General features: G+C 44.3%; 2 protein-coding genes and 1 long non-coding RNA gene across 3 annotated transcripts; 1 reads left to right on the top strand and 2 right to left on the bottom strand.

Moving 5' to 3' along the window:
- The first annotated feature begins 768 nt into the window (after nucleotides 1-768).
- On the top strand, nucleotides 769-3,581 carry LOC309534429. The gene is made up of 2 exons (XR_014220717.1): nucleotides 769-969; nucleotides 3,376-3,581. It is a non-coding gene; the product is annotated as an uncharacterized lncRNA (long non-coding RNA).
- An 8,813-nt stretch (nucleotides 3,582-12,394) lies between these two features.
- LOC309534182 (thyrotropin-releasing hormone receptor-like) lies at nucleotides 12,395-97,986 on the bottom strand. Its single transcript, XM_082226279.1, has 3 exons — nucleotides 97,881-97,986; nucleotides 42,457-43,357; nucleotides 12,395-13,843 (listed from the first exon to the last, which is right to left on the bottom strand). The coding sequence occupies exons 1-3, from the start codon at nucleotides 97,901-97,903 to the stop codon at nucleotides 13,463-13,465; spliced, it is 1,305 nt and encodes a 434-aa protein (XP_082082405.1). The 5' UTR covers nucleotides 97,904-97,986; the 3' UTR covers nucleotides 12,395-13,462.
- Nucleotides 97,987-121,418: 23,432 nt separating this feature from the next.
- Nucleotides 121,419-126,908, bottom strand: OCSTAMP (osteoclast stimulatory transmembrane protein). Its single transcript, XM_082226208.1, has 3 exons — nucleotides 126,570-126,908; nucleotides 124,058-125,108; nucleotides 121,419-122,065 (listed from the first exon to the last, which is right to left on the bottom strand). Exons 1-3 carry the CDS (start codon nucleotides 126,629-126,631, stop codon nucleotides 121,706-121,708), a joined length of 1,473 nt encoding a protein of 490 aa, XP_082082334.1. The 5' UTR covers nucleotides 126,632-126,908; the 3' UTR covers nucleotides 121,419-121,705.
- Between the last annotated feature and the right edge of the window lie 11,540 nt (nucleotides 126,909-138,448).

The following is a 138,448-nucleotide window of genomic DNA, read 5'->3' on the forward strand; positions in this document are numbered from 1 at the left end:
TGTCTTTGAATAAAAAGAATGACCACTACAGGTAGATGCATTTAGAAAAACATGCATTTCCACTAATTTCAGCCTGGCAACTTGAGTTTCATCTATTCATGAATATCCACCAGTTCCCTATCACATACCACATTTACACATACCATTTGCCTTACCTGCATTTGAAGCCTCCCTTTCATACACGCAAGCATATGCCAACCAGCATCCGTGAGGAATGCCGATGGACATATTCACTCATCTTTCACTCTCCGTTCATTTACATCAGTGCCCCAGTTTTAACCCACAAATATCTACCGGTTTCTGTCCACCAGCTTCCAGATATGAATGTCAACCAGCTTACAACCACAAACACCAGCCTGCTTCGGCCTCGTGGCATTAACCACAGCATAGCACCTGAAAATGAAGAGCAGACTTTTTCAACCTCTGCCTGTTGTGAATTGTTGTTGTGAGGGAAACATGAGATACTTCTGGTCTCATCTAATGGTTCCCAAATGATCCCAGGAAGGGGGACCTCCAGTGATTAACCAGAAGGTCTGTGTGGATTTGGAATTTCTGGATCCATGATCCAAATCTGTATCTCAATTAAAGGGTTGTTGAACTTTACTGAGGGACCCTCAGCTTTCAGGCAGGCAAACCTGGGTATCAGCAGAAGCACCTGGCTTCGTCAAAAGAGCCCTGGCATCGTGGGTGCAAAGCAGAGCAGGACTGGCATCAAATCACACAAGTGACTGGGCGTGAAAACACATTTTATTCCTGCAGAGTGGGGGGGAAAAGACAGCGGGCATTGCTTCAAAACTGCTTTGGCAGGGAAGACTGGGTCAAGGAGACAGATGACACCATGGATTTTCTTAATGTAGGGTAATTACTCACCAAGGAAGGCATAGGATGACAGCTACTTTACCCTTGAGATGCCAACCATCATAGCATGCTAACCACTGGTCTTCTGGGGACAGTACCAGGCGTCTGCAAGTAAGGCTATAACTATGCTTGCTTTGAGGTAAATCCAGTTTAAATCAATTGTGTTTACTCAGGAGTAAACATGGTTAGGTCGGAGCTGAAAGTGCACAGTGTAAATATGTACAACTGTTTCTTAAAGCAGATGTATTATATGTGGGTGGTTCCTAAGAACAATAAGTGAATATATTGAAGGTGGAATTTACTTGCAATTCATTAAGTACCATTTCAAGTGATTGCCAGGATTTCTGCACCTTTAAAAAGTGGTTTTGTGTAACATGTGAAGTGGAGATGTTCAGATCTCGCATGTAGTGAGATGCATGAGGAACATGTGCCTCCAGAACTCATCTGTTTCACTACAGGAGCGCAAGGAAGAAGTCTGTGCCTCTCAGGGTTCCCCTTTTGCTTGCAAGAGATGAGAGAGAGAGAGCAGAGGTTTATTTGGTTTCATTCATGAATGTTCCTAGTGGCTCAGAACAAGTCCCTCTCTCCCTCTCTCAAGTCCCCATCCTTTAAGCAAGATTAAATGTGGTGACCTTTCTCCCAGAGCAGTTTGGAGAATGGATGGAAAGAGATGGCAACAGTGTTGGTAACTGACTAAAATTAATAAGTGGCCTTTGTACCCTCTGGAGGGCAGAAAGCAACACGAGGAAGCTGAACTTTCCTGAGGTGGCGATGGGGTGAAGGAGTATATATGTAAATAATATGCAACACAGACTGCTTGGGCATCTCTTGTGAGTCCAAGCATCTGCTTTCTCATGCTAGCTGTGCAAAGTTTGAAGAGCAGGCATGTTGGAGAGTTCCCACAGCTGGAGCAGACTTTGGCCCTCCACATCTCTGTATCTTGCCAGCATTCTAGTGCATACTTTACTCCTAATACATACTTTTTAATGCAATTTTGCCTAATATAAATATTTTTGTAAGTATTTTCTCCTAATATAATGCATTTTATCTGTTATCTTCACTAATAAATTTATTTTATGAGCACTTTCCCATAGAATATACCTTACTTGGTTGGAGAACTTCACTGCAAAATTCGGAGAAGTGCACATTTTGAAAGATGGCCAAGCGTCAAGTTTGCACATGGTCTTAAGAAGCATCAGGTAGGCAAATTCGCCTTTAAATGTGAACTGAATCAAACTTGTCCTCCACCCTTACTTTGTGTGTGTGTGTGAGAGAGTGCTTGAGACATAAAGTACAGCCCCTCACAAACGTCTTGAGCTGACAAATCAATTCTTATAAAAGGGCCATGTCCTTGTGGCCAGCTGGAATGTAGAAGGAGGCATTTGGAACGGGGAGTGCAATTCTGGGAGCAGCTGTCCTAATAATCTGATCTATTTCTGAGGCTGAGAAGTGTAGCAAATCCCTCGTGCTGTCTACTTGAGATAAACATTTCTTTTAAATAACTGATGGTATCAGTTTCCTCACTGCCTAGCCCATATCCTCAGTCCCATTGAACCTGGGAGTTTGCTCCAGCTGGGATCTCATCCAGTTCCAGCCTGTTGACCGGTAGATTTATCTTTGTGGTCAAGTGCACAGGACTATGGCTATATTAATGGCTGTTTTGTGGCAGGCACTCCACCCCCAGATCGAAAGCCCAAATTTAGACAATTCAAATGTCATGCTTGAGTGATCCTGACCCCAATATGTGAAATTTTGAAATGCAGTTAAAAAATAAATAAATTCTGGCAGGGAGCAAGATGGTGGCAGGTGGAGAACTATGGCTATGAGAGAGGTCATAGAACTACGTACCACCACTTACCAAATGTGGCTGGAAATCATAAGGCAGAAATTGGTAGGGCATCAAAGGTCCAACCCTTTCCCTTTAAAATCCATGTAGAAATGGGAGGAGACAGACCTAGTCCCGCCTCCAGGTAGAACTGGGATGGAAACTATCATAATGGGCCCGTCCATCCTTATTAATACATGAATAGAGATTAAGTTGCTTTTGGAAGCAAATCCCGCTGAATAGGTAAAAGGTAAAGGTAAAGGACCCCTGGACGGTTAAGTCCAGTCAAAGCCGACTATGGGGTTGTGGTGCTCATCTCGCTTTCAGGCTGAGGGAGCCAGCATTTGTCCACAGACAGTCTTCCAGGTCATGTGGCCAGCATGACTAAACTGCTTCTGGTGCAACGGAACATCATGAGGGAAACCAGAGCACACAGAAACACCGTTTACCACAGTGGTACCTATTTATCTACTTGCACTGGTGTGCTTTCAAACTGCTACGTTGGCAGGAGCTGGGAAAGAGCACTCCGTTGCGGGGATTCGAACCGCTGACCTTCCGATCAGCAAGTTCAAGAGGCTCAGTGGTTTAGACCACCCTCCTTGTCCCTACTGAATATTCTCTCTGTGAAAAAAAGTATTTTTTTTGTCCTGAATCTCCATCATTTAGCTTCATTGGACAACTCCAGATTCTAGTAGTATATGAGAGAAAGAGGCAGAGAGAGAGACAAATCACTTCTCTGCATCCACTTCCTGCTCACTGGTTTTGTGAAGATGAGGAGCTGCTTCTAAGCACTCTCTGAACAGAAAACTTAGGATGCCCTCAAGTATGTGCTGATTGAGGAGCTCCAGGGGTTCTTTCAAAACATGAATTGCAAAATAAACAAACAACTTTTGACAAATTGCATTAATATGATGATGGGAGGTGGGCAGGAGCTCAGCACTGCAGGATTCCACCTCTTCATATTTGCTGGATGTCCCTGACTCTGTAGCAATTTACCTTTCCCACTAATTGCCATTCTGCACTAATTAGTGGGGAGAGTCTTGAGATTCAGGGTGGGAGAGCAAAACAGATTGAACTGGAAAAGGAACTGGTTTACGTCAATCCCATCTATAGTCCCTCAGCAACTCTCAACTTACTATGACTTTTACAGTGCAAACTTCTCAGAAGGAAAAAAATGAGGATAGGATTGTGGTCTTTATATATTTTATGCAAAAAAAAAAAAAAAGTGCAATAGAGACATATCTTTCTTTTTGATAATGTCTTGCTTCCTTTTCAGGAAGTCTTTAAAAATGAGATTCATGTTTCATTTATATTCTCTCTCTGTCTTTCTGAATAGTAGCCATTCTGTGACATTTCCAATTGCAAAGTCTTATTAAATCTGAGGCTGTTGCCCTAGGGTAGGAATGAAAAACACCTTATTGCAAGGGGAGGAGATGTACTGCTATGACACGAACTCAATCACCTCCTCTGTCATTAAGGGAATTTTGGAAGCCCGAGCTGATTTATATCCTGAGTTTCAAGCATTTTTAATAGTTAACATTCCACATTCGCTGAAATGATTTGGTGAGATGTGAGAACTAGTTTTAGAAGGGTTTTGAGAATTACATTTTAAATGTGAGTTATAAAACAGCCCGTTTTGTATTCAGATAAGGAATATATTGGCCAAATTTAAAATTTGTAAAGAAATATTTTATATGAAACATTTAACCTCAAGAGTTTTAGGAACTCTTGATTGGTGGTGTTTCCAATTCACAGGATAGAAACCATCTTGGCTAAAATGGGGTGGCACATACAGGTTCTCAATTATCTAACTTTTCGCTCTGAAATTTCTTCAAGTTTCTAGGATGGAATCTGGAATGTTAAAAACGCTTGTGAAAATGTTTTTTTTATAATCGTTTTGAAAAATGCATTGAATTTGCTGTAGGTCACAGTTGCCATCTAGTGTCGCAATTGTATATTGCACATTACAACACATTCAAAACGGTCCATTTGCAGCTGTATAGCTGAGTCCTAGATCTCATTGTTGGTGAGAAAAACTTGACAAGGTGTGGCCAGCATTTTGCTCGCGTATCTCTCCATTCTGTGGTATGGAGGTGCCCACTTTCCCTTGCCAAAACCAAAAGCACAGCCCTGACGCCTCCAGGCTTCTTGCATTGCATCCCCTACCAGCCCAATCCTTACCAAACGACTTGCAACAAATGTCGCCTTGTATCTTCACTTCCTTAGCGGAGAGCTCTTGTTCAGCAACATTCCATAGCTACTGATCTTATTGTCCTAATTGCATTGGTTTTTGAAACACATTTACCCTCTTCAAAGGGTTATTTAAAATACTTATTTTGTACTTTTGCAAACTCCAGAATTCCCTCACCATGCTGACACCTTCCTCTTGATTCCCAGGGGTTTTGTTTGGGCTCCATTCTTTTGGCACTGACCGCTTGAATTCCCTATTATTTGAAAAAAAGATACCTTGCAAGTTGCTTTTATAAAACTGGGTGCCTCTTTTCTTCCAATAACTTACACTTCTTGCAGGTCTGACGTTTGCCGGTTGCTCAGTCTGAGGATGTCTATTATAGAGCTCAGGATACAAACTTCATAAAGTTGAATTAGCAAATTTAGTTGCCACTCCCCAACCCACAGTGCTGAAAATAACCCAAGGCACCTGTTTCAGCTAAGCTAAAATCTTTCCATTAACTTCAATGTAGGCTGTGATGAGCCCTCATTTTGTATATTTCAGATACCCAATTGACTTGCATGGAAGCTTGATTACAGCAAAGATGGGTAAAGCTCTGGCATGAATTAAACATAACTAAGAACTGAAAATACATGTAATATTCCCACATTAGTGTGATTAACAAAACAGAGTATCTTTCATTTACGTTGTCAGTTGCTCCGATAAAAATGCCAAAGCTATCAGCAAGCCTTCTGTTTATAGCATTTTGCTGATCTCCATACCGTATCTATACAAACCATAAGTGGGAGCTATACTTGAGCCATGTATCAACAATCTTGGATCCCTGCCTTGCAATTCCAAATGATGCCTCATCTGTATGTATCTCAGGGAGACAGCTGCCTTCAAAAGCACAGGATGGGTAGAACATATTACATCAAACAGAACATTACCTGCAGGTCCTGAAATATTATCTATATGTCACGGAATGCAAAAAAAAAAAAAAAAAAGGGATGCCAGACACTTTAGGTAGGTAAAACTGCAGGTAACCCACACACGTTAAAAAACACTAATCAGGAGTTTTGGGTGAAATAAAGTAAAATGTGAAGCAAACAATTTAATTCTGAGAACTACCGGCTGGCTGACTTAACAATACAGTGGTACCTTGGGTTACAGAAGCTTCATGTTACAGACGCTTCAGGTTACAGACTCCGCTAACCCAGAAATAGTACCTCGGGTTAAGAACTTTGCTTCAGGATGAGAACAGAAATTGCGTGGTGGCGGCGCAGCAGCAATGGGAAGCCCCATTGGCTAAAGTGGTACCTCAGGTTAACAACAGTTTCAGGTTAAGAACAGACCTCCAGGACGAATTAAGTTCTTAACCCAAGGTACCACTGTAGTTGCTACAGAGATGCCAACAGATCCAGCAATGTTAACAAACAGAGAACTTCTGAATGTACTCCCTGCATGGCCTCAACCAACATCGCTTGGCTTCAGCAAATAAAGACTCCGTAACTGCCACCTTGGAAACAACAGAATCACATTTTTATTGGAGCAACTGATGATGCTGGAAGCCGAAATGTTTTGCAGCATGGGGGAAAAAATAGTCTGTTTTGTTCATCACAGCAATGTATGTGCTGTTTTAATGATTAATTGAATAAGGCAGAAGAATAATTGCTTGGATGTTGAAATAAAGAGAAGAAAGTCAGAGGGAAGGGGGAATGTAAGGAAAATGTTAATCTGATATACGAACAGGAATAAATTGGACATTGTGGTTCTTAGAGAGAAATGATGGGGATCTGGGCAATCATTCAGTACTGATCTGCCCTGTGATAATAAATGTGCTGCAATAAGGAAAGTGTATTATTCACAGTTTATCTTTTAAGGAAAATAAAAAAAAACCTTATTCTTGACCCTGTGTTAGTCTAAGCAATCACTTTTCCCACCAGGTCCCACCAGTGTACTAAGTCCTTCTGCTCAGTCTCTCAGCACTTGCGCTTCAGAGTTCCATGGGAGTCCCATCATGTCCCCTATTTTTTATTTTTTTTTTGCTGTCCCCTATACTTTTTAATATCCATAGAAAGCCACTGGGTGAGGTCCCCTGGGGATTTGGTGTGAGGAATCATCAATATGCTGGTGATGGTTTTATTTATCCTTGTCTTCATAGTCAGATGAGGCTGCCGAATTTCTGAACTGGTGTCTGGATTTGATAATGGGCTGAACGATGGCCAATAAACTGAAGCTCAGTACTAACAAGACAAAGGTCAGAAGCAGATTTAGGGGAGTGTGACTGGTTCCCCCGTACTGGGTGCTGAGCTGAGAGGGTGCCACAGGGACTGCTGCAACAATGATGGACAACGGAAGGCGGGTGGTGGGGCTGAATTTAGGTGTCGCACAGAGCGCTGCTGAGATATTACAGCCCAAAGCCTGCCGGGTGCCGTGGGTAGATGGTTCTCTTGTTCAGAAAGTGGATGTTCAACCAGTTCTCAACAGAGTGCCGCTCCACCTGAAAATGAAGGGTTTTTTTAGCATGTGGCTCCTCCTGGGTTCAAGTGGCTGTATAGCACAGAGTTTCTTCCGCAACTACGTATAACTTTGTTTGCCAGCTGTGGTCACTCCTGAATAGGCATAGTGTGGCCATAGTTAGCCATGGTAAACTCCCATTTTGATTGCTGCAATGTAATACATGTGGGGCTTCCTTTGAAGGAGGCTTGGGAGTTTCAGTCAATGCAGAATGCAGCTGCCAGAATTTTGTATGGGAGCAGTTCATTTGGATCACCTCCCACCTGGTTTAAAAAGTGCCTCACTGACTGCCTACTCATTTCACAGCCTAGTTCTAAGTGTTGGCACTTACCTTTAAAATCGCTGCTGGCTTGGGATCCAAATACCTAACAGAGCGCCCATCTGCGTACTGTCCTGCCCACATTCTGAGGGCCACTGTTGATGCCCTTTTCAGAGTGCCTCTTCTATCTGAAGTGAGATTCATGCCAACTAGAGTGGCAGTGAGATATAATAATAATAATAATAATAATAATAATAATAATAATAATAATAATAATAATAATAATTTATTTCTACCCCGCCCATCTGGCTGGGTTTCCCCAGCCATTCTGGGCAACTTTAACAGAACATTAAAAATAGAATAAAACTTCAAACATTAAAAACTTCCCTAAAGAGGGCTGCCTTCAGATGTCTTCTAGAGTCAGATAGTTGTTTATCTCCTTGACATCTGGTGGGAGAGCGTTCCAAGGGGAGGGTGCCACTACCGAGAAGGCCCTCTGCCTGGTTCCCTGTAACCTCACTTCTCACAGTGAGTGAACCACCAGAAGGCCCTCGGAGCGGGATCTCAGTGTCCAGGCGCAATAATGGGGGTGGAGATGCTCCTTCAGGTAAACTGGGCCAAGGCCGTACAGGGCAGCCTTTTGAGGATCCCAAGCCAGTAGCGGACAGAGCAGAGACAAAAGTGAGATGAAGAATGAGTGGAACATGTTGCCTTTGTATAGGACATTAATAGCCAACAAACAACCATCATTACTATGTATCCAGGAAAGGGTTATTATCAGAGTTCAAGGGCACATTCTATCCAGACAATAACAGTCAAGGAGGATGTGAAGCAAGGCCAGTGAGGGGTGTGTCCTGGGGGAAGGGGCGTGTCTTGGGGGTGTGACCTGGGCAGAGTCCAAGAGCATGAAAGAGAAGACTGCAGTTCTGCATTTGGCCTTGGGTCTAAGGTTCCCCACCCTGAAACAGAGAGAGGGCTTTTTCAGCTCCAGCTGTGGAACATCTACCCAAGAAGGCTTACCTGGCACCAATAAACCAGGCTAAATCTGTCTTGCTGCAGCAGGCATTTTACATATTTTTGCTTTTCTTTGTTGTTGCTTTTGTTTTGCTGCTCATCAGCCATGGTTTTGTGCACTGTATTGTCACCTGGCTGTTGTGTGTAATTATTGCACACCACCCTGGAATCTATTCTGATAGTTTCTTCTATATTCTGAATAGTTTAAAAAAGCAGTTGGAGGAAGAATCACACCCCACAAGCAGTTACCTTCAATGCATTGAAGGGAACAATTGGTTGACACATCAGCTGAGGTTACAATGACCCATTAAAGCAGCAGTCTTAAGATCTTCTTCTTTGGCAATCACTCGTAGCCGAGTAAGATTGTCTTCCATAAACACGGTTTTAACAATGAGTCCATAAGTGACTGTGGAGGCCAATTCTGGACCCACACGTCCTTCCACAGTCGGGACATTGGTTCCCAGGTGAGAGTTGATCACGGTGTAGATTTGCCAAGCGTGCCTTCTTCTTAGCAAGTTTCTCCCTTGCGTTCTGAGTTTGAGTCTTAAGGTAGTGCTCCTATGGAAACACACTACGTGGGAATCAAAGGGATAACTGTCAAAGTTTAATATGATGGTGATGTTAGTCACATTTCCCAAGCATTTGTGATCATTTCTGAAGATCAGAAGGTGGAGGTAAATAAAGCCTCGTCTTTAAGAAACCAGAGCAAACTTTTAGCACCTCTCTGACTGTTTGTTTCATAAGGAGATACATCAGGATCTGTACTCCAACGGAGACACTAATGGGCTCATTACTTATCAGGAGTTTCAAGCATAGAAGCCATTTCAAATGGCTCCTGATTTAATCCACTGTCTGTATCACCTGCATGCATATTGTACAGACTGTCACTGCTTCCACACACACTGACAGTGAGGGACAGGAGGAGGAATTCAGTCCAGTTAAGAGTTCAACATCAACCTACTTAATTCTCACTTCTTGAAACAAGATGTGAACCAAAACACGGCCATCCATCAAAATTCGTATTTCTCTAAATGTTGTGATACAGTTGTCCAAACAAATATTTTGCAAAATAAATAAAGTGTAGAAAAATGTGCATATTAGGGGGGAATATCCATATGTGAAAATGCACCTTGCTTGCAAAAATGTTGTTTGTTAGGCAAAATTGCAAAGACAAATGTGTGTATTAGGTGAAATTCGCAATAAGCTGATGGTGATCTTTTTTGCGAGGAGCTTGTAAGAAAATAATAATCACATCTGATGCAAAAACGGAGGCCTGAAGTTAATATAGAAAAAACGAGAAACTGAGAGAAATTGTAATTGACATATTCACTCCACCCTACTGATAACTGCCTGCTTTCAGCAGCCTAATGAGCATCTTCAAGACTAAAAATTGCACAGCGCTTTTAAAGGTGAACAGAAGCAGGGCTGCTACTGTCTTCTGCATTCTGTGTTTCTAGCATTTAACAACAAAGAACTTTGACAAGCAGAAATGGCATCAGTTCACCAAAGTTAGATCTGTGCAGCAGATTTTCTGCCTGTGCGGTGCACACCTGCTGTGCATTTGACCTTCAAAACAGCCTCCACAGCCCCCACCGTTCACACGCCTCACGTTCAGCTGCGCTGCAGGTGGGACTGCATGTTCAGTCAGCATAGCAGAGGAAGGCACTGACAATGGCAGTCTAAAGCTGGTCTGTGGTTCTACATCTCCCCTGCTGCAAAAGAGGCTTCTCAGCATGCCATCGTTCGCTTGGCTTCAGCTAGAGCCAGGAGTGCCACGGTAGCAATATGACTTACTGTAGGCAATCAGCAGTGCCACATGATGCTCACTAATTACAGTTTTGGAATGGAAAACAACTTTAGAAATAGGATTTTTTTTCTCCACTTCTCCCTAAAATAACAATGATTGAAAAGTATGCCCTTTTCTAAACCTACTCACTGCCATAGTTTCCCCTGGTGTTGACACCACGCTACTAGGAGATTCCAGAGAAAAAACGTGGGACCTTCCAACTGCCAAGAAGATGCTCTTTTGGTGAGCTATGACCCTTCGCAGCCATTTCCCAATTCTACAATGATTAGATAACCATGGATCAGTCATCATTTCACAGCCTCGCCTAGCACACATGTGAACTTTCCTAGGGTGGTCTTATCTACCTGCAGTAGCACCTCCACCCCCATCGTTCAGCCCAGACACTGAGATCCAGCTCTGAGGGCCTTCTGGCAGTTTCTTCATTATGAGGTTACAGGGAACCAAGCAGAGGGCCTTCTCAGTAGTCGCGCCCACCCTGGCCCTCACATCAGATGTCAAGGAAATGAAACAACTATCTGACTTTTAGAAGACATCTGAAGGCAGCCCTGTGTAGGGAAGTCTTTAATGTTCAATGTTTTACTGTGTTCGATGTTTTAATTTGTTGGAAGCTGCCCAGAGTAGCTGGGGAAAATCCAGTCATATGGGTGGCATATAAATAATAATTTATTATTACTATTATTAAGTGGGTCTTCTAAGTAATCCAACACTTCATTCCTAGTCCAACCATGGGGCCACACTGGCTTTTGACAAATGAGGCCTCAGTGGCCACAGATTTCCTTTTTTAAAAGTTGGGAAATACTCATGTCTGAAAAGAGCCACGGTCACGCAGTGTGGATATTACTGAGATGTATGGGCCAATGCTCTGATTTGGTATAAGGGAGCTTCCTACATTTCATGAAGGTCAGTACAGTAGTTGACTTGGACCGCTATGTCACAACCTAACCTACCTCACAGGGCAACAGTGAGGGTAAAAAATGGAGGTGAGGAGAGAACGGTGTATATCAGTCAATGTAGACTGTAGAATGTAGACAATATTGAACTAATTGGACTACTGGATACAAACATCATGAACCATAGGTTAGCAATGGGGTGTCCTCCAGATATTTTGGACTACAACACCTCTCATCACTGGCCATTGACTATGCTGGCTACAGCTGTATTCCACAAACATCTGGCAAGCACTATGTTGGCTACAAATGCAATAAACCAATAAACAGTAACAACTGCGAAACGTGCTTCATTTTGCAACTGGAACGCAGATCGGTCAATTTACATTTCACGGTGATAGATTCAATAAATGGTACAAACTGGAGTACTTTCCCCCCCAAAGCACATCAAGCCACCACAGTTGCAAATATTTACAATTTACAGGTGTGCACCAGGGAGACCTTTTATCCATCGCTGGTATAGCTGCCTGCACAGAAAAAAATAACAACGGACAGCAACCCACCCATACGGCGACGACACACCCAGCAGTGCAGGACCAAAATATATGCTTATTCCGAAGGAAATATACTGCAGAGAAACTAAAACAGCTGACAAATCAGCTGCAACAATGAGGATAGCAGCTAGGTGAAATCTTAAGGGAATGTCTTTACTACTGCTGAGTGATTTAAGCCTTTTAAAAAAAAGAAGTCTTGTGATAAAGGAGCTACCCTGGTGCTGTCATATGGGTCATTAACCTTGTAGCTTGAGATTTATTATAAATGACACATGCTACAGTGGTCGTGCATCAAGGTCACATGGCCCAAACTGATGGCACCCTGACAGACCTTTCTCCCTGATCACACCAAAGCCATGCAGGGAAGGACCACAAAGAAATAAGAGAGAGCGTGTGTGTTTTTAATGCAGAAGGCTTTACCACTGGCACCCCCAATTGAAATGGCTTCTCTGGTATAGAAGGACAGGAAAGACGTCTCTGCCGAAAACAATGGTGAAATATACTCAGAGTCGCAAAGTGATTTCATGCTCTTTATTCAGCTCATAGTGGTGAGGAGGAATGAATGAATGTCCCCTCACAGTATCTGCTTTATATACATTATTTACACAATGGGCTGCACATGATTGGCTAATTCCGGAATTCTACTGTAAGCCAATCAGGTTGTGGATTCACTTCTATCTGGAGCAGGATTGGGTGGTTCCTGCCAACCAATCATACTGCTGCATTGTTCTAGGACCAATCAGACTGCTGCATTTTGGATCCTATTGTTCTAGGACCAATCAGACTGCTGCAGTTTGGATCCTATTCAACTCAGTACATAACAAATGGAGAGCCACTGCCGGTCAGAACAGACGGCACTGAGCAAAATAGACTCAATTTGCTTAATGTAAGAAACATCCTTGGGATAAAGTGAGTTTACAGTAACTTGGATATTCTACTAGCTCTTTCTTAAGTCTTCATGGTAACCATTGTGGGGCCTAAATGCTCAGTGAATGCTGCTGCTGCTGCTGCAGGTAACAACCAAGCGTAACATACTGCAAGTATTAGCTTTATTTTGGCATTCGCTCCCAAGTGATTACACTCGTGTGAAGGGGAGAGTGGGGCTATATATGTTGGCCACATTCTCTCAATCACATCCCTATTGGCCTAGCCCTCCCCTGCAAGGGGGGGGGTTGGAAGAGGAGGACCTGTTTCCCCCTTCAGACCATTCCCTCCAACGTGTGGACAGCAGTGGGGCCAGGCCAACGGGGAGGGTTGGGGTACGCAAACACTGCCCTCAGTCTCCCCTGACACAATTGTAATTGCACGTTGGACACAATTATGAGACGCATACGTCACAGGAAATTCCATTGCACCACAACAATCTTTACGGAACGCCTAATGATCCAAAACGTTGACCAAGGTTGACCCGTTAACATTAAAGCACAAAACAAACTGGTTGGCCTTGTATAAATATTACGTACAAATGGCAAGAGGGAAGCATCAGGCCTGTGGCATGCTGTTCACACATTCTTGGAACTACTTAAGTAGGTGGCTGCCATTACCAAAGCTGGTATTGTGTGATGCGTTTATTTGGAAGGTTTACTCCTCCTTGTTGATGATGGGTAGCCATTGAGATCTTCTTGTTCTGTGATGTTGTGTTCAGAACTGTCATGGGAATAGTCTTTCATGGTGCTGTAGAAGACAGGAGCGTTGTACTGAGTGGCAATCTCTGTCCTCTTCCCCCCACATTTGCATAGCTTTTTGAAGGCAGCTCTAAACTTCTGAGACATCACATTGTAAATGATGGGGTTGATGGCGCTGTTCAGGTAGATGCAGAGCCTACAGAAGAGGACGAACCAGATGTTCAGGTAAGGAGGGTCCATGAAGGAGTTGACCACCACCAAGGTGCGGTACGGCATCCACAGGAGGGCAAAGAGGATCACCACCACCGCTAGCATCTTCGTCACCTTGGAAGTTGCAAGCAGAAAAACAAAGTGAGTGAGTTTACATCTTTGTCAATAAGATTTGCTTAATAATCTGTGGTGGAAGGAAAAGGAGAGAATTCACTGCCAAGTCATCTAATAGAAAGTTCAGAATATGGCACAGATTACATTTTAGTTTAGGATGCCTAAACTAACCCTGAACACTCTTAAATGGATGGAAAGTTCTACACTTCTCCAGCCAATCACCCTAACTGGCATATTTTCCAAGTGGTGCTAGTTTTTAATGAAATCTTACCCGTTCTGTCTCTTTAGATAGTCCTATAATGAGTCCCAGTTAATTTTGAGTATTGCCTTCTACCTTGTCATTTGCTGTCACTCTGTTCATTTTCTACTAGTGTTACAAAGTTTATTTCTCTTCTGAGATTTCTTCTTTGACAATTGGAATAAGCAACACATAATCTTTCTTCAGTCACTACAATGGAGGTTCCCAGAGCACTGAGCATTCATCCTGATTTGTCTACGAGGAGATTAGGCAACAATGGCTCTTAAAACCGAACTTCATACTGATTTGTTTGCTGGGAGGCTGGATGCTGCTGCATCAAGCAACTGTCACCCCACCCTATCCACTGCACTTCCCTTATCACAAAAAGTTCAATTTGGAGGGAAGTGGGCTTGCTATGCAACAGCTCTAAATCAAATTTATTTGTGCACCCTGAATTTGCTAGTATGTGATTTGATCCTACCTGAAAATAGCAACAATCTGGAAGCACCCCATAAGATAACTTACCATCAACTGATCAAAGACAGGTAAAGTCCATCATCCCAAACCTATGTAGAGTTGGGGGCATTTAAGCCCACTCATTTTAATGGGCTCAGGTGTGGTTGACTATGTAGCATTAAGCTACATATGCATAATGCCAAGCACTTACCTTGAGACAAGAATCATTAGCATTCAGCACCGGTAAATAGTAAATCAGGATTAAATGAGAATATAACATGGGGTGGCATTTTGCCCAGGATGATGTTGTGTGAACACTGCTCAAAATCTGCATGCAGGAACAGCACCAAGGCAATGATAAACTGCCACATGGAAGCGTCCACTGTTTCCACAGATGATGGAAGGGAATTTGAGCCCACCTTGTAAAACACAAGCAGAGCATTTTCCTGAGCACATTTTTCCCTTTAGAGAAGGTTGGGAACTGGGGATGAAGGCCAGCAGAAGTCAACATTCACTTTGGGTAAATGCAATTTTGAAAACTCTTATCTCCCTCCTCTCTGCCCAATAGAAATAGAAAGGGCTCTGGTAAACAAGGATGCTTGTTTTGCCTTAACTTTGAAGGTGCCGTAATTTCTCTCCTCCAATTTTTCTCTATAGTTTTTGAGCATTTTTCCATTCTGTGGAAGCCTTGTAGAATCAAATACATCTACCGGTGGTTAGTATTAAGCATTCCCAGACACAAGCATGAATTCCAGATCTGGCCTGACAAAAGAACCTCTCCACTCTTCTTCTTTCTTTAATATACAGCATATCAAGACTGTAACAGTACCCTGAGAACAATGAAGTGCTGTGAGTTAAGATGTACACTACTGTTCATCTCACTTGTGCATTCGACTCCCCCTTTCTTCTTAATGCATTCCCCTAGTATTGAAAGTTGATAATCATTGTAATCTTTACAAAGAGCTGTTCAGGGGATGGTTGATTATCCTCCCCCTCAGCATGTAATTCATTGAATTCAAAGGGGTGCACTCCCCCTTTTAGGAAGAAAAAGATGCTATATGCGTGCTGAAAGGACATACACTCTTAAACATAAAAGGGGAGTTAATACATTTGCCAGAAAACCGACTTTTGTGCTGTAACTTGAAACACAATTACTAGGGATTAAGCTCCATTGAACTCAGTGAGATTCACTTCCATGAAAACATGAAAAAGAAGACTAGGCTGCTTGTCTTATTTCAAGCTCATATTCCCTTTCTGTCATGCTTGCTCTGCGGTTTAAGGCTGGAGGCAAGGAGCTACTTAGTGCCCTTCAGGAGACATATGGTAGCTCAAAGATGGTAAGCTTAATAAAGATGTCGCACTGGAGAGCCTGGAGCAAGAAAATGACTTTCTAACAGACCTCTATGGCCAGCTATTATCTAGGCAAGAGAATGAAGGGACAAGGACACTTTCTTCCCACTGTGAGTCGTAGTTACAGCTAAGAACAAAGCAGACCTGCCATTTGGGAACTGCATGTCAAAACTTCAGTGATGGAGAATTAAGCATGAAAGGATAGAATATAACAGTAGATAAAGAACATCATTCAGATCCTAGCTCAGTCACAGATGCAACCTGTGGCTGGGTATCATGTCTTAGCTGTGGTGATGTGGCAGCCTCAGATAAGGGGCAGAAAGGCCTCAGGTTTGAATCAATGATTCCTCTGAAAACAAAAATGAGAGGTGCGAGGGAGGCTGCTCTTGCCTCACCTGTCAGAAAACAGGGGACAGAAGATTCCTCTCAAGGCATTAGATCCCAACTGACCTAAAATATAATACTTTCTAAGAACAACAACAAATCATGTGCAATATATACAGCCCTTGTTTGCATGTCACAGTAAGACATAAACGGCTTTTTGTAAATGAGCAGATAGCCTCTGCCTTGCTCTTCCCCTAGCATGGTTGGAAGCAACAAGCCATGAAGTTTGGCTTGTTGTGATGTGCAAACACTGGATCATGGTTTGTTTCCCTCACATATGCCATGATCGATAAACCAACAAATGGCTTCATGTTGTTCCAGGGGAGAAACAAACCATGATCTTGCATTCACATGTGACAACAAGCTGGTTGTTCCCACTTAAACTAGGAGATGAGCAAAGAGGGATGTGGGAACACAGGAGATGCCAGGAGTTGAACTTCAGCGTACAACCCATGTGCTTTGCCACTGAGCCACAGTCCTTCTCCTGATTGTGAATAAGCAGAGTGACATGCTAATGTCCACATGCAAATGTGGCTGTAATGCAATTCACCCAAATCCACAGCATTATGTGATTGCATAACATTCAACGAATGCGTTTTAAGTTAATGTAGCATGAGCTTATAGGCTAAGATATTGAATGCATGAAATGTCATCTCAGATGTTTGTGATTACCACTGTTGGAGGCTGGGAGACGTAAGATGACTTGCTGGTGAAGATGGTTTCTCAGTTACCAGAAAAGATGCAGGTGACAGTCTGGCTATTGCAACTAACAATGGCAATGATGGTGAAGCTTGGATGCCAAGGATGTTTTGATGGTGAAAGAGAGAAAAAAAGAGAAATAATGAGTGCACACAGACATAATAGAAACAATTAATTGGAGTAAAAAACTGATCACAATGGAGATGAAACCTCATTATAGAACATTAGCAGTCAGCATTTTGAAAAGAGCACAATGCTGTTGTGAACATGTAGTCGGGATGAATTCAGGCGAGATAGCATGTGCCATGAGCCAAGAAGTTCTTGGTTCAACTCTGATCTTTGCCAAGAGCTCATTCACTGGAAGATGGAAAGCTACCTTGTACCAAATAAGATCTAGCTCAGTATACCCTACACAGATGAGCTGTGGCTCTCCAGGAAGATTCAGGCAACTCTTTCCCAGAGATGCTGGAGAGGCTGAAAACTGAACTTGGGACTCCCTGAGTGCAAGGCAGATGCTCTGCTGCTCAGTCTTTGTTGCTGTTAAAACTTGACCCAGCACACTAGCCGTATATGGTAGCCCACCAGGGCCCCATTGTGTTGCACAAATGTAAATTCTTGCACTGATAGGGCACTTTAGTTGGGAACTGCCCTGGATGCTGTATGAGACTGGTCATTGGTCGGATCCAGAAGGGCTCTTTTTATGTTCTTAATCCAAATTGAACTCTGATTTTATCATCTGTGTGCTGAGCAGATTTTGTGCTATTTTGAAGTAGGGCTAAATCACAAAATTAAGTGCCACCTTCAAATAGCTAAAGGGCTGCCACATGGAAGATGGAGCAAGCTTGTTTTCTCCTTCTCTGGAGGGTAGGACATGAACCAATGGCTTCATGTTACAAGAAAGGAGATTCCGACTGAACATCAGAAAGAAATTTCTGACAGTAAGGCCTATCAGTAAGACAGTGGAACAGTCTCCCTCAGGAGGTTGTGGACTCTCCTTCCTTGGAGGTTTTTAAACAGAGATTGGATGGCCACCTGTCATGTATGATTTTTAAAACACCTCTCTCTCTCTCTCTCTCTCTCTCTCTCTCTCTCTCTCTCTCTCTCTCCCCCTCTCCCTCTCCCTCTCTCTCTCTCTCTCTCTCTCTCTCTCTTATCCTGGCCACTTCCATGTTGAAATAAAACTAACCCCACAGGCCCCTGGCCTAGAATATGCTTCTGTTCGAGTCTGAGGCCCTTCACACATTTCCTGCTAAAAATCACCCCCACCCCCCCTGGCAATTTTGACAGAAAAACTAGTTCAGGGTCTACAATGTAGCCTTTAGTTTGGCTCTTCAAAAACACAGGAAGACAGAGAATGAATCAAAAGTGCATGTGAGAATTTGGGGATTCTGTTTCTCAAGTTGCATTCATCAGTGAGAAAGATTCTGTTGTGGCCTTTTCATATTTTGAAGAAAGTAGGCACACACCCGTCAGCCCTCCTTTGAAATAGCTTCGTGGAAAAATAAACACCACACCTCTGAACATCAAGCAATCTTCCTTGTAAATATCTGCAAAGTCTACAACAGTTTCCTCACTGAGCCGGAAACTATTTGCCATTTTGTCATACAGTATTGGCAAAACAGAGTTTCATTGGGTTGCTTTCTGCTGACTCGAGAGGTTTTCATTTCTATGTAAATGCCAAGAGGTTGAATTTTGAGCAAAACGACATAGCGATACTGAATGAAATTTGCTGAAAGAGGCAGCAATCATATTGTGCCTTTAGGGTGGACCTTAAAGGATGTTTGAATAGATTCCTCAACTTTCAATATCCTCATGGAATTCAAAATAGAACGAAATCAGCTCAACCAGCTCGAGTCAGGTAACAGCTTTTAAGAGAGCGGAAAGTGGCTGAAGAGAAGCATTGCTTCCCATGGACAACAAATAATTGTTTTTGCCCCATTACCATCTCTAGTCAAATAGTGTTTCCTTGCCCCCTTTCAAAAACCCTTTAAAAACTTTTAACTTCAGTTTTTGAAAAGAATACAGAAACCTGTTTGCCAGAGGTGACAGAGAAATGAGAACAGAAACTAAGAGTGCACATTTTTGAACCAACTGCCACATGTCTCCACCCTTCATTGGACAACAGCCAGAACTCAGCAGATAGGACAATATCCACCAGGTACCATTTATAACCCACTAAACGGAGGTAGATGACTGGTGGGGAACAGTCCAAAAGTGTTTACTGGCTTATCTACCTGAAGTAGCGCCTCCACCCCCATTGTTCAGCCCGGACACTGAGATCCAGCTCTGAGGGCCTTCTAGCAGTTCCCTCATTATTAGGTTACAGGGAACCAGGCAGAGGGCCCTCTTGGTAGTGGCACCCGCCCTGTGGAACACCCTCCCACCAGATGTCAAGGAAATATACAACTACAGTCGTACCTCATGTTACGTTTGCTTCATGTTACGTTCTTTCAGGTTACATCCCGCAGTGACCCGGAAGTACCGGAAAGGGTTACTTCTGGGTTTTGCTGCACGCGCATGAGCAGAAGCACAAAATGACGTCATGTGCATGTGCAGAAGTGGCAAATTGCAACCCACGCATGCGCAGACGCGACGCTGTGGGTTTCATGTTGCAAATGGGCCTCCGGAACGGATCCCGTTCACAACCAGAGGTACCACTGTACCTGATTTTTAGAAGACATCTGAAGGCAGCCCTGTTTAGGGAAGTTTTTAATGTTTGATGTTTTATCGTGTTTTTAATATCCTGTTGGAAGCTGCTCAGAGTGGTTGGGGAGGTCCGGCCAGATGGGTGGGGTATAAGTAATAAATTATTATTATTAAATTATTATTCCCTTCCCCACCAGCTAGTGGAGGCTAATGCCAGAATAACTGCCCTGAGACCCCCAGGTATAGGGTGTTATATAAATCCCAACAACAACAACAAGCAGAGCACCTCCTGCCTGATCTTAATTGGTGGGTAAAGCAATACTGGGGAAGGCACTCCTGCAAAATGGCAGTTTACTCTATTCCTGCGATATAATTAATACCTGTCTGAGAGAGCACCAAGGGTTGGAACAGATGTGATGGAAGCACTTGCCGTGAAGTGCGCTCCATCATGTATAAAAGCATTTACCGTATGAGCAAGACCATTCCTGTATAAAGGTAGTACAAGCAATTGAGTATACTCTGTGGGCATGCTTCACCTGTTCACTAGCTCTGCGTTGTGAATGGATCAGCTCACAAAGGGGGGATTTTTAATATACAATGAAGCACATCTGAAATCACTTTGCATGCAAGCACTAGCCCTCTGGCTGCTGCCATAACTGCTTAAGGGGAAGGGCTGTGGCTCAGCAGTAGAGCATCTGCTTTGCATGCAGAAGGTCCCTTAGGGTCAGACTCTGGCATCTCCAGGTAGGGCTGGGACAGAGACCTTTCTGAAATTGTGGAGACAACGCTGAGCTAGAGGGACCAATGGTTTGACTTGGTAAAAGCCATCTCCCTATGTTCTTAGGTTTTGACCATAACGTTGCAAAGAAAGGAAAGCATATAAAACCCAAATGTCAAACTCTGGATAAGATGAGATGTGGACTGCATAAACATCTACACACACACGCACACTGTGAAAATCTGCTGGTATGCACATACCCTAAAATACAATCAGTGCATCTAATCTACATTAGCAAATGCTAATCTACATTAGCAAACACAGCATGGGATTCTTTTCTTCTGTGACCCCCCCCAGCCCATCAGTGAAATAAATGCCCTGTAAGATCACGACTGAATTCCTTCTAATAAAATGATGTGAGTTTTGGAGTACAGCCTGCCGGTGACAGGGGTGCTGTTTTTTCCATTTGACTTCAGTGTCCTTTAGATTATTCAATTACATCCAGCAGTACTTCAATTAGAAAAAAACAAAGTAGACCAATATTGCCAAAGTACATATATAAGCAGTTGCTCTAATCATGGCAAAAGATTAGCCTCTAAGGGCAATTTTGCTCATTGCTTGAGGGCAAACTCGGTTTTGCTATCAGATCAGACAGTTTCAGCTCCAACAACTGTATGGTATAGACTAGTGAAAACAGCCTGTGAAACATGTTATCAGCTGCATCACTTCAAATATGGATGTTGTGACTATGTGTATTTCTTGCTAGTTTAGCTGGAGAAGGTGACATTGCTGTGGATGGCTGATCCCATACAACCCTAATGGTATAACTCAGGAAAATTTTGTTGGGAAAAATTAAAAGAGGAACGAAGATTGCAAATACACAAATACTTACCAGATAGAAGGCAAGATTGGGGGTGGGGTGGGGTGGAGAGGGTGTCACGATTATGTTTAGTTGTCTAGTTGTATTTTGTTGTCTAGCTGTATCTGAAGAAGTGTGCATGCACACGAAAGCTCATACCAAGAACTAACTTAGTTGGTCTTTAAGGTGCTACTGGAAGGAATTTTTTTAGTTGTATTTTGTTATACATCTATGAAAACCAATTAAAACTGCTTTTTTAAAAAAGTCAATTTGCATGATGTCTCCATTTACAGACACAATGGTGACTTTCACACCGTGACTGGGTCCTCCTGTCACATTAAACCATAGTTTAAAAACAAACTATGGCTTTGCAAGGGACCAGGAATCAGATTCCTCTTCATCAAGAGATAGAGCTGAAGATTCCAAACCAAAAGGGGAAAGACACACAAAGCCAGCGCCAGAAGCAAGGCTAACAGATGAGCCTATGGGCCTAAGATTGTGGCACTGCCGTCCTCATACGTGGACTCCATTGCAGAAGCTCCAGTGAGCCCAGAGGCTCCTCACTCCATTACAGCAGGAGATTCCCTTTTAATTAAAGCAGCACCTTCCAGTGTGGGTGGGGCTAAACATTAGGATGCAGCTCCTCCTCCTGTGATATAGGGCTCAGTTTGAGATTATTTTTCAGTGAAGCAACATCAGAGCTCCATGTTCACGGAGCCCTGCCCCATAACCTTCCCTTGCACCTAGCAGGGGCCTTGCCTTACCACACAGCAGGGTAAAGTTTCATGTGAGTGCAAAATGCACTGCTGAATGGTTCTCACTATACTCTTCCCCCCTTCCTGTTTGAACCCAGGCATGTGGTGGTTTATTTGGATAGACAGGAATGACAAGCTCAGGTTCAAGTGCCATGACAAGTCAGATTGGCATAACAGTTGTGGGGCAGCCAGGAGCAGAGTGGATCAGAGTGGAGCAAAGACTTTTCAGCAGCATGCACTGGCATGGTGCAAGTTCACATTAAACCATAGCTTGGTTTTAACAACAGCATCTGAATGTGGTGTGTGAACCAGGCATTTGTGCTCTCAGTGGTATATTATAAGAAAACGCCAGCAAATACAAGGCACGAAGAAGCTTTAATTTTTAGTTAAAGTTTGGTGCCATCTGTTCATGACTAGGTCAAGGAAGCAGTTGCTGAATTTGGGGTTAGGGGTCTGTTCATAGCTCTCTGTCTTGCTAGTACAGTAGAAAACCTTGGATGGGTTAATCTGCAATTGGAGTTGTCTGAAATCTTGCCTAGGATCAAGGAACTGTTACATACAGGCATTAAAACTCAATGGGATTTCCTTACCTGTAAATTTACATAGAATTAGGCTGCAAGTCATCTAGCTGTTTTTGGCTTCTTACAAAAATTGAGTTTTAAAAAGCTACACAACAGATAGTGGCAATTGTTTTTTTCTACCACAGCTTACTGTGGAGTAGATGTCACCTTTGAAGGCTTCGAGTTCTGTTTGATCTCTCCCTAAACTCTCTTGCCTACCAGGCAAGAAAAGATTTGATAGCCACTTTTGGTATTTCAGGGTTGTGGGTAAAACAGAACCTTCAAACAGTCTTACAAACTGGCTCTTCTGGCAGATTTCCAATAAATTTCAGTGAGGCAGTCAAACATGGGAATGGAAGAGGGGCAGGCTAATGAAATAAAACTGATGCATTGGATCTGAACCATTTCAAATTCATCGGAGTCTATTAAATTAATATTTTGCCTCAAGACTTCAGTGACTGAATGAGCAAAGAACTGTGCTTTTATTCACTTCTGCCTTCCCTCTGGGAACCTCTTATGGAATCCAAAACATATACTCAACTCAGTAATAAGAAAGAGAAATTACCAATTTCAAGAGGCCCTTTCTATTACTATAGGTTTATCAGGATTATAAAACAATGGTGCAGGCATTTCACTTAACACTAGTGCAGAGATGGGGAACCTGTGCCCTGCAGATGTTGTCTGGCTTCAATTCGCGTCATCTCTTCTGGCTGGGATTGCAGTAAAAGAAGAAAGTTTGCCACATGGTCAATGAAAGATAAAGTAAATTTGCTCTGGGGAACAGCTGAGGGAAAAATGTGGTTCCTTTTTGTTTTTGTGTGAATACTGGAAAACCACGTAAAACATTATTAACGTGTCTCCATTCTTCACCCAGAAGAGCAATAAAAACATTCTTCTGGAGAATAGATGGGAATAGGCGAAAATGGGATTAGACTTTTGTGCTCTTGGGGACCATCTGATTCTTTAGGTCAGGGGTAAGCAAACGTTTTCAGCAGGGGGTCGTTCCACTGTCCCTCAGACCTTGGGGGGGGGCAGACTATATTTTGGAAAAAAATATGAATGAAGTCCTATACCCCACAAAAACCCAGAGATGCATTTTAAATAAAAGCACACATTCTACTCATGTAAAAACACCAGGCAGGCCCCACAAATAACCCAGAGATGTATTTTTTTAAAAAGTGTAAAAACACGCTGATTCCTGGACCGTCCAGGGGCTGGATTTAGAAGGCGAATGGGCTGGATCCGGCCCCTGGGCCTTAGTTTGCCTACTCCTGCTTTAGGTGGTCTGTGTTTGCAGTATAAAGGTAAAGGGACCCCTGACCATTAGGTCCAGTCCTGACCGACTCTGGGGTTGCGGCGCTCATCTTGCTTTATTGGCCGTGGGAGCCGGTGTTTGTCTGCAGACAGCTTCCGGCTCATGTGGCGAGCATGACTAAGCCGCTTCTGGCAAACCAGAGCAGCGCATGGAAACGCCGTTTACCTTCCCGCCGGAGCGGTTCCTATTTATCTACTTGCACTTTGACATGCTTTTGAAGTGCTAGGTTGGCAGGAGCAGGGACTGAGTAATGGGAGCTCACCCTGCCGCGGGGATTTGAACCGCCGACCTTCTGATCGGCAAGTCCTAGGCTCTGTGGTTTAACCCACAGCGCCACCCGCGTCCCGTGTTTGCAGTATAATTGGCAATAAACCAGGATCCTCACTGACAGTTGGGCTCCCTTGTAGGCCTCTCTACACCAGATGCTGGAAATCTCAAGTGGGGAAAAGGGCTGTTGCACATAGACATCTGACTGGCCACTGTAAAAACAGGGTGTGGGATAAGATGGGCCTTTGGGTTCTTATGTTCTGCAATAAAGTTAGAACTACATAATAGTCAGGACTATGTACAGTTATGGAGCACAAGCAGACATGGCTGATGTGGTGTAGTGGTTAAGAGTGTTGGGCCTGAGAGACCTGGGTTCAAATCGCCACTCAGACATAGAATCATAGAATCATAGAGTTGGAATAGACCACAAGGGCCATCGAGTCCAACCCCCTGCCAAGCAGGAAACACCATCAGAGCACTCCTGACATATGGTTGTCAAGCCTCTGCTTAAAGACCTCAAAAAAAGGAGACTCCACCACACTCCTTGGCAGCAAATTCCACTGTCGAACAGCTCTTACTGTCAGGAAGTTCTTCCTAATGTTTAGGTGGAATCTTCTTTCTTGTAGTTTGGATCCATTGCTCCGTGTCCGCTTCTCTGGAGCAGCAGAAAACAACCTTTCTCCCTCCTCTATGTGACATCCTTTTATATATTTGAACATGGCTATCATATCACCCCTTAACCTCCTCTTCTCCAGGCTAAACATGCCCAGCTCCCTTAGCCGTTCCTCATAAGGCATCGTTTCCAGGCTTTTGACCATTTTGGTTGCCCTCCTCTGGACACGTTCCAGTTTGTCAGTGTCCTTCTTGAACTGTGGTGCCCAGAACTGGACACAGTACTCCAGGTGAGGTCTGACCAGAGCAGAATACAGTGGCACTATTACTTCCCTTGATCTAGATGCTATACTCCTATTGATGAGGCCCAGAATTGCATTGGCTTTTTTAGCTGCCGCGTCACACTGTTGGCTCATGTCAAGTTTGTGGTCAACCAAGACTCCTAGATCCTTTTCACATGTACTGCTCTCAAGCCAGGTGTCACCCATCTTGTATTTGTGCCTCTCATTTTTTTTGCCCAAGTGCAATACTTTACATTTCTCTCTGTTAAAATTCATCTTGTTTGTTTTTGCAAACATGACACTCACTGGGTGACCTTGTGCCCATCTCTCAGCCTAACATACAGGTGAAACTCGGAAAATTAGAGTATCGTGGAAAAGTTCATTTATTTCAGTAATCCAGTAATCAGTGAAACTAATATATGAGATAGACTCATGACATGCAAAGAATATTAAATGAAATCAGCAAAACAATGACTGCAAATAGAGCAATACTGGACCTCTGAGAAGTAGAAGCATGCATATGTACTCAGTACCTGGTTTGTGTTGTGATTGCAGAGTCCTTTGCACAACGGAATGATGAACAGTACGTGCCACATGCTTAAAGTTGCTTTATTTTCAGTTCATTGTTGAGAAATTACAAACATGCATCTTGCCTCTGCTGGAGCAGAGAAGCAACCGTCCTTCTCCTCGGAATAACGAACACCGAGAGATCAGTGAAAAACAGGAAACCAGTGTACGTCACATCCAGCTTCCCATTCCCGTGTGAAAACCCAACAGTGCTCTGACTGTGGAATGTAAACATTGTCTTGTGACAAGCACTTTGCTGCACAGTGAAGAGAGCAGAAACCAACATCCTCCCCCTTTCTGTGAACATCACTGGGCAGCGTGTTCGTACAATATCAGTACAAACCCAACTTCTGTACATAGGTACAGTGTTGATCCCTTGACACAATCTTGGACAATACATCAGCAGGAATTTCATTACCTGGCATATAGGACACCGTTACGAGTCCCTTCTGAATATGTTCCCTAGCATGTTGCACCTTCAATTGCAAGTGTTTCGTGCTTTGCTTACAACCTTCCGAATTCAGCAAAGCCAAACATGCTTTGTTGTCCTGGTAAACCTGGATTGGACATTTGACAGGAATTTTCATGTCTTTGCACAATTGTAACAACCATTCACAATCCTTAAGTGAATAAGACAGTGCATTTAGTTCAGCTTCACAAGTACTTAAGCTAATTGTTGTTTGCTTCTTGCATGACCAATCAAATAGACCCTGATTGTACATGTAGCAAACTCCAGACGTACTTTTCCTGTCTGTAGTGTCACTTCCAAAACTTGCATCTGCAAATATCTCAAGACCACCAGACTTCTGATTGTTAAATCTCAGTCTGTAATGCATAGTGCCTTTCAAATAGCGTGCTATGCGTTTCAGAGCTTTCCAATCCTTAACAGTAGGATTGTTAACTTGTCTGCTTAGCAAATTACAGCTAACAGCAATGTCAGGTCTTGAACATCTGGCAATGAAGTTTAGCTTGCCTAGCACACTTCTGTACAGTGTAGTGTCAGAAAATGCTTCTTCAGTGTCTTCTACCTGATAACCTGTTGTCATCGGTGTGTCTACAGGGTTAGCATCCATCAGGTTCAGTTTGTTTAACACATCAGCAATTTTCCTTGACTGGTGTACTAGAATGTTACCACTTTGATCTTTCTCTATTTCCAGAGATAGGTAGTTGTTTACCTCACCAAGATCTTTCATGTCAAAGTGCTCTTTCAGTTGAGCTAGGGCGTTATTGTACATTGTGACATCTTTCCAAAAGAATAAAATATCATCAACATAAAACAAACAATACAGCTTCTTTTGCCCCTTCTCTTTGACAAATACACATGGATCAGCTTTCCCTTGCTGAAAACCTAGAGAAAACAATGCTTCAGTGAGTTTAGTGTGCCAACACCGTGCACTTTGTTTGAGACCATAAAGGGACTTCTTCAGAGCACAAACAAATCCCTGTTTTACCTGTACGCCATCAGGTGGAAGCATATAAAGTGATTCACCTAGAGATCCGTACAAAAACGCTGTATTTACATCATGGTGACTAATGTGTAGATTCTCCTCTGCAGCTAGCTTGAGCATAAGCCTAATGCTCTCATATCTCACAGTGGGTGAGTAGGTCTCGTGATAGTCTTCACCTGGTACCTGTGCAAAACCTCTGGCTACCAATCTGGCTTTGTGTCTGACTATCCTGCCATTTTGATCAGTCTTCGCCTTGAAGACCCATTTGCTTCCAAGCAGTTTCATTCCTGGAACTACTGGAACTAGCTCCCACGTTTTGTTCCTTTCTAAGGAATCAAGCTCAGCCTTCATTGCGTTTAACCATGGCTCAGCTTCCTTAGAATCCAAATCCTGGATTTCTTGGAAACTTGAAGGTTCAAATACCTTCTTGGAGCTTTTAACAGCTGCTACTGCTGTCTTAGCAAATTCATCAGCAAATCTCTTTGGAGGTCTGCCTTTTGTGGCTCTTTGTGACCTGCGAATTAGCCTTTGGTCTTCAACACTCTCCTCTTCCTTCTTAGGAGAAAAGTGGCCTATTGTGAACAATGGTTCTTCCAATTCCTGATCAGAGCTTTCAGAGGGTCGCATAGAGGCTTTCGCACTCTTGAAATCCTCTGAATCACCCGATTCAGTTTCAGACTCAGAATCAGAACCTTCATCAGTGGGTGTGGGTTGCTGTTGCTTATCCTCAGTCTCATCACTGTCATCAGGATAACATTGGAAAATTCCCACATTCTCCCCCCACTTGGCATTGTACTCAACACTTCTTGTGAGCTTAATTGTCTTAGAGTCAGTCATCATTATTCTGTAAGAACCTTTCTGATAACCTAGAAAGATACCATGCAAACCACGTTTGCCTAACTTGGAGCTTTGTGGTGAGTGAATCCACATGTCAGAACCAAAAATTTTCATGTGTTTGATGTATGGTTTCTTGCCAAACATCTTCTCATACGGGGTACAACCAATCGCTGAAGATAACCTGTGATTGTAACTGTAAACAAAACACGAGAGAGCTTCGGCCCAATAACTCTCTGGAAGATTGGCATCATGCAGCAAGGTTTTTAACCCTTGAAGCAATGTTTGATTTGCCCTTTCGCAAAGTCCATTCTGCCATGGCGAGCGAGGACTGGACAAATCGTGTTGAATTCCTTTCTCAGTCAGAAAAGCTTCAAACTGCTGAGAAGTGAATTCTCCCCCGCGATCTGTGAAAAGAATTTTTATCTTCTTACCATGCACATTTTCCAACCAAGCACAGAATTCCTTGAACCTTGGAAAAGCCTCTGATTTCTGCTTGAGATTGTACACGTAAATATACCTGGAAAATGCATCAATGAGAACCATGAAGAACCTATTGCCACCTAAAGAGGGCGATAGTGGACCAACTAAATCAGCATGAACAACCTGGTATGGTTCTGTAGCTTGCCTACTAGACACCTTACCTTTCGCAGCCATTTTCACCTTGTTTGCTGCGCATGCTTTGCACTTCATGTGGTACTTGCAGGGTTTAATAGTCATACCTTCAACCAAGGTGGGCATTTTAGATACTGCCTCAAAATGCAAATGACCAAATTTCCTGTGAAAATCATGAATACATCCTGCATGCAAACTTTTGTTAGAACCTGCAATGCAACAAGTATCATTCTGCACAACATCATCATAATACAAAACAAACAAACGATCAACACATTCAGCATGCAAAACATAATCGTCTTTCTTTGTGATGGTGCATTTCTTGTTCTTGAAGGAAACGTCAATGTTGCGTTCATTCAGCTGCATCACACTTAGAAGATTGTGTGTGGCATCTGGAACGTACAGTACATCCTGTATCGATAAGTCCAAACTGTGAAGTACAACAGTTCCGTAGCCTTGACTGGGGATCGTGTGGTCATCCGCCTGGTGAATCGCACCTTCCTGCGGTGTAAAAGACACGAACAGCCTCTTATCGTTGCACATGTGGTGGGTAGCTGCTGAATCAACAACGAAGAAAGATCTAGACGTCTTCTGGACCTTTGCGACCTTTGGAGTGAAGCGTGAGACCATTGCCTTGTGCTGCGTTGTCCTGGACACCGGACCTTTGCCTTTGCTTTGGCCTTTACCACGCGATGAACTTCCGCTGCGCTGCTCTGTCTTGGCCTTGGGATATTTGCATTCCCTCTTCATATGGCCTAGACGTCCACACGAGTAGCATTTCACTGCCTTCAAAGCTTTGGCGCCCTCTGGTGGTTCCACTGCACTCTGGGATGACGTCTGTGAAGACTCCCCCTTACCCATGCAGCTAGCACCCCGGCGATCTGCTTCATTCTGGATCACGGCAGTAACATAGGCTACTGTGAGCTGAGCAGTTGGTTGAACAGCAATCTGAGTGGCAACGGACTCCCAACTTGGACCCAAAGAATGTAGTATCATGAAGGAATACACAGCCTCTGGAAAGTTGAGTCCTCTCTGTTGCAACTCATGTCTCAGATTCTGCATCTCCATCAGGTGTTTACGCACATCTCCACCTTCAGCAAGAGCCATGCCATGCAACCTGGCATAATAGTACATTGAGGAACCAGCTTCTGTCCTCAAGTGAGCCTCTCTTAAAGTGTTCCAAATTTCTCTGGCTGTGGTCTTTCCACGCAACAGACAGAGCTCTTCTGGGGATACTATCAACGTAAGCGTTCCCCTTGCTTTGGAATCCTTAGCTGCCCATTGAGCTGTAATTGGAGCTGGGGGGTTGTCTGTAATAACATTAAACAGACCTTCTTTCCGCAGAATTGCCTCTGCATAAAGTACCCACTCCGTGTAATTATTCCTATTGAGCTTAGGAATCCCAAAAGCTTCAGCCAGCTTTGCATTAGCCATCATTGCTGCTTTATACAAGCTGCGTCACAGTACAGCTTCCAAAAGCACTTGTAAAAAGTACTTTCGCTTTCCCAGTCATCCAAGCCTGTGAGCTTGTGCCTTCATCTGTATCGCGGCAAAACGGCTTTAAAAGTACAAAGTCCAGCCATAAAGCCATAACTTAGAAACTGGCAGGCTGCTCCGGGCAGCATGAGCACATACCTTCATCAATCAAACTCGACGCGCAGAGCAGATAACGCGATCCGTTCCTCTGTACCTCTGCCGGCATTCCGACTCAGCTTCTCAGTTTGATTTACGTCCTTCTGGGCCCGATTGCAGAGTCCTTTGCACAACGGAATGATGAACAGTACGTGCCACATGCTTAAAGTTGCTTTATTTTCAGTTCATTGTTGAGAAATTACAAACATGCATCTTGCCTCTGCTGGAGCAGAGAAGCAACCGTCCTTCTCCTCGGAATAACGAACACCGAGAGATCAGTGAAAAACAGGAAACCAGTGTACGTCACATCCAGCTTCCCATTCCCGTGTGAAAACCCAACAGTGCTCTGACTGTGGAATGTAAACATTGTCTTGTGACAAGCACTTTGCTGCACAGTGAAGAGAGCAGAAACCAACAGTTTGAGCCCCTTTTGCATCAATTACTGCCTCAGTGCATCTCAGCAGTGCCACAGGCTGATAGCATGCATGCCACGCCACATTGAGGCAGTAATTTGCTCTATTTGCAGTCCTTGTTTTGCTGATTTCATTTAATATTCTAATTTTCTGAGATTGTTAATTTGGGGTTTTCATCAGCTGTACGCCATGAACATCACAATTATAACAAATAACGGCTTGACATATCTCGCTTTGCATGTCATGAGTCCATCTCATATATTAGTTTCACCTTTTAAGTTGAATTACTGAAATAAATGAACTTTTCCACGAAATTCTACTTTTCCGAGTTTCACCTGTACCTCTCAGTGTTGTTGTAAAGATAAAATGGGGAGAAATAAGTACGATGCCCTGAGCTCCTTAGAAGGCTCTCATACACATTTTAATGAACCATGCACATATGTGTGTGAGCATGAATTTCACATGTAAAATCTTCAAAATGTGGCACATATTTTTTGCAACTTAAGAACAGCTCCTGGAACAGAAAAACGTCTTTGCCAAAGACACCTCTGGCCATTGCCTTCACTATAAAAAATGTTGAGAAGGTTATGTAGCAAAAGCATTTTTCTGTTCCTTGAAAAGGTGTTTGGCTATATATTCTGGTATGGTTCAGAATAAAAAAGTTGTTTTCATATGCAAGAGGCTATACACATTTTTAATGTTTGGTTTACTGCCACAATTCTTACAGTACTTGCAGATAACATCATTTTTAATCTGGGACTGAGAGCTCATAATGTACTCAGAGCAATACTTATGAATGAGAAAAGTGTGTCTATGTTCCATTGAAAGCTAAGGGTACACTATGGAATTAAAGATTTTTTCAATAATAGCATAATGAACAATCTAAATGGATATAGGATTTGGGTTCTGAAAACCCAAGCAAAGTATAAAATGGCTTTGGATTAGAAGATCTACATTTTTTGAAGTACAAAATTAAATTAAAATATTTTAAAATGCTGTGCAATTGATACTGGAATTTAAAATGCATGGCACCATTATATACTGTTGCACGTTGTGGAGCTGGGAACTTCTTTAAAAGGGTCCCCAACCTGCCCCATAGATGTCCTAGAATTGCCTTATTCAAAAATGCCTGGAAGACATTTGGAGAATCATTTCAATAACTGTGGATTGTAAAATACAGCTTCTTTTACCAGAAATAAATAAGGGTTTGGGTCCCAGTGAGGAAGCAGAGTTCATATTAAACCTTTTCATAGCTGCAAGGTCAATTATTGCTAAACATTTATATCCCAAAAGGCAACTTTCCATCTGGGGAATGTCTGGAATACGTCTGTTCCACATTGTCCTGCCCTGGCTGCTCCAAGCTCAAGTAACTTCCTATCATTCAACTCCTACACATTATCCCTTTCTTTGCATTATGTTTTTGCTCAGCTCTTCCTTAAGTCTCATTTAATTTCTGTTGTTTTCCTCTTTCTCCCAAGCAGGGGTGTCGCAAGGGGTGGGGGTGGGGTGCAGTCCGCCTCAGGTGTCATGTTTGGGGTGTGTGTGACAAAATCCCCCCGGGTGGATTAGCAGGGTGGCGCTTGCACCCCCAGCTGGCGGATTTTCGTGATTGGCGAGATCGTCATTGCCGAGGCGTAGCAAGGTCAAGCGGTAAAGGTAAAGGTAAAGGGACCCCTGACCATTAGGTCGAGTCATGACCGACTCTGGGATTGCGGCGCTCATCTCGCTTTATTGGCCGAGAGAGTTGGCGTACAGCTTCCGGGTCATGTGGCCAGCATGACTAAGCCGCTTCTGGTGAACCAGAGCAGCGCACGGAAACACCGTTTACCTTCCTGCCAGAGAGGTACCTATTTATCTACTTGCGCTTTGATGAGCTTTTGAACTGCTAGGTTGGCAGGAGCAGGGACTGAGCAACAGAGCTCACCCTGCTGCAGGAATTCGAACCGCCGACCTTCTGATCAGCAAGTGCTAGGCTCTGTGATTTAACCCACAGCGCCACCCGCGCCCCTTCAGGTCAGGTGGTACCCGACAGCAAAACAGCTAAAACCGTGCCAAGTGCCGCTCACTGGGCGGATTTGTGCGAAAATCTGCCCACCAGGGTTGTCAGCCCACCGATCGCACAAATATGACCGTTGTCACCCCCTGGCGGCCAGCGCTCATATCCCCGGCGGGCGGATTTCCGCAATTGGTGTGATCGCCGTCATAAAAATCCGCCTGCTGAACGCATAAATACGCCTGGTTTGGCATTCCTGGCATCGCGGATCTAGCTTACACTGAGAAGTCACCTAGCATTATTTCTGCCATCATGGCAGAACATGGCATCATCTTTGTAGCTGCGCAGTTCCCCTCTTCTGTAATTGCTTTGTTTTTGCAGGTCTTTTGGTTGACGTATCGGTAAGCAAGCTCTGTCTGGTATTTTGGGAGGGAGAGATGGCTTTCCACTACCTCATCATTTATGACCACAATTACTGGCTTGCCCTTCCACAGCAAAAGACTCTCACACAGTGAAACATCAAATAACAAGAACGATAGGCCAGCTTCTAGAAAACGAAGGGTTTCCTATGACATTTCCACTCGATTTTTGGCAGACCTTTGGCTGGTCTTAAGAAAGAAAGGAACAACAGAAAGCAGGCTGCCCTTAGCTGCCTTAATGAGCCCCGCGAAATCCTCTACTGGAGAAGGGCAGACAGGGTGCACATCTTAAATATTTAATTGCACTGGAGGAGGGAGGAGTTATCAGCCTCAAAGGAAGTCAATAAACACATTAAACTTTTTCTTGAGCCACAGAATGGAGGAGAAAGGAATGTTCTGCTCCTCACGAGTGATTTCCCAATACCTGTCCAGCTTGGAAAGGCGACATTCCATTCAATATAGGCGACCCCCAACTTACAAGGGGGTTACATTCCAGGCACAGCACACAAAGCCAAAATTGCATACAGTCATACCTTGGGTTACATACGCTTCGGGTTGTGTGATTTCGGGTTGCGCACTGTGCTGAACCCGTAAGTACCGGAACAGGTTATTTCCGGGTTTCGGCGCTTGTGCATGCGCAGAAGTGCTAAATCGCACTTTGCACATGCACAGAAGCACTGAATCACAACCAGCGCGTGCGCAGACGCGGTGCTGCGGGTTGTGAATGTGCTTCCCGCACGGATCAAGTTCGCAACCCGAGCATACACTGTATAGTCAAGACACACTGTGTGCAATGGCAGGTGGGATTGCCAAAGTTTTGATTTTGATTTTTTCTAAAAGCATCTTGATGATTGCTGATAGAACAGGGACTATCAAAAGTACACGGTTAATAAGAAAAGATGAGTCATAATTATATCATCAGCTTTTAGAGCTCAACCACTCTTAAAAACCTTTGCATCAGAGTTCTTCATTATAGCTAATGATCACACAATTATCATTGTTATTATCTTAATATCACGCCGTATCTTAAGATCACAGTGTAAAAAGATGAAATACATAACATAATATCACCAACATAATAAATAACACCCGTTTTTTCTATATGTTAAGTGATATGTACCTAGAATTCTCTGATCACTGTGTTTCTTGAAGATAGTATTTTATTAGCATAGTTAACTGTTCCTTCAGGGCAGTATCTTCTTCTTCTAATGTAATCTGATGTGGTTACTAGCGCTGTGGCTGTCAATTCAAATGGACACAAATTTCCCTTTTCCTCAGTCCTGGATACTTGAGAAGCTCTTAAAACTGCAGTGCTTAATTTCAGAATTTTTGGAAGGGTTATTGATCCCACTTCTGTTCTTCGTACAAGTTGTTCTCATTTTCACAAGAACCAAATGCAAATTTGACCATTACAGTTTTGCCGGGGAAGAATAATACGAAAGCTCTGGGGATTCCTACAGCTCAGGAAAGGTCTGAACGAGAGTGTTTTAATGGCAGTTTCCTCTAGAAAATGAGTATGTCCTCAAATCTCATGACAACTCTGCTTTATGCAAGAATGTCAGTCATTAAAATAGGCACGAGGGTTTCCAGGTCTCTTGCTTTACATGCAACAATATTTCAAGGGCTGTAGAAGACAATCCTTTATTTAAAGGGGTGTCTAGTCCAAGTCTGATTCAAGGATCAAGGATCCTAAGAAGGGAGAGAGCAGAGGGCCTTGAAGTTGCTACCAGCAGTTAGTACACAGACAAGAGACAGATCAGGCACAGGGGCTACCAGTTCCCAGTGTGCTGTAGTGGTTAGAGTGCTGGACCAGGGTTCAAATCCCCATTCAGCCATGAAGCTCGCTGGGCACCCATTGGCCGGTCACTGCCTCTCAACCTGCCTCTCAGGGTTGTTGTGGGAATAGAATGGGGAGAAGTTACGTACATCACATTGAGCTCCTTGGAGGAAAGTCATAAATGTAATCAATAAATAATAAATAAGTAAATAATATGGCAAAATGTGCTGTATTTCTATCTTAATTACAATAATTATTTCTTAGAATCATAGAATCATAGAATTTGATTTGCAATGACATAAATTAACAGATTAATAATGCCATGTAAATCTGTGCATAAGCGGCTGATCTAGCAGAATGTGTTTCACAGGCACACATAATGGTGATCTGTTCTCTTTTCTTAATAATAATAATAATTGCAAGTTGCTTTACAGTGTTTTTAACAGTGTGTTTTACTTGCTGCAACTCCCACTGGGACCTTAGGTTGAAGGGCAGATAACTACTACTACTACTACTATTACTACTACTACTAATAATACTGAGAATTTCCATTTTCATTGCCTTGGACTCAAAAGTAACATAAAGGAAAAAGACAGTCTTATCATAAACACAAACAAAATTGAGGAGAGCTTACATTTGCATCTCTCCTTTTTGAGTTCATCAGTAAAGAAAGGGTGATTGAAACATGCTTTATTTATTCAGCAATGTTTTGCACCTTGTTATTTCAGTCTTATAGTTTGTGCTGCTGTTTCCATCCCCCCCCACAATGTTTTCTCTTGCACTTTAATTTGACCTGAAAATAGTAACATGATTTTCAAATGGCAAATAATATTACTACTCTCAAGTTTTATCAGTTATCTAAAACTTTGTACGTGCTGTCTATGATTTTCAAAATTAAGCTAGAGGAAAACAAGTAAATCAGACACGGTTAATAAAAGAGTAATACCCAAGGCTGTATGTGTGGCAATTCAGGTTACTCATGCACCCCTGAGTGGTTTGATCAAAAGTCTTGGGTTTTTTTTAATGGAAATAAAGGCATAAAGCAATATTAAGTTCCCTAATTCTGAATGTGATCAATGCATCCGTCTCTGTTTTCCTGCATGAGCTACTCTCCAATAAATGTAATGTGATCTAACCAATTTGTCTTCAGAGCCAAACACTGTCTGATTTAGGTAAAACATCAACAACAACAACCACCCACAAGTATCCAGGGAATTGCCTAATGAACAAAGTATTGGAAACGCAGACTGGATATGCATTGGGTTGTATTGTGCAATTCTAAGAAACAGAACCCTTCTGTCTCCTTGAATTAGATTAACTACCGGTATATGAGGTGTAGCCAATGTAGCCAACACTTGTGGACTACAAATCCCATCATCCCTGGCCCCTGGCTATGAAGGTAAAGGCTGTTGGGAGTTGGAGTCTAACAACAGCTAGACTATATTATATCATGTTGAGGACCTTACTATGTTCTCAGTGGACTTTCAGTTATCTAAATATATTGTTTTTAGGCTCTAAACTAAAGAAACTGAAATCTGTTCGGGTGTCTCTGTGATGTAACTCCTTGAAAAATGTACTTTATGGAACAATACCATTTACCTTAATATCTGGGCTGCTAAACCTCATTCTTCAGCCTTTGACAGGTTTGTCTCTCCAGGGAAGTAGCAATGATGGAAGGTTTCCTTCAAGTGGTCTTTGTTCAATGCAGCCTACTTGAACAGATGGTTCTGCCTGTCTAGACCAGGGCACTGAAGCTTAACCTGAATTGAAAGGTGTTTTCCTGCTCATTGTTTCCAGGTTGAAAGTTCTCATTTCACTTTTTCAATAAGGAGAGATTGATTTTGCCCTTGAGTTTGTGTTTTCCTTATGAACTGGATTCCCTTGGTACTAGCAATCTAAGACATTTGCTTGCATCTCGCTTACCGCAAGCCAACCATCAGGGTTGGACCCGAGGCACAAACGACGTCTAACATCTTTTATTTTGCTAGCTAGCCAACTGCACAAAGTCTAGCGGGGGACTTTTTCTTGTCATTAAATTCGGCTCAAGCAAAATGTGCCACTGGAGTGCTTCGTAACAAATGCCTCACGCATCATGGCGATCAAACCACATGTCAACGAGGAAATTCCCCAAATTGACATGTTGAGAGAGATGTCCAAGCTCTGTGGTATTAAGCAGCAATCCATTTGACAGGCTGTTGATTTCGTCTGTGAGGCAGAAAACTCAAAACAATGACTACTGGCGATAAGTTTGCCAATCCCACAAGGGCAGCGCAGCGAAGGATTTTATAACGGCAACTGGCTAGGCTCCACCGACTGCCAAGAGTACAGCTCACTTCTGCTTCTTGCCTTCTATCTTGTTGGCTCCAAGAAAAAACAAAAAGCTCACAGAATATGAACCCCAGGAGGCAAGCTGTCTGACATCAAACTCAACAGCCCCCAAGCAGCCATCTTAACACAGTGCCTGCTCAGATTCCAAAGCAAGAGGCCTTATTCAGACTGCATACCAGCCATTTGAGAAGATCTAGGATAGCTCTCTCTGACATGGAGCCCTCCAAATATTTTGGACTCCAACAGCCGTGCTGTTTGAGGAGGTGTAGCCCAAATCATCTGCAGACCACCAGTTTGGGGAATCAAGCACATTTCATCCATCAAGTGAGTACACCGAAGATTTATAACAAGGAAGAGGGAACTTGTGAACACCAGAAGTTGCTGGACTGCAATGGCCATCAGCCACAGCCAACATGGCCAGTGGCCTGGGATGATGGGAATTGTAGTCCAACAACATCTGGAGAGCCACAGCTCTCCCCAGCCCTGTTTGGTTGGCATCTGTCTGTCTCGGGAGACAATGCAAGAGTATGCCTTCAGGAGGGGAAGTCAAACCATTTTAGAGTTACAGCGCCTGCCGTGGCTGTAGAGACCGATATGGGAGAGACATGTTGAAGCAGGTGAAGACATCTGCTAGGGCTGGTGCAGGTGTACCATAGCATTTCTTCATTCTGCGCTCTTCCCAGCAGTCATTTCTCCTCTGGTCATACTGGACTGTGCCATGCATGTTCTCATGGAAGGACATGACCATCTTCTGCACATCCTATCATGTTGGGCAGTGTGAAGAGTCATTTTCAGCTGGCAAGGTCCAAGGCCTTCAACAGGTCTATGAAGGCGATGAACAAGGGGCATCTCTGTTCTCAGCATCTCTCCTGCAACTGATGTAGTGAGAAAACCATGTTGACTGTTGACCTCTAATCTCTAATGCTGCATTGTACATAACTCAGAATATACCCTTCTGGTGAGTGACTGTAATCTGTTGAGAACTACATGAACAAAGGCCTTCCCCAAAGTACTCAGCAGGGGAATTCCAATCAGGACTGTCACCTTTTTTCTTGTAAAAGGTAAAGGTAAAGGGACCCCTGACAATTAGGTCCAGTCGTGACTGACTCTGGGGTTGCGGCGCTCATCTCGCTTTATTGGCGAGCTTCCGGGTCATGTGGCCCAGAGCAGCGCACGGAAACGCCGTTTACCTTCCTGCCGGAGTAGTACCTATTTATCTACTTGTACTTTGACATGCTTTCGAACTGCTAGGTTGGCAGGAGCAGGGACCGAGCAACGGGAGCTCACCCCGTCGCGGAGATTCGAACCGCCGACCTTCTGATCGGCAAGTCCTAGGCTCTGTGGTTTAACCCACAGCGCCACCCGCATTTTTTCTTGTAGAGGGTCACAAAGCCGGAGTGACCCATGTCTTGTGGCACGGATCCTGTTTCTCAACACTGCAAGAGAAGGCCATGGATGTGCATCATGAGGGAGGAGTTCAGGCCGGCTTTCAGCACTTCTGTTGGGGTCCTGTCCTGTCCTGGGGCTTCAACACATGCCTGGGATTTGATGGCATTCTTCTGCTCATCAAGGGAGGCAGGGACATCCAGCTCTTCTAAGACAGGCAGAGTCTGAACACTGAGCACAGGGACCACGTTTTCCCGCAATTACAGTTCTTGATAGTGTTCTGCCCATCGCTTCATCTGCTTGCTGCGGTCTGTGATGATCTCTCCAGCAAGGTTTTCAGGGGTGCAGTTTTCCTGAATGCTGGTCCAAAGGCTGTCTTCATGCCTTTGTGCATTTTGCATGTGTTGCCGCTGTCAGCAGCGAGCGGAATGCTCTCCCCGGCCCTAATGTATTGTAATACTATCGCCAACAGTGCCATTTCATGCAGCGCAGCTGCAGTTGAAGCAAATATAAAATCCCATCATTTTAAATCTGCAACAAATGTTCTATTTGCAGCTTCCATTCAAAAAAAGGTAATTTACAGACCCCTTAAAGAAGAACCCTAAATCCATCAGGTATGGTGTTTCCAACTCAACTGTAGTAAAATGAACATTGCCTTAATTGTGGGTCTTACGGACTGTAGCCCAAAGGACAGAAAACTCAGACGTAGCTTGAGTTTATGGCATAAAAAAAAATACTTTTTGCCATACAAAACACATTTTTGTTTTGCCAAGCTGCCCTTTACAACTGGTAATTTGGGATGGGAGATAACGAGGAATATAGAACCAGGACAAAGATGCTAAGAGAAAGCGGAAGACTTCCCCCTACTGGCTAAAAACTGCCATTATTACCATTCAGAGATTCACTTGGGCACCTGCAAGTGAAAAGTATAGACTAGTATTACTTGTATGCCACTTTCGCTTTTAGGGGCTTTCTGCACAAATGTATCCCAACTATATTTCAGCCTTTGCAAGACTCTCCTGCAAGCTTCTTTGATATGGGAACAATGCTAAAACACTGTTTAGGTAGTAGGCCTGAACTGGCCATTCCCAGCAAAACCACCTGCTCCACCCCAGCTTCACTAAGAATCAGCAACCTGATTAGAAACCCACAATAATAAGCCTCACAGATCAGGCTGCTTTCGAAAACCATTTCCAGAATCACGGACGAATAAAATGTTAGTGTCATGTCCACATCATACATATAAAATACATGACTTCCCCTGAAGTTTGTTTGTTAAGGATTCTGGAATTTGCAGTTTTGTGAGGGGTAAACAAACATCTGCCAGGTTTCTTTTGGGGAAGCCATGACTGTTGAAGCACTATAAATGTGCTTTAAATGTATAGTATGGGTGTGCTGTAGAGGCAGTGAAGAAAATAGCCTTGCCCCTGCCCCCCCCCCCTTGAAAACAGACAATGTGATAACAGCAGTATATTCTTGAGAAAGAGACTTAATCAGCAGATAACCATCTGGAAAGGCCCTCTGAAAATCAAGCTCTTCTGCTGTTCCTCTGGGTTATTTATTTATTTTTCCTGCCTCAGCAATGATCCCAAATTAGAGGAGTTAATTAAACATGATCTCAGCTCGGAGAGAGCCACTCTGGTAAGCAATGTGTAATCTAACACTCTCCTAATCAGGCGCATAATTAACAATTACACGGCAACAATAATTGCCGCTGCTCACACACACTTTCCCCCCTTTTCTTTCTTCTTCTTTTTCTTTTAAGGAAAGCACCACTTCTCCTCTTTGATCATGAGCTGCAGAAAATCCATGTCCCTTTTGACTGAAGTGTCTGCGACGCGTTCAGCCTTAGCAGGATTCTGACTGGGGCGGGTATAGTGACTGCAATCTTGCGCAGACTGCAACATTTTGTTGCAGGGCAACACATTTTATCCATGCAGCTCAGAATGGTGTACGTAATCTCTCTCCCGCACCCCTCATCACAATAATCCTGTAAGGTAGGGTAGGTTAACCAAAAATGACTAGCCCAAGGCCACCGAGCGAGTAATTTTAACCCAGCAGAGGCTTACTAGTTTAGAAGAGCAGGTAATAGCAGCTGCAAACTAGGAATTCCAGAGTTTAAAAACCCACTTCTGCTCATTAAGAGGCCTAGAGAAGACTCAGTTACTTCCTCAGACTTCACAATCTGCAACATGGGATGATGATGATGATGATGATGATGATGATGATGATGATAATAATAATAATAATAATAATAATAATAATAATAATAATAATAGGTAAAGGTACCCCTGCCCGTACGGGCCAGTCGTGACCGACTCTGGGGTTGCGTGCTCATCTCGCTTAAGAGGCCAGGAGCCAGCGCTGTCCAAAGACACTTCCGGGTCACGTGGCCAGCATGACGAAGCTGCTCTGGCGAGCCAGCACCAGCGCAGCGCACGGAAACGCTGTTTACCTTCCCGCTATAAAGCGGTACCTATTTACCTACTTGCACTTGGGGGTGCTTTCGAACTGCTAGGTGGGCAGGAGCTGGGACCAAACGACGGGAGCTCACCCCGCCACGGGGATTTGAACCGCCGACCATGCGATCGGCAAGTCTTAGGCACTGAGGTTTTACCCACAGCGCCACCCGCGCCCTGATAATAATAATAGCAATAACCTATTTAGAGGGTATTGCAACCACAATGACTAAGATAAAACTTTACAGAGTTGTCGCAAGGATAACAGCATTTCACATAAATTATATCCCTATTATTATTACTTCCTATCTGTTTAAGAATCCTGTCATTTTAACAGGAAGTGCTATATAAATACAATCTTTTGCTATTTTATTACTATTAAGGAGACCTCCACCAATCAGAAAAACTTACCCCTACAAGGTTTGCACATGTTCAGAGGCTATCTTTTAGCCAGGTGGGCAGTGCCAGGTCTGCCATTTTATATATATTATGGATGCACTTTTAGGCTTTCATTTTGTTCTATTTTTATATACTAGGTCATTTATGTTTTTGTCCTCTGTGAGTTGTTTTGGAAAACTTTTCGGGGGGGAGGGGAACTAATAAACACAATAAACAAACAAAGAAAGAATACAGTTTTAAAACTCTAGCTTTCTAAATGCACTTTCAGAGTTGAACCCTGCCATTTCAATGGAGTCCAGGGCTCGGATCAAGTCCTTAATTATATTTAAATGACTGACAATGGAAGTGAGCAGAGGAGTGCATCTTCATAGGGTCTTCCTATAGTTGCTTACTCGGAAGGAAATCCCATGGTGCTCAATGGGGCTTTTTTCCTAGTGAAGGGGAAGAGGTGTAGTTCAGTGGTAGAGAATTGGCTTTCTGTGCAAGAACTGCCAGGTGTAATCCTCAGCATCTTCAGGTAGCGCTGGAAGAGGCACCTGCCTAAAACCCTGAGAGCTACTGCCAGGTAGACCAATATAAGCAGCTTCCGCAACCTCGTTCAGTTTTATAACCAGAAAATGACCTGGTTGGCCGTGGTTAACTGGAACAGTAATGGCATCTCAATGGCCTTTTCATCCAGCTTCCCTAAGACAGGCAATATAAATCATCCTGAGATAATGACACTGCTTTGGAGTCAATGAAGGCTATAACCAGGAAAAATCATCCATGGTCTAAAAGAAGCAAGACTGAACTGATCAAATCTAGAGAACTGCTCATTTTTATATTTAAAAATAAACCCGGGGAATCAGTCATGGCATCCTTGTTTATCTCCTAGGCTTTTCCTTAGGATGTTGCTATTTTCATTGGAGAAATGTTGCAGGACATGGAGTTATATGTTTAATATTTTATTATGTTTTTATATATGTTGGGAGGGGTCCAGAGTGGCTGGGGCACTATTATTATTATTATTATTATTATTATTATTATTATTATTATTGACTAGGACGTCCCTATTTCCATTGGAGAAGTGTTGGAATGCCAGCACTGCACCAGATACCAACCAATGATTCTGAAGTCCTGGGATACAGCTGCCTCCACCCCACTATCCCTGCCACACACCTCTTCCATTTGCAACCACCCCTGAAGAACATTAAGAAGAAAGACCTGTTTCCTGGAGCTCAGAGCACCCTTGTTCCCCCGGCAGGAGAGTTTCATGGAGCTGGAGGTGCTGATAGAGCCACCATGTTTGCTCGGCCGGCCAGCGTGCTGCGGGGTGGCAGGCAGCGGGTTCATGAAGAGGATGCGGGCAATGAGGCCGTAGAGGACAGTGGCCAAGCCCAGGGGGATGATGTAGAAGACAGTGAAGTCCAAGAAGTAGATGGGCATGTAGAGGTTCCTGGAGACCCGGTAGCCGCACTTGACTTGCGTGCCGTCGGCGAACAGGACTTGCGACGTGTCCACCAGGAAGAACCACATGAGGCAGTAGAGAGAGGTGAACAGCCACACGCAGGCGATGATGCGCTTGGCCCGGGCCACGGTGCAGAGCAGCTGCGCCTTGATGGAGTGGCAAATGGCGATGTAGCGCTCCACCGTGAAGGCCGTGATGGAGCAGGCTGAGATGTTGATGCCAAGATACTGCAGGTAGGTGATGCACAGGCAGCCAGCGTAGCCGTACACCCAGGAGGCTACCACTTCTGAGATGTTGGGCAGCCCCGCGGCCAGCAGCACAATCAGGTCGGCCACGGCCAAGCTCACCAGGTAGCAGTTGGTGGGAGTCACCATGTGCTTGGTACGAAGGACCACCAGCACCACCATGACGTTGCCAGCGATGCCCACCCCGCAGATCAGCAGCACCAGCAAGATGGTCACCACTTGCACTTCCAGGGGCAGCTGAGGCATCTTGTCCAGAAGAGTCTGGTTGGCACTGGCATTGCCCACCGGAGCCCCAAAGAAGTCCCAAGACTGGTTCTCCATGGGTGGATCCCAGTTGGGTTGTTTTCCTTGATGCTGATGGTGCCTGAGCCTGATTAGGGCTCCCAAGCCAAGAGGAACTTCAGCAGGTATCCTGAGGGGTGGGAGAAAAAGGAAGGTTAGTTGGTTAGACCAGAGTCTAATAGTTAGAAGAGGGATCTTTAACTGGGAGTTTGGGTTCAGGTTACAGCTCAGCTTGAAGATCATTGGGCAGTCTTAGGCAAGCTATTACATCTCAGCCTCTCTCCCACACTTCTTATATGGAAAGAACAACAGTGGCCTACTGTACAGGACTGTTGTAAAGATTATGGACTCCAGAGTTTCTTGCAAATCATCTTAAGACTTGGACAGGTGGCAGAGAAATACTCAGATTAGGCCCACTGACTTCAGTTGAATAATGAGAGATCCTTTCCAGCTTGATTTCAGTGGATCTAGAATCACAGAATTGTAGAGTCGGAAGGGAACATGAGGATCACCTAGTTCAACCCCCTGCAGTGCAGGAATCTTTTGCCCAACGTGGGGCTCAAACCCATAACCCTCAGGTTAAGAGTCTCCTGCTCTACCAGCTGAGCTGGCAGACAATGGTAATACACTGTATATGACTAAATCACATTATAATCAACAGCCACGATTTCAGTGATTCCATTCTGAAATGGTTCTACTCTGGGTGTGATTTAGTCAGATACAACAACCATTATAATTATAATTATAATTAATATTAATTTATATTGGCAAGTTCTAAAACCCAACAAGAAGACAGAACACTGATCTCTAGGGATTAATCTGACCCTGGGAAGTGTGCCTCTGAGCATGGACAGACTGCATTTACCTCAGCACAAAGTAATTACAGCTTACCACACCCACATCTGGAATAAGGGCACAGGGTTCCAATATCAGAATGTGTGATCCCCATGGACATTTCACACACACACAAACACACAGTTTTTGACAGTGGCGACAGCATCTTCTTACTGCCACAGACTAACACAGCTTCTCTTGAAGATAGACAGCGAAACGTCCGTTACTCCATTGTAAACTAAAATAAGAAATGATCTTGTCTTCACCAGCAGCACTGTCCAGCTCTAAAATCAATGCTAGAAAGTGTGTTTATTATCACTTGCACATTCTCTGTGAATGATTTCTGTTAACAACTGTAATTGTCACTGTCTGTACCTTCTGCACTTCCTTGCCTTCTGATCTCACTTTCACAACACTCCACCCAGCTTTGTATTTATGCACCTGAAATTCAGGGAAACATTTAATTGATCTGATGGAAGTGGACTAGCGTTCTCAAAAGCTTATGCTGTAATAAATTTGTTGGTCTTTATGGTGACACAAGACAATGTTGATTTTGCTGCAGTTACTAACTCTACTTACTTGGGAATCCTAATCCCCTCTTAGCCCCATTGTACTGAACAGGGTTTACTCTGAGTAGACATGGTTAGGGCTGCAGCTTTATACAGCAGCTGTCTCTGTGAAAATTGCTCCATCCTAGTTGAAGAATCCTTCCCTGTCCTGCACCCTTGAAGAATTTCTTTAGCTCTGTCTGTAGCCAACAGAATCTCCCGGACCCTTTAAAAAGTGCGTCCAGAGTGCTGTAGCACCAGCAAATTTTTGGTGATGTTACGTTTCGTAAGGAAGACCCCGCATCCATCAGAGGCTGACACATGTTGGCAAGGATCTTCCCTGCCTGAAGGGCATGGGAAAGAGCCATTGCGCAGTGACAGAGCACAGGAGGTCCGAAGTTCAGTCCTCAGCATCTCCTCTGCAATGGTCAGGGAAGTCAGTGACAGAAAAGATCCTCTCCCTGAGATCCTTGGAGAGCGACTTTGCTAGTCAGAACAGATCAGTGATCTTCAACGAATGAGCCCCGCGGGACCCATTGCCAAACCTATAGTCCAATCTATGGTGGGTCATTATTAATTACTTACTTAAATTTATATACCGCCTGTTGTCCATAGATCCCAGGGCAGTTCACATCATAAAATTACAATATTACAAAAACACAAAATATGTAATTAAACAACAACAACAAACCAACCAACAATTCCTCCTTATAACAGCAGCACTACTCCCACTTTGCAAATATATGGTTTATGCGTATATATCTGTGTATGTACAGAGAGGCTGGGAGAGAGAATGAAAGGAATCGTTGTCCCCCCTTTTCCTAAAAAAAACACGTTTAAGGCTACTCTCATTTTCCTACTCATATCGAAATACTGCCCCTCAGTGAGGCCAAACTTAGATTCGCAAAATGTTTAGGGGTATGCGTACCACTGCGTCCCCCAGAAAAAAACCACTTGGTATGTCTAGGTTCAAGTTGGGTCTGAAAAGGCTGGAGGCAGCTGGAACAGACAACGGACCAATGGCTCAAATCAACAGAAGGCAAAAGCTCACGATATGCCCCATAGCTCTCACGTCACTCGACTTGTGTCACCCTCGAGGCTGCCACACAGCTCTTCTTGGGCTGCAGGAGGTCGCATCGGGGGTCTGGCGGAGCGCGAGCTGGTTTTTGGACTGGCGCGCACATGGGCGCACGACGGAGGGGAGGACGCGCGTACCTGGGAGAGACCTCGCCGCGCGACGCGCCTCGCTCGCCGCAGCCCGGAACCAAACTTGAGAGTCCCAGATGCGCACAGAGGAATGCGAGCAAGTAAATCCAAGCGAGGAGAGAGAGAGAGAATTGGGGATGGGGGAGAGAGAGAAAGAAAGGAATGAGATGTGGGAGGGGATAGAGAGAAAGAAAAGGGACCAGACAGGAGAAGGAATCCAGGAAAAGTGAAACTTTACCATTGGAAGGCAGCGGCCCCGGCGCGGGCATCGGAGGGCGCGGCTGCGTCTTGGAGCGACTTCCTACCTCTCCAAGTCTCGTCCTTCTGCCTGTCCGCCCTCCTTTCCCTGGCTTCGGGTATTTACAGCGACCCGGAGCTGCCGCAGTCTGCTCAGCATTTGCCTGCCAGCCATGGGTGGGCACCCAGGCACCTTTGCCAGCAGCGGGGTCCTAGCGCCCCCTCGATGCGTTTCGGGGCGGCGGCGAAGGATGATGATCCGGGGCGAGGGGAAGATCCTCCAGTGGAGATCTTGTTGGTCTTCCCTCCGTGGCTGAACCCACCCACCTACCCACCCGCGCCTCCGCCTCCTCCTACCCCAGGGCGCAAGACCAGCCCGTTTGGCCATCCAATGCCGCCCCATCCCCACCGCAACTGTAGCTGGCAGGGGGTCGTGCGCCTTTAACAACCGCTGTGCAGGCAGATGTGCAACAGGGAAGGCTTCCCTCTGCCCTCCAAACGAGGAAGAAACTTCACCTGTTGATTTTCGGCCTATTTTTCAGCTGATAAAGGCACAAGTGGGTGGGGGAAGAGAGGTAACCTCACACTTGTGGCAATGTGGCATTTTGGCTAGGCTTAAGTAGGTCTGGGGGACGCGGATGGCGCTGTGGGTTAAATCACAGAGCCTAGGGTTAAATCACAGAGCCTAGGTCAGTGGTTCAAATCCCCCAACGGGGTGAGCTCCCGTTGCTCAGTCCCTGCTCTTGCCAACCTAGCAGTTCGAAAGCACATCAAAGTGCAAGTAGATAAATAGGTAAACGGGAAGGTAAACGGCGTTTCCGTGCGCTGCTCTGGTTCGCCAGAAGTGGCTTAGTCATGCTGGCCACATGACCCGCAAGCTGTACGCTGGCTCCCTTGGCCAATAAAGCGAGATGAGCGCCGCGACCCCAGAGTCGGTCAAGACTGGACCTAATGGTCAGGGGTCCTTTACCTTTACCTTTTAAGTAGATCTGGGCATGTTGTGGGTGTCCTGATGGGCGACCACCTGCTAGATAGGAACCAAACTGCCTTGTACCGAGTCAGGCCGTTCGTCCATCTAGCTCAGGGCGTCAGGTGGGGGGACTGCAGCATGAAAAGCATACGCTGTACCCCAGCCCTTGTCTTGCCTCCTCCTTGAAAACATGGACATACTCCCTTGAGCTCCTCAGAAGAAAGGTTGGAGCCAAACATAACAAAGCTGGGGATCTCCCAACAGCAGTTAGCTGCCTTATCATAGACCCTTAATCCATCTAGCTCAGGGCTGTCTACTCAAACAGGCAGTGGGTTTCAAGCAGGAGTTTTTCCGGCCCCAAGCAGTTGAACCTGGAACCTCCAGTCTGCAAACTTTGCCACTGAGCCGAAGTCCTTTTCCTTTGTAAGGTGAACTGATGGTTCAATCCAGGGTGGTTTTTATCAATGGGCGCATATGGTTTTATTTTTATTTTTTTAAAAAGACATTTATTAAAGTTTTACAAATTATATCAAACAAAACAATACACACAAACACAAACAAAAAAAGAACAAGTATAATTTCAAAACCTTATTTTCTTAAAACTTACTTCACCGACTTCCTCATACCTCCCCTTTCTGCATTCCCATTTCAAATATTTAGTTCAGCAAATCCTCACCCTTAATTTTATCTAGTTGTCAACCTTTCTTTTCTTTTAACTTAATCTTTACAGCTGTACATTTGATTTTTAAAGCCACCTCATTCTAGCACACATTGATTTTGCAATGTTTCTTAAGATAGTTCTTAAATTTCTTCCAATCTTCTTCCGACGTCTCTTTTCCCTGGTCTCGGATTCTGCCAGTCATTTCTGCCAATCCCATGTAGTTCAATCACCTTCATCTGCCATTCTTCCAAGGTGGGTAGGTCTTGTGTCTTCCAATACTTTGCAATGAGTATTCTTGCTGCTGTTGTAGCATACATGAAGAATGTTCTATCTTTCTTTGACACCAATTGGGCGACAATGCCCAGGAGAAAGGCCTCTGGTTTCTTAAGGAAGGTATATTTAAATACCTTTTTCATTTCGTTATATATCATTTCCCAGAAAGCCTTAATCCTTGGGCACGTCCACCAAAGGTGAAAGAATGTACCTTCAGTTTCTTTACATTTCCAACATTTATTATCAGGCAAATGGTAAATTTTTGCAAGCTTGACTGGGGTCATGTACCACCTATAAATCATTTTCATAATATTTTCCTTTAAGGCAGGGGTGCCCAAACTTTTTTCAAGGAGGGCCAGATTTGATGAAGTGAAGGGCTGTGAGGGCCAACCAAAGTTGTTGCGCTTTTTTTAGGATTGAAATTGTTGAGCTTTTTTTTTAGGGTTGAAGTTGTTGAGGGGTTTTTTGAGGATTTTACCCCATAAACTGCCGAAGGGGCCGGATTAGGCCCCTGAAATGGACTTTGGACATGTCTGTGGTAGAGCCTTTGGCCAACAAGGGAATCAAAAGTGTGCTAAAGGTGGGAAAGGAGGTTGCAGAGGAGCTGAACGGATTACTTGCATCTGTCTTCAGAGCAGAAGACTCGCGAGTAATAAGGTGAAACAGGAGAGATGCGAGCCGGGAAGGGCGATAGAAGGGCCCGGCCGGGCGGCGACTCACCTCGCAGGCCATCCCTTTGGCCCAGGCGAGGCGGCGGCGGCTGCTCAGCGACCTCCTTACCCGTCTCCTCGTGAGGGAAACGCTGCGGCAGCGGCGGGGCGCCTCCGGCGGAGCAAGACCGCTGGCCTGCCTCCCCCCCCCACCATCCTCCTTTTCGCCGTGCCGCCTGCACTTCCGCTGCCTCCCGCTCTCGGCAGGCCCTCCCGGGCGTCAGGCTCTGAGGGCGAAGGCACCCCACTCCACCACGCCCATCTGCAGCATGGCCCCCGCCGCCACGCTCCCGCCAGCCGCCCTGGCCGCTTCGCCCGCCTCCTCCTCGGGCTCGAAGCCCGGGTTGTCCCGGCTCCAGGCCTGCCTCGAGCAAGAGGAGAGCGGCGGCAACGGCGAGCAAGACGAAGGAGGAGGAGAAGGAGAAGAAGTGGCGGCGATTCCGCCGCCGCCGCCGCTGCCCGGCGGGTCCCGCAGCCGCCCCAGCTCCAGTTGCTGCAGGCCGCCGGGAGGGCAAAGTCCCGCTATGGCCCCCCGACCCTGGACGAAGGCCGCCGCCACCTCAGAATATTTCTCTCAGGCCGGCCGAGTAACGGCGCGGGAAGGGAGCTCCTTCGCTTTCTCCACTGTCCGCCTTCCAGCCCCCCATCCCCGCCCACAGCGCGCCGCCTCGCAGGGGGAAGCGGGCTGGCAGCTACATGGGCCACATGATGAGGTCTGGCGGGCCGGATTCGGCCCGCGGGCCTTGTGTTTGACACCCGTGCTTTAAGGCATTACATGCCGTAAATTTCATACCGGCGGTCCACAACTGTTCCCAGTCAGCAAACATAATGTTATGACCAATGTCTTGTGCCCATTTTATCATAGCTGATTTCACTGTTTCATCTTGTGTATTCCATTTCAACAGCAAGTTATACATTCTTGACAAGTTCTTAGTATTGGGTTCTAACAATTCTGTTTCTAATTTTGATTTTTCCACCTGGAAGCCAATTTTCCTAGCTTATGGTTTTAACAGGGGTTGGCAACCTGTTCCCTTGAGGCTACACGCAGACTGGGACCTGGTTATTTGGCGAGAACTCCAACACATTGAAGAGGCAGAACTTGTTTTGTAGAAGCCATGCTCAATCTTCCTCCGCAAAGCTTGTTCTTCTTATATGCTTAGCAGGTCAAGCTTGATGTTTTTCATCAAAGGACTGAGTGCAGAATTTATTAGGCTCGTGGGTCTGAGGTGAACATGAGAAATGGCTTTTCCAGAAAGGTTTGCTTTATGATGACGTCTCAAAATCCAAGCTCCTGGGCACAGCTAAGTTTGACAAAGCGTATGAACAGCTGTTCTTCTCCTCACCCAACATGTTTATTGAATGCAGGAAGGAAGGAGTGGGAGAACTTCTGCTGATCTTGCTGGCATCAGCAGACCTGGTGTTTGCTATCCTCACCCCACTGTAAGGTGCTAGACACATGGAAGCATGCATGGTCTCCAAGCTGTCAGAAACTCTGCAAAACTGGGACTCCTGGTGGCATGAAGGAGCCTCCCTGTGTTGAATAGTTTCATGTTAGCACTGAGCACACAGAGGACCCAGTAGGTGCATCAGTGCTAATGGTTGTGCCACTGCAATGAAGGTGGGTGTTGCGGGGGGGGGGAATTGTCCAGAACTGAGTTTGGGGTTTTTTTTGGTTTTTTATTTTTTTGGGTTTTTTAAAAGTTTTTATTTCTACTTTTCATGTTTATACATTTCATTAATTTTACAACCATTTTCACATTTCAAAGTTTGACTTCCTCCCCACCACCCACCTTTCTGCAGAGGCAGACCAGGCAGAGGGCCTTCTTGGTAGTGGCGCCCGCCCATCAGATGTCATGGAGATAAACAACTATCTGACTTTTAGAAGACATCTCAAGGCAGCCCTGTTTAGGGAAGTTTTTCATGACTGATGTTTTAATGTACTTTTAATCTTTTGTTGGAAGCCGCCCAGAGTGGCTGGGGAAGAAATTTATTATTATTATTATTATTATTATTATTATTATTATTATTATTATTCCTTACATTTATTTTTTAATATCTTTTGCATATCCAAATTCATTTAATTTGCTCATTTAATTATCTACTTTAAATATATACTCTTACAAAACTGCAGATTATTACAATAATCCTGCCAAGGTTTTTAGCTGTCTGCTAGTTGTAAATATTCAATAAACCATTTCCATTTTTTAATGAAATGTTTGTTATTTTGATTTCTTATTCTCCCAGTGAGTTTCGCCATCTCTGCATATTCCACAAGTTTTTGTATCCATTCTTCCTTTGCTGGGACTTCTGCTTGTTCCCACTTTGGGGCAAGTAGCATTCTTGCTGCTGTAGCAGCACACATAAATAAATTTCTATACAATTTAGGTAGTTCTGTCCCTATAATTCCCAAAATAAAAGCTTCTGGGTTTGTTTGTTTTTTACAAAGGTTATTTTGAACATCCTTTTCAATTCATTATATATCACTTCCCAGTAAGCTTTAACCTTACTACAAGACCATCACATATGATAAAAAGAACCTTCTTTCTCTTCACATTTCCAACACTTGTTTGATTTAGATTTATACATTTGGCAAAAATGGCAGAACTGAGATTTTGATCACCTAAAGCAGGAGTGTGGAGCCCCTCTTATCTTGATGGCCACCTCAAGGGGGAGGCCACATGCCAATGGTAGATAGAAATGGAAGAGTTGATTCAAGCAGAACTGTTGTCCAGGCTTAGTTTTGTCCATTCTGCGCACCTCATTTTTGTAATAAATAAATAAATCTGCATAGTGATTCTTTATCCTTTAGGAAGCTGTCAGCTAGCAGTTTTGGTCCTATCTGAAAGAATCAATTTTTCATTAAACAATAACTATGTTTGCCTCTCTTTCCCCCCCAAGCACAGCTTTCGATAACAAACAGGATTTGTCTAAAATTAGTTTAAGCGAGGTTTTTGGTTTTTTGTCTAAACAAAAGGTATACATGACAATTTAATTTGGAGTGTAGTTTCCCTCCCACCACACACATAGAAAATTACACAGTTGCATTAAGAACCGCCTACTAAATCATCAAAGGTAATTGAAATTGCAAATGCCACAGACTCAGTCTTTGTGGCAACCTTCTCAAGTATAAAACATGAAGCACTCTTTGAAGAGTCTTGTCCTTTCTTTGACTTAAACAATTTGTGAAATATAATTAGGTTGGTTTTCATTACTGAAATTTGAAGTGTTTGCTTCTTTTAACTGTAACTCGTACCCATAGAATCTGGTGATGAAACTCTTTTTTATATTTGTTGTTAAGTTGTGGGTGAACATATCAGACACAGTGATTCTTCAAACAGCTCTTGTTTATTCACAGGCCAGAACAGAACTGAACTGAAGGGTTCAGTCAGCCTGCTTATATAGAGCTCCAGTACAACGTAACTGTAGCAATTTTCTAAAACTATCCAATCACTGAACGCCACTTTTGATCCCTTATTTGCATAACTATCTACAGTATCCCCCTGCTGGCCCAGGATGAGAACTTCAGTACATAACATCTGTGATGAGTTCATCCTTCCTAGCCTTCTTGGTTTTCATTCCTGCTGCCCAAAGAGAAATCTGCTGTACTTAGTAGGGTGAGGAGATCATCATGATAATCCTGGCATGTTCAAAACAATGAACAAGGAAAAACAAAACTCAGGCATCATCTGTATATGAAATGCCACCTATTTCAATAAGGTGCAATCTGAAAGCATGTCGCTGATCCATGAAGTAATCTCCCATCATTTTATTCTTTCTTAAAAGGTGGTACACAAAGTCACAAAACTCTTTTGTGATAAAAAAATACCCCTGCCTATCTCATGTTGATAAAATTGCTAGACTTATTATGAAGTATTCATTCTAACAGGCACAAAAATATTGTAAGTACACTGGTTTTGAGGGGAGGTCAATATAATTTGAATATAGATTAAAACATGTGCCCTTAAGACTCTGCCACATTCCATATGGGTCTTTCATTTCCGTAACTTTGAGTACCTTTTGGTCCTGGAAACATGCCATTATTCTTCCCCTCAAATAAGTTTATTGCCTTTCAGACAATAGTAGGATCCCAAAGCAAGGAAGGCAATTTTCTCTTGCTGTTTTCTGTTGTTGCACACCCTCCAATACTATCCATTTACCCAAGTCAATATCAGTTTTGGAGATGTGGTGCTGTGCAAATGGGTTACATAGTTGAAATAAGGCTGGGCACCATATAGTGTAGAGACTGGGAACCTGATGCAAAATAAGGAATAGTCATCAAAAAATGAACACGTATCTCATACCTGCCAAGTGTCCTAAAGGGAAAAGAAACGTCCTGTTTTTTCGCCTGATAATGCTGGCAATTTTGGGTGCTGCACTCTTGCGCTGCAACCTCGCCCCCCAAAAAGCACATGGGTCACGTGATTTGCCCGGGAGCACGTCCTGGAAGACGTCCTGGTATTTGATCTGAAAAAGTTGAACGCTATGATATCTACATCCTGGCAACCAGGAAGAGAGCCTTTTCTGTTGTGGCTCTAACAGAATACCCCACCTACCTGCCCACCCAAAAGAGATATCATAGAATCATTGAATTGTAGAGTTAGACAGCTCCACAACGGTTGTCTAATCCAGCCCCCTGCAATGCAGGGATCTTTCACCCATTGTGGGGCTCAAACCCACAACCCTGAGATTAAGAGACTCATGCTCTACCAGCTGAACTAGAACAGCAGCACGTATGACAAATGACATTGTATGATGTATTTTGCCTTCTTATTCCTTTGGTCAAGGCTGATTTGAATACCTGGCTCTTGTGAGTATGTCCTATTATTATGTACTGTGGTTTGTTGTATTGACAATTCTGAGTTGTCCTTTGGTATCTAGGCAGGCCAGTTCAATGCACTGGCTTTGATGCAGATGAAAGACCATTTCATTTAGTCAAACTTACCCAGATGTGCACTTTTATTATCTGCAGAGTTTTGTTTTGTTTTTTTAATCCATTGATTTTGGGCTGCATATCCAGGACTGTGCTTGTACTTACACAACAAACTTCTATTTCTGCAACACAACTTCCTCCTCCTCTGCTTTCCCCAGCCGCCCATCGCACACCATCAAAATTTGTTCCAGAGCATTGAGATGAGGATCTGGGAGTGCACAGGGAGAGGAAGTCCTGTTGTGCAAGCAGAAAACCACTCATGCAACATTGGATCCACCCCATTATCTAGATTTTTTATATTTTTTTATGTCCACTGCTTTTTATGTCCAACCAGCTTTTATTGCTACAGTGGTACCTCAGGTTAAGTACTTAATTTGTTCCGGAGGTCTGTTCTTAACCTGAAACTATTCTTAACCTGAAGCACCACTTTAGCTAATGGGGCCTCCTGCTGCTGCTGCGCTGCCGGAGCACGATTTCTGTTCTTATCCTGAAGCAAAGTTCTTAACCTGAAGCACTATTTCTGGGTTAGCGGAGTCTGTAACCTGAAGCGTATGTAACCTGAAGCGTATGTAAGCCGAGGTACCACTGTATTTTTAATTTTGCACCACTTTCTGTAAACCAGTTAGAATTCTTTGATTAAGTGGTATATATCTCTTACTGACATAGGAACCAACTCAAGAGGGCTGGGTGCCTGGGCACCCACAATAATATAATTGTGGAGATCTGGCACATGTGTGGGTGTCACTTCAGCCAAAGCATGGCTCACGTTTGGTCAGAAACACACAAATCTAGGGGAGAAGAAAGAATTGACTCACAAAATGAGAAAAGCCAGCAGGCAGCAGTGGCCCTGCCTCCGAGAGAGAACCAGTTCAGCTCCACCCTCAGCAGCCTGCTAGCAAGGCACCATTTCTAGGGGGCTGCCTCGGACATGGTGGCAGGGTCATTCTGCCTCCGAGTCTGAGCTCCTCCCCACAGAAAAGGGTGCCTTGCTGGCTGTGGAGAGGAGGAGGAAGAGGAGCTGTCGTTGGCCGCCACAATGCAGACGTACGACTTCACATGCAGACGTCTGCATTGCGGTGGCGGGCACCCACAATCCTGAGGGCAAGATTCCTGCTTACTGATTCCTTAATTTGAATGTGTTTTGTAAACTGTCCTGGATTTTGATAGCGGAGTGGCCGCCGGGACCACATAACACTGGTCCTGAGAGATCTGCATTGGCTCCCAGTACGTTTCTGAGCACAATTCAAAGTGTTGGTGCTGACCTTTAAAGCCTTAAACGGCCTCGGCCCAGTATACCTGAAGGAGCGTCTCTATCCCCGTCATCTGGCCCACACACTGAAGTCCAGCTCCGAGGGCCTTCTGGTGGTTCCCTCACTGTGAGAAGTGAGGTTACAGGGAACCAGGCAGAGGGCCTTCTCGGTAGTGGCGCCCACCCTGTGGAACACCCTCCCTTCAGATGTGAAGGAAATAAGCAGCTATCCTATCTTTAAAAGACATCTGAAGGCAGCCCTGTTTAGGGAAGTTTTTAAAATTTAATGCCGTATTAGCACTTGATTGGGAGCCACCCAGAGTGGCTGGGGAGACTCAGCCAGATGGGCGGGGTATAAAAAATTATTATTATTATTATTATTATTATTATTATTACATATAAAAATAAGATAATTAAGCAGGGAGAGCTGGAAACTGACACTGGGAACTTTTTAACACCCAGTAAACAGAAAAGCCAGAGTCAATTCTTTCTTCTCCCCTAAATTTGTGTGTCTCTGACCAAACTTGAGCCATGCTTTGGCTGAAGTCACACCCACACCATACATTTAAAACCCACAGCTCCCCACAAAAAATCTTGGGATCTGTAGTTTGTTAAGGGGGCTGGGAATTGTAGTTCTGCAAGGGGTAAACTACAGTTCCTAGGACTGGGGGGGGGGAGCCATGTGCTTTAAATATTTGTTAGATGCGTAGTGTGGATGTACCTGGTACGGGAGCAGCATGCAGCTTTTCCATTTAGTTCAATCATAATTCGAAGGCATATCTTACTGCTTGCTGTTCAGGCTCTTGATCCTGGTTCTATGTACCTGGGAGTAAAGAGGCCAGGCACATTCAAAGAAGCTTTCTCTCATTTTGCAGAGCAATTTCCCTGGGCACATAAATGTGTTTACAAATAGGAATTGCTATCAGTGAATTGCTAACATTGAGTGGGAGTGAAAAGGGCAAAGGGGGAAAACAGATTTGTTTCACTGAGACATTTCAACATACATTTTAAAAATGCTTTGTTAAACGGAAAGGCTATCTAGCAACTCAAATGCAACATGCATCCATAGATTAGGAATGTTTTGAAGCATGCACCTTATTAGCTGCAAGATTGTTCAACAAACACGTTAAGGGAAGAAGACTTGCTAATTTAGGAGTTACTGTGCTATTGTGTACTTATAATTCTACACATACAGATACTTGGGACTAATTTTTTTGTAAAGATTTTGAAGATTGGCTGACTGTATGTATGCTTTCTCTCAGAAAGGCCTTTTCTGTACAGTAATTGTTTGTTTTTTAAAAAATTAAGCTCCACCTGTGTGAATGACACAGTTAACAACATCCAAGATCACAGGGCCCTGCCCCGATGAGCTTACAACCCACAATCTGAAACAGGGACGGTGGCAGTGGAAGGACAGGGAAAAGGGGACAGGTATAAATGGCAAGATCATGCATTTGGAATTGAAAACTGTACAGTGACGGATCCTGCCTAATGTCAATAGGCAGGGAGTTCCAAAGCTTAAGCGACCCCACACTGAAAGAGCAATCCCTAGGAAATGCAGAACAAATATTATGTGGCTCTTGTACAAGTGCCATTTCTGCAGATCAAAGTGGTCAAATAGGTCCTTGTGGGGCAAGCCGATCCTTCAAGTAGACTGCTCCCAAGCTGTTAAGGTCTTTATATACTGTTAGTAAAATCTTCAGCATCTTAAAAAGCAGAGACATCACCTTGCCAACAAAGGTCTGTATAGTTAAAGCCATGGGTTTCCCAGTAGTGATGTATGGAAATGAAAGCTGGACCATAGAGAAGGCTGATCGCTGAAGAATTGATGCTTTTGAATTATGGTGCTGGAGGAGACTCTTGAGAGTCCCATGGACTGCAAGAAAATCAACCCTATCCATTCTGAAGGAAATCAGCCCTGAGTGCTCACTGGAAGGACAGATCGTGAAGCTGAGGCTCCAATACTTTGGCCACCTCATGAGAAGAGAAGACTCCCTGGAAAAGACCCTGATGTTGTGAAAGATGGAGGGCACAAGGAGAAGGGGACAACAGAGGACGAGATGGTTGGACAGTGTTCTCGAAGCTACCAGCATGAGTTTGACCAAACTGTGGGAGGCAGTGGAAGACAGGAGGGCCTGGCGTGCTCTGGTCCATGGGGTCACAAAGAGTCGGACACAACTAAACAATTAAAATCTTGAGCATGTCATCAGTGGCTTTCTCTAATAAGGGTCTCTGAGTCAAACTTCCTTTTTCTCCCCACCTTCCCATGCTCCTCATATGTCAAGGAGTCAAAAGATGCATGGAGTTTTCTGCACTTTGGATGCCCAAGATCTTGTCTTAGGAGAAGATGCTAGTTTAGAACAATCCAGAGTGTCAAAAATGCTGAAGGAGGTGGAGCCAGGGGTAGGCGGGTGGAAATGAATGTCAAGTCTTGTCACACCAGAGCCTGTAACAGCACCTGAAATGGTGAATAATTAACTTTGAGAAATATCTACCAAGTTAGTCATATACCCTCTTGCTAGTTTTGAACTTATTCCTCCTTCTGACACATTGCAAAGGAAGTATACACAGAAACTGAGAAATTCCATTGTGAAGTGTGACTGGCTGAGGAAGGCAGGAAAACAAGGGGGGAGGAAGAAATTACTTAGGAAATACAGAGACAACAGTTAAATTGCAGTGTTCAGCAAGAAAATAAAATTTTAGAATAACATGCATGGAAGACTGGGACGTGAAGCAGCTGGTGGAACCATATTTACCAAGCTGCCCATAAGGAATGTGAGAAGAGGAGGCCCTGGAAAGTGTGGGCTAATGCTTGTCTTTCATTTATTTAAACTTCATAAAATGTCCCTGCCATCTTAGACAAATAGCTTGGACCATTAAGAAGTGCTTAAAGGTAAAGGTAAAGGGACCCCTGACCATTAGGTCCAGTCGTGACTGACTCTGGGGTTGCGGCGCTCATCTTGCTTTATTGGCCGAGGGAGCCGGTGTACAGCTTCTGGGTCATGTGGCCAACATGATTAAGCCGCTTCTGGTGAACCAGAGCAGCGCTGGGAAATGCCATTTACCTTCCCGCCGGAGCGGTACCTATTTGTCTGCTTGCTTGCAAACTGCTAGGTTGGCAGGAGCAGGGACCAAGAATGGGAGTTCACCCTGCCGTGGGGATTTGAACCGCCGACCTTCTGATCGGCAAGTCCTAGGCTCTGTGGTTTAACCCACAGCGCCACCCTATTAGGCCCTATTTAAACATTACACATAAGCAAACCTGGGCTGGCCTTCAAGTGCACCATCAACAGACATGCTTAGAAACATGATGATGTGGGAAAGAGATTTTATTTAGTTTGCATTTGAAGCTGAATATATCAAATTTGCACTTTCCCAAACCTTCTGAGAACCAGGTAGGTAGCCATGTTGGTCTGACGCAGTTGAAATATAATAAATAAATAAATCATCCAGTTGCACCTTAGAGACCAACTAAATTTGTTCTTGGTATAAGCTTTCGTGTGCATGCACACTTCTTCAGATACCATGAGATACTTATGAGAACCAAAATGCAGCCATCCTTTGAAATTCACGCTTATCCATATTTTACAATGCACTTCTCCAACCAACCAACATGCACAAAAAATGTGTATATTGGGAGGAAATGTGCATAAAAATGAATTTATTTCTGAAAATACCATGTAATAATAAGGAAATAAAAATTCCAAAGGAAATGGCTTGGGGTAAAATGCATAAATTTGTCAAACTTGCATATAAAAATGTGTTTATTTGGAGAAATTTGCACTACAATGCTGAATATTGTGGAGGGCTGGATATAAACTGGGGGGAAATAGGAAAGTCTCCCTTTCAGATCTACCAAGGCTGAATTCGTCTTGCAACCAGGAAGCCTGGTGACTGTGAAATCCCCGACAACAGTTTTGCTAATTTCTTTGAACTGCTTGAACACTGACTGTTTAATTTTCTGTATCGGAGCAATGAAAGTACCCGAGCAAGCATGATTCTTTCATTCCCTCTTAATTACTGCAATACAGCAGGACGAGCAATGTGAATAAAAATTAATTTTAGATTGTGTTTTTGCTGTCAAACTGTTTCTGCCTCATTACACATAATAGCCTCTCATTGGCCCACCCTCCTGGAAACTAGTGAGTGTCACATCAACAAAGAGCAGATTGCACACATGACTATTTTGCCCGCCTGGTCTTAATGACCGCAAGCATGAATCCAGCTAGCAGAATATAAATGTTCTTGTATCAGGAGGTGCAGCATTCCACTGCCTGCAAGAGATAGAGCAGAGGCAGCCTACAAAAACAGGAGACACAGGGGAGAAGGCAAGATACATTTCAGACAATAAGGGTCACAGCCTAACCAGTGTAGCGTAGCAGTTAGAGTTTCAGACTAGGACCTGGGAGACAAAGGTTCAAATCCCCACTAGTGAAGGGAGAGAAATTCAGGTCACTTTTCATAATTTGTTTCCAAAGTGGGTAATTTGTTTCAAAAGTGGTAATTTGTTTCAAAAGTTCTTAACCCGAGGTACCACTGTACAGTGGTGCCTCGCAAGACGAAATTAATTCATTCCACAAGTTTTTTCTTCTTGCGAGTTTTTCGTCTTGCGAAGCACGGTTTCCCATAGGAATGCATTGAAAATCAATCAATGCGTTCCTATGGAAACCGCCTTCAGAGCAGGTCCGGGGACAGTCTGTCCCCCGACCTCTTCTGAAGGCTGGGGGGGGGACAAGGGCTTTTCTTCCCACCGCCAGCCTTCAGAAGGCTGTTCTGAAGGCTGGCGGTGGGAAGAAAAGCCCTTCTCCCCCCCTCCCGCCCCGCAAGCTCCGGGGAGAGGAGCGCTTTGCTGCCGACCGCCAGCATTTTAAAAGCCTCCACTGTCCCGGGGCGATTTTAAAATGCTGGCGGGTGGCAGCGAAGGCTTCGCTGCCGCCCGCCAGCATTTTAAGATCGCCCGGGACAGCGGAGAAGTCTCCGCTGTCCCGGGAAGGCAGGTGGGGGGGAGCAAAGACCTTTGCCCCCCGCCGGCCTTCAGAAGAGGTCCAGGACCTCTTCTGAAGGCCGGCGGTGGGCGAAAGTCTTTGCTCCCGACCGCCAGCATTTTAAAAGAGGTCCCCGGAGATTTCCCTATGGGCTTTCTTCTTGCGAAGCAAGCCCATAGGGAAATTCGTCTTGCGGAACGACTCAAAAACGGAAAACTCTTTCGTCTTGCGAGTTTTTCGTTTTGCGAGGCGTTCCTCTTGCGAGGCACCACTGTACTAGCTACTGCTATCGCTACTGGAATTTTAACATTTATGCATGTAGGACTGATTGCATACCCTCCAACATTTCTCTGATGAAAATAGGGATGTCCTATTCCATCATAATAATTTTACTGTTTATACCCCACCCATCTGACTGGGTTGCCCCACCTACTCTGGGCAGCTTCCAATATATATATAAACATAATAAAACATTAAACATGAAAAAACTTCCCTATACAGGGCTGCCTTCAGATGGCTCAGGGGTTGGATGACTCCATACCCTCCAACAGTTCTCCAGTGAAAATAGGGACGTCCTAAGGAAAAGTGGGACATTCCAGGATAAAATCAGAAACTGGGATGGCGTCTGTAAATCCAGGACTGTCCCTGGAAAATAGGGACACTTGGAGGGTCTGTGATAGTGTTTTACGCTCCTAGGAAAGATGCAAAAATTCATATTCAAAGCAAATATGCAGTGCCCTTTTGTGTGGATAGATGGCATTTCACACTGTTTCTTTATTACTTTGCTTTTATCATCATGTTCTTTTGTGTTTTTCTTTCTGGCTGTTTTACTTGGATGATTATTTCAGATCAATCTTTAGCTGCTCCCTCAAGTCTCTTCACTTTCCCAACAAACCTCCCCTCAAGCTCAGGCTCTTTGGTCTGCTTCCTCCCCACTTTGTGCTTTTTCTTAATTCTGAAAACAGCAAGCAACTGCCCCCGATTTCTTCAGTGGGTAATAAGCTGTAAACATTGCCGCAAATTGAAGTCAGGAGGTCATCAGGTGAGTTGTCCCTCCCACCTGTCAAAGTTGGCCCTCAGGAATGGTAGGGAGGTACTGTCCAGGCAGGATTGAACTCTGCACACATCATTTGAAATCCTGCTTTCTGCAGGGCTTGGGTGCAGTTCACCTGGGAACTGGCTGGTTTGCCCAAACCAAGCCAGACTGAACATCACATGCTTCAGCTGATGGGCATGGGGCTCAACCTCACAGGGTTGTTGTGAGGATAAAATGGGGAGAGGGAGAATCATGTTTAACACAAACATTCCGTTCCACCTTAAGAGGAACAGACATGACTGTTGTGTGTCACATGCCTGTTTACATTCCAGCACAGCTTGCTGGGAACTTACGTTTTGTGTATAGCTATTGCTTAAGCTGCTTGCTTGGACACGAAGGGGAGAAGACATGTTTTTCCTTTGTCCTGATGTATGCTGAAATATACTCAGAGTCGAGAGTGGATTTCATGCTCTTTATTCAGCTCATAGTGGTGACGAGGAATGAAAGTCCCCTCAAATTATCTGCTTTATATACATTATTTACACAATGGGCTGCATGTGATTGGCTAATTCCGGAATTCTCCTGTAGGCCAATCAGGTTGTGGATTCACTTCCATCTGGAGCCTGATTGGGTGGCTCCTGCAGACCAATCAGACTGCTGCATTCTGAATCCTTTGTTCTAGGGCCAATCAGACTGCTGCATTTTGGATCCTATTCAACTCAGTACATAACAGATGCTGAATAAACTGCCTGTAAATATGCTCTCACAACCGTCTCATGCCACTTCTGTTGTGCAGCATTATTTACTCTGCTGAGTGTTGTGTCCTCCAGCTTCTGAAGGCTTCTGAAGCTGTGGGTCACTGTTTCATGCTGAGCCAAGGACTGGAGATTGCCTGGCTTACTGGCTGGTAGGCTGGGGCCAGCTGGGGCTTGCAAATTGCCCCCGTTCCCTTGGCTGCATCCCAACGGTTTGCCACTTTACGCTCCTTGGAGAAAAAGTGAGATGGAAATACAGCGAATATATTTAATTCCCCCACATTCATGGCAGTGGCAGCACAAAGGGCAGAAGTGGGGTGGGTGGAAGACTGCTGAAGACTGCATGGCATTCAAGGTGCTGAGAGGAGACCCTGCTCTGGAAAGAGGCCTCTGCTAGGGCTGTACCAGATTGTGTGATGTAGCTGGCAGGCCTAGAGAACAGCTGGCAGAGCCTGGCAGAGATGCAGAACAATCCCAATGGAACAATTGTCCCTTTAGTGGTTGTTCTGAGGGCAGCCCACTCAACCAAGAAGCCATGAGACCACACTGCCCACACGAAAATATGAACCAGGTACAAAGAGAGTTCAGCCATTAAAAAATAAATAAAAACCCCAGCCAGCTATAATAAATAAAATTGTGTTTTTTTAAAACAAAAACAAAAAGCAACAAAAAAATCCCCAGAGAAATTGTGACTGCACTCATAGCTCAAGTACTGAAATATGCATTAGGAATGTGGCAGTGATTAGAATTCATCACGGTCTAATTGAAAATCCATCTTTCTTCATATTTATCCAGGTGATCAATCGCAGCAGGTCCCAAGCACATTTTAGAAGCTACACTCACACAAATGCACCAGGGAAAGGTAGGTGAACGCATAACAACATGTCATCCTGAAATTATTGTACTTTTGAAGACTTCTACAAAATGCATGTTGGGTCCAAGGTTAAGTATCTAGAACAGGGGTGTCAAACTCAAATTCATCGGGGGCCGCATCAGCAGCCTGGCCACCCCCAAAGGGCCGGCTGCACCCGCAGGACCATGTGTCCACTCTTCATCATCACAAATTATTGTCACCTCATTCAACCACCACTGTCTCCTGTAATAATGCAAGCAACAACTGGCTCTGAAAGCAGAAACAGTCAGAACAATGGCAAGCAGACATTCAAATGCACAGGCTGGCCACTGCGGACACCGCAAATTCCCACAGGTTCCCCCCCTCCCCCCGGGAGCAAAACTCCAGAAACAACAAGTGAACTAGGCAAGAACCTGCCTCCTCCCCCCACCCCCACCCCCAAACCAGTCGCCTCAAGATCTCTCCTCCTCACCCCGCCCAACAGTAGGGCCAGCCCAAAATGCATCCCCGCCAGGCTCCTCTCCGCTCCCGATTCCACCGCCAGGCCTCTGCACCTCGGGGCCCCCGAGGGAAGCAGCAGACACACAGCCCGTCCCTCTCCCTGCCCGCTGCGGAACAGCTCGGCCCCTCGGACCAAAGCAGGAACACGGAAGCCGCCCAAGCTGCGAGCAGCTTCAACTGCAACCCCTGGCAGGCGCTCCGAAGCCAATGCGCCGGCTGCAGCTGCCCGCCGTTTCCCCGGAGGGAGATGGAGCGCGCGCCCAGCGACCCCTCCCCTCCCCCTCCTCCTCCTCGCCGCCCGCCAGCTGGGCCGGTGGCTGGGAGGGAGCGGGGGAGGGGCCGGGGCGGGTGTGGGGAGGGGAGGGGGCAGGACCGCCCGCCGCAGTCACTCCGCCGCCACACGCCCCAGTCCCGGGAGGGAGAGGGAAAAAGAAGGCGCTGCTCCGGCGGAGGGACACAGCGCGCCGTACAAAAACCGCGCCGCGCAGCCTCACATCCACAGCACCCCTGGCGAAGCCCAACCGGAGCCCAGCCTCCTCCCACCCCGCCACTCCCGCGCACCCGCCAGCCTCGGCGGCTGCGCCGGGGACCCGGTCAGGCCCGCGTCCCGGAGCTCGGCCCGCGCGGCCGATCCTCGCGTTGGAGGAGGGGGGCGGGCCGCAGCGCAGCTGGATCGCCGACCCTCCCCGGGGACAGCTGGCCAGGACCGGCGGTCTCCCCCACCTGCCCTCCCCCACCCCATCCACGGCTGCCCGCGCCGCGGGGTCCGCTCGGATGTCCCAAGAGGGGGGTGGGGGCGGGAAGGAAGCCCCGACCCGCACCCTCGCCCCGACCCCCGACCCCCCCCGCCCAACCCAAATCTTCACCCCCCAACTCAGCCACCCACGCGCCCTCCTCCCAACTCCGGGGCCCGTTGCAGCCCTCGCCTCCCCTCCGCAGCAAAAGGAAGGGAGGGGAATAAAAACCCGGGGCTGCGGCCGGCTCCTGCGCCCCAGAGAAGCCGCCCGCCCGGAACCAGAACACAAGTAGATATTCAAATGCACAAGGGCCACACGATGAGGTCTGGCGGGCCGGATTCGGCCCGCGGGCCTTGTGTTTGACACCCGTGATCTAGAATAAAAGACTACTTCCTTTTTCTCCACAAGCTGTCTCATCAGGAAAATGTTTCAAGCTATTGATGAACTGTTATTTGTTTCATTAGCTTTACAGTGGTACCTCTGGTTACAGACGCTTCAGCTTATAGACTCTGCTAACCCAGGAATAGTAACTCAGGTTAAGAACTTTGCTTCAGGGTGAGAACAGAAATCGTGCGGCGGCGGGGATGCAGCAGCAGGAGTCTCCATTAGCTAAAGTGGTACCTCAGGTTGAGAACGGTTTCAGGTTAAGAACGGACCTCCGGAACAAATTAAGTTCTTAACCCAAGGGACCACTGTACTATGTTTAACTGATCTAGGAAATATACTCATCATATTGCTACAAGCTGTAAAAATCTGTTTTGCACATACTGTATGCTCTAACTCTTCCCCAGCCCTAGTCCTCCAGATATTTATTATCACTAGTACTTGTACTATTTCCATCCCTTCATCCTAAGGTCCCAGGATGGGTTACAACAATTTAAAATTCAGTTTTAAATGGTTTTAAAACTTGCAACTTCCGTTGGCCCCATACAATACAGCTCCTAGTCAGGGATGATGGGAGTTGTAGTCCAAAACATCTGCAGGGCAGCAGGTTGGGTAAGGCCACTCTAGGTCTTTCTCTCTTTCTCTCTCCCCACAAATGATTTGCAAGCACAGCCAGGTATTGAGCATTTTATGGCAGATAGCCTAGAGCTATGGATGTATGCTTCACTTGAGGTGTTGAATCATGGATAAGGTGGGTGACTGCATATGTTTTATTGTTTGAATGGAGCATTATGTGGCAAATATAAAAAGAAACATCTTGCAGCAAGTTTATTGCTCGAATCGAGCATTCTCACCTGAATTGAGCAATGTGCTGAAGTATTCAAAGGGAACCATAGATTGTAATGAGTGCATTGCAAAGTGAGGAACGTATGTGGCGAGGAGAGGAGGACTTCTTAAGTGCTGCCATTTCTTTGCTCACAAAAGTTAGGCAATTTAAAAAACAACACATGAAACCACAATATTAAAAAGAAAATGTGTATGCGTGGACATCTTGATATCACGTCCACAAAAATCCATCATATACAATGAAAGGTGGACTGTACACTTACCCAGAAATGAGTTCTACTGAAATCTATCAAAATTACTTCCAAGGAACTCTGTTTGGGATTAAGCTGCGCATTTACACAAGTCGTTGCCTTTTCCACAGTAAAATGTTCTGGGTGCTCGAAGCTAGGGTTGCAAAAGACCTTGTCTGTTTTCCTAGTCTTCATGGGTCTTTGAGCATGATAACCCTTGGTGTGATAAGGCAACTTTGTCCTCCTTTTCTGGTGATGTGTAAGTACCGTATCTTGTTCCATCAGGTAAAGGATTTATTTGCCCACATCTGCTCCAGAGGGTTCAGGGAAAACCCAGGGTGGATTTTGCTGGGTGGTGGAAGAGGTGAGAGTTCCATTGCACAAGTGTAAAGCCTTGTGCGAACCAAACGTTAGTTGGATACTGCCCTTTATGTTTGGCCCTGAACAGTGGCTAGGGGGACTAGGCTGGTCCTCCAAATATTCCCAGTAAATTAGAATGTTAAAGTATTAAAGCCTGTTGCCTCCTTCCAAATCCTGGGAATCTTCTGCCTGGCTTCGGAAGGGAGGTGTGATGCTCCGACGGGATGCAAGAGCCCTTCTGCCATCTCCCCAATAATAATAATTTATTACTTGTACTTCACCCTTCTGGCTGGGTTTCCCCAGCCACTCTGGGCGGCTTCCAACAAAGATGAAAGATACACTAAAATGTCACATATTAAAAACTTCCCTGAACAGGGCTGCCTTCAGATGTCTTCTGAATGTCAGGTAGTTGTTTATTGCTTTGACATCTGATGGGAGGGAGTTCCACAGGGCGGGCGCCACTACCGAGAAGGCCCTCTGCCTGGTTCCCTGTAACTTGGCCTCTCGCAGTGAGGGAACCGCCAGAAGCCCCTCGGAGCTGGACCTCAGTGTCCGGGCAGAACGATGGGGGAGGAGACGCTCCTTTAGATTTACTGGACCAAGGCCGTTTAGGGCTTTAAAGGTCAGCAGCAACACTTTGAATTGTGCTTGGAAATGTACTGGGAGCCAATGTAGGTCTTTCAAGACCGGTGTTATATGGTCTCGGCGGCCGCTTCCAGTCACCAGTCTAGCTGCTGCATTCTGGATTAGTTGTAGTTTCCGGGTCACCTTCAAAGGTAGCCCCACGTAGAGCGCATTGTAGTAGTCCAAGCGGGAGATAACCAGAGCATGTACCACTCTGGTGAGACAGTCTGTGGACAGATAGGGTCTCAGCCTATGTACCAGATGGAGCTGGTAAACAGCTGCCCTGGATACAGATTTGACCTGTGCCTCCATGGACAGCTGTGAATCTAAAATGACTCCCAGGCTGCGCACCTGGTCCTTCAGGGGCACAGTTACCCCATTCAGGACCAGGGAATCCTCCACACCTGCTCGCCTCCTGTCCCCCCAAAACAGTACTTCTGTCTTGTCAGGATTCAACCTCAATCTGTTAGCCGCCATCCATCCTCCAACCGCTTCCAGACACTCACACAGGACCTTCACCACCTTCACTGGTTCTGATTTAAAAGAGAGGTAGAGCTGGGTATCATCCGCATACTGATGAACACCCACCCCAAACCTCCTGATGATCTCTCCCAGTGGCAGCATGTAAATGTTGAAAAGCATGGGGGAGAGGACAGAACCCTGAGGCACCCCACAGAGAGCCAGTGTGGTGTAGTGGTTAAGGGTCACGTAATCTGGGAAACCGGGTTCGTGTCTCCGCTCCTCCACATGCAGCTGCTGGGTGACCTTGGGCTAGTCACACTTCTGTGAAGTCTCTCAGCCCCACTCACCTCACAGAGTGTTTGTTGTGGGGGAGGAAGGGAAAGGAGAATGTTAGCTGCTTTGAGACTCCTGAAGGGGAGTGAAAGGCGGGATATCAAATCCAAACTCCTCCTCCTCCTCTTCTTCTTCTTCTTCTTCTTCTTCTTCTTCTTCTTCATCCCCCCCCCCCACTTTCTGAACACGGCCCAGGAGGAAGGAGCGGAACCACTGTATGACACTGCCCCCAGCTCCCAGCCCCTCAAGATGGTCCAGAAGGATGTTATGGTCGATGGTATCAAACGCCGCTGAGAGATCCAGCAGAACTAGGAAACAGCTCTCACCTTTGTCCCTAGCCCGCCAGAGATCATCAACCAGTGTGACCAAGTGGGTCTGGGAAGGCTCCCTCACAGAGGGAAGCATTCACCACCCCATGAAGCCGATCGCCCAGTCGTTCCCGGCTAGCTTTTATAAGCCAGGATGGGCAAGGATCCAGGAGACAGGTGGTTGGCTTCACTCGTCCAAGCAGCCTGTCCACATCCTCGGAGGTAACAGATTGGAATTGATCCCACACAACTTGACTAGACAGGACTCTAGCACTCTCCCGCCCTGGCCCTGCTCCCACGGTGGAGTCTACTTCTTCCCGAATCTGAGCGATTTTATCTGCAAAAAACTTTGCAAAATCATTGCAGGAGATCATGTGGCCCGTACTGGGCCCCAATGTCGCAGGTGGTTCCGCTAAATTGTTAACCACCTGAAAAAGTCTCCTGCTGCTGTTTTCTGCAGATGCAATGGAGGCGGCGAAGAACGTCTTCTTCGCCGTCGCTTTCGCCACTTGGTAGGCTCGACGTTGAGCTCTAACCTGTGTCCGGTCAGATTCGGAATGAGTTATCCGCCACTGGCGCTCTAGCCGTCTCAACGATTGTTTCATTGCCCTCAGATCCGTGGAGAACCACGGGGCTATCCGGGCTCCATGCAATCGGAGAGGGCGCTTCGGAGCCAAACAGTCAATAGCCCTGGTTAACTCCACATTCCAATGGGCCACCAGGGAATCAGCTGAAAGGCCATCAACATGCATCCCCTACCACTCTCTGGTAACCATTTGGATCCATTAAGTGGTAGGGGCGGACCATCCGAATTGGTCCCACCTCCCTGCAGAGGGGATGGGTCGCAGAGAATTCCAGTTGCACCAGGAAGTGATCTGACCATGGCACTTCTTTCGTTTCGCTTTTACTTAGTGTCAGATCACCAACATCCATAGAGGTAAACACCAGGTCCAAGGCTATGGGTTGGGCCAGACTTATTCAGGGACAGCCCCATGGAGGCCATGCTTTCCACGAAGTCCCGAGAGGCCCCTTGTAAGGTCGTGTTGGCATGGATGTTAAAATCCTCTAGGACAACCAAGCTAGATGTCTCCAGGAGAACATCCACCACAACCTGAAGCAGCTCGGGCAGGGAATCCTTGGTGCAGCGGGGAGGTCGGTACACCAAAAGGAATCCTGTACTGCCCCTATTGCCCAACTTCCAGAACATGCACTCGAAAAACTGGGTCTTCCCAATAGGACGCCTGGTGCAAACCAATGACTTCCTAAAAATCACTGCAACCCCCCCTCCCCGCCCACATGACCTGGGTTGCTGTGCGTAAGAGAAACCTGGTGGACAAGCAGCGGCAAGGACAGGCCCATCTGCTTCATCCAACCAAGTCCCTGTTACACATGCCAGGTCAAGTCCTCCATCCATGATCAAGTCATGGATGGCAGTGGTCTTATGAATCATTGACCTGGCATTGCACAGCAGCACCTTCATGTCATGTGGGTATCCCTTGCTGATTCTAGTATCCATCTGGTCAGGACCAGACCCGGAGGCAGGGATAGTCCTCAGACAACGACTAAACCTGCCTCCTCTGTAATGACATGGTCTGGTCTTATTTCCTTGACACGTGGTGGGAGGGTGTTCCAAAGGGCGGGTGCCACGACCCAGAAGGCCCTCTGCCTGGTTCCCTGTAGCTTTGCTTCTCGCAGTGAGGGAACCGCAAGAAGGCCCTAGGAGCTGGACCTCAGTGTCTGGGCTGAACGATGGGGGTGGAGATGCTCCTTCAGGTATACGGGTCAGAGGCCATTTAGGGCTTTAAAGGTCAGCACCAACACTTTGAATTGTGCTCAAAAACGTACTTGGGGAAGGAGGCAGCAGGGCTCCAGCATCCTGTCAGAAGCTTGGTGCTTCCTTCCCAAAGCCCAGGAAGCTTCTGCCCAGCTTAAGAAGGCATGGTGCTCAGGCACACGATGTCAGGATGTCACAATGTCACATGCACAATGAAAGTTCCCCTCCATCTCCTCACCCTGTGCACCCCCACCCCCCAGGTTTATCCCAAGCCTCCAGAGTGGATTAGGATTTACCCTCCGGCGGGAGGGTAAACGGCATTTCCGTGCACTGCTCTGGTTTGCCAGAAGTGGCTTAGTCATGCTGGCCACATGACCCGGAAGCTGTATGCCGGCTCCCTCGGCCAATAAAGCGAGATGAGCACCCCCAGAGTCGTCCACGACTGGACCTAATGGTCAGGGGTCCCTTTACCTTTTAAGAGGAGAAGAAAGAGAAGTTTTGTCACATGAGTGGAAGTCGTTCTACTCACACTCAGTCCTTTTGTCTCAGTACCTTAGTCCTTAGCTTTCCCTTCAGTAGATCTCTATCAGGCAAACTTCCTTTTTAGGGATTTAGTTAAAAATACAATCACAGAGTGTACTTTGATTACCTTTCACCCTCCTTTTTCTCAGGCTGAAAAGTTCCCCCAAGTGAAAAACGTGTCACCCAGGCTAAAACGTGAAAAAGGAGGTGCTAAACCATAGTCACCCTTTTTTGAGCCCCTTGACAGATGCAGAGGACCTGACACTGTTGATGGCAGGGCAGTTAAGACCTGTAATCATTTCCTTCTCTTGCTTCAGTATTTATTTAACCATCATAGAGGGAAATTTCATACTCTGAGCATAAATGTGCTTTGCTTCTAAGTTATAGCTCTGGCAAAAAGAGAAAGGGGCCGTTTAAAGTTTGGATAATAAACATGTTTTTTATGTGGCGTGGCTTAATTTCTAAATAAGTTGTATGGAATCAATCCTGTCTTAACATCATACTTGGACCCTCTTTTATAGAAGCTTTCCTTAGATATGCAGAGAATAATGGCTTCCCCCCCCTTCACACATGCAATGACACACTTTCATTTAAAAGGTGCTATACAAGTCCTACAGTGATGAAAACAGCATGGTTAAAAATTGCAGCCCCACCAAGTCAGAATGTTACCAGCAGCTGCTAACAATATGTGTACAGTAAAGGTAAAGGTAAAGGTACCCCTGCCCGAACGGGCCAGTCTTGACAGACTCTGGGGTTTGTGCGCCCATCTCACTCAAGAGGCCGGGGGCCAGCGCTGTCCGGAGACACTTCCGGGTCACGTGGCCAGCGTGACAAGCTGCATCTGGTGAGCCAGCGCAGCACACGGAAACGCCGTTTACCTTCCCGCTGGTAAGCGGTACCTATTTATCTACTTGCACCCGGGGGTGCTTTCGAACTGCTAGGTGGGCAGGCGCTGGGACCGAGCAGCGGGAGCGCACCCCGCCGCGGGGATTCGAACCGCCGACCTTTCGATCGGCAAGCCCTAGGCGCTGAGGCTTTTACCCACAGCGCCACCCGCGTCCCTGTGTACAGTACATTGGTCAAATATCCTTAAGGAAGATGAGGTGGAATCCTGTGGCCAGGAATGTACACCATACATTTACACCTCATCTCCAAACCATCAATTAGGCTTGGGAAAAGATGGTTAATCCTCCCACTCCAGGTTAGGTAAGGTGGAATAATTCATTTCACTTCACATTTAAAAGTTGTTGTTGTTGTTGTTTAGTCGTGTCCGACTCTTTGTGACCCCATGGACCAGAGCACACCAGGCACTCCACTGCCTCCTGCAGTTTGGTCAAATTCATGCTGGTAGCTTCGAGAACACTATCCAACCATCTCCTCTTTGTCTTCCAATTCTCCTTGTGCCCTCAATCTTTCCCAACATCAGGGTCTTTTCCAGGGAGTCTTCTCTTCTCATGAGGTGGCCAAAGTATTGGAGCCTCAGCTTCAGGATCTGTCCTTCCAGTGAGCACTCAAGGTGGGCATAAAAACACATATATTAGTTCAAATAAACAAACATGCATTATAGCAAAGTACATTGCTTTGGGGGGAAATTAGTGTATTAGGCAAAACTGCATATAACACACCAGTGTTGGAAGAAATCACACTAAACTGCTGGGTTGTTTTGTGTGTGTGTGTGTGTGTGTGTGTTGTAGCAGGAACCCCCCCACCCCAATCATTCTGTTTGCACAAACTTCACACACACTCACACTCACACACTACATACGCCACATTTCTGTTATAAATTCATAGAAAATCAACCATACATCGGATTTGCACTGTTCCATTTTTTACTCCATGTGACAAGGACTATCAAAGGGGGGTGCTTGGTTTCTGGTCAGCCATAATCCCTTCACCATCCCAGCACATCCACAGGAGCCCTGCCCAGTTGCTATGTCAACCCTGATAATCCCAGACAGAAGACAATCAAAATCACAAAGAACAGTGGATTCACCACAGGCTGAAACAAAGGACAATGATCAGATCTTCCCTCTGGGGGCAGGAAACTGCAAACTCCCCATTGTCACCTGGAAAGTACTCATGGGGAGGGGGAAAGGAGGAACCAGCTGGGTGACTGGACACTCAGGTTACCACCACAACTCCTCCCTCAACCCCTCCTTTCTGTAATGTATGCATGATGTCAACCCTTTCTGTAACGTATGCATGATGTCAACCCCTCCTTTCTGTAATGTATGCATGATGTTTCTGGGGTGGGCTTGACCTAGAGGAGGGGAATTTCAAAAGTTTTTATAAGGTCTTGCAGCCCATTGTTCTGGGTCTTTCCTCTCTCTTGCAAGTGAAGGGAATACCCTGTTGCAACAGTTCAATAAAGGCCAAGCCTACAGGCTGCTGTTTTGCTCCAAGTTTTCCTGGTTGGTGTCTTTGTTTTGTCCAAGAGAGCCCTCGGATTTTTCCGTTAACAGTTGGCGACCCAGACTCAGGGACACTTGGTTCTCCTGTAAAGGTGAGAGGGGAGATAGAAGGGATCGGGCGCCACTGGGCAACCTTAGCCCAGAGATCCTTCTTCCTCTCCCTGCCTCCTCTTTGCGGGCGGTAATCAATCGTCACCAAAAGCTCAACCAGGGGAGCAAAGGCGAGGTCAAGCCGGCTAAGGGGAAAGGATCCTGAGATCCGCAGGGGACATCTTCGAACGTGAGTATGGTTTGAAGTAAATACATTGGGAGGGGGGTGGAAAAGTAACGTCCCCACGACAGCCAGACTTTCCTTCTTTCATTTCTGACGTTACCCTTTGGAGTCGGCCGGGTACGTTCTCTCTCTCTCCTTTTCTCCCCCGATTCTCCCCCTCGGAGGGTGGCCAGGGAAATCGCGGAACTTTTCTGTCTGACGTTATCTCTCGGGGTCGTCTAGGAACGTCAAAACCTTTCCCTTTCTCTCCCCACAAATTCTTACGTGGTGCTTGGCCGGGGAAATTGTGGTACCTTTTGCTGTTTTCCGACGTTCCCCCCGGGGTCGTCCAGGAACGTCTTAATCTCTCTATCTCTTTTCTCCCCCGTTTTCCGTCTTGGAATTGAGTCCGGGAAAGCGTGGCTCTTTTACTGTTTCTCTGACATCCCTCTCTCGGAGTCGTCCAGAGGAGTCTTTCAAGTATTCTCTTACTCTCCACCTACCCTAACTCTGCAAATGAAGCTGCCCCTCCTGCCTGGTGACCTTTGTTAGGGATGACCCGGGTATGTGAGAACGCAAGGTCGTTTGCTCCCCTTTCAAAACTTTGTTTTCTCGGACCCCAATCTGGCACTGCACAGCGCAGGCGTCCAGTAGGGAGCCCAAACTTAGTCTCAAAGGCTAGGCAGGAGGCTGTTGTGGAGGGTAGAAGGGGCGGTTCACGAAGTGGGGCCCCACACTAGGGCTAGTCTTGTAAACAGCGCTGAGGTAAAGGAATTCCGGGCAGAGGGACCCGTGGTTTGAGTTTCCGGGCAGAGGGACCCGTGGTTTGAGTTTCCGGGCTGAGAGACCCGTGGTTTTGTTTCAGGTTCAGGTTTGAGATCTTCAGAAATTAATTCGTGGTTTATAGATAAGTAGGAATTGTGTTAGTCAAGGGTACTTCGAGTACTGAAAGGATTTTTTTTCTGTTCACCCTTTCTTTCCCATTGCCTTTCCTCCCTTGTGTGTGTGTTTCCACTCTTTCTGTCTTTAGCGTACTTTGTTAACGGAAAAAAAAGCCCAATAATAACATATGAGAGAATGGGAGCTCACTAAACACCCTAGCTGGACTCCTCCTGGCAACAAAGCTTCCATGAAGCCTTTTTGCCCCAGAGAGGATTCTAATATGCCCCTCCACCTTGTCATCTCCAATTAGAGAAAAAAAATAAAATAAAATAAAGGGGCAAAAATGGTTAAGTTTGTGTTGTTAAACTGTAGCCTAGAGCTGGAACATGGAACTGTAAACTTAATGGTGCACAGAAGGCAGTAGATATAATAACAGCCCATGTTCTTAAATGCACATAGTTTTAAATTGCAAGCTTGCTTCAAAAAAAAAAAAAAATCTTAAATCTAAGGAAGCCATGTTGCGCCTTATCAATCTTAAAACAAAACAAAATGGAGAATGGAGTGTGCAAATGTTTGTTATTTGAGAGAGGCTCTAAAAGAGAGTTTCCCTCCCAAGTGGTGAAATCCTGTATACGTGCTACTTGTGTTCTGAAAGGGGGATTACCCCACCTCTTTCTTCTAGTTTTAAGTGAGGAGGGTGATTTTAAGTCTAATGGTAAATGTTTTGTGGTAACTTTTGAGTTCGTGAGTACACCTCTGCTCCAGTCTATTCTGGAAGAAGTTAACCAAATGTTTCTGCTGCAAAAGCCTAGTTGAGCACAACTGCTCTCTCAAGCTAAAATGCAGTGTATGTATTTCATTAAGCGTATGCCTATAAAAGTATGGTGTTCATTCTAAGAAAAAATATTTGAGTCCAGTTTTAACTTTGATTTGGTTGGACAGAAGAGTTATTGTAAGGCTCCTGATATCAGTCTCTATAAGACTTCATGGCCTCTTTTGTTAGAAAATGCCCCCCCTCCCCCTTGTTTCACTCTGCCTCTTTCAGTTGTTTTCTCCCTTCTTACTTCTGTGCTAGGTAAATTTACTCCCGAGTAAGCTTCCTTTAAAGGAAACTGCAAATAGGGGAGGGGGCAACACTTGTGTATTCCCTTTAAAAAAATCAAATCTAGGGCTGCTTTAACTGTGCTTTATAAGAGATCCTCTCAGGAGTATAGATGTTTCCTTTCCCAGCTGTAAATCTGTACTTAAATGTGTATGCCTCTTTGGTAGTACAAATCTTGCTGCGAAATCTTGCTGTGAACCCTATATTTTGGAGGGTTGGACTAGATGACCCCAGGGTCCCTTTCAACTCTCCCAATTTGTGGCTGTGTGGAAGACCATGTGTCTGCAAGCATTGGAGGGTAATTCTTAAATTCTGGTGTGGTAATGGAGTTGAAATTCAGCCTAGCTTTGCTCTTTAGTTTTAAAAGGTGAGAGGTGAAGCCCAACTGGTAATATCAAGCATTTGAGTGATTACAGTGTTTATCATTTTGTCTACTATTTAAAAATCAGACTTAAAAGTCTACTCAAAGTTTAAGCACATACAAATGAATAATCAAGTAGAATTAGCCTTGGCCATTCCTGTAAATAAAGGGCAGGAAATAATAATATTAATAATAATAATAATAATATTTTTTTGTCTGCAAATGGTAAGGCTGGAATGGCTGAGAATGTCAATAAATAAATAAATAAATAAATAAATCCTATGAATTCTGACCCTCTGGCCATTTTCCCCATATATAAGGGCGTGGCATTGTTCTGCGAATAGCCAGAGGGATATTAGCCCTTTCCTGTACATAAAGGAAGCAGTCTCAGTTTGCTTGGGCTGAAATTGCTAGCTTTGGTGAATACTTAAATTGCTGAGTTTCTCTTTTTTGTTTAAAATCAAACCCTATTTTTAAAATCTACTCCATACCCTTCCCTTCCCTTATTCAAATGTTAATTTAGCCAAAGGATGCAACATTTTCAATAGTATAAAACGTTTGCTGAGACATGAACTCTGCACATGCACAGAGGCTAGATCAGCTAAAGAAGAGGGAGAGAGGAAGGGGGGAACTGTAAGGGGGGAGAGGAGGTTTCTTCCAAAACAAAAACACAAAAAAAGAAGAAAAAAAAAGAAAAGAAAACTTGGAACCATTGAGGGAAATCACCCTTAATCTGTCTTTGCTCCAGGGGCTACTTAAGACAAAAGGCTAAAAAACAAAACAAAACAAAACAAAACAACAACTAGCCCATCAAAAGTCAAGAGCTTTCCAAGTTCCAAATCTTAACATGCCAAATTCTTTTCACAGGTAAATATCAAAGCATTCCCCCCTCAATGGGAATTTTAGGAACAGCATTTCCTGACAAGCTTCTCACATGAAATAATTTTCCCTTTTAACAGGATATGTGAACCCCGGTAACAAAGTGTTTGTCCCTTTTTCCTCCCACAGCAACTTTCTTTCTGTTCTGTGAAACAAGTCTGAATCCCTGCTATATTAATGACTTCCATCTCTTTGTGGCTTTGACACTTTTTTTAAAGTTACAAATAATCTGTTTTCATTTATTTAATCTGTTTCTCCATGATGTCTATGAAGTTAATCGAAGCACAACCAAACATTGTTTGTGGAATGGTATTTGTTTACCTTTTTGCCTGAGCATTTCTTATTAATTCTGTCATTTTGGCTAGTGCAAGGTACCTGCACAACTTTAAATTGCCATTCATTTTTCTTGGTATTAACTCATTTCCCAGTATTAACATTACAGTTGATGTTGTCACATCAAGAAACACTATTTTATTTTCATTTGGGATGTTAGAATGCCAAAACAGATTACTTCAGGTTACTTATTAATTGTGTGTTTTAGCATTTATTTATTTGGTTCCTCATAGGTCATTTTGTGTGTGTGTGTTTTACTTTGGGGACATGTTCATCACATGTTGAAAGTCAGTTTCATGAAGTTCTTTTATCAAATAGCACATGGTGAATTTAAAGTTTTTCCCCCCATGGTTTTCCCATTTTTTTCAGTCTAGTAGTAATCTGCGTGGTTTTGATAATATATTTAATAATAATTCTTTTCTAAATCTGATGTCTTTGTGTCAAGTTTGTTTTCATCTGACTGGTAATCTATTTTTTTGCTTTCTTTTGTATTTTTTAACCTTTGTATTTTTTACAGTTCTCTTTCTCTCCAAAGTGAAGGAAAGCAAATGAACTTGGCAGATAATAACAGTAGTTATAGGAAAATGTGATAATAATATTGGAATGAATGAAACGCTTAATTCGCTAAGATTTTTATTATTTGCAGCTTCCAACAGAAACCGAAGGACATCCTTTTTGCCTTTTGCCCCCTCCCTTTTCTAACTGTCTTTAAGCCCCCAAACCCTGCCCCCTTACAGGATATCACGTCTACAGATGTGCAATGATGAAAAGCAGCAACAACCCCCCTCAACTCAGTTCTTCGTCATCACAAGACACCAGAGTTTTCAAGTGCCCACAGCTATCTCTTTCAAAGGATATAGACTGCCAGGGGAGTGGGCCTGACAAAGGGGGGTGGAGTTGACTTGCAAGGACATCTTTTCACTTGAACCTCAAGCCTCTGTGCTCCAGGATTCAAAAGATACATGCGTAAAAGATCACAATTGTGTCAAGATATGCAACTGATATTTAATTAGTTTGTTTTGTATTAAGTGTTATTATGTAGGAATGTTGAAATGTGTCTGACAGTGTGTTATTTTTTTTTGGGGGGGGCTATTTTGCGTGTAATTGTTTTTATGTTTAATGTCTTATTCCTTACACCCCAGTGGAGGATTCTCATACATTTTATGCTTTTTTAATAGGTCAGGCTATTATGTAGTCCAATGTTTAGAATTAGATAAATTTATAACCACATTTCGTTGTTCCACCTGGCACTCTGCCAATTTCCCTACCCATTTTAAAATGTGCTAAAACTCGCTTTACCAAAGAGAAGCTGATAAGATACATGAAGGTGCATATGCTTTGGTTTAGCAGGAATGATTCCTTATAGACTTAAATTGACTTATTTGGACAACTGCCCTTGTTAAGAATGGTTTTCTTTTAACAGATTGGTTTGAAGAGTTGAGAACCATGGACTTCCGGAGGCGGCGCGAAACGAGTAATGGCGGTCCTCTTTGCGCAGCAAAGAGGGGCTCCGCAGGAAAGGGTTGTTCGCTACGGCGAAGCGACGACCCATTAAGTTAAACCACGAGCAGAGTGAGCTCGTGGCCGTGGGATCCGGCGGGCACCGAGAGCGACCCCCAAAACGAAGAAGGGACCCCGTAAGGGGCTCCGGAAGCGCGGAGGGGAAGCGGTGCTGTGGATTCATCGCTCTTTCTGCGGGAGTGAAGCCGCGCGGCTGTTACCGATGAGCGCCGACCTTTCTTCCTTTACATTGGATTACAAATCAACTACTCGTGAGTAGGATTTATTTGAGATTGGATTACAAATTGTGAATTCGGCTGAAAGCGGGAGACGAGAAAAAGGAAGTCTGTCTCCCGGAGGTGCTTAATGATCAAAGGCAAAGGAACTGACAAGCTGGAAGCAGTACAAAAGGGTTTTTAAATGAGAGACAGCATACGCCTGGAGAAGTTTGGAAATTGAAGGGAAAGGCAAGTTATCTTTATTTTTCTGTGATCGTGTCTATTCTGCTTGGGGTTTCTTCTCCGCTAAAACTTTTAAAAACTTTAAAGACTTGAAAATCCCTAGTCCCGGACTTGCAGCGGGCAAAAAGTTGTGTTGCGGATACACTTACAAAGCTGAAACAGATACTTAGAGGCATTACCGGTGGATACAATTAAGTAACTGTATTTTGCACCTTTTAAGAAACTATTGTGGCAAAATTGAGAGGGCTCTGCCAGAGGGAAAAGATCTTCTCTAAAGACACTGATTAATTTAACTAACTGTAGGAACTTTAATGGCGACTGAAACTTTGTTTCTTCTTTCATGAACTGAACAACACTCCCCCTAGTGGAGTTTGGGATTTACAATTTCCTGAGAACTGACTTTGTTTTGTCTCTCTGTGGTCTGGTTACTCACTCTGAGGCCTGTCTTTCCCATGGAACTTTTGACAGCTTGACCTTGAATCCAAAGACAGGTGTGGAATGAGTGTGGAATGAGTGGTAAACCAAAAACAAGAGCTGCGTCGAAAGCAGGGAAAGGCAAATTGGTACAAACAACTTTGGTTTCCCAGGCCCGCAGATCTTCAGTCCCTGCGGTACTACAGGCTGCACCATTACCAACAACCCCAGCTGAAGAATCAGAACAATCAACAAGTGAAGATATGGCAGCTGGGGGATCCAACATTCTCCTAGAGGAAATGCTACAACAATTTGCAATTTTGAACAAAAAAGTGGATGACCAAACTGCAAAAATTGACTTAGCCACATCCTCAATTACCAAACTTTCTGAACAGGTGGCTAAGCATTCACAAGACATTGGAAACCTAAAGGACGTGGTATCTGAAAATCGAAAATTGGCCGAGGCTGCGAATGAAAAAGTAGAAGCAGTAACTAAAGAAGTGGAGGAATTGAAAGGAGAGGTAAGGCCGCTCCATAAACATATTACTGACCAGCAGGCCTATCTGTCTTTGGTGGAACTGCGAAACAGGGAAAATAATTTGAGATTACGCTCTATCCCAGAGATTGAGAAAGAGGACTTGATTGGCTTTTTAACAGCAGAATTTTCTAAATTCTGGGGTATAAACGAAGATACAGACTTCAAAATAACAACTGCATTCAGATTGGGAAGGGTTGCCGGGAAGGACAGACCTAGAGACTGTTTGATTATTTTAAGGACTAAGCAGGAGAGAGACAAGATACTTGACCTACATTTTAATAAAGCACTTGTGATCCAGGACAGAAGAGCACAAATCTACAAGGATATTCCTAAACAATTACTGGATCTAAGATCTAACTACACTGACCTAGCTGGACTTTTGAGAGGTAACGGAATACCTTACAGGTGGGAGTTCCCACAAGGCCTCTCATTCAAATATAAAGGAAAGAAGATAAAAATCAAAACGAAAGAGGATAGCCAGAAGTTCCTACACGACCACGGAGAAGACTTGCAGAAAGGAGCGGCAGCTATTTGGCCACCACCAGAGTCAGGAAAAGAGTTACCACCCTCGGATTTGGACAAAAAAGAAGACACCCAACAAGAGTAACAACAGATTGACACAGGATGTCTCTGCAGCTGTATAGTTGGAACATTAACGGCGCGAATTCCCCAGAAAAACGCAAAAGGATCTTCCATATTCTAAAGAAAGAGAATTTGGATATAATTTGCTTGCAAGAAACCCATGTGACCAGGTCACACAGGAAGGTGTTAACAAATAAAAGATTAGGCCAAGAATTTATTTCATCAGATAGAGTCAAGAAGAGAGGCGTGGTGATTTACGCCAAAGAGAATTTATCACCAAAATTTTTGTTTAAAGATGAACAAGGAAGAATCCTGGCTATTGAAATTTCGACCCAAGGAGAAAAAGTCTTGATATTAGGAATCTATGCACCAAATGAGGGGAAATCAGAATTTTATAAGAAGCTGCATGAGACACTACTGGACTATCTGGACTATTCCAACATCATTATGATGGGAGATATGAATGGGGTCGTCTCTACTTTGATGGATAAGTCACAGAATCAGAATCTGACTAAAGATGGAAGACTACCAAAAACTTTCTTTGAACTAACTGACAATATGGACCTAATTGATTTATGGAGGACGAGAAACCCCCTAGGTAAAGAAGGAACTTTCTTTTCTGAGGCCCACCTGTCATGGACAAGAATCGACCAAATCTGGGCAACTAGAGGGCTGGCACCTAAGACTACAAAAATAGAAATCTGCCCAAAGACTTGCTCCGACCATAACGCTTTGAAAATGGAAATGAGATTTACTACTGCCGACTCCTTCAGATGGAAAATGAATGACAACCTGTTAAGAGATCAAGAGATCGTAAAGAAGGCCCAAAAAACTTTAAAGGATTATTTTGAAATTAACTTGAATACCTCGGTGGAAAAAAGAATTATCTGGGACGCAAGCAAAGCTGTTATGAGAGGGTTTCTGATACAACAGAATACAATCAAGAAAAAACTTTGGAATAGTAAAAAAGACAAGATATTGGAGAAGATAAGTGATGGAGAGAAAAAATTAAGAGTGAATCCAAAATCAAAAGAGACTTTAAGAGAAATCAAATTTCACCAGTCACAATATGCGAAATTGATTAACCAAGAAGTGGAATGGAAAATCAAACAAATGAAACAAAGATCTTTTGAATCTGCGAACAAATGTGGGAAACTGCTCGCTTGGCAGTTGAAAAAGAGACAAAAATTAAATTATGTCACCAACTTAGAAGTTGAAGGGAAAAACATTCAGAAACCGGGAGAAATTAGAAGGTGTTTCCAGAAATACTTTAAAAAACTGTACACACAAGAATCCGAGGAAGCAACTGAGATAGAACAATTCTTGAAAGATAACGGCCTACCAAAATTATCTCAAGAGAAGAGATCAATCTTGAATTGTAAAATAACACAACAGGAAATCGAGGATGCCATTCAGAATATGCAACTAGGCAAATCTCCGGGCCCTGATGGACTCACCTCCAAGTACTACAGGATTTTAAAAGACTATTTGATACAACCATTAATGGAGGTTTGCAACCAGATTATGGGGGGAGGGAGGGCACCAGATACGTGGAAAGAAGCATTCATCACACTGATACCTAAAGTGGAAACTGAAAAGACTCAACTCAAGAACTACCGCCCCATCTCACTCCTAAACGTGGATTACAAAATATTTGCGGATGTTTTGGCTAACAGATTTAAAAAAGTACTAAATGAAGTAATCCATAAGGACCAAGCAGGCTTTCTCCCAGGTAGACATTTGTATGATAATACCAGGAACATTATCGATATTCTGGAACTTTTACAAACAAATATTAACACCAAAGCAGTGTTAATTTTTATTGATGTGGAGAAGGCCTTTGACAACATTTCTTGGAAATTTATGAAGAAAAACTTGGAAGGGATGGGAGTGGGAAGGGGGTTTGAGAATGGAATAGAGGCAATCTATTCAGAACAAAAAGCTAAGTTGATAGTGAACAATGTGGTGACAGAAGAACTTCATATTGAAAAAGGAACACGCCAGGGGTGCCCCCTATCCCCTCTGTTGTTTATTTCAGTCCTGGAGGTTTTGCTGAATATGATAAGGGAGGATCGGCAGGTACAAGGAATACGGGTCGGAGCGAAACAATATAAACTGAAAGCATTTGCAGATGACTTGGTTTTAACATTACAGGAGCCAGAACCTAGTACAAAAAGAGTTTTGGAATTGATTCAGAAATTTGGTCGGGTGGCGGGTTTTAAGCTGAACAAACAAAAAACTAAGGTGTTAGGGAAAAACTTGACGGTTACTGAAACAGAGGGGTTTCAGAAGGAAACAGAACTAAACATTGTTAAAAAAGTGAAATACCTGGGGGTTAATCTGTCTTCTAAGAATTTGAATCTATTTAAAGATAACTATGAAAAATGTTGGTCAGAAGTCAAAAAAGATTTAGAAATTTGGTCAAGATTGAAACTATCCTTGTTAGGCCGAATTGCAGCTATAAAAATGAACGTTTTGCCAAAAATGTTGTTTTTGTTCCAGGCCTTGCAGATTGTGGACAGAGTGGATTGTTTCGGAAAGTGGCAGAAGGACATTTCTAAATTTGTCTGGCAGGGCAAAAAGCCCCGAATAAAGTTTAAAATACTAACTGATGCAAAGGAGAGAGGGGGGTTTGCCCTGCCGGACTTAAGGTTATACTATGAAGCTGCGGCCTTCTGCTGGATGAAAGATTGGATTTTATTGGAAAACACTGATGTCCTAGATCTGGAAGGCTTTAATAATTCGTTAGGTTGGCATGCGTATTTGTGGTATGACAAGGGGAAAACACATGGAATGTTTAAAAACCATATTGTCAGAAAAGCAATATTTATGGTCTGGAAAAAATACAAAGACTTATTGGAAAGTAAAACCCCGAGGTGGATTTCACCAATAGAGGCCAAAGCTCGGAAAACATCCAATATGGAGGCATATTGGCCGAAATATTGGGAAATAATAGAAAACATTGGAGGTAATTGGAGGTTGCAGAGCTTTGAAAAATTAAAGGATAAGGTGCAAAATTGGCTACATTATGCCCAAATTAATGAGGTTTTTAAGCTAGATAAAAAAATAGGATTCCAGGTGGAAAAATCGAAACTTGAGACAGAGTTGTTAGAACCAAAGACCAAGGTAATATCGAGAATGTACAACTTGCTGCTTAAATGGAACACTCAGGATGAGACAGTTAAATCAGCCATGATAAAATGGGCTCAAGACATTGGTTACAATATTATGTCTGAGGACTGGGAAAGGTTATGGACCACCGGTATGAAGTTTACGGCATGTAATGCCTTGAAAGAAAACATTATGAAAATGGTATACAGGTGGTACATGACCCCAGTCAAGCTTGCTAAGATATACCATTTGTCTGATAATAAATGTTGGAAATGCAAGGAGGCAGAAGGGACATTCTTTCACCTCTGGTGGACTTGTCCAAGATTGAAGGCCTTTTGGGAAATGATCTATAACGAGTTAAAAAAGGTGTTTAAGTACACCTTTCCCAAGAAACCAGAGGCCTTCCTTCTGGGCATTGTCGGCCAGAAGGTGTTAAAAAAGGATAGAACTTTTTTTATGTATGCTACAACTGCAGCAAGAATTCTTATCGCCAAGCATTGGAAGACCCAAGATTTGCCCACACTGGAGGAGTGGCAGACGCAATTGATGAACTACATGGAACTGGCCGAGATGACTGCAAGAATCCGAGACCTGGGAGAAGAGGCAATGGAGGAGGACTGGAAAAAATTTAAAGACTATTTGCAAAAGTATTATAAGCTGTATGAAACATAAGACGTCGTATGATTTGGAACGTTAGCCCCAGCAATGAAATTTAATTATCTATGAAATTGCTAACATTTGTGAAAGAATCAAAGTTTAAATGGGTAAAAATGATATTTTTAGAGTAAATGGAGAATAAGAGATCTAAACTTAAATTGCAACGGAAAATATAAAGAAACACACGAAATAAGGGTATAATTTGCTGATGACTTTATTATCAAGAATGCATTATGCGGGAGATGTGGGGAAGTCCAATGGAAATTTGAAATAAGCTGTTGAAATGGATGTGATTTTCTGTTCTTTTTCCTTTTTTTCTTCTATTCTGCTTTTTCTTTCTGTTCTTTTTGTAATTTGGAAAAATGTAATAAAAATTATTATAAAAAAAAAAAAAATGAAGAGTTGAGAACCATGGGGCAAGATAAATTCAAATTGGACTCAGTTTGAATTGGGCAAGTGTATCCAGGCTGCAATTAGCTTTTTGGTCCTTTAAGTGCAAGTGAGCAACTTCTCATGACCACAGCCTATAATAAAATCCCATAGCTAAAGGCCAAGGCGAAGACCTCTCCCTCACGAGATGCCCAAACCTGTGCCAGCTATGGTGAATGCCAGGCAACATGGTTAATTGAAAGCCCTGAGGGGATTCAACAGACAGGATGTGTTGCTGTAGCACTATGTTGGTGTGAGACCACAGAAGAGCTAGCTTGGCACCTGAGAACACAAAAATGGCGGGGGGGAAGCAAACTGCACTTTGCAGTCATTAGTGGACCTTCCTGCCTAAATGTAAAGCATAGATCACTATTAAGAAAATATTTCTTCCAAGGTGCTAGAATACCACAAGTAACTGAGCAACAAAATATTAATTTACGTGATATCCTATGTCTAACTATGTGCACTGTTACACCATTATATTTCTATGCAAATATCCTTAAAGTAGCATGATATCCAAGTCCCTTTCAGGTTCACATGGACACACATCTGGGACGGAGAATACCAGGTTATTATTTACCACCTTAAATTGTGCGGAGAAAAGGATTGCAAAGTAGCCACCTTTGCAATCTTATCTCCGAAGGGGGGAACTGTAGCAGGAACCCCCCCACCCCAATCATTCTGTTTGCACAAACTTCACACACACTCACACTCACACACTACATACGCCACATTTCTGTTATAAATTCATAGAAAATCAACCATACATCGGATTTGCACTGTTCCATTTTTTACTCCATGTGACAAGGACTATCAAAGGGGGGTGCTTGGTTTCTGGTCAGCCATAATCCCTTCACCATCCCAGCACATCCACAGGAGCCCTGCCCAGTTGCTATGTCAACCCTGATAATCCCAGACAGAAGACAATCAAAATCACAAAGAACAGTGGATTCACCACAGGCTGAAACAAAGGACAATGATCAGATCTTCCCTCTGGGGGCAGGAAACTGCAAACTCCCCATTGTCACCTGGAAAGTACTCATGGGGAGGGGGAAAGGAGGAACCAGCTGGGTGACTGGACACTCAGGTTACCACCACAACTCCTCCCTCAACCCCTCCTTTCTGTAATGTATGCATGATGTCAACCCTTTCTGTAACGTATGCATGATGTCAACCCCTCCTTTCTGTAATGTATGCATGATGTTTCTGGGGTGGGCTTGACCTAGAGGAGGGGAATTTCAAAAGTTTTTATAAGGTCTTGCAGCCCATTGTTCTGGGTCTTTCCTCTCTCTTGCAAGTGAAGGGAATACCCTGTTGCAACAGTTCAATAAAGGCCAAGCCTACAGGCTGCTGTTTTGCTCCAAGTTTTCCTGGTTGGTGTCTTTGTTTTGTCCAAGAGAGCCCTCGGATTTTTCCGTTAACAGTGTGTTTTGCAAACTGATGTGGAAATCTGGAGAATGGAAAGTGGGGGAAATGAGAAACAGAGAAACAAAAACTGACAGATTTGGCTAGCCCTATCAAAGCTACAAACTCCAGGAAGATCAGTCCCATGCCCTACAATAATTAAGCTTGAAAAGGACCTTCTACTGGGACCAACATCTATTAACCCTTCCCTCTCCAGCTGTTCTCCCCTGAAAATGCTTCCTTTGGTGTGGCAACTAGGTTTGAAGAAAACCTATCAAACCTAATTGCAACTGGGCAGAGGAGGGGAGGGGACTCTGCCTGAAGTATGGGGGGGAGGGGGGCATATGCACACCATGGTGGCCACCATAACACAAGAGCCTCCCTCCCCCAGAAGGAAAAGAGTAAAGGAAACCAGTAAATGTCTGCTTTAGAGAAAATGGTAACGGCAGAGACAACACAAGGAGGATACTTTACCTCAATGCTCCCTGGCCTGCTACTCACCCCCAAAGTTTGTCTTGTGTTACAAATGTTTCTTGCTTAACTTTGCAAACATAACATGGTTTTTGTTGTTTGTTTCACAAAACACAAACGGCACTGTGACAAACAGGCTAAGAAATTTGCATTCTCTCCCATGGGCAAGATTTTTGTTGATAGACTGGCATGCTAGATCAGACATCAGAAATGGGTCTCTGTTCACTCCAGCAGCGGAGCAGTAAAAAATATTAGATGGGGGGCTGGCACTTGTTACGTTAGAAAATAAAGCAAGCTGAACTGAACTGGGTTACTATAGGGACTTAGAACAGCAGATTCCGCATTGAGGCTTTGAAAATCTGTGCTGGCACCTGGGTATCAAACAACCCATTATGTTAAATGCATTTATGTAGGGAAGGGCTATTCTGCCAATTTTGGTTTCTCTCCGTTTCTCACAGTTCCGTTCTTAAATTCTTAAATTCCTACCAGGACAGACTTTGTTCGTGTGCTCAAGACATCGATTCCATAAAACATATTTTGTTGCATTGTGCAAAATATGAGCAAGCCAGGGCTGAACTGATACTACCCTTGCTGGTACCCTTCCCGGGAAAATCACAGGCTTACTGTGTCAGGTTCCTACTGGAAGACCGGACAAATGCTAGAACATTAGCAGTGGCAAAGTTTTTATCAGTGGTTGCAAGGACAAATGATTCCTATATTCTGAACAAAATGCTTGTTTAACCTGGAGGTAGGCTGTATGAATTGTGTATTGCTTTCTAATGATTTGTTGGGTCTCTGGACCATAATAAAGACTGATGATGATAATTAATGTTGTTGTTAAGCCTGAAAATTATATGTTAATTAATGACCTTTTTTTACATTGTTTGTTGTTTCCTTTACAGTGGTACATCGGGTTAAGAACTTACAGTATTTTTCGCTCTATAAGACGCACCAGACCACAAGACGCACCTAGTTTTTGGAGGAGGAAAACAACAAAAAAATATTCTGAATCTCAGAAGCCAGAACAGCAAGAGGGATCACTGCGCAGTGAAAGCAGCAATCCCTCTTGCTGTTCTGTCTTCTGGGATAGCTGCGCAGCCTGCATTCGCTCCATAAGACGCACACACATTTCCCCTTACTTTTTAGGAGGGGAAAAGTGAGTCTTATAGAGCAAAAAATACAGTAATTCATTCTGGAGGTCCGTTCTTAAGCTGAAACTGTTCTTAACCTGAGGTACCACTTTAGCTAATGTGGCCTCCCACTGCTGCCACGCCGCCGCCGCACAATTTCTGTTCTCATCCTGAAGCAAGGTTCTTAACCCGAGGTACTATTTCTGGGTTAGCAGAGTCTGTAACCTGAAGTGTCTGTAACCTGAAGCATATGTAACCCAAGGTACCACTGTACATTGAAATGAACATTACTTACATAACTTACGCTAAATAGTGAGCAGCAAGTACTGTTCTAGTGTAGTACTTGGAGAAAACCAAACTGCAGCGGAACGGAAACAGTGCCAGTGGTGACAAGTACAGACCAGAATTGATCCGATGCACTCTGCAAAAGAGAAAGGGAAACCAAAGAGCCTCGTATTTAAAGCCTAATGGTCCTACCCACCAACTTGCAACATGCAATTTGCCCCAGCAAGCCGGTCGTCCAATCAAAGCCCCAGGCAGTAGCCAAAAATCTGCCCGGCAACACAGGGCTGACCTGGTGGCCCACACCGCAACACGCACTCTCATTTAATTGGAGAATGCACTTTGCTGCCTTCTTACACCCCTAAGCACCAGGAAAGCCAGCTTGGCCCCACAACCGTGGGTGTCTGGGGCCGAGGGCACCACGCAGCATTCATGGCCCTGGCGCCGAAATTTGTGGGTGCCTGGCCCCTTCATGGAGAATTTTGGATTTGATATCCCACTCTATCACTCCCCTTCAGGAGTCTCAAAGTGGCTTGCAATCTCCTTTCCCTTCCTCCCCCACAACAAACACTCTGTGAGGTGAGTGGGGCTGAGAGACTTCAGAGAAGTGTGACTGGCCCAAGGTCACCCAGCAGCTGCATGTGGAGGAGCGGAGACGCGAACCCGGTTCCCCAGATTACAAGACTACAGCTCTTAACCACTACACCACACTGGCTCTCTTTTTGTGGGTGCTCAGGCACCCAGGGCCACAGGGAGCTGACACCTATGTTAAGCACTTTGAATTAGGCCCAGAAATGTATAGGAAATAAAACGTGAAGATAAGAGACACATTGTAAAGCTCTTTTCATGTACAGATGCTTATACAAATGATGGGGTAGAACAACGACAAGACACAGACCTCAAATTTGAGCTTGGAGTATTGCATTTCATAACACTGATACTCCCAAAGTCGGCACAGGGACATGATTTGGAGCACATCAGAATACTGTGGATAGGAAGAAGTTGACTACTTAAAATAGTTCTCCGTGTGGCTGAGCGAGTACACCAAATGTTCCTGAGGAGATAATTATAGGGCTAATGGGGAGAGGCGACACGAGGATCAAATACATTATTAGGAGGGCAGAGATCCATGGCAGAAATACAGGAATGTAATTACCCCTGATTTCAATGCCTATATCTAAGTGTCAACTTTTTGACACTACAATAATAAACGCTTTAGCTACAAAGCCACCACATGGGGCTGATTTATTGCAGCCCTTTGGGAAGATAAAGCTACAGACATTATTCCTTCGCTTTTGCTTATATTAGAATGGAGAAAAAAAATAAAATGTTAAGAACCTCTTTTGTGGTTTCTGCCTAATGGATGCTAGCAATTGCATCCAAATTGAAATGTCAAACACAGCTGATTCTTCACAGACCTAAGGACAGAGGGAGGGAGGGAGGGCATGGTTTTTTGCTGAGGTGCTTTTGTTGGCAACTGTTTTGCCACAAAATTATAGGCATTTACCTCAGGTGGCCCATTTAGGAGGAACAAGAAGAAGGTTCATCTGATTCCTCCTGCTCTCCATGTTGTGAGCTGGAAGGGTCTGTAAATGATGAGCAGCTAGACATTTTATAAAGCTAACCTGAGGCAGTTATTCAGCTTTCACACTTCTCCAATTGTGGCAGTACAACTCTCGGCTCAAAAATATGCCAAAATGCTCTCTGTAAAGCCCAGACAGCCACTTGTCTCTTTGAGCTTTCCTTCTCGATGTGCTTCATCATGGCTATATTTTTTTTCATTAATGGCTGTAAACTTTTCAGCTGATGCAAGACAGCCTATTTGCTTTTGAATAGGTCATTTCAAACCATAAAGGTGAAGACAGATGTACTTAGAAACAGGAGGATCTCCAGGGGGGATGGCTTTGTGTGGCATGAGCTTTCAAGCTTATAATAATGCACATATAGTCAATGGGCTGCATCCTGTTCACCTGCTCCTGTTTGCCCAGCATCCCTTGCTTCAGGTAGGCTATCTGCTGCCCCTCACTCCTATTCGTCCCCCTCCTTCAAGTCAATGGCGTATTTAACCCATTAAATATTTGTTCAATATTTTTGCAAAATTTGTTTTGCTTTTTTAATACTCATTTTGGAGAGGGGGGGATGTTTGATGCTGTGATTGACACAAAGGTTAACAAATCAGCACAGCCTTTCCCTGAAAAGGAGGGAAAGTGACACCATCTGTGACTCGGGCGCTGGCCAATCAGTGCTGTACCCAGCAGACTTTTGCAAAAAGCCAAAAGCATATGGTTCCCTCAGAACCAGATCTGGGTGAGTAGACTGCACACATCTCCATCTAAATGACAGGGAGAATACACCCAAAGTAGGTTCACTGCCTAAGCTAAGGACTTGTGGTTTAGAGCTAAAGAGTGAGTTTTCCCTGAGAAAGGAGCAGGGCAAGGGGAAAACAGCCCATCTAGGATGGGACAAGCAGAAGTGTGGAAAAGCCCATACTCTCATAAAGGCCATGTTCAAGCCACACCAATTAACTAGGGCTGCAATCCTATGCATACCTATTTGGGATTGAACCCTATTGAACTCAGGAGGGCTTGCTTTCAAGTACAGTGGTACCTCAGGTTAAGTACTTAATTCGTTCCGGAGGTCCGTTCTTAACCTGAAACTGTTCTTAACCTGAAGCACCACTTTAGCTAATGGGGCCTCCCGCTGCTGCTGCACCGCCGGAGCATGATTTCTGTTCTCATCCTGAAGCAAAGTTCTTAATCCAAGGTACTATTTCTGGGTTAGCGGAGTCTGTAATCTGAAGCGTATGTAACCTGAAGCGTCTGTAACCCGAGCTACCACTGTATGTGCACAAGACTGAGCTTTCAGGGCCGTAGTCCTAAGCCTAAACATGTGGAAGCAAGACCCATTGAACTCTATGAGACCTACTTTGGCGGGGTGAGCAGGGAGTGCTCCAGAGAGCTTATTGATTAAAGATCATAGACTCCAGTATGCCATACAGGATTTAAAAGCACCTGGCTTCAGAAACATGCACACAATTTAAGTTTTCTCTTATCTTAGCCCAGCTCTGCAGTGTTCACAAATGCAGAACCATTAATTATCTACCTTGCACTTACATGCAATGCCACAAACGTAGAAATCTCCAGCAACTGCTGCTTTGTTTTCTAACTATTAAAATATAACCATGCCAGGTGTTCATGCTGGTGAGCACGTTTGCAACATATATGGCTGATGGGAACTGGAGTTGAGCAACAACTGGAAGGCCACAACTTCCTTGTCCCTGCCCTAGAGAGCCCTCCTTGGGAGTGGAATATTGGAAGAAGCTTGTTCACACGATCTTCGCTGAAGCTCTACAACAGAAGAGGCAACACTGTATGACCCCAGATCTGTAGAGCAACCCTAAGTGTTTGATGTCAGTTGAAACAATCCAGTCCCAACTAACTTACTTGGTGTCCTCAGAATTGCATACCTTAAGACATGCAATGAAATTCTGCTGAAAATGCCATTTTAGCAGGAGTGGAAGTTAAAACCCAGGAAACACAGCGCAGGACCTTTTCTGCTCTAGCCCAGAAATTTGGGGTGACTTCCTGCAGAATTTCCAACACAGGACTCTTATGCCAAATCACATCACCAGTCTATATAGCTCAATGTTGGCAGCCGTTTTTGGCAGCGATTTCCCAGGGTTTCAGACAGGAAATTTTCCCAGCCCTACCTGGAGATTCACTGAATTGAACCTGAAACCTTTTGGGCACAAAGTATGCAAGTCTGTCACCGAGCCACAATTTCTGCCCTTCTTTTTGGCTCCCAGAAGCAGACAAAGCCTTCCTTTCTCCCTGCCTTTGAAAACTGAAATGAGGAGCGTTTCATAACTTTTGGAGCAGCTCTTGAAGCAAAATGGTCCAAAGAGTCTCATTTACTTGGAGAGAACGACCCTAAAAGCTAGATTAAAAAGAACAAACTTGCTAAAGCACCAAATTCGTTTTACAGATTTTTTTAAAGCAATTTGTCCACATTATTAATCCACTAAAACTGCAGTTTAATTACTCCATCATAGTATTTCATAAATCTTTGCATATAGAGTTAGGTATGCAATTGATCATGAAAGCAACTAAACAGCACTGGAAATAAGTAGACTTATCCAATGGGAGGTAGCATCTCCGTTGCCCTGGCAACAGGAGTGCTCATCTCTGCCCTGTTCCTATCTGAGTCGGCAGCTTCTAGCGATGATGCTGTCGCTGTTGCCTGGACAACTGCAGGGCTGCCTGTCCTTTAGGGTGGCCATGTGTCCTACTTCCAGAGGGTGGTCCTCTATTTGAAAAGCTAACAGAGGACAGGTGTCTATTTAAAGAGGTGTTCAGTCCAAGTCTGATTTGCAGATAAATATACCCACCCTGGAAGAATGGCAGATGAAGGTGATGGACTACATGGAACTGGCGGAAATGACTGGCAGAATCCGAGACCAGGGAGAAGAGTCGGTGGAAGAAGATTGGAAGAAATTTAAAGACTATCTACAGAAATATTGTAAAATTAATGAATGTTAGAATGATGTTGGATAGAAATTAAGTGGTTTTCAGCTGTAATACTATAAGGGAATATGAAAAAAGGATTATTAATAGGCAAAAATTTAACATTACAATATTTTAAGATCAATGATTAGGATAAACAAAGAGGGTAAGGATTTGCTGAACCAACAAACTGAACTGGAATACAAAAAAGTGAGGCGTGAGGAGGTCCGGGAAATAAGCTAATGAAAAATAAGTAATGGAAAAAATGAGTTGTTTTTAACCATTTTATTTTTTTATTTTTATTATTATTTGTTTATTTTTACTTTGTAATACTTTGAAAATTGTAATAAATATCTTATAAAAAAAAAAGATAAATAACTCTCAGAAGGGAGAACAGAGGCCTTGGAGCTGCCCATTAGCCCCTGGCAGCAGACTAAGGCAGCAAACTGAGCAGGTACATGGGTCATCCACTATGGTGAGATGCACCGTATTTCTCTTAAAATTATGCTCATTATTTCCACATTAGCATATATACACCAAAATTACCTTGTGCACATTTCATGGAAAACTTGTGCAAAACCACTAATAACTCTTTTGTCTTCTTTTGGAGGACAGTGCTTTCCCTCTTTTTCTTTTCTTTCTGAAATTTGATTTTGCCAATACAAAATTATAAAAATCCAAATATATATCCATATACAGAGATTTCTCTGGATCTCAGGACTTACCCCAACCCCCTCCATGGAGTCCCATTTTAAGCATTTAAAACTGCATATTCTTCCAATCTCTAACTTTTATATCAATCCTTATTGTCCACTGTAATTGTTACGCCACAAGTGAAATAAAAATCCTGCCAATGTTTCCATCTGCTTACAGTGGTCTCTTAGATAGCCTAATACATTTTTCCCATTCTTTTGCAAAGTTTTTATCCTCTTGGTTCCTGAATTTTCCAGTCATCTTTGCCCTTTTTATTATTTGTTTTAATGCCTCATTCCCCAGTTTTTTAACCAACTCTTTTTCTTTTCTCATCAAGCTTTCCCTCTTTTTCACTTGTGAAGTTGACGTTGCTCAGCGATAGCCAACTCAGGGCTTTCCTTGACCTTGGTTGATGGACCTCTGGCAAGATGAGAATGGTAGGCTCCCCTGCAAAAGTCGGGGCATATCTCCTTTTAATAAACTTACAACAACCCTGTGAAGTTAGGCAAGTTAGGATTAGAGGCAGCTGTTTACCCATTCACCCAGTACAGTGGTACCTTGGGTTACAGACGCTTCAGGTTACATATGCTTCAGGTTACAGACTCCGCTAACCCAGAAATAGTACCTCAGGTTAAGAACTTTGCTTCAGGATGAGAACAGAAATCGTGCAGTGGTGGCACAGAAGCAGCAGGAGGCCCCATTAGCTAAAGTGGTGCTTCAGGTTAAGAACAGTTTCAGGTTAAGAACGGACCTCCGGAACAAATTAAGTACTTAACCCGAGGTACCACTGTACATTACACAATTGAGTTAAGGATTGAGCCTTTATTTTTTCCAGACCAAACATTTGTTCAGCTGCACCAGACCAGCTTACTGACTGGAGCTTCAGTTCAGTTTGAATACTGCTGTTGATTTTGAAGAGCTTAGTCTTTGGGGGAAAGATTTAACATTTAGTTTTGTGCCCGACCAACCCCCAACCCTCTCCAAGAGCACAAAAAGCACCAGCTCACATCTTGCAGATCGACAGCACCCTTAAAAATACATTACGTTGTCTCTTTCATCCAGTTCCAACCATTAAACCAAGCTGAATTGTCATAATCTGCCAAACCGTGAAGCTTAATTTTCCATTAGTGAAGCTCTCATTAAGGACATAGAATGATAAGACAGAGATGACACCTGTTCTTTGTTTCCATTTCATATCAATAGCTTCTCTAATGAGGTTCTGCAGCTAATTAAAGTTGGATCTGACCCCTGGAGGTACAATAGAGTCATGTACTGATAGAATAACTATCAAGTACTTTTCTCCTCTGGAGCATAAATTAGTTGAAAGAAATCACCAAGCCACAGGAGTGTTGTCTGTGGGATCTGCGTCTAAAATGTCAAATATGAACATCTTTTGTGAACAGAAATGCCTGACCCCAGAGGGGTAGTTGCCACAGAAAATAACAAATGTGCCCTTGTAGCACTTTAAAGACTATCAGCTGGAATAGCTCAAAGTCAGTACAGCATGAGACTCTTAATCTCAGGGTTATGGGTTCGAGACCCCCATTAGGCAAAATGTGGATTCCTGCACTGCCTGGGGTTGAGCAAGATGGCCTTCGTGCTCCCTCTAAGTTATATAGCCTTTTTTGGCTAAGGAGGAGGTGGAAATTCAAATTGGTTTGCATTTTAACATAAACCAACCTAATTCACACCACAAAACACCATGCAAACTTAACACAGCTATCCTTCGAAATTTGCACCTCTACAAATTTTGCGATTCAATTCTCCAACTAAAAATGTGTACAAAAATGCATATATTAGGGCAAAGCATGCATAAATATGCATACATACATACATACATACATAACATACAGCCCTATGCAGAATTGCATAAGATGACAGGAAGGATTCGAAACCTGCGGGATCAGAGATTCTCAGAGGATTGGATTAAATATATGAACTACTTGAAAAGCAACTGTAATCAACAGATTACGCTGGTAGGATTGCAAGAAGTTTTGTAAGGAGGACTGTGCGAAATATTGCAGAGAAAACTATGATAAGAATTATTAGTGAAGGAGGATTAAATGTAATACTGAAAATAATGAAATGCAGATTAAGTGATAAAGACTGGAAAATCTTCAGATGCAGTTGATGGAAGTCCAGAACATTGTATAAGATAAGAAAGTATGTTGTATGATTTTTGGAAATTATTTGTAAAAATCAATAAACATATTAATAAAAAAGGAAAAGAAAAGAACATAGAACAACAATCCCAAGGTTTGAGAGTCAGTAGCAACTCAAATTGTGTCTACTAGACCCTTTTAAAAAAAAAGTAGCAATGTGAACTTAAGTTGCTTCTGGGAGCCGTCCAGGATTAGGAGCCCTAAAGCTTAAGCTTCGTTCATTTCATAGTAGAAGAGTTTGGATTTGATATCCCGCTTTATCACTACCCGAAGGAGTCTCAAAGCGGCTAACATTCTCCTTCCCTTCCTCCCCCACAACAAACACTCTGTGAGGTGAGTGGGGCTGAGAGACTTCAGAGAAGTGTGACTGGCCCAAGGTCACCCAGCAGCTGCATGTGGAGGAGCGGAGACGCGAACCCGGTTCACCAGATTACGAGTCCACCGCTCTTAACCACTACACCACACTGGCTCTCCTCTACTCCTGCCCTATACAGCTCAGGACCAGGTTATTTGAGAGAGTGCCTTGTTCCTTTTATACCCAATAGATCATTGCTGTCTGTGAGAGAGCTTCTCCTGCAAGCTCCAGAGATCTCAGGGACCTGCTCCATAACAACTCAGAGCAGGGCTTTTAGTGTAGCTGCCCCTGTTGTGCATAACAGAATTCCTGTCAAGATACAACAGATCTGCACTTTCCAGAAACAATTGAAGATATTTTTGTTCTGGCAAGCCTTACTGGGATGAATAGGAGTCTCCCACCGGTACTGGTTGGTTGCTTTGTTTTTTAACCTGTTGCTATTTTCTGTTTTTGTTTTAATCTGTTTTCAGCTGTTTTACATTTTTGAAATGCATATGGAAGGGAATTAATAAAATAAAATAAATTCTCTATGTAGGCAATCAAGACAGGTCAAGGACACATTCCAGCCAGGCAAAATAACTTCTTTTTCAAGAATTGGCACCAAAAAGAAGTACGGCTGCCATCAGAGTTCTGCTTCAGACAGCGAAATGTGTTGGGCTGGCACTGGCTTTTGTGTGTCACAAACGTTAAGAGCCCAGAGATCAGCAATTGCGCTGGCTGGTGCACTGAGATTCTCAACTATTCTCCATTAAAAATGGAACTTCATCTCCACCCTCTCGTTGCACGACTGTCCCAAAGCTGCCATCCAACTTTATAATTCACAGTAGACCAGTAGGCAAGCTGATTAAAAGCATATATAGAGATCTGAGTGTGCTGCGCAGCAGCTAAATGTTCTCTTAGCTTTGGCAATGTAATTACCCTCATTAAAGTCTCTTTGGCTTATCAAGAACGTTCTTCTTCCTTCTTCCAGGATAAGAGTGTAGCTCAAGTTTCAGAAAAAGGCTCCAATAACTAGGAACATGGCTTATTTATCTGTCATCTGCATGGGGGAGAATGAGAGGAAATCAGCATTAATTTTTCATAGCAAGGAAAGATGGCACCTGAGAAAATACTTTGTAGAGAAATGACTTTAGGAGGAAAGCCCATTAAAGAATCATAATTTGGGATGTATTGGGAACAAGTCTATGGCAGTTATTAAATATTGACTTAACGGGCATATTATTTTTCGCTGCAGTGTGTTGGTGGCTGACGGCCCCCCCCCAAAGACTGTTCAAATAATTGATAAGTCTATTAACAGTGGAGAAAAATAACTATGTGTTTACTTTTAGGCTTTATTTCCCCTCTCCAAATGCACACTAAGAAGCGAGATCCTTGTGACATCATGTTTAGGCTCGAATTCAATGTCGCAATAAGGAGATTGTTCTCCTGCTCGAGCATTTTTGCTTGCCCAGTGGGAATATCTCTCCGCTCTTTGCATGCTGTTCTGGGAGTGTTCCTGACCGCCACCCCCCCCCCCCCGAAGATTTGGGTGAGGTGGGGGGAAGCTAGTGGGAGTCCTTGTTCTGGCTTCCACTAGCAGAATGGGTTTCTTGACCCTGGCCCTAAGTATTTATGTAGCCCATTTTAAATAGCCAAAGCAGTTCACCAACATTATGTCAAGTATCCTTACAACAGCCCTGTAATGCAGACCTGCATTATTGACCCCACACTGCAGATGAGAGACTGGGGCTGAGAGAATAACAGCTGCAATCTACTACTACTACTAATAATAATAATAATAATTTTTTATTATTTATATCCCACCCTCCCTGGCCAAAGCCAGGCTCAGAGCGGCTAACAACAGTAAAAATAGCACAAATCACATAAAATCACAGTCAGTTAATTAAAATACAGTGGTACCTTGGGTTACATACACTTCAGGTACAGGCATGTGTATCCTCAGGGAAAAAAAGCACTGCTTAGGCCTAACTTAGCTACACTTCTGGAGTAGCTTATCCATTTAGATACTAAAATATGGTCCTGCTTAATAAAGGAAACTTTGCCACCTCCTCTACCAATTGCTAGTTTGATAAGATGCCACTATTGTCAACACAGGGATTAGCACGGCAACCGTTGTCTATCTTGAATGCTGCTTCTGGCAGAGTTCTGCTTTTGGCAGAGTTCCTGGATCATCATCTGCCAGCATCGCTGTCTGCTCATGTTTCTCAATAACTTTTAATTACTTAGCAGTTGCAGAATGAATACACCCAAGAAAATTGTGGGCCAAGAAGCCTACCCTCATAACGAAGCTGTCCAGGACAGTTAGAAAAGTATTAGAGCAAAAGCTCTGTGAGCAAGCAGGCATTTGTGTTATGAAGAGGGCAATGGAATTGCAAAAGGCTCATGCCATAAATCATCCACTTAAAATAGCTGATTAAAACTGGGTCATATGCCAAAAGAGAAACGAAGACGGTCCTTGTAATTGCAGCAGATATGCTTTGCAACCTTGGGACTCATTACTGCAATAATGAATAAGGATTGTTCCAACTTTTTGTGTGTTCCTTGCTGAAGGCAGGGCTGCAGTCCTAAATATGCTCGGGATTAAACCCCATTGAATGTGATGCATCATGTTGCATGTGTTATTTTTAGGGCAAGACTACATATGACTAGCCTCATGTTCGCTTCATAATAGTAAGACAGTGGCAGGGGGCAGTTTTGTTGACATCTGTCTGTCTTGGGAGACAATGGAGGAGTGTGCCTTTGTGGGTGACATCAGACTGTTGGAAGGTCGCAGCACCTGCTGTGGCTGTTGAGACCAATATGGAAGAGACATGTTTTGTTGCAGCTGGGGCAGGTGAAGGCCTCCAGTTGTGCTGCTACAGATGCTCCATGGTGTTTCTTCTCTTTGTGCTCCTACTAGCAGTCATTCCTCCTCTGGTCTCTGCTACGAATGCACAACCTGCCGTATTTTTCCGTGTATAAGACGCCCCCATGTATAAGACAACCCCTATCTTTTAACCCAAAATTAAGAAATTAAGTTGTTTAGCTTTGGGGGGGGGGAAGGTCACTTCCGCCAATCGCTCACCTGCCTGCCCACCACTGCCGATCGCTTGCCACAGCCACTGCCGATTGCACACCTCACCGCAACCACCAATTGTCTGCCCGCTCGCCACCACCAACAGCCCACCTGCCCACTTACCGCAGCCACCAATCGTCTGCCCAATTGCTGCAGCGGCAGCCAATCGCCAGCAGGCCTTGCCGCAGCCACCAATCACCCGCCCAATTGCTGCTGCCAATCTCCTGCTTGCTGCTGCCATTAATTGCAGTCCCCCCCCCGCATTCACTATCCATTTATAAGATGACACCCAATGTTTGCCTAATTTTTTTTTTGCCAAAAAGCATCGTCTTATACACAGAAAAATACGGTAACTTGCCTGTCTCCAGGCACTGCAGTCATCTGCAAGGGATTCCCATACAGTAGTGTTGATGTTGCCACCCTTCATGCTTGCAAACTTCTTGGTCTGCCAATGACCTTGCTGCTTGAAGCCAGGTTCCCATAGAGCACATCCTTGGGGAACCTGCCATCTTCCATTCTGTGGACAAGACCAAGCCAGAGTGGACATCACTGAGACAGTGCAAACAGCCTGGGAATGTGGGCTTGGGAGAGCACATCTTTGAATCTCTGCCTGGTCATGTGATGCCCAAAATTTCCCTGACCCAGGAAAGTGGAAGGGGTTGAGACATGACTCCTGATGGTTATAAGTTGCCCACGTCTCACTACCATAAAGTAGCATGCTCAACACACAAACCTGGCAGACTTCCATCTTAGTATTGGTCATTAGCACCACATTCTCCCATACCCTTTGGAGAGGCAAGTCATTGAAATAGCTGCATTGCCCATGCACTTGTCCAGCTCAGCATCAATGGAGAGGTTGCTGGTTATGGTGGAGCTCCCGTTGCTCTGTCCCAGCTCCTGTCGACTTAGCAGTTCGAAAACACGCCCAAAAAGGGCAAGTAGATAAATAGGTACCACTCCGGTGGGAAGGTAAACAGCATTTCCATGTGCTGCTCTGGTTTCAGTGTTCTGTTGCTCCAGAAGCGGCTTAGTCGTGCTGGCCACATGACCCGGAAAAACTGTCTGCGGACAAACGCTGGCTCCCTCGGCCTGTAAACCAAGATGAGTGCCTCAACCCCAGAGTCATCTGAGACTGTACTTAACTGTCAGGGGTCCTTTACCTTAGGTAGACAAAATTGTCTACCTCCTCAAACATGGGGTCACCAATGCTTATATAGGATGTGATGAATAAATTCAATTCGTTAAAATAGTAAAAGATCAATCTTTGACAATTGAAGGTAGCAAGTGATGTCTCTGACTCCCCATAGAGCTGCTATTGCAGTAGCTAACTCTGGACCACAGACAAATAGCCTGACCTATAAGGTCAGGCAGTTTCCTGTGTTCTACAAGCACTTTGTCCAAATTAGGGCCATCTTTTAAGATTGCTCCATCCATTTCAGGATCCCTCCCCAAACACACACATTTCCAAAAAGATTCAGACCACTTTATCATCCCAGGGAACTGACTGGCAAAAAGGTTTGATGATTACTTGTTTGAAAGATGTTCTCAGCATCCAGCAAAGTCTTATTTCCCCCTGTAACTGGAGTTTAAATCTCATGACCATTGTTTCCCATTAATCTTGCTGTAGACAAATCTGTCAATAGAAACTTAATGCTTGAAGGAGTGTCTTTATCCGGAGAAAATGTCTCCTTCAAAATAATTAACTAGATTGACTTAATGAGATTAGAGATTACTTAATGAGAATCCCAGATTGCAAAAGCCTTGGCATACCCATGACAGGTATGCTTAGTTTTCACAGTGCATTGAAGCATAGTGATGCTTCCCATGAGGAAGGGATAGGACTGCTAGAATGAAGTTAATAATGGAATGGATTTGATGCAAATGCACACCAGGGAAAAATAAATTAGTTAATGTAGTCTAGGTGCTTTCTTTCAAAACAAATCTGCTATCTTATTTATTTTTTAAAAAACCACATTTTTAAAAATAAAAAACCACATTCAGTTGATTTAATTGGTAGAGCTGAGCATATTCTTAACTTTCTGAAGTTGAAATCAATGAGACTTATATTTAATTTTGGCTAGATCATGCCCACAATTTCCATTAAGAAAGCCACTGGGCATGTTCCAGGCAAAGTCAAAAACTATCACAAAATTCATTCCCTTGGGAGCCCCCCATTAGGTTTTATTCATCGCTTGATAACAGTTTTATGTTAGAAGCAGTTTGAGATTCATTGAATTTACCAAACTGTGTTTCCCGATGGTTGTTTCAGAGGCAGTCATGGCAAGATTTGTTTCCTTGGGAGGCGAAAGTGCCAGGACCTCATTTTTGTTTACTTACAAAGGAAAGTAGGCAAGGACCTAGGCAGACAGTGTTAATATCTGAAGCAGCATCAGCGGCCCCCAAAGCAAACTGCTGTGTTATACCAGAAAAAGTAACAATTGATGAGTTTAAAAACAATACAAAACAGACATGTATGGCCGAGATGTATTCATCTAGCTAGGAAGGTTTCATGAAATACAAATGTCTTCAGTTGTTTCTGGAAAGTGCAGATAGTGGGTGCTTGTTGTATCTTGTCAGGAATGCTTGTCCACAGAACATGGTCAGCCATGCTAAAAGCCAACTCCAACTTGCTGTGAAATGGGCTTCTGAAATCTTTGAAATTGCAAGAGAAACTCTCCCCCAGAGCGCAGTTAAGAGATAAGGCAGACTCTCAAGAAACCTAGTCCCAAGCCTAGTCCTTGTATCTTAGCACCACTTACCTGGGAAGTAAGTCCCTTTGAATACAGAGTGCTTAGTTCTGAGTAAACATGAATGGGATAGTACTGTTAAGCAACTAACAAAGCTGCCAGTCATGGATGGAGGTTCTTAATTCCATTTTGAAATGGAATTTTGTGAATTCTCTGGCTTCTGCGATTCCATAATTCCCTTTGTTCAGACTGCCAGCGCCTTTGATTATGCAGCCAACAGCTCCTCCCACATCCCTGAGAAGTATTGGCAAACTTGGGGGGAAAGGTTTGTAGAAGTACATGTGAGATAACCAGCCTCATAGGACGAACACGCTTAGTCTAATTAATGCATGAAGGGGTTAACACCATAGAGTAAGCTGTTCTGCCAGGTTTAGCTAGGTCACTCCACCTCACCTTGGGAGGAAGGTAACAAAGCCAATTGTTGTACCCCAGTCTAGCAGAGAAGCTCAATGTTTAAAAGGGGTTGAGCTTGGAGCAACCAGCTCCAAGCCATTCTTGTGATCCTATACCAATGATTTAGGAACTTTCAGCATTGTAACTAAGCCAAGTTTTACTGCCTGTGCAACGTTTTCAGAATGCTGCCTTCTTGCATCCCTAAATTGCTGGCAGGCTGTTGTGGGGATGGAGCACATGAGTGATGGAAGAGAGAGATGCAATGGAGTCCTGGACAGCAGTCCTCTCTGCTGCATCTTCTCCTTGCAGGTCCCAGTGGTGCAATGCCCTTTGGAACAGCTATCTCGTGGATTAATACTAATGATTAGGAAGGTTTTCCTTTAGCAGACAAAAGTACAGGCTATGAATAATGGATGAATCATTCTCCAAGCACTTTTTCTTTAAAGGACTACAGGTCTACGGTACTTTGTATCATGTTTTTAATTATAATGAATTAATCTTAAACTGAGCTTGGCTCTAATGAATGTCTGTTATAAAAAGGGCTCCCTAATTGCATATTTTTTGCCACCCGCATTAGTACTGGATTTCAGAACTAATTAAACAACAATATTCAAATCCTTTCCCTCTTTATCCTCTTGTCTCTTAAGACACAATCTCTCAGATGCAGGTTAAGTTCCAGTTTTATAAATGCAGCACAAGTAACGAGATAAGGAGCAGATGAAGAATAAAAGCATTTGCATCTTATTTAAAGACCGGTGGTATATTTCTTGGGCCTGAATATTTAGCTGAGAATGACGCAGGAGGGTTTCAATATGAGGTTTACAAGGAAATTTGATGAGTATAGTAGGAACGACCAGGTGAAATGTCAGTCAAGCAAAGCTCATTACAGGAATGATGGTAAGTAGGCAGGAAGCTGCCTTGTACTGAGGCAGCCACACCAAGTGGCTCTGATTGGCTGTGGTTCAGGCAGGAGCCTCTCCCAGTCCCACCTCGGCAGAACATGAGACTTTCCGTATTTTTCGCTCCATAAGACACACCTGACCATAAGATGCACCTAGTTTTTAGAGGAGGAAAACAGGGGAAAAAAATATTCTGAATGAAACAGTGGATGTATGATTTTTGTGGTTCATGCTGTGGCCACAGACATGTGATTTGACGGTGAGTTTGGGGTAGTCCGATGCAAAAATCCTGAGAATCCATGTGGATCCGCGCTTTGTAACCATGTTTTTGTGCCATTGCGGCCCCACGAAACAGTGGATGTGTGGGTTTTTTGGTGCAGGCTGTAGCCATGGACATGCTATGTGATCTGATAGTGAATTTGGGGTGACCCAATGTAAAAATCCTGAGGATCCATGGGCTTTTGCCTCCCCCCTCCCAGGCAGCCTCCTTTATCACTAGCGTCCCTTATCTCGCTCCCGATCCCTTACCGATCAGCTGCTTCCTTTCAACACCCACTTCCCTCTTGTTTACCTTAGTGTCTTTTCCTTAGCTGGAGCAGTTTTTTGCTCCTCCTTTTCTTCGAATTTCTCTCCTCATTGCTTTAGACTTCCTGTCTCCTCTCCTTGCAAGTTTGCTGTCTTTACCTCCCCGCTCCCAGGCAGCCTCCTTTATTGCTAGCGTCCCTTATCTCGCTCCCAATCACTTGCCGATCAGCGGCTTTGTTTCAACACCCACTTCCCTCTTTCAAAAAAAAAAGCACAATCTGTTTTTTTGCCCCTGGGCAATTTAGCTCCAGGAACCATGCATTCACTCTATAAGAAGCACAGACATTTCCCCTTACTTTTTAGGAACAAAAAAGTGTGTCTTATGGAGCAAAAAATAGGGTAATCTCAGGGTTGTGTGTTCAAGCCCCACATTGGTCAAAAGATTCCTGCACTGCAGGGGGTTTGGGCTAGATGACCCTCAGGGTCCCTTCCAGCACTACAATTCTATGATTCTATGACTCTAACTGGAGATTCTGGGACTTGAACCTGGGATCTTCTGCATGCATCTGCTTTGGTATAAAGCAGCTTCCTATGCAGCTGTCAGGTAAGTCTTGGGGCAACAGGATTCTGGAGCAGCAGGAGAGGTGAGGAAAATCTCAGTGTGTTCCTCAGTATCAGAGGCCCATAAAAAAATGTTTGGTGTGGGGAGGCCTCTGAACCTGTTGTGTTCTTGACGATGTGAACAAGAGAATGACAAGATGGGGTAGTGTTTTTCCATGTGCCGATGTATAAGCATAGGTGCAAATTTAAATATAATTGCTAGCATACCCTCCATAGGCAAGACCAGATGCTCAGAATGGGCCCAAACTTTTTTAAAATAACTTTTTTATTCAAAATTAAAACAAACCATATTATCCAGAAACATATCATCCTTATTCCCCCCCATTTTCCTCCCCCCCCCACAGAAGCCACCCACCCCCACCCCCCGACTTCCCTCAGTTCCAGTCTTTGATTTCTCTAAAAATGCTGTTTTCTGCATGTTACGCAGTTGTATAGATCCTCAAACTATTTAGCTGATTATTATCAATAAAAATTTTGTGAATGTTTATTCAAAGCCAGCCAAGGAGTCCAATTCACTTTGTTGCATCTTCAAATACTTTGTAAAGGGTTCCCATTCATCTTTAAAGTCACAGTTATCCTTGTCCTGTAGCTTGTGTGTCAGTTTTGCTAGAGAATGGGCCCAAACTTAAAGCAATTCAGCCCTAGTCGGAATCAACCCCAAAATCATATTATTCTCATAAGTCGGTTCTAAAATAACCGGGAGGCTCAATTCCACACTCCACCCTGCAAACTACACTTTTTGTGCTTGTACAGTGTTATGTATGCAGGCACTGTAAGCCGAAGCCAGACTGTATGCATGCAATGTATGAAGCTTCATCTGCATAACAAAAGACAGAGAGGATTCTAAAACCCTCCAATGACATTGTTAGTAGCTGGCAGCCAGCCAATCCTTGCTGAGATAGGGCCAGTGTTGTGATTCACTAATTGCAGCATTAAGGCAACACATGGTGTGTGTGTATTGCCTGGGCCAGGTTAAGGTATACATACTGGACCAAGTGCCCCTGTTTGTTGTTCTTGTTCTTCTTGTTCCTGATGTTCCCATAAGTCCTTTTCGAGGTGAATCTAGGTCTTGGGCCATGTCTGAATCCACCTACACTTCACACAGAATCATAGCATATGCACACACACACCTCACTTAATATGTCCTTTAAGGCTTTGATAGATAGTTTAAGATAGGACAGAAATCAAAATACAGTTGTTAACATAGCTGTCAACGTTTCCCGTTTTTTAAGGGAAATTCCCTTATTCCAAATAGGATTCCTCGCAAGAAAAGGGAAAAGTTGACAGCTATGCAGTCATACCTTGGAAGTCGAACGGGATCCGTTCTGGAAGTACGTTTGACTTCCAAAACTTTCGAAAACCAAATCACAGCTTCTGATTGGCTGCAGGAAGCTCTGTGAAAGTCCTGTCGGTTGTTTGGGTTCCAAAAGAACGTTTGCAAACTGGAACAATCACTTCTGGGTTTTTGGCGTTTGGGAGCCAAAATGTCCGAGTTCCAGGGCGTTCGGGATCCCAGGTACGACTGTAATTGAAGTCTGAGTATCTCTGGTTTGGTGACATCCTGGAAGGTTATTGAACCAGGCCATTGAGTGCTTCCTCCTAAGCATGAGGACCTGAGATGATGGCTGTTCAGATTGCCCTGCCGTTGGTGATGATGAACGTAGGGAAAATGTGAGAGTCTAATAACTCAATAACTCATTTTCTTTTTGCAGATTCATATCTTGCCTTTCAACATGGGCCCTCTGAGCAGCATACAAAATGGAATAAATTGCCACGAGTCCTGGGGAAACTTCCTGGCAGGACTGGTTTTTTTGGGGGGAGGGATGGAATGAGTGCCCTGATCCTGGTGCTGCCAAGGGGGTGAGGAGGCATCTCCACAGATGTTCTGCTGGATGTCTCAGCAGAAGAGAGACAGCCACGGGAATCAGACCTTGCCATACCTCCTACTAGTCTCCCGGGCAACCAGGCAGGTGCCCAAGCCTGGATCAGGCTCTGAGGTGGCTTGGCAAACCCTGCCTCTGTCTCCAAGGTCACCACTGTCAGATGTTCTGGTGTGAGCAGACCCAACCTGCTTGCAGGAGAACTTGCTTGCTTGATCAGTGCTATCCCTCAGGAACTGAAACTCACAAATGGCTTTGCCCACTCTACTTTTCAGACATTCTCAGGGCTGGGAAGCCTTGGAGAGTCACTGCTACCAATGGCCTGACTTGGTAGCTTTGCATGTTCCTAAGTACTTTTAGGAGGGACGCAGATGGCGCTGTGGTCTAAACCTCAGAACCCAGGGCTTGCCGATCAGAAGGTGGGCAGTTCGAATCCCCACGATGGGGTGAGCTCCCATTGTTTGGTCCCAGCTCCTGCCCACCTAGCAGTTTGAAAGCACGTCAAGTGCAAGTAGATAAATAGGTACCACTCTGGCGGGAAGGTAAACGGCGTTTCTGTGCGCTGCTCTGGTTCGCCAGAAGTGGCTTAGTCATGCTGGCCACATGACCTGGCTCCCTCAGCCTATAGAGCAAGATGAGCACTGCAACCCCAGAGTTGTCCGTGACTGGACCTAATGGTCAGGGGTACCATTACCTTTACGTAAGTACTTTTAGACAGGATGGGCCTTGTTTCTGAATAAGCATGCATGAGGTCGTACCCTTCTTCTCAATGAACTGCTCTGCCTGTCGGATGCTTTATAACTCTCTGGAGAACTGGTGGTATGCCCAGTAGCTGAACCAGGAAAAAAAAATTGATGGGAGGGGGCGGGGATGGACACACACAGAAGGGGCAATGTATTTTAGTTGGGTTGGGGGAAGCATATGTTAATGACGAGTTCAGAAATAGGGGGCAAGTGGGGAGTGAGCTCTTTATCTGGGGGCTTGCCCCTCATCCCCCTCTGGCATTACTTGTGCTAATGGCCTGAAATTTCCACTGTCTGTCTTTTCTATTCTCTAATTGAAAACTGAAAAAGGGAGGAAGTGTATGTCTGAGAGAGAAGATATTATAAGATGCTGCTGGCACTTTTATAATAATCACTTCCCATATCTCAGGCCACCAGCTATGCTCTAATACGGCACTGAGTCTTCGCATACTAGCATTCCACACAACCCAGGCATGGAGAAAGGTGAAAAAAGAGAAGACATAGTGATTTTTTTAATGCCCATAATTTTATCATGGACTCCATCTTTTGCACCATTTAATTTGCATCACAGCATTATTCCTTAGGAAAGGAATAACGGAATGGAAGGAAATGATTAGCTAATAAACAGCAGATGAATCAGGCACTTAAAATACATCATTGTCTCCAGATGCAATTTACATTTGAATAAGTGGTTGGCTTTATTAAAGTACATTCACGTCTCCTAAATGGAAGGGAAGGGCGATGAGGATGAGAAATAATAAGCCACGCTGCGCCTCTCTGTGTTTTTAATTACACTGTGTTTGTTCTAAAATAGATTTTCCAAACTGTCACCAACCGTGCGCTGTTATGACAGCCGAGGGTTGATGTTTAGTTAATAAAACATAATGCAAGAGTCAGAATGTGTGCATACCACATTCATAGCCAGTGGTGCTTCCACTGTGATTAGGTACATATGAAGAGTTTATCTCACTCCGTTGCTGTCACTGCTAAATGTCAGCATGCAAATTTTTTTTTGAGCAGTCCTAAAAAATATGAAATCATCATGACTTTAAATGCTGCCTGATCTCTCAGCGGTGCAACAATGCACTGCACACCTGAGCATCACCTTTCTTTCCGAAATGCCATGCGGTTCAGCCAGCAAGGGTGAGTCATGCATCTTGAAGCTGTCTAGGGATTGTAAGATTTCAGCACACAAATCGGATATTCTCTGAACAAGTTATCTGTAGAGTTTCAGTTTTTGTTTCTTAAAGGGAGCGTCTCTCGAGCTATCATGGTTTTTCAAAAAAAGAAGAAAAATGATAACAGCGGCGGCAGCAGCAAAACTCAACCCGAACTCTTAATAAGTAAACTAAGCATAAACAATTAATGCAGGAATGATTATAGAATCTGCAGGAAGCGCAACATGCTGGTGATTATCTGCCAAGGTGCATCACCTGTAGTGGCAATCACTAGTCCATTCTGTGTTCTGAATCCCCACCTCTGCTTTAGGTAGGAATGTGGCACTTAAGATGTGATGCAAGAGATCTGTGGTTGGATCTTCTGGGATCTTTTTCTCTCTCATAAAGCAGCACTGTGTATTTGTGTGTGTGCTAATTTGATTGGGGAAGCAATGCTTCCCCATAGGCCACTTCCTGTTCTAATCTATACAGAGAAAGATATAGAGCTGCTATAATTTCAGCTTGTTTGTGTGTGCCGTTGGCAGGGTGGGGGAATAATAATAATAATAATAATAATAATAATAATAATAATAATAATAATTTATTATTTATACCCCGCCCATCTGGGGAAGCCCAGCCACTCTGGGCAGCTTCCAAAAAAATATTAAAATACTGTAATACATGAAACATTAAAAGTTTCCCTAAACAGGGCTGCCTTCAGATGTCTTCTAAAAGTCTGGTAGTTGTTGTTCTCTTTGACATCTGGTGGGAGGGCATTCCACAGGGAGGGCGCCACTACCAAGAAGGCCCTCTGCCTGGTTCCCTGTAACTTGGCTATATAACTATTTGCATTTCCCCCTAGCAGGGCTAATGGAATCTTGGGCATCTTGGAAAATGACATAGGGAAGAGTTAAACAACTCCGTTCCCCAGCAGTTTCCCATTCAAACAAGTGCATGTGTAATTGCTTTGGAGTTAAGAAAGAAACATGGCAGGAGATCAAATTAAAACTTTCCCATCTGTTTTGGCCCCGAGTCATGTACTTATGTTCTATTTTTCTAGAGATGGACATTGTCCATGTATTGGAAACCACATCCTTCTGAAGTTGTATCACAATTCCCACCTGGGGTGCCAAGTTGAATAAAATATTGGGGGGCAGGTGAGCCCTGCCCCACATAATTGATAATAAGATGCGGTGCATGCAAACCATTTGAATGGCAATGCCCACCAACTTTTTTTGGGGGGGTGGCTGGCCCCATCAGATATTTTATTGGGTGTCCTTGACCCTAAGAGTTGGCTCATCTGATCCCTACCATCCTCTTTAAAAGTGTACTGGGCAGATGGTCAAGATAGCATCACAACCCTACTCACAGCAGATGGTCCACCATTTCAGTCCATGACTCATTAGCATAGCCAATCATCATCATCATGCATCCCTTTTTGAACTCCACATTACATAACCTGTAAAATGTACTTAGTCACCCCTGGCAAACTTCCCTGATTCCCAGCACAGGCATTCATATCATCGTTGGTTTGAGTCTTTAAAAAAAACCCCAAAATGGTATATTGTAACAGCTCAGTTTCCAGCACACTTATCAGCCAAAATATCAAATATGTGGATCCTAAAAGGACCTAGGGCCAAACTATATTATACTAGAGTTCAGTGAATGGAACTCCCAACACAATTTCCTTCTTCAAAAAGGAGCCACAGAGTAGCGAACTGTGTGACAGAGAGAGGGCGGGGGAGCTGAATGGGAGAGGGATTAGCAGTCAGCAAACTTTTACAGTAGGGGTCTGGTCCACTGTCCCTCAGACCTTACGGGGGGCCGGACTATTTTTTTTTGGGGGGGATAATGAACAAATTCCTATGCCCCACTAATAACTCAGAGGTGCATTTTAAATAAAAGGACACATTCTACTCATGTACAAACATGCTGATTCCCCGACCGTCCGCGGGCTGGATTTAGAAGGCAATTGGGCTGGATCCGGCCCCCGGGCCTTAGTTTGCCTACCCATGGATTAGCCCTTTGCTGCTCTACTAACTCACCAATTTACCATATTTTTCGCTCTATAAGACGCACCAGACCACAAGACGCACCTAGTTTTTGGAGGAGGAAAACAAGAAAAAAAATATTCTGAATCTCAGAAGCCAGAACAGCAAGAGGGATCGCTGCACAGTGAAAGCAGCAATCCCTCTTGCTGTTCTGGATTCTGGGATAGCTGTGCAGCCTGCATTCGCTCCATAAGACGCACACACATTTCCCCTTACTTTTTAGGAGGGAAAAAGTGAGTCTTATAGAGCAAAAAATACGGTAAATGCCTCGCCAAACACTACTGATTCTCTCTCTCTCTCTCTCTCTCTCTCTCTCTCTCTCTCTCTCTCTCTCTTTGTCTGTCTATTTATCTCCCCCTCCTTTCCTCCAAGGAGGTCACAGTGACAGACGCCTCCCCCTCCCTTCAATTTTATCCACACAACAACTGTGAGGTGGGTTAGATGAGGAGAAACTGACTGGCACAAGATTGCCCAGTGGGCTTCATGCCCGAGTGGGGATTTGAAAGCTGGTCTCCCAGGTCCTAGTCAGACCCTCTAACCACTCTAACCACCACCAGTGTGACATGATGGTGTTAGTATCAACAGTGCATTACTTCCGAAGTATATCTTTTAGGAGACATCTGAAGGCAGACCTGATTAGGGAAGCTTTTAAAGGTTTGATGTTTTACAGTGGTACCTCGGGTTAAGAACTTAATTCGTTCTGGAGGTCCGTTCTTAACCTGAAACTGTTCTTAACCTGAGGTACCACTTTAGCTAATGGGGCCTCCTGCTGCTGCCGCGCCACTGGAGCACGATTTCTGTTCTCATCCTGAAGCAAAGTTCTTAACCTGAGGTACTATTTCTGGGTTAGCGGAGTCTGTAACCTGAAGCGTCTGTTACCTGAAGCGTCTGCAACCCGAGGTACCACTGCACTATGTTTCTATATGTGCTGGAAGCTGCCCAGAGTGGCTGGGGCAACCCAGTCAGATGGGTGGGGTACAAATAAATTATTGTTGTTGCAAGGGGACAGCTCAGCTTCCAGAAATAATGCTGAAATGTTGCATACATTGATATTGGAAAGACATGGCAGGCCACACCAGATAGCAGGAAGCAGAACCATGTTTGTCGACCAGACTCTTGTCTTTAGAGCAGCTCTTGCTATGGTGGTGGGAAACCTCTGGCACTCCAGATGTGGGTCTGTGATTCCCAACATCCCTTGGGTGGGGGAACACCAAGAGGCAGCACCCCTGTGGGCACGGTGCCCAACCCCACGCCAGTGGAGAAATGGTATCTGTTATGTGCTGAAGTTCTCACCCTGGGCCAGCAGGGGATACTGTAGATAGTTTTCACTCAGGTCCACATATGCAAATAAGGGATTGAAAGTGACATTCAGTGATTGGATAGTTACAGAAAGTTGTTACAGTTTTGTTGTACTGGAGCTCTATATAAGCAGGCTGGCTGAACCCTTCAGTTCAGTTCTGGCCTGTGAAGAAACAAGAGCTGTTTGACGAATCGCTGTGTCGTCTGATATGTTCACCCACAACTTAACAGTATCGGCAGCTTCCGGCGAGACCATGCCGACATCCCATGAGATGTCCCCAGAACCTGCTACTTCATGGATGCTGCCACACAACCCAAATAAGGGAGGCGGCAGGTAGTGGTGGTGACCCTTTTTAAAAAGGCATCATCCTACTTTAGATGTATAGTGTGAATGTGATCTTTGATTGATTCAGAACCAGCAGCTTATCTGCTCGTGCTTCTTGATATGCTCCAGAGCTTATCCTTGGCACTGTGGGGGAAATGGTTCTACTGGGATTGTGGAATCCTGACTCACATCCATCTCTACAGCTGCTTTTGCCTTCAGGTTATCTCGCTTTGTCTGGGGGAATATGACTCTGTATATAGATAGCTAGATTATAGAGCATCTGCTGTTCTTACTTATAATTACTACTACCCTTTTTAGCTCTCTTGAGATTTGTGGGGATTTTTAAAGCCAGCTTTAAAAAAAAAAAATGTAATTAATGTTACTGCCACTTTGGAGGTGGCATTTAAGATAAAGGAAAATAAATAAATCCCCGAGGGGGAAGGCACATAACCACATATTTTCAAACAAACCAAAAATGTGGGCTGCATTTGAGATTCACCCCTTCTTAATTTAGAGTGTGGGAGGGGACTGTTCCAGTACTTAGTGCACAATTTCTCTGTTGCTGATTTACTCTGCAGTTATTCTTACTTCATTTGTGTCGTTTTACAAACCTAACTAGAGGGATTCCTTTTCTACTTTACCTTGAATTTTTCTAGTTTCTTACTCAAGGCTTTAAAGAGATTTGGTTTCCTTGAATTTCTTATGCTAATAGACTGGATTATGGTTTGCAAAGAATGGGCTGTTTTTATGCTGAAAACTTGGGCCGGATCTACACTGACCTGTTTAACGTCATTAGAACGATATTAGATATATCGTTCTAAAATGTCTCAGCCCGTACTTGTAAATGAAAAGCGATTCTTAAGTTTGTTTTCTCTGTCAAAATGCTGGCTCCTGATTGTTGGTTGCTCTCTGGTGTCACATTTTAATAACACATTATGAACATTAAAAGTAGGATGTCATGTGTCTATCTATGCTATGAAAACCATTCCTTAAACCTTTGTTAAGTTTAAAAAACCATGAGTGCAGATCCGCCCTTGGTCTCAGCAGGGGCAGACTTTGATATTATGGCACCGCGAGAGATGACAGAAGTTTGCAATTCTCATTTTCCAAATAATTCATTTTATTACTATTGTTGTTGTTGTTATCTTGCACACACCCCTCGACTCGGCGCCCTGTGTCACCCTTAATCTGACACTGGTCTCAGTGAGACAAAGGGAGCAGAATCAACTATTTGGCTTAAAAATGCAAGGGACTTTCCCCTTCTTCCAAGAATCTCAGGGAAATCCCAGAACTGAAAGCCCTGGGAATCTGAAAAGAATGTCACACGAAGAAAGCTAACAATGGGTGCAGAGCTCAGAAACGTATAGAAATGATTACAGCAGCAGTTTCCTTAGGAAGGCATATGAAAGTTCCCGGGGTGTCTCTTACAGCATTTTATCTTTCCTAATGTGCCTGAAGCTAATGGGGTTTGTCGCTTGCGCATATGTGATTGGAATGGCATCCGGTTATATTACGTAAATCGGATGGAACAGGCCCTTCGCGGCAACTTGGATTGCTGCTGACATTCTGGAGAGAGAGTCCAATTCAGTCAGAAACATTTTATTCATAATAGGAATAAATTGCCAAATCAATTAGATAGCTTATCTGTGAAGAAGGGGAAATGCCCTTGACAATGACAAAATGGTGAAAGGAGGCATGACCTCGGTTTTCCAGCTTTAAAATGGATTTTGTGCTGTTGTTTCCATTGATTGGTTTCACTTTAGCCTAGTCACAGCTGCTTTTCCAAAAATATTTTATTATGGTATAAAATAAAATTACAAAGATCAGCATAAAAAAAATCTATTTTTTTCAATAATCATAAATATAAATCACATAAATTTATTGGTTTCTCCAGCATCAGCTTTGGGTGAATTTATGGGCTTTGATTCCAGAATCTTTCCCACATAGCCATTGGAATGTTTCCTCCCAAATGTTGCTCCCGTTTTATTATATAATATTGAATTTGCTCTGGTTCAGTTATCCTAACCTAGCAACAGTTTGCTAATATTTGAAAACAGTTACCTTCTGTTTTTTCAATGTGAGCTTTTTGAATTCTGCCACAACGGAAAAGAAAAAAATGCATATTTTGCTAAGGCTACACAATTTTGAAAATCTTCAAGCCATGGATGTGACTTCTTATCTTTTACCCCTAACATACACCAAGAGGTTCTTTTGATCTAAAGGACAAAAATCCTTATATCTAAGAAGATTGCTTTTTTCATATTTTAATTTTTTGGGCTGAGACTGAATCTAAGTTATTAACAATATCCTCAATGTTAAATCTCTTTCTCTCTCTCATTTCTATTCTGCCCTTCATTTGAGAATCACAGGGCATTATACAACATAGCCCAACGGACTAGATGTCAACTTCCTTAACTGGTCATTCCCCAATTCTGGTGTATTGATTGAACCTGGTTGAATCTTGGGTAGCCTTGTCAGGTCAGTGCATATCGATTGTGGAGGTGGGGTTATATTTCTCCCATGGACAGTTTCCTATGTGATAGGAATTTTATGGTCTTAGATATATGGTAATGTTCATAACTGCACATACATAGATCAACACAGGAAGACCAACCCTGGAACCATTTTGATTCCTAAACTGACCAAATCCTTTCTCTGCAAGGTTAAACTGAAAAAGCCTCCCCATTGTCTCTTTCCTCACAAATCCTGTCTCAAGGATATGTCTGTTTGAATAAGGTGTGAGCCTGTGACCTGGCCCAGGAAATAAGTATTTTACCACTACAAAAGAATGGCCAGGCTCCCCAGGCAATCCAATCAAGTAACTTGCCAGACAGGAGATAAACTGTGACAGGAGAAAAACAACATTAAAATTTCTGTGATGTAGGTGGGATGTATCTGAGGGGTGGTCTTAGGTTACACCCCTTCTGTGATGTATGCATAATGTTTCTGGGGGTGGTCTTGATCTAGAGGATGGGAATTTCAAAAGTCTTTATAAGCCATTGCACAGCATTTTTGGGGGTCCTCTTCCTCTCCTGCGTGTGAGGGGAGCACCCTGTTCATAGAATCATAGAATCATAGAGTTGGAAGAGACCACAAGGGCCATCGAGTCCAACCCCCTGCCAAGCAGGAAACACCATCAGAGCACTCCTGACATATGGTTGTCAAGCCTCTGCTTAAAGACCTCCAAAGTAGGAGACTCCACCACACTCCTTGGCAGCAAATTCCACTGTCGAACAGCTCTTACTGTCAGGAAGTTCTTCCTAATGTTTAGGTGGAATCTTCTTTCTTGTAGTTTGGATCCATTGCTCCGTGTCCGCTTCTCTGGAGCAGTAGAAAACAACCTTTCTCCCTCCTCTATGTGACATCCTTTTATATATTTGAACATGGCTATCATATCACCCCTTAACCTCCTCTTCTCCAGGCTAAACATGCCCAGCTCCCTTAGCCGTTCCTCATAAGGCATCGTTTCCAGGCCTTTGACCATTTTGGTTGCCCTCTTCTGGACACGTTCCAGTTTGTCAGTGTCCTTCTTGAATTGTGGTGCCCAGAACTGGACACAGTACTCCAGGTGTGGTCTGACCAGAGCAGAATACAGTGGCACTATTACTTCCCTTGATCTAGATGCTATACTCCTATTGATGCAGCCCAGAATTGCATTGGCTTTTTTAGCTGCCGCGTCACACTGTTGGCTCATGTCAAGTTTGTGGTCAACCAAGACTCCTAGATCCTTTTCACATGTACTGCTCTCAAGCCAGGTGTCACCCATCTTGTATTTGTGCCTCTCATTTTTTTTGCCCAAGTGCAATACTTTACATTTCTCCCTGTTAAAATTCATCTTGTTTGTTTTTGCCCAGTTCTCTAATCTGTCAAGGTCGTTTTGAAGTGTGATCCTGTCCTCTGGGGTGTTAGCCACCCCTCCCAGTTTGGTGTCATCTGCAAATTTGATCAGGATGCCCTTGAGTCCATCATCCAAGTCGTTGATAAAGATGTTGAATAAGACCGGGCCCAAGACAGAACCCTGTGGCACCCCACTAGTCACTCTTCTCCAGGATGAAGAGGAACCATTGATGAGCACCCTTTGGGTTCGGTCAGTCAGCCAGTTACAAATCCACTGAGTGGTAGCATAGTCAAGACCGCATTTTACCAGCTTCTTTACAAGAATATCATGGGGCACCTTGTCAAATGCTTTGCTGAAATCAAGGTAGGCTACATCCACTGCGTTCCCTTCATCTACCAGGCTTGTAATTCTGTCAAAAAACGAGATCAGGTTAGTCTGACATGACTTATTTTTCAGAAATCCATGCTGACTATTGGTGATCACAGCATTCCTTTCTAGGTGCTCACAGACTGTTTGCTTAATGATCTGCTCCAGAATCTTCCCTGCTATTGATGTCAGACTGACTGGGCGGTAATTATTTGGGTCCTCTCTTTTCCCCTTTTTGAAAATAGGAACAACATTTGCCCTCCTCCAGTCTGCCGGGACTTCGCCTGTTCTCCAGGAATTCTCAAAGATGACTGCCAGTGGTTCTGAGATCACATCTGCCAGTTCTTTTAATACTCTTGGATGCAGTTCATCTGGCCCTGGAGACTTGAATACATCTAATCTAGCCAAATATTCTTGTACTATCTCCTTAGTTATTCTGGGCTGTGTTTCCTTTGCTGAATCATTTGCTTCAAATTCTTCAGGTCGGGCATTGTCTTCTTTATCGGAGAAGACTGAGGCAAAGAAGGCATTGAGGAGTTCAGCCCTTTCTGTGTCCCCTGTTTGCATTTCACCATCTTCTCCTCTGAGTGACCCCACTGTTTCTTTGTTCTTCCTTTTGCTACGAACATACCCATAAAAGCCTTTTTTGTTGCTTTTAACCTCTCTAGCAAGCCTGAGTTCATTCTGTGCTTTAGCTTTTCTGACTTTGTGTCTACACGTGCTGGCTATTTGTTTGAATTCCTCTTTGGTGGTTTCCCCCCTTTTCCATTTTTTGTACACATCCTTTTTAAATCTTAATTCAGTTAAAAGTTCTTTAGATAGCCACCCTGGTTTCTTTAGGCACCTTCCATGTTTTCGTCTCATTGGTATTGCCTGACGTTGTGCTTTTACTATCTCCGTCTTAACAAACTCCCAGCCATCATGAACTCCCTTTCCTTTTAGTATTGCTGTCCATGGGATCTCACCCAGCACTTCCCTAAGTTTTATGAAGTCGGCTTTCTTAAAGTCAAGAAATTGAGTCCTAGTATGCTTGGCTGCTACTGTCCGCTGTATAGTAAACTTCAGAAGAGCATGATCACTCGCGCCTAATGATCCTTCCACATCTACCCCACTAACCAGGTCATCAACATTGGTTAGGACCAGGTCTAAAATGGCTGTTCCTCTTGTTGCTTCTCCCACTTTCTGGACAATGAAGTTGTCTGCAAGGCCAGTGAGGAATCTGTTTGACCTTATGTTCTTGGCTGAGTTTGACGTCCAACAAATATCCGGGTAATTGAAGTCCCCCATTACTACTATCTCCCTTCCTTTTGCATGCTTGGCCATCTGTTCCAGGAAGGCATCATCTATGTCCTTCGTTTGGCTTGGGGATCTATAGTAAACTCCCACAATGAGGTCTCTGTTATTCTTCTCTCCCTTAATTTTGACCCAAATGCTCTCACTTTGGCTTTGAGGTTCTAAATCTTGGATCTCTTCACAGGTATACACACCCCTGACATATAACGCCACTCCTCCTCCTTTCTTGTCTGGTCTGTTTCTCTGAAATAGATTGTATCCCTCCATTATTACATTCCAATCGTGGGACTTATCCCACCAGGTTTCAGTGATGCCTATTATGTCATATTTAGTTTGCTGTACCAAGAGCTCAAGCTCACCTTGTTTATTTCCCATGCTTTGCGCATTAGTGTACAGACATTGAAGTCCATTAATCATTCCCCCGTGTCTCTTATTTAAGGATTTTTTCCTCCCTCCACTAGGTCCGCGTGCTGTTTGCTCCATTTGGTCTATGACATTTGGATGATCATCTTCATTAATTGATAGACTCCTACCTTCAGGAGCACTGTCTCCCTCCCCCACATTAGTCAGTTTAAAGCCCTCCTGATGAGGTTTCTGAGATTTTTGGCAAAAACATTTCTCCCAACCGTTGTGAGGTGCAGCCCATCACTTGCCAGAAGTCCATCTTCAAGAAACTGCAGTCCGTGATCTAAGAATCCAAACCGTTCCTGTTTACACCATTTGCGAAGCCAGCTGTTCACTTCCACTATTTTCCCCTCTCTCCCTGGGCCACGTCGTTCAACTGGGAGGACAGACGAGATGACAATTTGCGCATTTAGTTGCTTCAATTTCCTGCCGAGAGCCTCGTAGTCTCTTTTGATCTTCTGGAGGCTATTGCTTGCAGTGTCATTGGTTCCCACATGAACCAAGAGGAAGGGGTATTCGTCAGTGGGTTTTATGATTCCTTGCAGTCGTTCAGTTACATCTTGGATCTTAGCCCCGGGAAGACAGCACACTTCCCGAGACATCTTGTCAGGCCCACAGATCACTGCTTCTGTTCCCCTCAGTAGGGAATCCCCTATCACCACTACACGCCTCCTCTTGGGTTTGGTCGGGGTTCTTCCGTGAGCTGTCCGTTCCAAGGTCGCCTGCACATTCCCTGAGGACTGACTTTGCGGCTCGTCTTCATATACCTGATCGACTGTAATGAGGGAGAGATCCTCAAATGGAGTCTGCTCTTCGTCTTCCATGCTAGGGGAGAGGACCTCAAAGCGATTGTGTATTTCTAAACAATCAGAGTGAACCCTGGGCCTTCTACTTCTTTGAGTCACGTTTCTCCATATATCTGGCTCCTGTGTTGGTGAACTAGCCTCCTTCTCAGGGGAGTCCCCTGTCTCCTCCCTGGTGGAGACGGTGTGCTCTGTTGCTTCCAAGAAGAGCTCCAGCTCTCTAATTCTTTGGAGCGTAGCTACACGTTCCTCCAGTTGCTGGACTTTGTCTTTTAAAAGGGCAATCAACATGCAATTGCTGCAGGTAAAGCTGCCTGCAACCTTTGGCAAGATGGCAAACATTGCGCAGGAATCACAGGCGACTGCAGCTGTTCCCTCCCCTTCCATCTTGAGATCGTGCCGTTGGGGGTGGCTACAGAGGTCCTCCATCATAAAAAGCTTGAGGACAGGACAAATAACTTCCCCCACACACACAAAAAAAAACCCTAGGTCTCCCCCAACAAACGTTTGAGACTAGCTCCCCTAAATCTAAAAGATGGGTATAACTGCGCGCGCCGCTAGGCGCGCGCCGCTGCCCTTCAGACTCTGATAAGCTCCTCCCACAGCTAATCCCCTGCCTCAACAGAAACCCTGCCCCCTCTGACCTTTACACAGGGAAAACAGCTAACCAGCCACAAAGAAACACACACACACAAGAAAACCCTTTTTGCTCCTTCTTCAACTGCTGCCCTTCAGACTCTGATAAGCTCCTCCCACAGCTAATCCCCTGCCTCAACAGAAACCCTGCCCCCTCTGACCTTTACACAGGGAAAACAGCTAACCAGCCACAAAGAAACACACACACACAAGAAAACCCTTTTTGCTCCTTCTTCAACTGCTGCCCTTCAGACTCTGATAAGCTCCTCCCACAGCTAATCCCCTGCCTCAACAGAAACCCTGCCCCCTCTGACCTTTACACAGGGAAAACAGCTAACCAGCCACAAAGAAACACACACACACAAGAAAACCCTTTTTGCTCCTTCTTCAACTGCTGCCCTTCAGACTCTGATAAGCTCCTCCCACAGCTAATCCCCTGCCTCAACAGAAACCCTGCCCCCTCTGACCTTTACACAGGGAAAACAGCTAACCAGCCACAAAGAAACACACACACACAAGAAAACCCTTTTTGCTCCTTCTTCAACTGCTGCCCTTCAGACTCTGATAAGCTCCTCCCACAGCTAATCCCCTGCCTCAACAGAAACCCTGCCCCCTCTGACCTTTACACAGGGAAAACAGCTAACCAGCCACAAAGAAACACACACACACAAGAAAACCCTTTTTGCTCCTTCTTCAACTGCTGCCCTTCAGACTCTGATAAGCTCCTCCCACAGCTAATCCCCTGCCTCAACAGAAACCCTGCCCCCTCTGACCTTTACACAGGGAAAACAGCTAACCAGCCACAAAGAAACACACACACACAAGAAAACCCTTTTTGCTCCTTCTTCAACTGCTGCCCTTCAGACTCTGATAAGCTCCTCCCACAGCTAATCCCCTGCCTCAACAGAAACCCTGCCCCCTCTGACCTTTACACAGGGAAAACAGCTAACCAGCCACAAAGAAACACACACACACAAGAAAACCCTTTTTGCTCCTTCTTCAACTGCTGCCCTTCAGACTCTGATAAGCTCCTCCCACAGCTAATCCCCTGCCTCAACAGAAACCCTGCCCCCTCTGACCTTTACACAGGGAAAACAGCTAACCAGCCACAAAGAAACACACACACACAAGAAAACCCTTTTTGCTCCTTCTTCAACTGCTGCCCTTCAGACTCTGATAAGCTCCTCCCACAGCTAATCCCCTGCCTCAACAGAAACCCTGCCCCCTCTGACCTTTACACAGGGAAAACAGCTAACCAGCCACAAAGAAACACACACACACAAGAAAACCCTTTTTGCTCCTTCTTCAACTGCTGCCCTTCAGACTCTCTGTTGTTGTTAATCTGTTGCAACAGATTAATAAAGATCAAGCTTACTAGCTGCTTTGCTTCTCAATATTCTTTGGTTGGCCTCTGTTATTTTCTCCTACCAATAGGTAACCTATGTAAGGACTCTATATGGGCTCTTGGATACCCCATAAGGGAAAAGGGCATATTTTTATTTACAACACCTACCCCATGCCATCGGTAACCAAAAACCACATGAGTCCGATGACAAATTTCCATGCCAGTGTTGCAGCTGCCGGGGGTCCAGCCGTGGTGGAGATATGGGCTAGAGTTTCATCATCTCTCCGAACCACACCGCTCCTGGCTGTGTAAGCACTTGCACTGCAACATAAGTACCTAATCATGTTGACAGAGCAACCACACAGCAGCAGCTCGTATGAATCAGGACTTGGTTTGAATTGCCTCAGCACATTCTGCACCCCAACAGCTTACTCCTGCCCTGCCTGATGCCTACTGTTCTTTTTACATCCTTGTCTGTGTTATGGATGGCTATCCCAACTCCTGTTTGTTTTGCCATTAGACCGAGCATAAATGGATTTATTTTTCTTTAAATAAAAGGCTTAAGCCTTTCCTGGTTGGACCCACATCACATGGAGGCATTCTGCTCCTCATCCAGGTTGATGGCAGAGAATAATAATAATAATAATAATAATAATAATAATAATAATAATAATAATAATATATTATTTATACCCCGCCCATCTGGCTGAGTTTCCCCAGCCACTCTGGGCGGCTCCCAATTGAGTGTTAAAAACAATACAGCATTAAATATTAAAATCTTGCCTAAACAGGGCTGCCTTCAGATGTTTTTTTAAAGAGAAGATAGCTGCTTATTTCCTTGACATCTGATGGGAGGGCGTTCCACGGGGCGGGTGCCACTACCGAGAAGGCCCTCTGTCTGGTTCCCTGTAACTTCACTTCTCGCAATGAGGGAACCTCCAGAAGGCCCTCGGCGCTGGATCTCAGTGTCTGGGCTGAACGATGGGTGTGGAGACGCTCCTTCAGGTATACAGGACCGAGGCCGTTTAGGGCTTTAAAGGTCAGCACCAACAGAAGTAGAATGAACCCAGCCGGTTGTTATCCGAGTGCTCACACTTTTCCTGGATTATCATATTGAGACTTGGGGCACAATCTAATATCTTTTCTACCCCCGTCCCGCTGCAAAACCCCACATGCACCAAAATCCTTTGCTAGTTCTCTAATGGCTATTTTGCCTGAAACCTCTTCTCCCCAAGGCTCATGTCTTGCCAGCTCTGTTGATCTCTCTCTAGCGTGAGCTTCTCTCCATTTGCAATAGGCTCCAGCTGGACATTCAGCAATGCTCAGTCGAGGGGGAAATACTATCAAATGAATCACTCTGAGATAAGGATGATGACTTGTCACTTTACTCAAGGCACTGGCTTGTTCCTTACAAATGCAATCCTGCATTTCATACCCACGGCATTACAAACCATCGCAACACAAGCTAAAAATATGTCTCCAAGCTAGAAATCGTCCTTCCATGCATAAGTTCCAGAGCTACCCAGATTTAAAGATTCTCTGGAATTACACTGCAAAGAACTGCTAGACTTGCAATCTGTTTTTATCTTAAAAGAAGGCTTTTCTATATATTATGGCCAGATACAATACACCTGCTAAGTGATGATAACTCTCTTGACGACACTGGAAATGCAGCGCAGTGAATCTTCTCCTGGCTCTAGAAATCTCCTAAGCTTGTGCCATAAATGCAAACATTACAATAATAACTGATTTTATTTTTACCATCACTTCTGTGCCCATGAACCAGTTAGCTAAACTTGAGTGGGTGCAATCAGAGGATAAATCTTACAAATCTGATGATGATGATATCATTATTTTAATACATTTGGCAAAAATGTGACCTCACTTTACTGGACATTTTAATATGATAATCTTGGAATGTATGGGCTGTGATCCTGCAGATGAATGATTCCTGCAAAGAAAGCTCATTTGCTGCCTCTTACCTTCCACAGAAGAGAGTGGGGCCCATCTGCCGCTGGTGCATTTTGCTAGCTGTGGGGAACGAACGATTGGCAATTTGGGAGATAGGGTGAATGTACTCAAAACTAGGCATATTGTCCCGTCCCCCCAGTGTCTGGTTATTTGCATTTGGGAACAGGCACATTGTGGATTTGCATTCTCTCTGGATTGAAAAAGGAAGGTTTGTTCACTTGTCTGTTTTGTCAGAACAAGGTTCTGCAGAGCAAACCACCAGCCATTAGCAATGAACAAAAGAGGCAAACAGCAAACAGTGGCACTTAGCGAGAGAACATAACATTCCATAATGTAGCATTAGCCCTCCAAAGGTCAAATAGCAAATCACCTCCCTCTATATATGAGTCTCATTTTCGGCCATGGTGTTTATCTGAAAATCAATTCACTCTGAGCTTTTGAATCTCACAGAAACAAAGGGTTTCATGGGGCAGGATTCAACCAATGAGTCTTGTCCGTGGACGCTCTGAGCAATGCTCCCCTCCCAACCCCCTGAAATTGGCTCAGGGGGTCAGGAGAACTCCTGGAACATCGCACAGCGGGAGGAGAGGGGGGTCATTCCATCTGACAAACCAAAATGCACTGGTGGAGCAATAAGAAGAGTGTGACATTGAATCTCTCCCTTTGTTTCCAAGAAACAAAAGCTGTGCTGGTAGAATCCAGCACCACTTCTGTTTCCCCTTTTCTCCCCAAATCTTCTCCAAAGGGGCCCCAAATACTTTGGGACTGATTTTGAAGGCATTTAGGGGGCTCCAGGGGAGAGGAGGAGGATGCTCTGGTTCTGTTAGTGCAAGTCTAAGAACCTCCTGGCATAGTAACACAATTCCATCCCCTCCGTGGAAGCAATTTAAGATGGCGTGGTTGGTTTCTGCTGGTGTCCATTCTTTTTTGTGTGTTTCCTAACAAGTTTCCTGTAGAGGTACTGAACTCTCCGGTCTTCTTGGCTGTTGAAAAAGGAGGCTGAAATTTTCCGGCACAGCCGACGTGAGTATGTTTCCAAAAAGATCATGGTATAAATGATGCAATAGAGGAGCCCAACGGCAAGGACCACAGCTTTGTTGGGAGGGTTTGGCCACCTCATGGGGCAGTTAGCAGAGACAAAGGTCAGATTCTGATGATAGCTCCTTTCAAACGGAGGCAAGGATTGCTCTGTAGAAAAAGCACCGTTAAAAATATATTCCAAAAATGGCACAAAAATCAGCTTCGCCTGAAAGAATAAAAGAGAATGATTCAGTAGAAATACAGAAACTCACACAGAGCATTTAGTATTTCTGATCCCATGCTGTGGAATGCTCTTCCAGTAGAGATTCAGCAGGCATTCTTGCTTTCCTCTTTCACAGGAATAGCTTTTTTAAAAAAATTCCAGCAGCTGTTTAATCAGCCAGTCACTTTAATGATGATGATGATGATTTTTAAGTGTGTTCTGTGTTTAATTGCTTTATACTGCCCTGATATTTTCTGATATGGCAGATGGATATGAAACAGTGGAAAATTACTCTTATAACTTTAAAATCTTATACAGTAAGCTGTAAGGTCCTTAGAAAGTTAGTCATATTTACATGCTATCAAAATCATGTGGACAACTTACTCAAGGCTAGCTCGGGACTAGCTACAATCCTAAATCATACAGAGATCTCTTTTAAAATTCTGCTTTACTGCTAAAACTGAGGTAATTATTATCATCTGTACTTTTCCATATTTCTTTTCCTTCTGGCCTCACTGTTTACAGTTTCAGTCCATGTACAACCATGTCTCATATTCATGCATTTGATAAAGTCTAACCTACTATGCCTTTAAAAATATTGTTAGTCATTTAAGTGTAACCATGCTCTCTGGTGTTGTTTTTATGCTTATAGAAAGTAAATCTGTAAAATACGTTCAGAGGAGTTACTTCTGAGTGAACTTGCTTAGGAAGCTTAGGATTTTGCAAGTTCTCCCACTGATTTCAGAGGGACTGAAGTGAGATTAAAGTCTCTGGATCGAGGACTTAAGAGTTACATTTCACCCACCCCCACCCCCATAAAGTGTGCAGTCTTTATGTCTTTCCATGGAAATTGACCAACAGCCAACCTAAATTACCATATTTTTTGCTCTATAAGACTCACTTTTTCCTTCCTAAAAAGTAAGGGGAAATGTGTGTGTGTCTTATGGAGCAAATGCAGGCTGCACAGCTATCCCAGAAGCCAGAACAGCAAGAGGGATTGCTGCTTTTACTGCGCAGCGATCCCTCTTGCTGTTCTGGCTTCTGAGATTCAGAATATTTTTTTTTCTTGTTTTCCTCCTCCAAAAACTAGGTGCGTCTTGTGGTCTGGTGCGTCTTATAGAGCGAAAAATACGGTAATTGCTTTTGAATAGTTCCAAGTACTCTTTAGTTGAAAGTCCTGTGATACTGCAGCTTAAAAATGTAACTTTCAAGTTTGGACCCCTAGTCTTCTGAAATTGAAATGAGGTGTGATAATGCAGGGCCTAATGCTATGGTGAATGTGAAAGATGACCAATTCCAACCTGCATTTGCAGGAATCACATGATGACCTTTTATGTCCCTACACATCACTTGTCATCCAAATTAATACAGTGGTACCTTGGTTCTCAAACTTAATCCATTCCGGAAGTCCGTTCCAAAACCAAAGCATTCCAAAACCAAGACGTGCTTTCCCATAGAAAGTAATGCAAAATGGATTAATCCATTCCAGACATTTAAAAACAACCCCTAAAACAGCAATTTAACATGAATTTTACCATCTTACAAGACCACTGATCCATAAAATGAAAGCAATAAACAATGTACTGCAGTCACGCAATCAATCAATCAGTTGCTGAACTGGGTACCACACAGTCACAGAAGCAAAACAAAAAAGTCACAAAAATGCAAAATAAACAGCAAAAGCAGACAGACCGCAAAACGGAAGCATGGCACTCGAAACGGAGCACGTTCGGCTTCTGAAAAATGTTCGCAAACCAGAACACTTACTTCTGGGTTTGCAGTGTTTGGCTTCTAAGTTGTTTGAGTACCAAGGTGTTTGAGAACCAATGTACTGCTGTACCATGTTTTGAATAGGAGGCAGGGTTAATTTTAACCATGCTATGGTTGTTTCATTTATAATTCTGACTGCAGGAGCATTCAAGCAAAATCTTGATTTGCATCGGCATCTTGCATCCTTTCGCTTGAAAATGCCAAGGTAGAGGCTTCCATACTCACCTCATATTTTATGGAGATGACTATTGGCACAACAGGGAACTGGGCGACTTCGGTCACAGCCGCTTGTGCCAAATGGAAGGCGATATAGTCCGTTGCTATGATCACTAGTGTCAACATGAGCACTAAGGTAAGAAGAAAAAGGTGCATTACACAAGAAAGGAGTTCCTCTCGGGATAGCTTGAATCCTGTGGACTTGATCAGTTTCTTTGGTGAACAAACTAGCAAGTGAGTTGCTTTGTTCTCCCGAACCAAATCTTCTAGCTTTTTGGTGATGTAAACATTGTCAAAACGGAGATCCGTGAGGTAGCTCTTTAGGTACCAAGCAGACTCAAATATCAGATAGAAGAGGAAGAAGCCAGCAATCACTCGGTTACCCAACAGTATGACCTTCTGGACCAGCACATCAACTTGCAAGAAATCTTCCTTGATCCCTTGGCTGGCACTGATAATTCTCTGACTCAATAAATTGTTGTTGTTGTGGGTTTCAAACCGGACATGGCCATCCCTAGCTCTCCCTGTTTTGTCCGGCATGTTGTCAGTCACCCGTTTGAGAGCATCACTGAAGTCCCATGAAGCGTTCCCCAAGAGAACTGTTGAGTTCAGAAGGCTCTCAGAGGAATTCTTGCAGATGCATTTGATGACCTGCAGGATGGTTTCGATGTTGCTCATGATGTTTGGCACTATGTTGACAGCCACAATCATGAAGGTGGCAGACAGGAGCAACCTCCGCCCTTGCTTGGTCCCTAAAGTAGGCACAATTATAGTGAACATGCAACGGATAGGGTGCATCAAGAAGAGGGTCAACAGGGCCAGAAAACTAATGGCTGAAGCAGCTGCGGCAGAGAACTGGAAAGAATATTGCAGTGAGAAAAACATCCAGTTGTAGAAGAGTCCTCCAATGGCTGCAGCAATGCAACAGCACATCAGAAAAAGAGATAATAGCTGGTTGTGGCTTGATGGCAGAGGTCTGGAGTAAGCAAGCCAAGCTTCCATGGCAAATTCTTGTATCCTTGGGAAGAGAATGTCTTGAAAGTAAGTCCAGACTTCCATCCTGTATTAATAATGAACAGATATTCCTGAATGATATGATTGAAACTGCTAATACAGTGGTACCTCGGGTTACATATGCTTCAGGTTACACATGCTTCAGGTTACAAACTCCGCCAACCCAGAAATATTACCTCGGGTTAAGAACTTTGCTTCAGGATGAGAACAGAAATCATGCTCTGGCGGTGCGGCAGCAGCAGGAGGCCCCATTAGCTAAAGTGGTGCTTCAGGTTAAGAACAGACGTCTGGAACGAATTAAGTACTTAACCTGAGGTACCACTGTATTTCAGAACCAGCTCTAACTTGGGTCGGAAATGCAAAGAAATAGAAGGAACTATGTACCATATGTGGTGGAAATGCAAAAAGATAAAGGAATTTTGGGATATGATTTACAATGAGCTAAAAAAAAGTTTCAATTAACCTTTGCCAAAAAACCTTGAAGCCTTTCTCCTAGGTATTATAGGCGTAGATATACCGAAAGATTTGAGGACGTTATTCATGTATGTAACCACGGCCATGAGAATGCTATTAGCCCAATGCCGGAAAGGAGATAATATACCGACAAAAATGGAATGGCAGACAAAATTATTTCAGTACGCTGAGATGGCAAGAATAACAGGGAAAATCAGGAACCATGACGACCAAAAATTTAACAGAGAGTGGGATAAATATAGACAATACCCAAAAGATCACTGTAAACATCTGAAATCAAAATTTCATTATACAACTTTACTTTATTTCCAACACTTCAGTATTTCTTTTGAGTATATTTCTGATGGAGAAAGATTACTGTGATGTCTTTTAAAAACCAATAAAGATTAAAACGCAAAAAAGGGAGAATGCTAATACTTCAGATTTGCCAAATTTCCAATTTCACCGCTCAAGTTTTGAACATGAAATTCAAAATCAACATTCAAATTTTGAATGTGAAGTTTTGCTTTAGACTGATATGCTTTCATTGTTCCGAGTGGTGTCAGATATGAAATCTAACAAATTATTATTTGCCAAATTCTGTTGCACGAGTGTCAGCCACTGAATAACATCCTGCATTGAATGCAGAATATTACTGCATTTTATCAACTGTGAAATACTGACATGTACTAATTAATATTGCATGCCAGTACTGTGCACTATCACCCCATTGTAATCAAATACTCCCCTCCCCCAATACTGTGTTTGTTCTGAGACTTTTCTGAGCAACTCAGCCACCCAGGGCCATATAGTACGTACATTCACATGGTATTTCTCTGAAGCAATACATTAAAACTTGCCTCCATTGCCTCAAAAACAGCAGCAAATCCCATTTTTGCTGGTTGCAATCACTTTTTAGCAAACACATTTCCCAAAGCAAGACATAACATAACCATTTTTAATTCTAGGGGGAAATTCTCAATAACAACTTGATAATTTGTTTTTTTCTAGACACAGAGAGATGGATATTTAAGTTAAAGTCGATTCTACATACCCAGTATTATGAAGGTGTCTCCAGGTCCTTTGTAACCACTTTGGGATCCTGCAAATTTTCATTTAGTTTTCATATATTGAAAAAAATATCTGACAAGATAATAAAACCACTAACCGAATGAGACAGAACCATTAAGGTAGGCAGTTCTGGACAAAGAGGTGTGTGGGTGTGTTAAAAGCAGACACTTGAAAAAAGGTTCAGATGAACAGCAAAATCTGGTCTGCAAATGTAACCTAAATATTAATGTGGGACACCCCCTCTAAGGCATCCCAACACTGGTGAACATCATGTTGTGGCTTTAGAAGTTGTTGCTGTGTCTCTTAAGGAATCGCTACCAGGCTGTATGTATGTGCTGATGACGCCTGTTTAAAAACCACCCTATAGATTGCAAAAGTCAATTCAGAAAAAAGGAGAAGAAATAATTCAGAAAAGTTCTATTTTTACACTGTGGTAAGGCTGGTCGCTATGAGTAAACACTGAATCTTGGTGATGAATTTGCTCAGCTGACTTTAACCTCAAAGTGTCTTCTTGCAAACCGTTGGCACAGCTGCCCACTGTGTGTTCCAGGTTGACACACATCCTGCAGGGCTGTTCTCACTATCTGAAGCCTGGGATGGAAAACTCAGCTATAGTGCAATCCTGTGTCTACTCAGAAGTAAACCCAATTGAATTAAATGGGGCTTGTTGTTGTTGTTTAGTCGTTTAGTTGTGTCCGACTCTTCGTGACCCCATGGACCAGAGTACGCCAGGCACTCCTGTCTTCCACTGCCTCCTGCAGTTTGGTCAAACTCATGCTGGTAGCTTCAAGAACACTGTCCAACCATCTCATCCTCTGTCGTCCCCTTCTCCTTGTGCCCTCCATTTTCCCCAACATCAGGGTCTTTTCCAGGGAGTCTTCTCTTCTCATGAGGTGGCCAAAGTATTGGAGCCTCAGCTTCAGGATCTGTCCTTCCAGTGAGCACTCAGGGCTGATTTCCTTCAGAATGGAGAGGTTTGATCTTCTTGCAGTCCACGGGACTCTCAAGAGTCTCTTCCAGCACCATAATTCAAATGGGGCTTACTCCCAAGTAAGTGGATTTAGGCTTGTTGCATTCCTATGACGGACTGCATTTTAAAAGACTGTTGCCATGTATTCAGACTTCTACTCTTGGAAAAAAATTGAATCTGCACTTCTTTAGCTGTTTTGAAAAGAAGCTCTTGGTTATTTCTCAGTACCTTTGGATGCTTAAGCTGAGATTCTTACATTGCCGGGGGTTGGGCTAGATGACTCTTGAGTCTCTTCCAGCTCTAAGATTCAATGGCTCTTGTGCAGATCCTATTCCCTTCAAGGCATCTTGTGCAAGCAACATCATAATCTCAGGATAAATGCCCTTTAAGCGGTTTTTCTGTTCTATGATTTTATTATTCTAAAGCAGGCTCCCAGATGTTGTTGGTCTCCAACTCCCAACATTCCTGGCTGTTGGCAGTGCTAGCTGGGGCTGCTGGGAATTGTGGTCCATCATAATCTAGAGGGCCAAAGGTTCCCCATCTCCATCCCTGTGTTAAAGCCATAGACCATAGGGTGGGACATTTCTGTGCTTCTCTATCAGCTTGAAAAGAAGCACAGCTAGTTTTCATAATGCTTCATCTGTGTTTGGGAGGAATAGATACAGAGATTCTACTTCCCTTAATGACACCTCCTGCCTTCTCTCCAACCCACTGTCTCCTACCTCTGACTCACATTCCTGCCTCTGACTCTGCTACCCTTCATTAAGAAATAATAGGAAAAAAGCATTATCAGACTGCCAGTCATAGCCCTGAGTAAGGCTCCCCGACCCCCATCCATAGGGTGACTCTTCACCCCCCCCAAAAAAAATTAGTCATTTTATAACACAAATAAAAAACACAAACAGAAAAGACGAACAAATACGAACAAATTCTTGTTATATCCTCATTTTTCTAAACAATGTTAAGTGGGCTTCCCAAAGTCCCACCTATCTGATTTTCATTTTACTTCATCTTTGCTGTGGGTTAAACCACAAAGCCTAGGACTTGCCAATCAGAAGGTCGGCGGTTCAAATCCCCGTGACGGGGTGAGCTCCCATTGTTCAGTCCCTGCTCCTGCCAACCTAGCAGTTTGAAAGCACGCCAACGTGCAAGTAGATAAATAGGTACCGCTCCGGCGGGAAGGTAACCGGCGTTTCCGGGCACTGCTCTGGTTCGCCAGAAGTGGCTTAGTCATGCTGGCCACATGACCTGGAAGCTGTACGCCGGCTGTACGCCGGCTCCCTTAGCCAATAAAGTCCCCAGAGTCGGCCACGACTGGACCTAATGGTCAGGGGTCCCCTTACCTTTACCTTAGCAGTTTACATATATCATAATTTCTAACTATCTTTTTTTTAATCACACTTAAAATAACATCACATTTTATCACTTACAAATAATACGATTTTAAAATACCGTATCTTCTACTTCCAACCCTATAGCCTATATCCACTTCCAAAGCTATTCTAAGGTTTAAATATTTACATATTTTTTCAAATATTCCTTAAACTTCTTCCAGTCTTCTTCCACTGTCTCTTCTCTCTGGTCTCTGAAGCCACTGGAAGAGATCATCAGGGGGTTTGGACTGGGTGTCCATCAATATGCAGATGATACCCAGCTCTAACTCTCTTTCAAATCAGAACCAGTGAAGGCGGTGAAGGTCCTGTGTGAGTGCCTGGAGGCGGTTGGAGGATGGATGGCGGCTAATGGATTGAAGTTGAATCCTGACAAGACAGAAGTACTGCTTTTGGGGGACAGGGGACGGGCTGGTGTGGAGGACTCCCTGGTCCTGAATATGGTAACTGTGCCCCTGAAGGACCAGGTGCGCAGCCTGGGAGTCATTTTGGACTCACAGCTGTCCATAGAGGCGCAGGTCAATTCTGTATCCAGGGCAGCTGTCTACCAACTCCACCTGGTACGCAGGCTGCGACCCTACCTGCCCGTGGACTGTCTCGCCAGAGTGGTGCATGCTCTAGTTATCTCCCACTGGGACTACTGCAATGCGCTCTATGTGGGGCTACCTTTGAAGGTGACTCGGAAACTACAACTAATCCAGAATGCGGCAGCTAGACTGGTGACTGGGGGCGGCCGCCGAGACCACATAACACCGGTCTTGAAAGACCTACATTGGCTCCCAGTACATTTCCGAGCACAATTCAAAGTGCTGGTGTTGACCTTTAAAGCCCTAAACGGCCTCGGCCCAGTATACCTGAAGGAGCGTCTCCACCCCCATCGTTCTGCCCGGACGCTGAGGTCCAGCGCCGAGCGCCTTCTGGCAATTCCCTCATTGCGAGAAGCAAAGCTACAGGGAACCAGGCAGAGGGCCTTCTCGGTAGTGGCGCCCGCCCTGTGGAACGCCCTCCCATCAGATGTCAAAGCGATAAATAACTACCTGACATTCAGAAGACCTCTTAAGGCTGCCCTGTTCAGGGAAGTTTTTAATGTGTGATATTTTAGTGTATTTTTTGTTTCTATGGAAGCCGCCCAGAGTGGCTGGGGAAACCCAGCCAGATGGGCGGGGTACAAACAATAAATTATTATTATTATTATTATTATTATTATTATTATTATTATTATTATGCAACACTGGAAGGCCAAACAATGGCCATTTCTACAGTAGAGACAACGCTGTCATTCTACTAAAAAAAACTTATTTCGGTGACTATAAATGAGGTTTGCCAGAAACAGTGCTTTTTTTCTTTAAAAAATGTTTAGGGGTACTCTCATTTTGACTCAAAAAAATCACCATTTTATACTTCAAATTGGGAAGAATAAATGGACAAAAGTACAAAGATTCACAAAATGTTTAGGGGTATGTGTCCCCCTGCATGCCCCCAGAAAAAAAGCACTGGCCGGAAACAATTCCCCATACTCCCATTTAAAAACAGCATAATACTTTATCAGTTCTGTATCATATTTGTGTAGTCTTTCAGACCTATCTTAGACGTCAATCATCATAGTGGTGGCAGAGAGAAAGAGAGAATACATTAATCAAATATATAATATATCATTCCCTCAAATAATTCCGAGAAGTATTCCCAAATGTTTGAAAAAGCCTTTTGAAAGTTTGTTCCCTGTTTCATTTTCTCCAGTTCTAACAAACATATTGGCTTTCTGCAATGTCCTTATTTATTTTCTTCTGCCGCGGACCAACATTGCTATCGATGCTTTTTATGGCTTGTATATTATTTACGTTCTGCACTTCCTTTTATAATGGGAAGTTTCTTTGCAGCCTCACAGTATTTACTTTCAAGAAGACAGAACAGGAAACTTCAAGTTGTGTTAAGGAAGTGAAAGAAAGAAAAAAAGTTTTAGCTGTAACATTAATTTTCATGATGAAAATCCCATTCATTTAGTTATTCATTCAAATCGCATTCATTTTTATTCATTTCTGTCATTCCATTTGTTTCCTATGCCTTTCAGTGGGGGACCCAGATGCTCTTCTGCTGCCTGCAACTTCTGTGATTTCCATCCAACTGGCACAAAATATTCAGATAGTCTGCTATCTCTCCAAGAGATTTTTTTTCACCTGTCAAATTTCAGCCAAATGGAAAGGGCTCCATTTTATAGGTGCGTTGAAATGGCATGCTAAAAGTGCATGCATGCATGTATTCAATATGCACACTTCTTCAAACACCAACACACAGGCTATCAGCTTTAATGAAGTGAAGAAAATATTCCTGATGCACATAAATAACCACCAGAAAATCTGCAGCCCCATTACTCGCAATGGAAGGAGCAGAAGTGTGTGTTTGGAGAAAAGGGACAGGCAAAAGCTGTCCACATTCACCACTTGCCATGGGTGGGACAGAGAGCTCTGGACCGCTGCATTGAAACTAGCATCACTCTATGGACAGAGGCCAGTGGAGCAGTCCATAGTGAGCAGAGGGACATTACTGACTCATCCAACAGGACATCGGTATTGGGTTAAAACAGGCCATGACATTTATCAATTACAGATGTGAGCAAGCTTTGGCAAAGACATTGGGTATGTATCTGGAATCAGCCAGCTTGCCTTCTGATTGGTCAGTAGGCCGGGCTAACCTTTGATTAAGGGTCACCTTACGACATACATCAAATCAGGATAATCCCTTCAGAACCACTATTTGGAAGGTTGCTATGACCCATCAGTCCCTGCGTGGGCTCCCAAAGAGAGACATCACTTCCTGGACCCCTTTAGTGGCTCATCTAACCCCTCCCCCTCCCCCAAGCATGCCCCCAAACTGCAAATAACACAGTAAGCACAAAAGAATAGGACAGGTATGGGACTAGTGAGGAATGGCCTGGAAATATTCAAAGGGACGGTAAATAGGTGACTGAGTGGGGACTGTTTTGGAACAAAGACAAAGAAAGGTAAAAAAAAGTTAAAGGACCTCTGGATGGTTAAGTCCAGTCAAAGGCGACTATGGGGTTGCGGCTATGGGGTCGCTTTCAGGCCGAAGGAGCCAGCGTTTGTCCACAGACAGCTTTCCGGGTCATGTAGCCAGCATGCCTAAACCTCTTCTGGCACAACAGGAACCAGAGCGCACGGAAATGCTGTTTACCTTCCTGCCGCAGCGGTACCTATTTATCTACTTGCACTGGCATGCTTTCGAACTGCTGGGTGGGCAGGAGCTTGGACAGAGCAACGGGAGTTTACATTCTAATTGGCAAGCACAAGAGGCTCAGTCGTTTAGACCACAGCGCCACCCACAGAGCAGCAGAGGAAAACACTCAAGCCCTCTTTAAAGGTAAAGGTAAAGGTACCCCTGCCCGAACGGGCCAGTCTTGACAGACTCTGGGGTTTGTGCGCCCATCTCACATCTATTGGCCGGGGGCCAGCGCTGTCCGCAGACACTTCCGGGTCACGTGGCCAGCGTGACAACGCTGCTCTGGCGAGCCAGAGCCGCACACGGAACGCCGTTTACCTTCCCGCTGGTAAGCGGTACCTATTTATCTACTTGCCCCCGGGGGTGCTTTCGAACTGCTAGGTTGGCAGGCGCTGGGACCGAGCAGCGGGAGCGCACCCCGCCGCGGGGATTCGAACCGCCAACCTTTCGATCAGCAAGCCCTAGGCGCTGAGGCTTTAGCCCACAGCGCCACCCGCGTCCCTACCAAGCCCTCTTTAGTCATTCACAAACTCTCTGTGAGAATTATGCAAGAGGAAAAAGCATGTTCATCCCACCTCCTCCATTGCACCCCATGTCATGTCTGTAGCAAGGGAGCCTTCATGCCCCTATGTATTGCTGTGGACACTTGATGGGTGACAATGCATGAACATCTACTTGCAGATGGTCTTTATCAGGACACCTGTGTAGCCAGGTGTTCCAGGCAAGCTAGTGGTGCAGCTCTGCTCTCGAGTCATCACAAATAACCGCCTAGTTATCTTTCAGGGTTAATTTCACTTTCCACATTCTCTTTCCTCCACTCCTTACATCCCACATAAACTGTCTCTGCTCTAGGAGGAAACCAAGGTCACTGACTGAGTCACAAACGTGACATTTGAAACTCCTTTGTAACTCTGGCATGTGTTTCTTTACTAGTGACAAATGAACATGACAGGCCCCATTTGTTTCAATTTTCCATTCATTTGGAATTAATACATTTGAAGTAGCTATGCATTTGCCAATGTACATGCCAAGCAAGTTGGAAGAAAAATGCAGCAGAGGTAGGTGAAAAGTCTGGTCAACCCTCCCCAAAGGAACAGCAATCTCCTTGCACCCCACAACTGCTCCAACCCCCCTCCCAAATAACACCCCAGTTTCTTTCACCAGAATCATGCTGCCTGCAGTTGCCATAGAAATTGTTTCATTGGGTACTTCTTGTGGGGATTTAGACAAAGACAAGTATGAAATGGGGAAGTGTAGTTTGTCAAGAGTGCTGAGCTCTCATGCAATTCACAGGGAAGGGGACTGGATTGTTAACTAGTTCTTTTGACATATTTGCAGGCTTGAGATGGGGAGAATAGAAAGGGAGGTGGAAAACCTGAAGAGGGGAGAGCTAAAGAATTTTTAAAAGAATTTACAGGCAGTTTCAAGGGCAGGCTGTTGTAAGGCAATTGCAGTGGCTTCTCTTTACTTTGGAAACACCCCTCTTTTTTATTATTAAAAAAAGGTTTTACTGCCATGAGAAGGCAGCAGAGATCCTGTCCTGATCATGGACCATTCTTGCCCCATCATGCATCTTAGGAAGGGCCCTTTCTCATGATTTAGCATCCTTTCAGGTACATGGCAGAGGGCGTGGAATGGCTGTACAGCAGTGGTTTCACGCACACACTACTGGGGATGAGAAAATATCTCTAGTTCTCATTTCTCCAATCAGAAGTTCGGTTCTCCCCATTCCCACATTGTGGGGGGGGGGAATTAAGTGTTCCTGAAAATTCATTAGCAACTTTGTGTGAATTTTGCAAAGCGGCTTCCCTAATAGCAGTGGCAGATTTGTGGCTTTCAAATTTCAGAAGTTCCCTGTGCAACACTAAAATTTGATGACCCCCCCCCACTTCTCTCCTTCTGTTTCACATCATTTTTGTGGCTCCCTCTCTGCTCAATGCCCAGTGTGGACGAACCAGTCGCTCTTCCCTAAATCCTCCTCTGCTAATAGGATGCATTTCTGCATGTTATTTCCAGCAATATATGCATTTTTATTCACACTTTAACCTAGTATATGTACTTTTGTGGACATTTATTGGCTGGAGAACTGCGCTGAGAATTCAAAGATGTGCGAATACTCAGGATGGCTGTGTATTTCGGCCAAGTGTGAATTAGGTAGATCTGCCTTTAAATGTGAACTGTATCAAAGCTCACTTCCATCTCTGTGCCCAATGGGACTGATGTCATGAGAATTAAGGTGACCTGGGAAAATTGCATTTCCCAGGCTCCCGGGTGATTGGCACAGTGTTCCAGATGACAGGGAGGGAAGTTTTGCACCAACACCTCCGCTGAGACCTTCCCACAGCTGCTATCAGGTAAGTCAACAGGGTGGGGTTTCATGGTGTGGGGGTTTGTATGGAAGGTGCAGTTGACAGCAGATTGCAAGGGAGGGAGGGGGAGGCATAGGTATTCCATCTCTGATTCAGTCCATACAGTAGAAGGCTATTGTGAATGAATATTGCTCTTCTCACAGTGAAGGCTATTCCATTAGTACAATTTAGGAGTACTAGAAATTATCAAGATTTCACCTCCTGTGGAACCAGTGGGGTCACAATGGGGGGGGGCGGGGGCGGTATGCCCCGGGTTCCATGCCTGCGGGGGTGACAAGAATTCACCCCGCGGGGGCTCGTGGCAGTGCAAGCAGCAGAGCAAAGGATCCCAGCGCCGGCAGCAAACCGCTAAGTACAGCACATGTGCGGCATCGCATGCATGCGCTGTACATAGTGATGCCACACATGCACTGTATAGTGCTTTGCCGCCAGTGCCGTATGGACGGTGCCCGGATCCCTCTGGCGCTGCTACACCCGTGTTCACGGCTGCAGTGGTGACGGAGCGATCCCAGCACCGTCCGTACGGCGCTGCAGTGGCACTGGCGGCAAACCGATATACAGCCATGTGCGGTGTCGCTACCTACAGCACATGTGTTGTACGTAGCAACGCCGCACATGCGCCCTACATCGTGACGCCCGCCCCGGGTATCCCAATGCCTTCCTTCACCCCTGTGTGGAACCATTTCCCTGTCAAATTTCCCAGGCTTGTGGTTTTGCATTAGAATGCTGCTCAACTTTATTCAATATGTTGTTTTTTTTTGTTAATGAATTACTGTTCTCTTTGCTCACATACTCTGTCCTGCTGTGACATTTTTGTCCAGAGCAATTTCCTTTGCAATTTCTTTGGACATAAATCTTCCTTCATTCTTGCTTCCACACCACCACCAAGCATCCCATTTTAAAAAAGCAACTCACAGGGAATTGTCAGAGGCAGAACTTGAGACGGCTGAGCCCCAGGAAGTGTTTTAAATGTCAGCTCCTGAAACAGTGGTAGCAATGAAGAAAGTAATTCTGAACACATTCAGAATATTTCTAGCTCATCATGACTGGGCAAGAGCAGCCAGCGCCCAACACCTTTGGATAAGGGAATAAGGTTTGCAGGTCCAAGTATCTGACTTCAGGTTAGACTTGAAACCCAGCAGCTCTGCCATGAGGGGATGGAAGTCTCACAAAACCAGGCTGATAAACATCCCCACAGACAAAAAGATGCATCAAGGACGGTTTCAAAAGAGCAAAATGAATCAATATTATTTCTTTTTCTAAAAAAGCATATAAGCAATTCCTGGTGGATTCCCAATAGAATATGAATAACTTCAAGAGAGTGAAAAAGGGTTAAATATCCACCAATCCAAGATCCAGCCTGCATGGATCATTCACTGAAACAGCTGGTTCAAAACAATGCATCTTTAAGCTAGGGACCATATTGCTACAGGATGTTCCACAAACCATGAGACTAGATGGATTTTTAAAGGCTAGTGTATGTATGCGAGACAGATATTTATTTTGTTCTACTTGATCCCTCCTCTATAAAGGTGAGGAAAGGGCTTCAGCGCAGGGGGAGAGCACATGCCTAGCATGCAGACAGTGCCAAGTTCAATTCCTGACATCTCTAGGGTGACCGCTTATGCAATAGAGGAAGAAAAGGTAGTGATGGAGGAGGCGAATGTGGCAGAGGTGAAGAAGAAGAAGAAGAAGAAGAAGAAGAAGAAGAAGAAGAAGAAGCATCACCAAAAAAAGAGGGCATGGGTTTGCTTAAAATGTGCATGTGCTGATTAAAATGTATGCAAATTCATAACTATAATATATAAATAGGGGCTACAGCTGCTTGCCCCATCTCCCTTACCAACCAACCCCCACCATTTATGTCTTACCCAACCCCTTACAGCTCCTTCAACACTCCTTCTACCTGCTAACCCCCGACCTGTTGCCAATCTTCATGCACTCACAGCTCACCCAAAATTCCTCCCTCCCCATCCCCACACAGCTCGCTCCAATCCCAATATCCTACTTCTTTCACCGCTCACCCTACATTGCTGATAGAAATATGCATTTTGATATATTTGAAGGTGGCTATCATATCTCCTCTCAGTCTCCTCTTTTCCAGGCTAACCATACCCAGCTCCTTCAACCATTCCTCATAAGGCTTGTTTCCAGACCCTTGATTATCTGGGTTGCCCTCCTCTGCACACGTTCCAGTTTGTCATTATCCTTCTTAAATTGTGGTGCCCAGAACTGGACACAGTATTCCAGGTGTGGTCTGACCAAGGTAGAATAAAGTGGGACTTTGGCTTCCCTTGATTGGGACCCTATATTTCTGCTAATGCAGCCTAGAATAGCATGAGCTTTCTTTTGCTGCTGCATCACTGTCAGGTGGATGCCAGCAACTCCCATGGCTGGTTGCCCAGGAAAGTACAAAGACATGGAATGTTTCTTACCATCCACTTTTTATTCAATATTCACAGAGAGAGTCTTTGGAACACAGCCTCTTTGATAATGATATTGTCCCGAGTGAATCTCCACCCCCTCTGTCTCTCCCACTCCCTCATGCATCATCCCTACTGACAAGCACCCTCTGCATTTGAGCTCTTTGCTCTCCTACTTTCAAGGCTTGCTGGGTTCTGGGAGGAAGGGGGAGTCCGGAAGGCTTTCTAAAGACACAGTGTCCATCAGCTGTCATCATCCCCAGGGCTTCCTCTTCCTCTTCCTCCTCTCCCATTATTTCCCAACTTTCCCCCTCATCTGCCTCTGAGCTGTGACCTCCCTCAAATCCCTGTTGTAATTCTGAACTGCCATCCTCTTCTCTGGAAGGGTCAGACTGGGGAGGCAGTCTCCACCATTCCTCCTCTGCCCAGTCCATGACAATCTCCCTGTTGACTCATGTTAAGCTTGTGGATCAAAACGCTTGATGGGTCCCTGCTCTCCCTTTGGATGGCTCTTTACACTGAACTTGGATTAAGAACCCTTCAAACAGTAAACTGTCCCTTGCAGGAGGACATTTGGCCGACCTAGACATCTCTAAGTAGGGCTGGAAAATAACCCAGCAGAGCTGCTGCCCATCAGTTTGGACAATACTGAGCTAGATGCATTAATCGTCTTGGCTTAGCTTGATATAAAGCAGCTGTCTTCCATGATTCTACCGAAAAAGCTCCGTACTTGCCATCCTGCCCATGGATACTGCTGCCAGGGTTCTCTGGCCTTTATGTGTCATCTTCACTTTATGTGGTTTTTGTGTCAAACACACCACTGAGTTTGACGCATAAAGGGTGCAGCTGTCCTCAGGCAGCCTCTCTTGGGGGAGAGGTGCAACTCTTGGGAAAACAGCAGTAGGTACTCAAGCATCTCTGGATCAAGACCACTGGGTTTTAAAGCATTTTGGTTCAGGGTGAATTAGTCATATTCAGAAGTTCTAACAATCCTAATTTGCACTTTGTGAACCAAAGCACAGCTATGCTTTGAAATTCACACTTCTCCAAGTGCTGTGATGCAGTTCTCCAGTCAAGAAGTGTGCAGAGTGTGTGTGTGTGTGTGTGTGTGTGTGAGAGAGAGAGAGAGAGAGAGAGAGAGAGAGAAAATAACATACAAAATGGCATATATTCATGAAAATAATGTACAAAACTACATTATTATTGTTGTTGTTGTTGTTGTTGTTGTTGTTGTTGTTGGAAATTGCTTGCAGAAATTCAAACTGGATAGAAAAAAATGCAAATGAGGAACAAGACATATGAAAAGGCATTTTTTGTGCAGACTTTTTAAAAAGAAAAAAACCTGAAGTGATGTGAAAATGCGGTAGACTAACTTAAGAGTCAAAAAATGGTGTGTGTGTGTGTGTGAGTGAGAGAGAGAGAGAGAGAGAGAGAGAGAGAGAGAGAGAAATGGAGATTCATCCATCCCTAGTTGT

This window comes from Podarcis vaucheri, assembly GCF_965113315.1.
Source record: "Podarcis vaucheri genome assembly, chromosome: 6".
In the NCBI taxonomy this organism is placed as follows: Eukaryota; Metazoa; Chordata; class Lepidosauria; order Squamata; family Lacertidae; genus Podarcis; species Podarcis vaucheri.

Coding starts and splice junctions, on each gene's coding strand:
- LOC309534182 (XM_082226279.1), bottom strand. CDS start 97,903: ATGACTGCAGTGCCTGGAGACAG. Junction 43,358..97,880: donor ACTGCAGTGCCTGGAGACAG/GCAAGTTACCGT, acceptor CCCACCCCTCAG/GATACCTGCTGAAGTTCCTC. Junction 13,844..42,456: donor CTCTGAGCTCCAGGAAACAG/GTCTTTCTTCTT, acceptor GCAACTTCCAAG/GTGACGAAGATGCTAGCGGT.
- OCSTAMP (XM_082226208.1), bottom strand. CDS start 126,631: ATGAAAATTTGCAGGATCCCAAAGTGGTTACAAAGGACCTGGAGACAC. Junction 125,109..126,569: donor AGACACCTTCATAATACTGG/GTATGTAGAATC, acceptor TTATTAATACAG/GATGGAAGTCTGGACTTACT. Junction 122,066..124,057: donor TCATCTCCATAAAATATGAG/GTGAGTATGGAA, acceptor TTATTCTTTCAG/GCGAAGCTGATTTTTGTGCC.